This window comes from Diadema antillarum, unplaced genomic scaffold (assembly GCF_040938485.1).
Source record: "Diadema antillarum isolate AM-2024a unplaced genomic scaffold, OU_Dant_1.0 seq00000462_RagTag, whole genome shotgun sequence".
NCBI classification, from domain to species: Eukaryota; Metazoa; Echinodermata; class Echinoidea; order Diadematoida; family Diadematidae; genus Diadema; species Diadema antillarum.
The window spans coordinates 449,315-593,493 of NW_027271433.1; the positions used below are offsets into that span (position 1 = coordinate 449,315).

The 144,179-nt window shown below is 37.6% G+C and overlaps 2 protein-coding genes and 1 long non-coding RNA gene across 3 annotated transcripts; all 3 read right to left on the reverse strand.

The window, feature by feature from the left end:
- Window positions 1–20,523: 20,523 nt before the first annotated feature.
- Window positions 20,524–45,813, reverse strand: LOC139733160 (uncharacterized). Its single transcript, XR_011711065.1, has 4 exons — window positions 45,306–45,813; window positions 42,240–42,325; window positions 41,184–41,269; window positions 20,524–20,785 (listed from the first exon to the last, which is right to left on the reverse strand). It is a non-coding gene; the product is annotated as an uncharacterized lncRNA (long non-coding RNA).
- A 6,251-nt stretch (window positions 45,814–52,064) lies between these two features.
- On the reverse strand, window positions 52,065–78,693 carry LOC139733174 (nonsense-mediated mRNA decay factor SMG8-like). The gene is made up of 23 exons (XM_071644016.1): window positions 78,497–78,693; window positions 76,517–76,634; window positions 75,157–75,213; window positions 74,003–74,125; window positions 73,343–73,426; window positions 72,745–72,812; window positions 72,351–72,462; window positions 71,781–71,837; window positions 71,264–71,352; window positions 70,422–70,546; window positions 69,109–69,287; window positions 67,988–68,127; window positions 67,191–67,278; window positions 66,460–66,615; window positions 65,516–65,662; window positions 63,997–64,167; window positions 63,864–63,903; window positions 62,485–62,649; window positions 60,154–60,297; window positions 58,576–58,728; window positions 56,763–56,943; window positions 54,674–54,856; window positions 52,065–52,195 (listed from the first exon to the last, which is right to left on the reverse strand). Exons 1-23 carry the CDS (start codon window positions 78,691–78,693, stop codon window positions 52,078–52,080), a joined length of 2,895 nt encoding a protein of 964 aa, XP_071500117.1. The 3' UTR covers window positions 52,065–52,077.
- Window positions 78,694–88,457: 9,764 nt separating this feature from the next.
- LOC139733144 (uncharacterized) lies at window positions 88,458–97,328 on the reverse strand. The gene is made up of 4 exons (XM_071643986.1): window positions 97,127–97,328; window positions 91,637–91,900; window positions 90,825–90,968; window positions 88,458–89,681 (listed from the first exon to the last, which is right to left on the reverse strand). The coding sequence occupies exons 2-4, from the start codon at window positions 91,878–91,880 to the stop codon at window positions 89,458–89,460; spliced, it is 612 nt and encodes a 203-aa protein (XP_071500087.1). The 5' UTR covers window positions 91,881–91,900; window positions 97,127–97,328; the 3' UTR covers window positions 88,458–89,457.
- Window positions 97,329–144,179: the final 46,851 nt, after the last annotated feature.

A 144,179-nucleotide genomic window follows, 5' to 3' on the forward strand; every position in this document is an offset into this window, starting at 1 on the left:
AATGATAGTGTGCAATTTACTGCTGCATCCTTCAGTGAGTAGGCCTAGAGTTTGAACTTGAAAGAAACCTCTTGTTGTACAAAAATAAAGAATACTAACCCGTTAGGGATGGTTTGATATTGCTGCAACACGCATTTCCCATAGACACCTGACCGAGTATACTCGGGACTCGTCCTCACGGGTCAACATAGCTCATTATCACACAACATAGAGGAAGACAAACTTGACATGAAAGAAAGAATACCTGATTATAATGATGGGAATCATTTGAAGAATTGACTTGAGCAAGATTTGGGCGGATATATTTGAAGAAGCATATCCATATACATGGATGATCCATAGATCAGTTTGACAGTTTACTGAATTCACAAAACCGCATAGAAAGCTATACTAGCATCTGACAACTCCAGTGTCTGATGAAAAAATAGCAGCATTTCCTGCATATGATTTGTCATAGGATAGAGAAACTTGAGATGGCACTTAATTGAAATAAAGTTTCTCTCTCATTTCTTTGTCAGTTTCTACTGCTTTCTGGGATTTTTTTTTCTGTTTCTTTGAGATATCAAGCAGCATGGAACAAATTTCTATGAAAATGACACAGGAAAGAGAAAAAGGAAGAGAAAGAAAGACAGAGAAAAAATACAAAGAGAAAGAAAGATAGATAGATAGATAGATAGACAGATAGATTGATAGATAGACAGATAGATAAATAGATAGATTGATAGATAGATAGATTGATAGATAGATATATAGATTGATAGATAGATAGATTGATAGATTGATAGATAGATAGACAGATAGACAGATTGATAGATAGATAGGTAGATAGATATATAAATAGATAGATAGATAGATAGATAGATAGATCGATAGATAGATGGATAGATAGATAGATAGATAGAAAGATAGATAAATAGGTAGATAGATAGATAGATAGATAATAGATAGATAAAAAAATAAATAGATAGATAGATAAATAGATAGATAGATAGATAGATAGATAGACAGATAGATAGATAGATAGATGGATAGAAAGAGAGAGAGATATTTCTAGGCAGGAAGAAACTAAATTGTTGGATAACTGTTGAGCAGATTGCCATGATGCTACATTTACTATGGCCAGACTGCCATCTCCCACATATGATGTGATTTAATGATCACACTAGCTAAAACAATCAGAATAAAGTACTCCATTATTAAAGATATATTCCATTTGATTAGTATATTTTTTTGCAATTGACAACAGCAAAGAACACAAATTTGACAGGCATTTCAGAAAAAGAAACTAGAATAGACAAAACTGATGTTCAACTGTACATATAAAGCAAGAAGAAATCAAAGTATGGGTGACAGAAAAAGAAAATATGACAAAAAGAAAAGTCAGAGGCAGGGCAATAGAAGAGTAAAGTCTGTTCTCTTTAGCTCTATCATTCTGTGACAAAATAGAAATATTACTGGCTTCAAAGAAAGTTACCGCTATAATCTCACCCTCAAGTCATGAAACCAAAACGGCAAATCACATCTCTTTTCTTTTTTGGTCAAATTCATTGCTACAATCAAATAGAAGCCCTTAACAGGAAAAAAGAATCAAATCCACATAATGTCTGAAACTTTATACGTGCTTTTATATCAATCAAAATGCAGATGCTCACAATATCTTGTGATGAAATTTCAAACTCAGAAACACACACAAACAACACATACACAAAGAAAAAAAAACCCTCACATTACATCAACTTGTATGAAGCCATACACACGCATCCGATCTGACTTTCAACTCTCTTCATGCATTATTCACCACTTAGCACAGGCAGAATAAACATGGACACACATTTGTAGCAGAGAAAATAACAGACTGAGTTCTGTGGATGACTGAGCTCTGAGAAATGCATCCGTAAGTAAGACAATAAAATGTCTGCGGATTTGGGAGTTGGGTTCCCCATAATCACACCAGGAGACATGTAACCTACATTAACCCACTCATTCTCTGGCAATGATGTAACTTGAGCGACCGGAAATGTATTCAGCTTATTAATGGAAGACAGCCTCGAGCACAAAAGTAGCAGTCATAAAATATAGTTGGAATTGAAGTACTCATAGCAGAAAATCCAACCGCAAGGTTTTGCTTTTGAGAAAAGATGAAGGTTTTGAAGATGAGGAGCTTTTGAAATGTACTGAAAAACCTCTTATTGTGTACACATGAAAAGGAATTTAAAATTAATGAACAGGTGCTACAACCAGAAAGAAATTACCATATTCATCAATCCCAAAACTTAGTGTACCACTCCTTAGCACATTTTGTCTGTGCTTAGTCCAAGGTATATCACTGATTAGAAAAATTTTCGTAGGTTTTTCACGTCACTTTCATGAGTATCATGATGGTGAAAAGGAGAGAAAATAAAAGGAAGACTCACCTATAAACTTCACCGACATGGTCTGGTCCAATCTAGACAGCAACTCCCCAGCAGAGATTTACAGACGGCTGAGACATGGATTTGGTATCCTGCCCACATAAAAAATTGTGCATGTGTTTCATAAGAATTTCCAGACAATTATTACACGTTCTCCAGCAAAGTCTGGAATCTGAATCAAACCTGACATACACAGTTCATATCCTGGAATTTTGTAATTGGGAACATCATAACTTATGCTGACATATGGTATATTCTCTCCACAATGCATATTTAACACTGGTAGTCTATCAACTCAAAAGGAGGTTGTTTTTTTTTTCTTCCTCATATTTACATAAAATTCATGTCCTGCTTGTCTACTTGATCCAACATGACTTTATGTACACTGCATAATCAATCATTTAGAATATCTCTGTCACATGAGTTTTAATTAAAAAAGAAAAAAAATATTACTTTATCAAACTCTTATGGGGGAGGGGGCAAGTATAGGGCTCAGGGATGTGATCAATATTTACAAGGTGTGAGGGATGCATATTGATAGACAGAACATCACTGTAGCTTACATCAACTGGTAATCTGGTATGATTATCAAAACACTCAATTCAAAGCCATAATACTGCAGTTACCACATGTTTGGAATAGACACCCGACAATTTAAAACGCAGAGCAATTACAAGTCCTCTTCCATTTCCCCCCACCGTCAATGACCCTGTCCTAGTTCTCTCTCAAATTTTCGTTCTTCTTCTTGCCTTACTCCAATCCTTCTTCATTTTCTTTGTAGGGTGATGCAAAGTAGGTGTCTTAGGGCTCCAACGTGGAGACCTGTTGATGAGGTCCTGTACGGAGACATTAAAGGAATAGTATAGTTTCGGCTGACATGGGGATTCAGGTTTTATCTTTTTGTGAGATAATTTTAATAACATGAAATATTAAAGAGCATACAATCCTTAGTGGGATTCAAAACTCATTTGATAATAATTGGTTTTGAAATGGCTAAGATATCTGAAAGCAAAGATGTCCTAATAAAAGGTACAAGTTGTAGGACCAACATTTTATTAGGACCTCTTTGTATTCCTTCGTTTTTGGATATGCGCAGCTCAGCCATTTCAAAATCGATTTTCACCAAAGTTAAAATTGTATGCTCTTTTATATTTTATAAGTGGTTTGTAATTACCAATTTAAACCTAAAATCTGAATCCGGCCCATCTCAACCAAAACTATACAATCTCTTTAATTCATTTTATGAGATCACATATTTGGAGACCATTTCAAAAACTTGTTTGTTTTATCTATATGATATGATATGAACACATCTTCATGTAAAGATGTTTTCCATAAGCTCCTCTACTGAGATAATCACTATCATGAACGCCATTCTGGAGACATTTTACCAACATAGATTTAAAAACAGTTTGATTTTTCAGTAATATTCCCAATAGAACCACATTCCCCTTTTCCCTTTTCTACTTATATTTTTTAAATAAAACAACAAAAAGTTCCTTTTCCTTCCTGAACACTACCAAAAAACAAACAAATTAATACAAAACACAACAAAGCATGTAAGCTTTTATAACTCCTGTTTGTGAACTTCTCTTTTCAAACAAAGAAAAGCAATTTTTGTTACACAGACATACTCTTTACCGAGGGCGTATTTTGACCTTTTTGCATATGTCCAGGTTCAAAATATTCCATTCTAAATCCTCACACCCAACGGACATATTATTCTACAGCCATGAGACCTTTACCATGGATCTATAGGTGGGCAAATATTTGTCACTATTTCCTATGTAGTTTCCTTTTTTACAGTATGCAAAGGAGCTTATATGCCAAATACACTTTAGTAGATGTAACTGAATTGTATTCACTATTCAGTGGTTGATAAAAAGGGAAATCTCTCGCCAGGGGGCAAACTGAAAGGGTTTCACACTTTGACATGAAGACAGGTTGAATTCATGTTTATTCATAAGCACACCTTCTTCTTGCCAATACAGTTAACTCTCACAATGAAAATGCACAAGGATTGATGAAATCCCTCTGTTACATCATCATCTTTGTTATGTCAGTGTTTGAGAAACAATAAGAGGCAAAGAAACTTTCAAACTTTGGGGTAAAAGAATAATAAATTGTTGCAGGAATTTTTGTTGTATCAATGGTTGCATTGGGTATCACATTCAGTGTTTCTGTATCAGGTTTCAGGCATAACTTGAGAATGATGTTATATGCAAAGACTCACCATGATCTGAATGTTTTCTCCAGCCTTCCAGCAGTACAAACGAAGAGTTTGTTCCCAAAAACGGTCTCTATCATAAAGTACAAAATAATACCTTTTAAATGATATATTGGTCACTACATATAAAGGTACATTTTTGAAGTTATGGCCAAAAGAAGCAAATATTCTCTTATTATTCTCTTTATTTTGCTTGACCTTTAATCGCAAATATCTCCATTTGGCAAATATGGACTTATCGGTTTTAGCGAACACACTCTTCAAACAGTCCTACATACAGCAAAGGACATTTCAAACTTTTGGGTGAAAAAATACAAAGGTTACATTTATCATCTTTCCCATGTTTGAAACATGTTTCAATACCCACTAAAACTTGTTTGCAAAGACCTTTCTGTGAGCGTGTTTCTCAAGTTTGCATTTATCATCTCTATCATGAGTTAAGAGGGAGGCTTTTTCACCACGCAGCTCCATTGGACAGTTTGAGCAGAGGTGCAGAGATGTGTAGTTGGCAGTGGTTGGCGTGGGCAGGTCCAAGCTATATACATGCTCCAAAACAACTTTTCGTTTATTATCCCCACAAAAACATGATTCTGGCTCAAATGCATAAAATGTTTTGAAATCACACTTTTTCGGGCATTTCAGAAACTTGTTTCTAACCCGATAATGAAAACAGTTTTGCATTATCAACTGCCCAAATCTCCCTGAAAGTTGTTTGGAAACCTTAATTCTATGCCAGAAATGAGTTGATAAACGCATCCTCAGTTTTAAGAGAGTTTGTTTTGTCAGTACTGTTTATACTGACCATCCACTGTTTTATCACTTCCCATGAAGGTTGTATTTTACAGGTATCACATTCAGTGTTTTTGCATCAAGTTTCAGACATGAATTTATATGGTAGACAAGGCTCATGAACTAACCGTCATCGACACTCTTCCAGCGGTACAAACAGTCACACGGCATTTGTTTCTTAGCTGAAAAAACAAAAACAGATACTGGGAAAGAGGGTGTGAATATGTAAATTGACACTCGTCTCACCCACTTGGTATCAAAATTCTCTAAAAAAGCATTCAGCCACCTACTCACAAGTCCCCCAGGTTTTTGGCTGATGCCAATCCCCAAGAGGACCTGGGGCGAAAAAGTGCATTTCGCGCTGCATTTCATTTGTCGCCTCTTATGATCAGGAAGCTGTGTAGATCCACTCCAAGCTTATCTTAAGCCTTGCAAGTAATTCATGGAAGTCACATTCATGCAAAGAAAAGCATGCACTTGTAGACAAACACACGCTTACGGCATACAAGGATACATTAAGCTGATATGAGGCAAGTGAAATTTTACACTTCCTGCAATTTGCAGTGTTTTAGTCAACTCTTCTGAAAATATATAACTTTCTTTCTCTCCCTCTTTGTGTTTATCTATCTATCTATCCATCTATCTATCTATCTATCTATCTATCTATCTATCTATCTATCTATTTATCTATCTACTATCTATCTATTTATCTATCTATCTATCTATCTATCTATCTATCTATCTATCTATTTATTTATCTATCTACTATCTATCTATCTATCTATCTATCTATCTATCTATCTATCTATCTATCTATCTATCTATCTATCTATCTATCTATCTATCTATCTATCTACCTACCTACCTACCTACCTATTTATCCAAATATGTGACCCTGCATCACAAAACCAACAAAAAGTTGCCAGACATGGATTTTTAGTTAAGGACAGATACTGAAAGAGCAGACTCTAAGCTTTAAAAAGATGTATAACTCAGTTCAAATTGACTCCCCTCACCTATCTTAATACTGGAAAGAAAGCACATTCTCTGGAAAAGTGTGAACTGAGAAAAGAGGCTCTGAAGTACAGGGTGTATTCACACACTTTCCCCTTTCGTGTTATGATCCCAAACTAATGAATAATGTAGAAGAAGCATAGCTCTTTCAGAAAATATGAAAAACTCAAGATTGACTGGGTTGACCTATTTCACCTTTTTTGAGTCCTCACATAAAATCAAGAGGTGCGACTTTTTGTTGATTTTGTGATGCATGCACTGTCACATACTATATTATACAGATATTGACTTATCAGAGGTGGAATATAACATTTGAGATCCTCGCGGGAAGTTATATTTTTGTCGAGGATTATTATATTTTTCCGAAGCGCGTAGCGCTGAGGAAAAATATAGTATTTCGAGACAAAAATATTACTTCCCAAGGGAAATGAAATGTTATATTCCTACCGAAGGAAAAAAGTCAATATCTGTTATATTATATGACCTACAGTACAAGAAATAAACTGCTGTATAAAGCAACACGACTTCTCCTTTTTCAAACCCACAGTCAAATTCATGAACGCGCCTGACAACGCTCGGCACCGTTAGTGGTATGCAATCGAGCCAAACCGAGCCATAACTATGATGGCTTTCGCGTAGGCCTTACTATCGGTAATTCATTCTTCCGTGGCATATAGCCGTGCAGGAGCTTTCCTACAATCCTAGAACAGTCGCTATTCAATCATACGTAGGCCTGTAGCGAGGGCCTATTTACGTAGCGGTAACGTTAGAGCTAGATTTTGTAATGACAGTTGTAAAATTATTTTTTAAAAAATTGTAGAAGACTAGCGTTACCGTAACTGCCGCTTTTGGTCTAAAGCAAGCTTGTTGAGGTAAGTGTTTGTGGTGACGTATGAGAATGTGAACTTTCTAACAATGTAGGGCCTAATCTCTTCTGTCTGCAGTCACTGGTACATGACTGTAGACTACGGACCTGGCCCTGGTCCAGGTCCAGCGCTAGTAGCATAGAACTACCGGTGTCAAAGAAACTTACTCAGTTCAGGCGGTGGTAATACTTATGGGAAATCCTTTGCCTTCCGGCCCTGTCACGACTGTCTAACATTAACGGGAGTAGTAGGCTCTATAGCTTCCAACACATTCACCAGTTTGTTTCTCTCTCAAGCTGCCATACCAGTTACAACACTGCTAACAGTTTGACAAAAACAAATCTGTTGCTATTTCGCAATTCTCGCTTGTAGCGCGTGTATGCTGTGCATGAAGTAAGTGTTGTGTACCGCTAACGCTTTACAGTAGTGTGCTGTGTACTGTGGTCACGGCAATTGCATTCGTTTGTGTGCAAAGCGTCTCTGTGTATGTTGCGCGCATCATAACAATTGGTTTTTGATGACGTCACCCCTCCTGATATAACGCATTTGTTTAACATAGTCGCTGTTATATTCCATGGTTGTACGTAATTTACGTCATGTTATGAAAATATAACGCTTCTCATCCTTGTGACAATGGTCACGTGACTGCATTTTGACCAATCACACATTGATTTCTATATAGGTCATATGATATAGATATATATATATATATATATATATATATATATATTCCTACATATCTGTCTATCTATCTATACATCTATTTATCTATCAATATCTATCTATCTATCTATCTATCTACCGGTATCTATCTATCTATTTATCTACTGTAAAAGTGGAAATTTTCGCGGTGTTGTAATTTTCGCGCATTTCGCGCAACCCGAAACTAGCGCGAAAATAAAAGCACGCGAATATTTTTGCCTGCCATATGTTCTTGTACTGACTGTCTTGATTCCACGGAATTAAAAACACGCGAAACTCTTCTGACCAGGCCAAGCGCGAAAAATTAGTCGCGTGAAAATATCCACTTTTACAGTATATCAGTTCTCAAGTGTCTCAGTTATTTGTTGTCTCTTTAATAGCAATTCCCGACTTATTTTCTTTTCTTTGATCAGCTTTTTAAAGTCACCTACTGTATATTCTATTGGCATTGCAGATACTGTTGAATTGTAGAAGCTGGTATAAAACTCATGAACTGCTCAACAGATATAGAATTTTCTTTCTAGTCGTACTGAGAAGATCTATATTTCTCAAAGTCGACTCCTCTGAATCCTCTGAGTGTCTGTGTCTGTCCTGATGTCTATTTGTTTGTTTTTACATCTTTCTCTCTTTTTTTAAAAACATATTTCCAATATCTTCTGTGTCTGTGGCATAAGATAAATATTATCAGTGGAATGGGTATAGGGGCAATTGCAATTATGCAACTTTCAAAATCAGAAGTCTTTCCTGGTTTAGGATATTAATCACCAAACATTTTTTCAAAACCAAATTTGTTAACGTGTATATTGCAAAAAAAACAAAAAACACCCTCAATTCATAATCTTAAGTGGTAATTGTCATGTGACTATGTCAATTTTTGTTGTTTACATTTGAGAATTCTCTACTAATACGGTTTCCTTGTATCAAAGTGTAATTGCTCTTTAACTTTCAAACGCTCTAACTTAACGAGGGTATTTAAAATGTGCAGTTCCCACTTTGTAGTGACTTTGGAAGGGAAAAAGAAGCAAAAAGGAAGAAGGAAATAAATCCATGGAGTGTTTGAGCTGATCAAATCTGAAGAGGGAAAGGGGGGCATGGGAGGTGAACTGCACAAAGGTGCTATGTGCTGGGTCAGAGAGGTTGTCCCTGCACAATACAAGGGTCATTGAACAAGGGGTTGGCTGAACCCAAACCCCAAACTCAGACTTTCCCTCATTCTCTTACATCTAAAATAAAATTAAAAAAAGGTCCAAGCCCGCCACAGTCATATCCACGGTGAACTCAAACCATTCCATCTCTCGTGGAGGATATCCTAATCTTGCAACTGATTGACAATTGCCTTTCATTAACATATTTAAAATAATTACTGATATTCAGTGTTTTAGTTCTAACCATTATATAAACTCATGGGCAAAACTTTTGGGCTGAATTCAAACCCACAACCTCCTTGCTGCAAGATAGGCATCATATTCACTATTCCATTGAGCTACCGCCCGAAAGCTGATGATGGTTAAACACCCCAGGGCAATTTGTCTCAATCAGCTGCAAAAAAAAACTTAATAAAAGAATCATCAATTTGAATATTCTAATTGTTGAGAGAAACAGAAGTATAAGAAATGAAGAGAACACCATCAGATCTAAGGGTCTAAAACTGCAGACTACATGAGGTCTTGGCATTGCACACAGTGTCTTCATTATTATTTATTGACAACTGATCGTTGGCTATGAACATAATTATGTTGGCTGGAATGAGAGAGAACACACACACACACACATACACACACACACACACACACACACACGCACACACACATACGTGTGCACGCATTACAAGTGGTGACAATGCATAAAAACTATTCAAGTGGTGACTGAATCAGATTATGTTTTTATCCATAAAACATATCCGAAATGAGATATTTTTGACAATCAATTAAAAAAAGAGATAAGTTTTAATTAAAAAAGGCTTGATTTTCCTTATTTCATTGAACCTGCCCATATACTATACAAACGGTGACTGACCGTTATTTTGGTGCGTAAGGTGCGTAAGGCATGTGTGTGCTCAGTTGGAATGTGTCAATCGCGTAAGGTTTGTGTGTGCTCAGTTGGAATGTGTCAATCGCGTAAGGTTTGTGTGTCCTCAGTTGGAATGTGTCAATCGCGTAAAGTTTGTGTGTCCTCAGTTGGAATGAGCCAATCGCGTAAGGTTTGTGTGTCCTCAGTTGGAATGTGTCAATCGCGTAAGGTTTGTGTGTCCTCAGTTGGAATGTGTCAATCGCGTAAGGTTTGTGTGTCCTCAGTTGGAATGTGTCAATCGCGTAAGGTTTGTGTGTCCTCAGTTGGAATGTGTCAATCGCGTAAGGTTTGTGTGTCCTCAGTTGGAATGTGTCAATCGCGTAAGGTTTGTGTGTCCTCAGTTGGAATGAGCCAATCGCGTAAGGTTTGTGTGTCCTCAGTTGGAATGTGTCCTCAGTTGGAATGTGTCAATCGCGTAAGGTTTGTGTGTCCTCAGTTGGAATGTGTCAATCGCGTAAAGTTTGTGTGTCCTCAGTTGGAATGAGCCAATCGCGTAAGGTTTGTGTGTCCTCAGTTGGAATGTGTCAATCGCGTAAGGTTTGTGTGTCCTCAGTTGGAATGTGTCAATCGCGTAAGGTTTGTGTGTCCTCAGTTGGAATGTGTCAATCGCGTAAGGTTTGTGTGTCCTCAGTTGGAATGAGCCAATCGCGTAAGGTTTGTGTGTCCTCAGTTGGAATGTGTCAATCGCGTAAGGTTTGTGTGTCCTCAGTTGGAATGTGCCAATCGCGCTATGTCACAAATGATTACACACTCGTTGGACCCGTTTATGTCTTCATTTGCTGAACTCTATAAAGCCCGGGAGGGGAGAGGGGCACATTTTATCCCCTACCACATTTTCAATTGCCACTCCCACACCCTTAACCCAATTCTAACCAAATATGGTGACTTTTTAAAACTTTTTGCGAGATACCAAGAAACCACTTATGAAATAGTACGGAACATAAAATTCTGAGAGGAATTTACAATTCATTTGATTAAAAAAACAAAGTAAAACAAAGTGATTGTAAAAACGTGTGTCACACACTTTATTAGAAGTGCTCTGTATTAAATATCTCGGCCATTTCAAAACCAATTTTCATCAAAAAAACGTTGAATTCCTCATGGAATTACATGCTTTTTCATATTTTAATATTTGTTAATATTTTAAGAGGTTTCTCATTATCTCACAAAGAACAAAAAAAGAAAAATTAGAAACCTGAAATAAGGTCTCGACCAAAACTATACAATCCCTTTGAAAGTTTCTATGTATTAGAACGACCAAAACTATACAATCCCTTTAAAAGTTTCTATGTATTAGAATGTCAACACATTAACAGTTTAAAAGTATACACACACATACATTCCATTATTTGCAATCTTCTTGTACAATATCACCACTCTTACATTTCAAAACCATGCATACATAAACACACAAACATAAAGCCTTTATGTGACATTGTCATACATAAACTTTGCTTGATTGATCAAAGGGTGAATTGCACATGATTATGACTGTAAACATGTGCAATCATATATGTATATATACTCACACACTCACACACACCATCATTTGCAATCTTCTTGTACAAAATCACCACTCTTACATTCCAAAACCATGCATACACGTACATAAACATACAAACAAAAAGTTTATATGTATTACAAAGTCATCACTTTAATAGTTTAAAAGTATACATACATACACATTACAAAGTCATCACTTTAATGGTTTAAAAGTATATATATATATATACACACACACACATTACAAAGTCATAACTTTAATAGTTTAAAAGTATACACACACATTACAAAGTCATCACTTTAATAGTTTAAAAGTATACACACACACATTACAAAGTCATCACTTTAATAGTTTAAAAGTATACACACACACATTACAAAGTCATCACTTTAATGGTTTAAAAGTATACACATACACACACACACATTACAAAGTCATCACTTTAATAGATTAAAAGTATACACACACATTACAAAGTCATCACTTTAATAGTTTAAAAGTATACACACACACATTACAAAGTCATCACTTTAATAGTTTGAAAGTATACACACACACATTACAAAGTCATCACTTTAATAGTTTAAAAGTATACACACACACATTACAAAGTCATCACTTTAATAGTTTAAAAGTATATACACACACACATTACAAAGTCATCACTTTAATTGTTTAAAAGTATACACACACATTACAAAGTCATCACTTTAATGGTTTAAAAGTACACAAAAACACACACACATTACAAAGTCATCACTTCAATAATTTAAAAGTATACACACACACATTACAAAGTCATCACTTTAATGGTTTAAAAGTACACAAAAACACACACACACATTACAAAGTCATCACTTCAATAATTTAAAAGTATACACACGCACACACATTACAAAGTCATCACTTTAATAGATTAAAAGTATACACACACATTACAGTCATCACTTTAATAATTTAAAAGTATACACATATACACACATTACAAAGTCATCACTTTAATAGTTTGAAAGTATACACACACACATTACCAAGTCATCACTTTAATGGTTTAAAAGTATACACATACACACACACATTACAAAGTCATCACTTTAATAGATTAAAAGTATACACACACATTACAAAGTCATCACTTTAATAGTTTAAAAGTATACACACACACACACATTACAAAGTCATCACTTTAATAGTTTGAAAGTATACACACACACATTACAAAGTCATCACCTTAATAGTTTAAAAGTATACACACACACACACATTACAAAGTCATCACTTCAATAATTTAAAAGTATACACACACACACACATTACAAAGTCATCACTTTAATAGATTAAAAGTATACACACACATTACAAAGTCATCACTTTAATAATTTAAAAGTATACACATATACACACATTACAAAGTCATCACTTTAATAGTTTGAAAGTATACACACACACATTACCAAGTCATCACTTTAATGGTTTAAAAGTATACACATACACACACACACATTACAAAGTCATCACTTTAATAGATTAAAAGTATACACACACATTACAAAGTCATCACTTTAATAGTTTAAAAGTATACACACACACACACACATTACAAAGTCATCACTTTAATAGTTTGAAAGTATACACACACATTACAAAGTCATCACCTTAATAGTTTAAAAGTATACACACACACATTACAAAGTCATCACTTTAATGGTTTAAAAGTATACACACACACACATTACAATGTCATCACTTTAATAGTTTAAAAGTATACACGTGTACCCACATTACAAAGTCATCACTTTAATGGTTTAAAAGTATACACACACACACACATTACAAAGTCATCACTTTAAAGGGTGTGTACAGTTCTGGTCGAGGTGAAGATTTAGCTTTTAACGTTTTGTGAGATATTCAGAAAGCACTCTATCAGATGTCAAAGAACATGCAGTTCTAAGGGGTATCAAAAGTTTATTCGATGAAAATCGGTTTTGAAATGGCTGAGATATCCAAAAAACAAGGTGAAACAAAGAGATACTAATAAAGTTGGGGCATGACGCCTTTTATTATTAGCACTTTTGGGGATATCTCAGCCATTTGACTACAATTTTCATCAAATAAACGTTGAATCCTTCTTAAAATTACATGCTCTTTCATATTTCATAAGAGGCTTTTCATTATCTCACTTAGGAATGTTCAAAACATGAATCCCTACCTCAACCAGTACTGTACAGTCCCTTTAATAATTTAAAAGTATATATATATACACACACACACACATTACAAAGTCATCACTTTAATAGTTTAAAAGTATACACACACACATTACAAAGTCATCACTTTAATAGTTTAAAGTATATACACACACACACACAACCACACCCATGCATCATTATTAGCAATCTTCATTAAATTATGTACAAATCCTTGTCTTAGGCTGACAGAGGATGAATTGAAAAAGAAAATAAAGGTTCTTCATATGTGATCGTGCACCACAAAACGAACAAAAAGTCGCACATAGTGATTTTGTGTGAGGCCTGAAAATAGCTGAAATGGGTCAACCTAACCAATCTTATTTATTTATTTATTTATTTATTTATTTATTTATTTATTTATTTATTTATGTCTAATCTTTTGTCAGGGTAGTCCATTCACTAATAAATAGTGGTCTTCCATGGAGCCCTGAATAATATTGATGAACATATGTACATTACATAGCAAAACGTATATACAGAAGATGACATATACAGTGTAGATACTTACCAGCATACTGTACATTGCAAAGTAACATAAAAAAATACATGCCACAGCAAGAGTTCACCAGAATGCCAAAATAACAACTAAAACGCTATTATACAGGAATGATAAAGCCCAGAATGAATTTCGTGTGTTACTTACAAATAGCAACTTTGCTTAAACAATCTCTTAAATGAATATATGGAAGAAGCTGATCTAATTGAATAATCTAGCCTGTTCCATTCAAGTAAAGAAGATACAATTGGAATGCACTTGTGACAATCAGAGCGAAATCTTGGAACACGTAGATTTCCACTGTCTATCAGCCTTGTATGATGTTCATGTACATCACTAGGCTTAACTACGTGCACCTGAAGGTACGAAGGTGCTAAGTTATGGACGCATTTATACATCATCATAACGCGGCTGAAATCAAAACGTTTGTCTAGTGTCATCCATTTAAGACTTTTGAATAAATCAGCCGACGGTGTGTCATATGGTTTGTCCAAAATTATTCTTGCTGCCCTCTTTTGAATTTTCTCTAGTTTAGTTGTATGGGATTGAAATCTGTTTGACCAAACAACAGAACAGTAATCAAATTGTGGTAACATTAGACTATTATAAAGTAATTTTAGGGATTGTTGGGGCAAAAAGGCCTTTGCTCTCTTTATCATGCAGACACTTCTTTGGGTACATTTACATACATTTTCGATTTGTTTAGACCATTTCAGTTCTTCATCTATTAAAACACCTAAACATTTAGTGAACTGAACTCTTTTAATCCGACTACCATCTAATGAAATACTGAAATTTTCGATTTTCCCGAGATTAGCATGGGAGCCGATAATCATGACAGAAGTTTTGTCAGTGTTAAGGACGAGCCGATTTTTCTTAATTCACCCCATTACTTTATTTAGTGCAACAGTTATCTTTTCTTCTAAAACTGTTGCGTCATTAGCACTGACAGTGAGGGTCGTATCGTCATCATACATATCTATAACACCTTCTGAAGTACACTCGGGTAGACTGTTGACATAAATTGAAAATAAAAGGGGACCAAGAATTGACCCTTGAGGTACACCCAATTTAATAGTTGAAGGGTGGGACTTGGCTCCTTTGAATTGCGTCACTTGCTGTCTGTCACTTAAATAGGATATGAACCAATCTGTATACAGTCGTCTTGTTACACCCTATACACTTTAATTTATAAAAAGTAGGTCATGATCTACAGTGTCAAATGCCTTCCGAAGATCTACGAAGGCAACTCCAGAAATTTGATTATTATCTATATTCAAAGACCACTGATTCAAAAGTTTTGCAAGAGCAGTTGATGTGGAATGAAATGGTCTAAAAACAGATTGATTAGGGTGTAGTAAATCATTCGCATTCATGAATTCGCTCAGTTGTTGATGTACGGTCCTTTCGATAATTTTACTCACTGTTGGTAAGATTGAAATGGGGCGGTAGTTATTCAACGAAGAAATATCTCCTGCTTTAAATATTGGTACTACCCGAGCCTTTTTCCATTCACGTGGAACAATTCCCGTAGACAGGGATTTGTTGATAATATCGCAAAGAGATTCTGCAATAACATTCTTTGTCATCTTTAAAAGTTTGCAGCCGATGTGATCTTCTCCGGTTGCTTTATCTATGCCAAGAAGCTCTATCTGTCTCAATACAAAATCTCTCGTTATCATATTTAAGTTAAATTGAGAATGAGATGGAACAAAGCCTTTGCCCTCATCTAATATCATTTGAGAAGTATTCCTCTGCAGATCTTTTGTAATTTTAGTTGCATTAGATATGAAAAAATTGTTGAATGCTTCAGCAATACTTGAGTTGTTCATATTTTCTGAAAGAGCAAGTCTTTTTCTATATTAATATCAAAGTTTGGGATCATAAAACAAACGGGAACTTGTGTTTTCAGCAGTGTTTCTCGAACACTTTTTGATGGAATAGTGTAATTAGTTGTTTTTCATAGAACCCTCTTCCCATTTCTCAAAAACCCTGTCCATACACTTCACTTTCAACTCCAATAACTTTGAAGAGAATGCTGCTACTGCATTGAAAGTTAACATTAATCATGTACAGAATGTACTAATGTAGCATGCTCAATTTCACCTTAATCTGATAATCCCTTCATTGTTGTTGCTCCAGTGGTCAACATCCTGTATTTTGTTCATTTCATCCCACACCTAGCACAGCTTGGTAAAGATTAAACGCTTGAATACACCATGTACTTCAGAGCCTGTTTTCTCAGTTCACTCTTTCCAGAGTGTGTCCTTTCTTTCCAATATTTAGATAGGTTAGGAGAGTCCATTTGAATTGAGTTATACATTTTAAAGCTTAGAGTCTGCTCTTTCAGAATCCACTCTTAACTAAAAATCCATGTCTGGCGACTTCTTGTTTGTTTTGTGGTGCTGGGTCACATATAACAGTTCTGTACACATAGAGTTAATGCTGATAAATGACTCGAAATTGTGCTCATTCAGCCACACAGTAATGGATGTCTCATATTTGTTGAGTCCATCAGAATAATAAAATGTCTCATGTGCATGTGATTCCCACAACAGAATATATCCTTCACAGTGGATATCTAAAGAAAACATAAAACTTTCATTTAGTCACACAAAAACTGGAAGGTGGCAAACTGTAAAGCTTTCTCATAAATTAACTGCAACTGTACCAAAGGGAAATGCTTACAATTATATAATCCATACCATAAGAATTACCAAACGAGTTTTGACCTCTTACACGTAGAAGCAGAAGAGATCTGCAATCAAATTGATCAACTGTACAACAGATCAGCTGTCCTATCAGCTGTCAACACGTAAACTGCAGTCAATTTGTGATTGCAGTATCATGTCCAGTATGTGGATGTTGTACCATTTTCAATTAAAAATATGTTCATGATTTAAACCTCAACTGCATAGAGTCCCCAGTTGTTTAATGTATTTAAATTGTATTCATCATTTCTATGCAATAATTAAGCTATACTTGTATTGATGTCTATAGCATGCTATACAGTGTCAGTAAAAAGAAAAGAAAACCCATGTTTGACACCATGTTCCTTTACAGATCATACAATAAAGGCCAACTCCAGTAGTATGATCTTGTAGCCCTTTAATATTTTTTTAACTTGGCACGTTGATTAAGGTTTATTTACAGATAACTCGGCAAAGCCAAAGGAGTTGAGTTAACATATTGAGGTTCTAAAATAAAAACAAAACTTTTGAATGCAAATTAGCAATGTTTTACAAGATCAAAAGAAATGGGTGCTTCATAGAGTCCAAATAAATTGAACATTCAGAAGCTTCTGATAATCACCAAACCCAAAACTTGGGTAACTCTGATTTTGACATGGCATAGGAAAGAGACCAGTGTTTCGTCATCTGTAATTGTATTTGCAAATTTGAACTTCCATATTAAAGGGAAATTTTGATACTGATACAATTACACATTTTCCTTCTTATCGACTCAAACTGTGTTCAATCTATCAATGACTGTAAACTGAATGACTGCAAATACAATGTAAAATGCATCCATTATACTTTTCACTCCCTTAATATGCAATTACCATTGATATGAGGTGAGGATAAATTGCCATAATCTTTTATGGACCTAATCTAATATCTGTGAACAAAATCAGAATCAGGGCATCAATGAAATGGCTTTGCAATTGCCTCATTTCATTTTATGATGCTCTCCTGAACGTGTCAAGAGTAACACTACAGCCGGAATTCACAAATGAGGTTTAAACAATCTCCTGGGGTTTCTAAGCATATTAAACTCTGAATAAATAACTGCATATTGCCCATGTGCACGCTTTATAAGAAATACATAATTGGATCACATTCAGTGTGCGCGTACACTCGAAAAACCTTAAGAGGGTGTTTAAACCAGGTGGGGATTTAAACCTCCTTTGATAATTCGGGCCTACAGGTTTGAACGTTTCCTTGTTCTAATTTGGTTCTTGATTTGTCTCTCTCTCGCTCTCTCTCTCTCTCTATTGCATAACATAAGATACTTGCTGAACTGGGATTTTTGTGCTGAAATTCAAAACATGTATAGAAAACATTATCACAAAAACACTTTTCTATCAGCAAACTAATAAACACTCAATGAATATTAAAAAAACAAGCACTTAATGCATACTGCTTTATGACATATAGGCCCTACCAATGCAGAGTGCAAGTCTTTCATTGTAGATTATCTACTTACACTGTGTTGTCAAATTAAAGGACCATTACATAGATGGGCACTTATCAAAAATGAGTTCCATTGCAAACTTTCAAATAAAGAAGTAAATTTGTCAAAAAAGAATAGTATCATGTATTAATAGGTATTAATGCATGAGCAAACAAAAGGCAAAGTGGAAAGAAATTTTACTGTTACACAACACACTACACAATGGTAATCATTTGGAAATTCAATCTTCACTGGTAAACAGAATTATTTACCAGGTAAACTTGATCATCTTAATGTTTAAGAGTCTTTAACAATCTTTTTACCTGCAACCTTTCTTTTGCTTTGGCATGTGCACGCTTAAAGAAATACATAAGTATATATCACATTCAGTGTGCGTGTACACTTAAAAAATGTATGAGGGTTGTTAGAAAAGGAGAGACAACTCCTGCTCTCCTTTGAAGCCATGCGCGGCACCGCTGAGAAGTTACGCGCTTAACTACAGGTGGAAATCAGGTGCTTTGACAAAAGAGAGCATCAAAAATTGGGACTAGCGCTCTCACTTCTAGAAATACTTGCCCTTACTGCATTTTGCTCTCTCTCTTTCAATGTGATGGCAACAATGAACTTGTGTACCTTGAATTGGAGCAGCGAATCAAAATGCAGCGTAAAACTGACAATTTAACAGCAAATAGTTTAAAAGCACGCTGGTGCACGCTTTAGCGGAGTACTTTATTTGAAAAATCAAAATATCCCAGATATAAGGATAGAAAGCTAACATGCGGAAATGTGCGCATCAAAAATATGAGGTTTTTAAGATTTTTTCAATTTGCGCATTAGGAAGAAACTAGAAATACATGTTTATAATATTGAATTCTTTCCTAAACTACTCTTAATCAATTCGAGTTATTTCATTTAAAATTTTACGGGGAAATAAAGCTTGTAATTCAACAAAAGGTGAAATGCGTTCTTTGTCTCCGAACTTTGCCATGCAACTAGAGCAGTGCAGCGCATGACTTCAAAGCGTATAGTGGAATGCCAGACATCCCATTTAACGCTTTGAACCAAAACATGTGTTTGCATGAATTACGAAGAGTTGTCTCTCCTTTTCTAACACCTCCCTGGTTTAAACCAGGTCCAGGTTTAAACCTCCTTTGATAATTCGATCCTATGGGTTGAACTTACCATATCTCTGTCATTTAAAGTTTGTGTTACTTAGATGCCGACTACAACTTATTCGATTTGATATAATGCTAAAATATTCAGCCTTATTTTCAATCATTTGTTGCTGTTATATAGAAAGTCAATTTAAAGATCCAGTAACACTACACTCTTTGTTAATTTTCATGAATACGAATAGGAAAGCACCAATCAGAAGGTGGGTAACTCTTTACACCAACACCATGATGGGGGGGGGGGGGGGCACATTTTGTTTGCCAAAATTTCATAAGCAACAATGAAATGCCTGATTGGAAACTATTGAACTATTAACATTTTTACAGAACAGAATGATATCCAATAACCATCCTACTATGGTATGAAAACATTAACATCTGCAACAACTGCATTGGGTTCGCCAGCACAATTATGCACTTTAAACAAAGAGTATGAGAAAGTTAGCTTTTATTGTTTTGGTCTTTGATTTTACGAAAATAAGTGTCCTACACTTTCTGACAAATCTGACACCCATCCTAGCCTGAATCAAAAACATGATTGACACTAAGCTCTAAACAAAGATTATGAAACAATTCTTTATTACACTTTGGTTCTTGATTTGTCCCTCTCTCTGTCTATTGCATACCATAAGATCATTGCTGAACAGGAAATTTTTGTGTTAAATTCCAAATGTGTATAGAAAATACTATTAAAAAAAGATTTTTCTATCACTTAACTAATAAACACTCAAAGAATATTAAAAAAAAACAAGCACTTAATGCATACTGCTTGATGATATAAACAATGTTGTGTGCAAGTCTTTCATTGTAGATGTTTAAAGAGAAGTCTACAGGTTTTTTTTTTTACCTGCAGGCTATGTTTTGCTTGAAACTGTTGAGAATGTAATCTTTGATATTATGCCAGGTTCTGTCATGCAAGATGGGCTCCTCTTTTAGGCACTGCTCAATTTGTGATTGACCAGGAAGAGTGTTGGTCAAAATAAGTTGACGGAAGTGACGTTGTACTGCTGCTTTTTCACCTGGACACCACTGCTGCCATTTCCTGATATTCCGATTCCTTGTCTTAGGTGGGTGTTTTCTCTTTGTACTTCTCACTGGAGCCACCGAAGACTCTGCATCCAGACACGGAGAATGTCAAAATGAAAAAGTGAAACAACTTGCTAATATGATGTGACAACAATAATAAGAAGACAAATCAGAAACACAGGCAAAACCACAACAGAAACAAGTGTCAAGTAGGAACAAAGGGGATTACAGTTAGGGACAGTGAAATGAAAATCCCTTATTGAAGAGTAGGTAGGAAGAGGAGAAGCAGAAGAAGGATTTGGCATATGAGGGGCAGGAGAAGAAGTAAGAGTATGAGAAAGCAGAAGCAGAAGGAGAACAAGGAGAAGAAGGAGGAAGTGAAGTGTTAAGGGCAGAAAAGGATGAGGATGATGAGGACAGCAAAGACACCGACAGCAAAGAAGAAAGGAAGATAGCAGGAGTGGGTTGAGGAGGAATAGAAGGATGACTATCTAACCACTTGATCCGCTTCATTTTCTTTAGCCGTGGGGTGTCGATAGTGGAAGATGAAATGGATTATGCTAGGATATATGTTGTCATTAACAGTAAGGATTTTGGGATTCAGTTCAATGTTTAAAGGGTATGTACAGTTCTGGTCGAGGTGAAGATTTAGCTTTTAACGTTTTGTGAGATATTCAGAAACCACTCTATGACATGTGAAAGAGCATGCAGTTCTAAGGGGTATCAAAAGTTTATTCGATGAAAATCGGTTTTGAAATGGCTGAGATATCCAAAAACAAGGTGAAACAAAGAGATACTAATAAAGTTGGGGTATGTCGCCTTTTATTATTAGCACTTTCTTGGATATCTCAGCCATTTGAAAACCAATTTTCATCAAATAAACGTTGAATCCTTCTTAAAATTACATGCTCTTTCATATTTCATAAGAGGCTTTTCATTATCTCACTTAGGAATGTTCAAAACATGAATCCTTACTTCAACCAGTACTGTACAGTCCCTTTAAAGGATATTGATGCTTTTATAGCATTCAGAAATCATTAATTTAAAACAGCCATTTTATGATTAAGTCTGATGTCAAGGATTGGTATATGCCTACCCACATGATACACTCTTAAAAAGAAAAGAGTAAATCAACATCAAAAGTGGCGAGGAGTGACAGCATTTTTACAGGTTGCATTCACCCTTTTATCTAGCTGAATCCAACAGTTAGATGTGCTAGATACAGCAAGAAAAGGAGAGAACACAACATCTTTAAAACGCTGTCACTCCTCGCCCCTTTTAAAATGCTGATTACTTACTCTTTTCTGTTACTGTAGCTAAGTAGAACTAGTACAGAATACCATCCCAAAGATAATTAGTGCAGCCATTAAGCATCTGTTCAATTCATGATCAACTGCTGAACTTCTATTGTTTAGTTCAAAGTAATTGGCCTCTTCAGACTTATTGTGATGACAAGCGTTAAGAAAATTCCACATTTTTATTGTTGCTTCGTCACTACAAAGCTGCACTTTTAATATTTAGTAAGACCAACATGATAGTAATTACTACTCCTTTTTTGGCAAAAATGCTAAAATACATGTAGAAAAAGAAAAGGAGTCACAGTCCTTTCCAACTCAGAGTAAGTTCATCGTCCTACATTCATGCATGCCGGGGGCATCACTAGACCATTTTGAAGGGGGGGGGGGGGGGTGTTATTAGACCAAATTTCAAGACATCAAATGAAGAAACATAACAATTTTCTGACAACCCCCCCCCCAAAAAAAAAAAAAAAAAATCATCAACTTTTTGAGCTTTGCTGATTGCTTATTAAAATTGAAAATTTGCCGACAAAATATTTGAATGGGGGTGGTGGTGTCACAGCCCCCCCCCCCCCCGCAACGCTGCTAGTTAAATTCAATCCAATTTTTTCAATTCAATACTTTAAAGTTCAGCAGTTTAAAGTTGATTCCTTAAAATGGTGCAGAAGTTAGGACATTCACTAGTTTTGAATGGACAAACAGATGAACAAGCATAATGTAGGCAAGCAGACAAACCTGAAAAAAATTGATGGAAAACCCCCAAAATTCAGCAAGAGAAAGTATTTCACAGAAAATTTTGTTAAAATACATTGCAAGCAGCCCTACTCGAGGAGTCAGACATCTACATGCAACTACTCTACAACATAAATGAAGCAGAAAATACTCAAATCAAAACCAAGGAATCAGTAGGTCTTGTAAAGATATTTCCTTAACATAGAAAGAAAATCATTTTAATAATCTACCATGGGAGTATAATAACTAGTAGCTGCTTGGTGGAGGTCTGCACTCTCAGAGTGCTTTCTAGTTTGTAATCTTCTTGTACAATGTCACCACTCTTATATTTCGAAACCATCATAAACACACAAAGTTGCATTCAAAAATGCTCGTTTCCTATGGAGGATGTCACCACACTTTTTGTAATGTATGTATTAGAATATCATCACTTTTAGAGTTAGCAAACCCCAAACACACATCATTACTGCATTTCCAATCTGTATGTCACCACTCTTATGCATAATTATATGCTAAGACAAAAAAAAAAACCACACATATGAAGTTTCTACGTATCAGAATGTCATCACTTTAACATTTTACATTTATATACACACACACATCATTATTATATGCAATCTTCTTGTACATGTACAATGTTACCACTAAAACCATGCACACATAAACACACAAAGTTTTTTTTATATGTTAAGATGTCACCACTTTAACAGTTTAAAAGTATATTGAATATACACACACTCACCATTATCTGCAATCTTCTTGTACAAGGTCATGACTCTTACATTTCAAAACCATATACATAAACACACAAACAAAAAGTTTCTATTTACAGTTCGACCTCGATTATCCAGCCATGTCGGGACCAGCGCTCATCCGGATAAGCGAATTGGCTGAAGGCGTCCCAATAATAGAGTTTTCCCAATAAAAGGAAGCCGGATAATCCAGGTCGAACTGTATTAGAATGTCATCACTTTAATAGCGTAAAATATACACAAATCCACACCATGATTTGCAATCTTCATGTATAATGTCACCACTCTTACATTTCAAAACCATGCAAACATCAATGCACAAAAATTTATAAAGTTTCTATGTATTAGAATGCCATTACTTTAGGAGTCACCTACCATTAATCTTCATTTGGTTGCTGTGGGTGACCAAAACATTCATGTTGTTTTTACCTAAATTTATCTAAAATTCCATATTAGTCACTTAATGTTTCACATTTAGCCTAAGAATTAAGCTCTGGAATTAAAAAATGTTGAAAATGTAGACATTCCTATATAAAATAAAGGCAAAGATAAATATGGAAACATAACTTTATTTTTTTGACCCTTGCCACATCAAAGTTGCACCCTTGTGAAACTGACCATATCAGAGTATTGACATTGTACAAGGAGATTCCTAATAATGGTGTGTGTATGTGTACATGTACAGTTTGTATACTTTTAAACTGTTAAAGGGGTGACATTTTTATACATAAAAACTGTGTGTTTATGTATGCATGGTTTTGAAATGTAAGAGTGGTAACATTGTGAAAGGAGATTGCAAATAACGGTGTGTATTGTATGTGCAGTATTGATAATACAATCTGTTAAAGTGGTGACAGCTTGATACACAATAACTTTGTGTGTTTATGTATGCATGGTTTTGAAATGGAAGAGTAGTGACATTGTACAAGAAGATTGCATATAATGGTCTGTGTTTGTCCATACAAGTGTTGAAGTGATGACATTCTCATAGAAACTTCATGTTTTGTGTTTAAGCATATGCATGGTGTGTATGTGTGTGTATGTATAGAATTAAACTGTTTAAGTGGTGACATTGTAATACATTAATCTTTACATTAATCTGTATGTTTATGTGTTCATGTATGCATGGTTTTGATATGTAAGAGTGGTGACATTGCACAAGGAGATTACTAATAATGGTGAGTTTGTGTGTATATATACTTTTAAACTGTTAAAGGAATTGTACAGTATTGGTGGAGATGAGATTTGGGCTTTTAACTTTAATAATACGAGATACCAAGAAAACACTTACAGGATATAGTACAGAGCATACCCTTGAATTCAAAGTTTATTTGATGAAAATCGGGTTTGGAATGAATGAAACATCCAAAAACAAAGTAAAACAACGCGATCGTAATAAAGTGTGGGTCACAGGTTTTATCAGAATCACTTTTTTAAAAAATATCTCAGCCATTTCAAAACCAATTTTCATCAAATAAACGTTGAATTCCTCATAGAATTACATGCTCTTTCATATTTCATAAGAGGTTTCTCATTATCTCACCAAAAAAATTTAGAAACCTAAAAATTATGTCTCAATCAAAACTGTGCAATCCCTTTAAGTGGTAACATTTTAATTCATAAAAACTGTGTGTGTTTATGTATGCATGGTTTGGAAATGTAAGAGTGGTGACATTGTAAAAGGAGATTGCAATTAATGGTGTGTGTGTGTATGTGTGTGTGTCATGTGTGTATTTGTATATTTTACTCTGTATGTGTGCTTATACCATTAAACTTTGCAAGTGATTCTAAAACAGAGACTATAAATATTTGTGTGTTTATGTATGCATGGGTTTGGCATGTAAGAGTGGTGACATTTTACGAGAAGATTGCAACTAACGGTGTACCTGTATGTATGTATATAGAATTAAACTGTTAAAGTGGTGACATTTTAATACATTTATCTTGATACATTAGTGTTTATGTAGCATGGTTTTGAAATATCACGAGTAGTGACATTGTACATTGTACCCTTATAATTGTACCTTTACCTGTACATTGTACCCTAATAATAGAGGTGGGCTATAGAGGGTCAATTTTAGGTCATATTTACAGAACATACTCATCACACCTTGGTTTGATGACTTTTTGCCTACTGACACCATTTTTGAAAAAAAGAACGAAAAAAATGCAAAATCCGGGGTGCCCCGGCCGAAATCGTAAAAAATCCAAGATGGCCGCCGTTTCGGCTTTAAAAAGACATTTTTGGCCATAACTCGGCTATTTTTTGGTCTATTGTGATGGTTTTGGTGTCTAACCCCATGTTTTAGGGGTCAAGGAAATGGATTATCATAATAATTTTAGTGGAAAACCTAAGCTTCTCCATGAAACTAACCTTTTCCCCATATTTAGGGTTGAATTTCCTTCTCCTTTACCCCTACCCCAACCGCCATTTTTTTGCCTTTTTTTCCGCATTTTTTTCAAGTCATGTTAACTACCATACTTTTGATAACAAGTTCTAGCAATCTGGTCTTTTGTTTTCTACCGACAATACAGCAACAAATAATATACAAATAGCTTACGGTATACATGTATGTGTCATGCCAAAACTGGTATGTGGCTGGTGCATTCAGAATGCACGGTAACTGTGGAACCAGTATTGTACTGTATCTGCTTGATAGTGTCCATTAACATTTTGGTCCTAAGACCTTTAACAATATAAATAAATAAACATAATAATAAATAATAACAAATAACTTACATTATACATGGTTTACACATGTGTCATGCACATATCGGTATAGTGTGGCTTGTGCATTCAGGATGTATGGTACATTGTAACAGAAGCCAGTGCTTATACTGTATCTGCTTTGTAGTGCTGATAAACATTTGGTATTCAGACCTGTAGTGCATGACACATATGTAAACCATGTATAATGTAAGTTATTTGTATATTTCTTGCTGTATTGTTGCAAGAAAACACCACATTGATAGCTAGAACTTGTTATCAAAATGATGGTAGTTAATATGACTTGAAAAAAATACGGAAAAAAGTGCAAAAAATAGCGGTTGGGGTAGGGGTAAAGGAGAAGGAAATTTAACCCTAAATATGGGGAAAAGGTTAGTTTCATGTAGAAGTTTAGGTTTTACACTAAAATTATCATGATAATCCATTTCCTTGACCCCTAAAACATGGGGTAAGACACCAAAATCATCACAATAGACCAAAAAATAGCCGAGTTATGGCTAAAAATGTCTTTTTAAAGCCGAAACGGCGGCCATCTTGGATTTTTTACGATTTCGGCCGGGGCACCCCGGATTTTGCATTTTTTTCGTTCTTTTTTTCAAAAATGGTGTCAGTAGGCAAAAAGTCATCAAACTAAGGTGTGATGAGCATGTTCTGAAAATGTCACCCTCTATAGCCCACCTCTACTAATAATGGTGTGTGTATAAATGTGTACCGGTATGTACTTTTAAACGGTTAAAATGGTGACATTTTGATACGTAAAAACTTTGTGTGTTTATGTATGCATGGTTTTGAAATGTAAGAGTGGTGACATTGTACAAATAGATTGCAGATAATGGTGTGTGTGTGTATGCGGGGTAAATACTTTTAAACTGTTAAAGTGGTGACATCTTGATACATAAAAACTTTGTGTGTTTATGTATGCATGGTTTTGAAATGGAAGAGTGATGACATTGTACAAGAAGATTTCAAATAATGGTCTGTGTTTGTGGTATATGGATACTTTCTATCCCTTAAAGTGATGACAATACAAAGAAAGTTTATAAATATTTGTGCATTTTTGTATGCATGGTTTTGAAATGTACTAAAGAGAGGAGACATTGTACAAGAAGATTGGAAATAATGGTGTGTATACCTGTGTGTATACATACAGTGTTAAAGTGATGACGTATTCTAATTCATAGAAATGTGATATGTTTGTGTGTTGAAGCATATGCATGGTTTTGAAATATTAGAGTGGTGATAGGTAGATTGGAAATAATCTAGTGTGTTTGTGGTGAAATATGCTAACACCTAAAGTAATGGCATTCTAATTCATAGAAACTTTATAATTTTTTTGTGCATTGATGTATGCATGGTTTTGAAATGTAAGAGTGGTTATATTCGGAAAACTCTTATTATCCGGACGCATTCAGGCAGTGAAGGACTTTTTTTTTTCATCCAAAAATTGAGAAAAAACAGTGACTTTAACATCTTTTCATGGATCTATTTCACTAATTGCATAAGATAAGAATGATAGGTTTCTCAATATCTAATGACTGAGGTAAAACATGTGTGATTTTCACATAAAGATATAACATACTTTATTTTTATGAAGACGTTAACGATACAATTTTGTGCTGGCTAGCATAGATTACACCAACGTTGTGGGGTACACTACCTGCCTACCTGCCTAGCTGCCAGTGCACTGGGACAGCAGCTTGGATGGCAGCTACATTAACACTGTGTCTCCCATATCCAGCCAATTCGCTTATCCGGATGAGCCCCGGTCCCGACATGGCCGGATAATTGAGGTCGAACTGTACATAGAAACTTTTTGTTTAAGTGTGTTTATGTATATGGTTTGAAATGTAAGAGTAATGACATTGTACAAGAAGATTGCAGATAATGGTGTGTGTGTGATACTTTTAAACTGTTAAAGTGGTGACATCTTAATACATTTTGTGTGTTAATGTGTGCATGGTTTTAGTGGTAACATTGTACAAGAAGATTGCATAGAGTGTGTGTGTGTATAATAATGATAATAGTGAGACTCTTATAAAGTGCTCATATCTACCTAAAAAAGATACTCAAGGCGCTATAGAATAGAGTACAAATTGTGTCACGTTGCAACAGTATCACAGAAAATAATAAGACACTAAACCAAGAGACAATAAGCCTATGTATACGTACACATACTATACATACAGGTATACAATACTGTGTGTTGACATGGAAAGTGTTAAAGTGATGACATTCTGATACGTAGAAACTTCATATATGTTTCTTTTTGTTTTTTGTTTAAGCATATTTCATGATCAGTTTTACAGTAAAGGGTGTAACTTTAATGTGGCAAGGGTCAAAAATTAAAGTTGTGTTTCCATTCTTATCTTTGCCTTTATTTTATAAAGGAATGTCTATATTTTCAATATTTTGTCATTCCAGAGCTTAATTCTTAGGCTAAATACGAAAAATGAAGTGACTATTATGGAATTTGAGATAAATTTAGGTAAAAACAACATGAATGTTTTGGTCACCCATAGCAACCAAATGAAAATAAATGGTGGATGTAATGCAACTTTTCATTTGCTGTGAACATATATTTGAAATATCAAAACACTTTTCCCCCAACAGATATTCACTCTTGCAATTATTTGGATGTGAACTTCAAATTCCAAGGTAAAAATGGTACCTGACAAACTATTTTTAAGTTAAAAGAATGTTATAGAAGCAAGAGCCACTCTAAACATAGCCCCAAATTATCTCTTGGTAACAAACATTTATCAATCCAAATCCCAAAGAAATTCAATTATTTTTAACAAAGTTGAAATTTTCAGATTTCTGTGTTTCGGAGGCTTCGGTTAACAAAGTAGTGCGTTTCGGAGGCTTCAAAACTGTTAACACAAAGTTCTAGTCCTGTATTCACTTAAAATAATAAAACTACAGTAAGCAACTATCACAACACCAGTGCTAGAATAACAACAGGGCATCAATAAAATGTGAATAACAGTATACAGATGTACATTTTATGGCAGTACATAATGTCAACTCTTCATACTTATTATTATCAGGAAATTGGCTTCCACAAAAGGTCAATAGCACAATCAGGATTATGCAATTGTGTAACATTGCAAAAATGAAAAAAACTTGGTGAAAATGTTTTTTTTTTTTTGTTGTTTGTTGTAGCTGAGTGTTCAAATTTTCATTTCATGTAAAGAAAGAGTCAACATTTTGCATTAAACTGCGCATAAATTAGCATTTAAATTAGGGGTGTCGAATTACATTGAAATGACTAATATATTGGAAAAATTCATTTTAAAAAAAAGGAGAATGTTTTTTTCATCTGATATTGCTGTTAGATATTCCTGATAAATATCCCTTTCATTCACCACCAGCACATAGCTATGACATATCACAAAATATGAATGAATTTCATATTTTCACTTCTCAAAATGGATGATCAATTTTGTAGGCATTATTTTGAATTCAAATAAAACCACTTTTACATATTTTATCATATTTCCCTTTTGCCAAAGAGTGAAGAGGCGAAACTTCAGGAATAGGTAACAGACATATAGTGGCCATTATTACAAATTTTTATGAAATTAGGGCTGGTACTTTGGAAGATATCATATTTTTCATCAAAAAATTATCTGTACAGTTTGACCTTGAATGTGCGCACAGTATTTGGATCAATTCTCATATTTGTAAACAGAGATAGAAGAATGAATGTGAGATTTATGATGACTTGAGTTGATATCCAAGCTGTGACACTCAAACAATGACATATTAAGCCAAAATACTATGTTTTTGCTTATGATACCTTTAGAAATTGAACAAGCATTGAAATATGAACACTGAACACTTATTATATGACCTTCATGCAGTATAACATGGGCGTGTATCGCACTTTTTTATGCTTAGCAATTTGTAAAAATATAGAAAAATAAGTTCCTATTGCTCAAATTTGCTCAAATTTTCACACAATAGATTTCTACATATGTACAATTCATGGTTAAAAAAACAAGGATATTCAATAAGGGGAAAAAATTGTTTAAAGTAGTCAAATTAGGATATACCTCACTGAAAATACTGAAAAACGGCTGCACTTATTTTACTCAGCATTTGAAAATGGCTCAAAACTCAAAACTGGCCGAACATTTATTGGCAAACAGCGCACCATATTGTAGTGTGTCTTCAGTACTTTCAGGAAAGGCAGAAAAATAAGCTGTTTCTCCATGTATAGCTGTACAGCATGGGTTAAAAGGTCACAATGTCACAAAAATAAGCCAACATTACACTCCTACCAGGATGGGACTCCAGACCTTATAACTTTCTCCAGCTGAAAGAACCACTGTTTTTTATTGCATGCAAGCAATGCCAGGAAAAAATCCATTAATTTGATACCAAACACATAGGGGTAGACCTAAAATATGGACCTCAAATCTTGATTTTACGTAAGTTGTAAAACGCTTTTTTTTTTGACGCAATACGTGGATTTGGGGGACTTTTTGGTAATTAATCTTTGATAATTAACAGTAAATGAGAAGAAATTAGCTATTGTCTTACCACATGTGATTACTGATGTCTTAGCATGCTGCATGTGAATTTTTAAGTCAGTTGGTGCATTCTTTTAGAAGTTACAATTTTTTAAAGTGAGAAAGTCATGATTGCATAACCTGATTGTGCTTATCACCAAAAGTGAATAACAATCTGTGTACACTTTGAGCGATTCTCAGTTCGAATTTATGACATTACGTGTACATGTGGCAATATGATTCTAAAGGAAACTGCAACAGTGGCAATAAAGGTAACACTGATTAGGAACATCTTTTTTTGGCGGCTTGAAGTTAGCAGCAACACATGTTTCGGAGGCTTCATCATAACTGTTAACATGCAAAAAATGGTCCATTTTAATGTGATATGAAGTACATTAATGCAGCTGATTGTTTCCAAATAACTAACAATGTTGTAACATGTGAAATAGTATAATATGTATGCAGAAAAAAGACTTTCCATCATTTGTTAAGAGACAAAGAAAAGTATCATTTTAAATCTTTAAGCTCAGTTGTATATTTGCATGTGTACATGTATATGACTGTGGCAGTGCAGAACATGAGTAGGCTACGCACATGTACAGCTGTATGCATTTGTCAAACTTTTCACCATAATACAAAAAGAGTTACTTTCAATGAGTTTGAACTGCAGCTAGACTTAATGCAAAGATTATGTTTGCTTGCTTTATTTGCATTTTATAAGGACAGTTTGTGGGATGTACAACCACCCATCATAATTGTATATCACATGTGAAATCGATTTCAGCTGTTGATGAGAATGGGATGTATAGAAAATAGACTATGTGATGGCATGACAGTTAGAATACAACATAGTCTTGTAAAATATAAAAATGGGTAAAGGCTTTTAAACATTCTTTTGCATATGGACCATGCCTAATATCCTCATATGTATAGCTATCAATTGCAATGATCATGGTCATAGAACAGCAATCTAAAATGCTGATTAGCCATTCCATGTAAAGGTTATCATCAAACTGAAAAAAATGGAGTTGAAATAATCATATGGGTGATATTATCATGGAGATAAAAGTTGAAATGGTCAAGATCCCATTCATCTTTTTGAATTACCTGTTAAAAAGATACATACCCTATCGTATACCCATGACTGTGTATGAATTTTGAATTTAAAAAATGTTGACCAAATGTATAGTTCCCTCTATTATGATAGGTAGAATTTTGCTTTCTTTTTCTGTGGTATACAAGTCACCTCTGTTTCATATCATTTTCTCTTATTTTTTACGCTTCAAAGGCTTCTTTTTTATAGTTATTGTATAAAATTCCAGTTTGTGTGACTCCTGTGACAGGTAGGAGGTCTGTTTTTTAAGGTAACACTAGTAAAACATTGAGAACTTGCAAACAGAACTTTTACTGTTTCTAAAATGACAACCTTTTAGCAAAAGCAGATTAAAAAGGAGCAAATGTGATTAAATATCTGAGTTTGTTTTAGAATATAAGCCCACAGACTACAGTTTTAACCCTTTGAATTTCAAAATACACTTAGGGGGTTGTAACTTTTTTCCAGAAAAGCCAGGACTAAACAGACTATGAAGATTTCAATCATTTCAATATTGTTCTTCATGAACATAACTTCTCCAGTCACCCACCCATGTAAACTACATGTACCCCATGGCAACAGTCTATAAGTAGAGGTATATTATGTCATTTTAAACAATCCTATCCCAACCATTACTGTCCATATACTGCACCGAGAACTACATCCGCAAACATGTCATAGAGTGTCACACTGCTGTCACACATGTATGATAAGAGATGTTTCGTAACACAAGTTATATTTTGTTTACTCAAAAATACTCAAGTGGTTACTGCCAGCATGACAAAATATGGAAAATAGAGTATAGTATCAAGATTGTGTTGCACCTACCATACATCAGATCTGACAATACATAATTGTACAGATTGATATGAAAACCTGTCTGAATGAAGTAATCAAATGTCAAAATTCCAAAACAATACCCTGTGATGCACGTCACACCACAGAAATGATAATCTGCAGGATATTAGCTATTTTCTATCCAATCACAAATTTATTGGTTACTTTCCTCCAAATAAGTATTGGAGATGAAAGCCAAAGAACTTGTTAGGAAATGGAAAGCTGAAAAAGGTCAGATTTTAGTATGGCAAAAACAAATGCCATGTGAGTAACAATGGAATGGATTTGTCAATATGTTAAAATGGACATGTAGAAGATTGTGTTTTGAAACTATTACACTCAGATGGTAGTGAGTCGAAAGTTTGCTTTTGATCATGCATAAATGGTACAACCTATTCAAAAGTAATATATTTCTTAGTTTTGTGTATGCTTCCCTTTTGAATAACCCTCTATTAAAATCCTTGAATCTTCAGGCCAGGAAGAATGTTCAGTTAAAAAAAAAAGAAGGAAAAAAAGTATATTTAATACTAAATAATCAAGTAATTATTTGGTCTTCATTTTTTAAGCCTGACCAGTCGAAAGAGTGATAAAAAATGGTACACAAAACTTCATCTTCTCTCAAGAGTAAAAATGAGATATCCAACTTAATAAGAACATTGATGTGTCCACAACTATTTGCTTTGTTGCACTACTGTTGCATGATGTAGGCATGCACACTAGCTGGAAGTCATTTTCATTTCTCACAATATCTAGCCTATTCCGTTGTTTCAAAAGGAAACCTACAAAATAAATGCTTTTCACACATTTAAACAACTGTGTAAACCTTGTTTGATGAACCAACAATTCTCATTCAGTCCAAACAGTTATTTAATAGACTCAGAATGGATCAAAACATTCCATTAACATGCTGTTAACATGAAATGAAGCCTCCAAAATGTCTGGAAAATTCATTTGGTATGCCTTATGTTTTTATGAAAATCATCATGTTATGTAGAAAGTGATGGGTAAATTGTGTCTTTTTTGGTTGATATACACTGTTTAAACATATTTGTGGGGCAACATCCTCATCTGCCAATATTTCATTACTGAATGAAAAGGTGAGTTGATGTATGACACGTCTGCGCTGTTAAAGAAAAATAGGTAAATTGATAGTAAATCTATATTGGTGAGTAAACAAAGGAGCCAGAAAACTGAATGTGATAAAATATCTTTTAGATATGTCATAAATGATCATTGGGTGGGTGAACAATGAATGTAATTTAATTTTGTCCAGAGAAAATCACGAAAATGCAGTGTTAACATCCTTCTGAAGCCTCCGAAACCACTTTTTCTCTATAAAGTGTATTGGCTCAAAATATTATTGCAGTATCACAATGTTTTAATTATTTTTGTTGTCTGCCCATGGCTGTTGATGATTTCATGGCATAATTTGAGGCAGACACTCAAAGAATTTATCAGAAATGTTAAATTAGATGTTTCTGCTGTTTCGGAGGCTTCAATGTGTTTCGGAGGCTTCACATGTTAATGGAAAATGTGTACTGTCTCCTATTTTCAGAGAGTTTGGCAGATCTTAACTATTTTTGGTTTATTAGGTTAGGGCCCCATGTCCTACATTTGACATATATAGATTGGGTCTCTTCTCTCATCTGTATTCATATTATTTGATTAAACACTTTGTTTCGGAGGCTTCAAAACTGCTAACGGAAATTTCTCTCGATGAAGTAAAATCATCACAAAATTTCAAATAGCCCTAGAACCAAGTAAACTTTGATGTAAGTCTAAAGTTTAGCTGTACCTTAATATTTTCAGCATAAAAGAAAGTAACCAAAACACATCCACTGATCATTACTGTCCGTCAAAGTTTGCTCACAATTGTTAACGGAAAATGAAACCTCCGAAACCTCAAATTTGAAGACATAGTATTCTAAAGACTATGCTACCCAACGTGGCTACTCATAAGGTGACACACATGGGAAAAAATCTTTGAGATCTATAAATCTATGTGTTCAGGGTGGGCGAAAAGACTAAAAATTGAAAGTTACACCCTTTACCGTAAAACTGACCATATACTTTTAAATTGTTGAAGTGGTGAACTCTTAATACATAAAAACTTTGTGTGTTTATGTATGCATGGTTTTGAAATGGAAGAGTGGTGACAATGTGCAAGAAGATTGCATATAATGGTGTGTGTTTGTTGTATGTAAAGTGTAGACGTGATGACATTCTGATAGAAACTTCATGTTTTTGTGTTTAAGCATATGCATGGTGTGTGCGTGTACGTATAGAATTAAACTGTTGAAGTGGTGACATTGTAATACATTAATCTATATTATACATTAATCTTTATGTTTGTGTGTTCATGTACATGTATGCATGGTTTTGACAATTGAAAAGTGGTGACATTGTACAAAAGAGATTACTCATAATGGCGAGTTTGTGTGTATATATACTTTTAAACGGTTAAAGTGGTGACATTTTGGTACATAAAAACTTTGTGTGTTTATGTATGCGTGGTTTGGAATTGTAAGAGTGGTGACATTGTAAAAGGAGATTGCAATTAATGGTGTGTGTGTGTGTATGTGTGTATCTAAATATAAACTCTTTATGTGCCACAGTGGAAACCCCCTGTGTGCCACATTGTTCTGAGACACCAATGTGGTCATATGTTGAGAAAACAATCTATTTTCCAAATCTATAAAACCTTTATATATCTCTGTTAAAGTGTATACAAACTGAGCCAAATTGTCGAGAAAATACCAAGCTTTGCTTTGATTGTAAATTCTATGACAAATCTATAATTGCTTTTCTTTCAAATGCCCTGTAGCTACAATGTACATTTCTGTAAATGCATGACTTTTGCACAAAAAGCAGTGACAGAGACTTAGAATTTGCACACAAATTGAGTATGAAACACTGCTAGTTAGTCAATCATCGCATTAAATGCAAGTTATAGACAAAAGGAACGGAATCGTGAGAAACGCTTTCATTCGCATGTGTCACATTTAAATTTTGAGTACAATTTATGTTAAAATGGTGACATCTTAATACATAAAATCTTTGTGTGTTAAAGATGTATGCATGATTTTGAAATGGAAGAGTGGTGACATTGTACAAGAAGATTTCAAATAATTGTTTGTGTGTGTATACATACTTGTAAAGTGTGAAAGTTATGACATTCTAATACCAGGTACACAAAAACCTCATACCAGCTTTAACACATGGTTTTGAAATATGTTATCAGAGCGGTGATATGCAGATTGGAAATAATTGTGTGTGTTTGTGGTATGTGCCTTCCATCTCTTAAAGTGATGACACTACAAAGTAACTTTATAAATTTATGTCTAACAGGTGCATTTATGTATGCATTATATGTTTTGACATGTACAAAGAGTGGTGACATTGTTCAAGAAAATGTAAATAATGGTTTGGGTGTGTGTATAACTACCTTTAAACTGTTAAAGTGGTGACATTCTAATACAGAAAAACTTTGTGTGTTTACGTGTGCATGGTTTTGAAATGTAAGAGTGGTGACATTGTACAAGAAGATTGCGTATAAATGGTGTGTGTGTGTACATCTTGTACGTACATGTAAATTGTCAAAGTGATGACATTCTGATAGAAACTTCATATGTTTTTGTGTTTAAAGGACAAGTTCACCTTCATATGTATGTGGATTGAGTGAATGCCACAATATTAATAGAACACATAAGAGAAAGTTTGGGGAAAATCGGACAATCTGTTCAAAAGTTATGAATTTTTACAGTATCTGCACAGTCACTGCTGGATGAGAAGACTACTACAGTGTATGATGTCATATGTGTACAACGATATAAAGAAAATAAAAAGAGAAATTCACAAAACTTCACTTTTTGAATAAAGTGCACATTTCTTCGACATGTTACTGACATATGTTAAGGGTAGTATTATTCCCCCTGCCTTCTGAAAAAGAGAAGTCAAGTGTTCTTTTGTTATGCGAGAAAAGTGAAAATATGTTGAATTTTCTTTATTCTTTCTTGATATCGTTGTACTCATGCGACATCACAAGCTACATTGTATACTAAGTAGTCTTCTCATCCAGTCTTGAGTGAGGAGAAACTTCAAAAATTCATAACTTTTGAACGGGTTGTCCATTTCTCCTCAAACTCTCACTGATGTGTTCTACTAATATTGCTCCATGCACTCAACCCACATGTCTATGAAGGTGAACTTGTGTTTTAAGCAAATGCATGGTTTTGAAATGTAAGAGTGGTAATGTGGGGATTGGAAATGATGGTGAGTGTTTGTGGTATTTATACTTATGTATTCTTGCTAACTCTAAATATGTGATGATTTTCTTATACATAGAAGCTTTATATTTATAAATTCTTGTTTTGTATGCATGGTTTTGAATGGAAAGAGGGGTGACTTTACACTACACGCACCATTATCAGGAATCTCCTTGTACAATGTCACCACTCTTACATTTCAAAACCATGCATGCATAAACACATTTAGATGAATATGTCACCACTTTAACAGTTTAATTCTATATATTATAGACACACTCACACACAAACACACACACACACACACCATAAGTTGGAATCTTCTTGTACAATGTCACCACTCTTGTATGCCAAATCCATGCATACATAAACACACAAATATCTATAGTCTCTGTTTTAGATTATATTAATAATGCACATCCACACACCATTATTTGCAATCTCCTTTTACAATGTCACCACTCTTTAATATTTCAAGACCATGCATACATAAGCACATAAACATAAAGATTAATGTATAATATAGATTAATGTATTACAATGTCACCACTTTATGTATGATATAGATTAATGTAACAATGTCACCACTTGAACAGTTTAATTCTATACATGATACACACACACCGTGCATATGCTTTTAAAAAAACACAAAAACATGAAGTTTCTATCAGAATGTCATCACTTCAACACTTTACATGTATAACAAACACACACCATTATGTGCGATCTTCTTGTACAATGTCACCACTCTTCCATTTCAAAACCATGCATACATAAACACACAAAGTTTTTATGTATTAAGATGTCACCACTTTAACAGTTTAAAAGTATACACACACCATTACTAGGAATCTTCTCGTACAATGTCACCACTCTTACATTTCAAAACCATGCATGCTTTTACACATTTAGATTAATGTTTAAATGTCACCTCCTTAACAGTTTAATAGACACACACACACACACACACACACACACCATAAGTTGCAATCTTCTTGTACAATGTCACCACTCTTGTATGCCCAAACCATGCATACATAAACACACAAACATCTATAGTCTCTGTTTTAGATTGTATTAATAATAATACACATATATATCCACACCATTATTTGTAATCTCCTTTTACAATGTCACCACTCTTATTTCAAGACCATGCATACATTTAAACACATACAATTTTTATGCATCAAATGTCACCACTTTAACAGTTTAAAAGTATATACACAAACACACACCATTATTAGGAATATCCTTGTACAATATCACCATTCTTACATTTCAAAACCATGCATACATAAACACATAAACATAAAGATTAATTAATGTATAAAGATACACTGTAAATGTATTACAATGTCACCACTTCATCAGTTTAATTCTATTTATACACTCACACACACACACACAAACACACACCATAAGTTGCAATCTTCTTGTACAATGTCACCACTCTTCATATGTCAAAACCATGCATACATGAACACATAAACATAAGATTAATGTATAATATAGGTTAAAGTATTACAATGTCACCACTTCAACAGTTTAATTCTATACATTCACACACACACCATGCATATGCTTAAACACAAAAACATGAAGTTTCTATCAGAATGTCATCACTTCAACACTTTACATGTATAACAAACACACACCATTATATGCAATCTTCTTGTACAATGTCACCACTCTTACATTTCAAAACCATGCATCATAAACACACAAAGTTTTTATGTATTAAGATGTCACCACTTTAACAGTTTAAAAGTATATACAGATACACACACCATTGTTAGGAATCTCCTTGTACAATGTCACCACTCTTACATTTCAAAACCATGCATACATAAACACATAAACATAAAGATTATTTGTATAAAGATAAATGTACTTATGTCCCCATTTTATCAGTTTAATTCTATATATACACAAACACACACAAACACACACCATAAGTTGCAATCGTCTTGTACAATGTCACCACTCATTATATGTCAAAACCATGCATACATGAACACATAAACATAAAGATTAATGTTATAATATAGATTAATGTATTACAATGTCACCACTTAACAACATATATACATACACACACACACACACCATGCACATGCTTAAACACAAAAACATGAAGTTTCTATCAGAGTGTCATCACTTCAACACTTTAACAAACACACACCATTATATGCAATCTTCTTGTACATTGTCACCACTCTTCCATTTCAAAACCATGCATCATAAACACACAAAGTTTTTATGTATTAAGATGTCACCACTTAAATAGTTTAAAAATACTCTTACATTTCAAAACCATGCATACATCAACACATAAACATAAAGATTAATGCATTTAGAAATAAAATCTCACCACTTTAACAGTTTAATTCTTTATATTATAGACACACACACACACACGTACACACACCATAAGTTATCTTCTTGTACAATGTCACCACTCTTGTATGCCAAAACCATGCATACATAAACACACAAACATCTATAGTCTCTGTTTGAGAATGTCATCACTTGCACAGTTTAAAAGTATATAATATGCACTCACCCACACAATATATCTTCTTGTACAATATCACCACTCTTACATTTCAAAACCATGCATACAAAAACACCAACATTTGTAAAATGTGAATGTATTGTTATCACTTTAAGAGTTAGAAAGATATGATATTCAAATGCACACCATTATTTGCAATCTTCAAGTCACCACTCTTTCTGTTCAAAACCATGCATACAAAACAAGCATTTATAGAGCTTCTTTGTATTTATAAGAAAATCATCTTATTTCGAGTTAGCAAGTATACATATTCACTACCACAAACACTCACCATTATTTCCAATCTGCACATCACCACTCTTACATTTCAAAACCATGCATATGCTTAAACACAAAAACATTAAGTTTCTATCAGAATGTCATCGCTTCAACACTTTACATGTATATACACACACCATTTATATGTAATCTTCTTGTACAATGTCACCACTCTTACATTTCAAAACCATGCAAACAATGTACATAAACACTCACAGTTTGCTATAAAAATGTCACCCCTTTCACAGTTACAAATATATACACACATCATTAGATGCAATCTTCTTGTACAATGTCACCACTCTCACATTTCAAAACCATGCATAAAAATGTATGCACAAATACATACACGTATATAGATGAAGTTTCTTTCATCAGAATATACATTCAAACAATTTTGTTCTAGCAAAAAGGTATGTGCATTTTTTACGCACAATGCGAATGGTAAAATTGTTGCCATAACATCACACTTTCATCACATAAAAATATATTTTCCTGTGCAAAGAGCAAAAGAAGTCGCTTCTTTATATTTTAAACACAAAAAAGTAACCCCCAATCAAAATGACATACCTTTTTAATGAAAAATTGTTGAGTGAAATAACCGAGCAGAAGTGTTTCCATACTTGACTAGTTTTTTAATTAAAATGAGATTGTTCTGTTTAGTCATGCATGAGTTAGAACACATTAAATGCAAAAATGTCACATTTCAGAAATCGAAAGAGTATTTTTTGTTTTGTTTTTAAGGGCACAAGTGTAAGTTGTGTGCTCATTCATGTAACACTCAATTTCACACAGAAGTTAGTAAATACTAGTAGGTATAGAAACAATCCTGCCAAGTTTATTTATTTTTTTTTTTACAACAATGTTTCATTAAAACCTGATGCCATTTTCCTCAGGGTTGACGGGAGTTATTATTATTTTTTTTTTGTTGTGTTGATATTGCATCTTCTTTAAAGAGCACACAATTCTGTTCAGATGGTACAAACAATGGGAATCCTGTGAGACCTGAGACAATAATGGCAGATTTGTGAGCCGGCTCATCTTCAATGTACATTATGCAGCTTGTAGCTTCCATTTATAAGTGCAACCATTCTTTGTTTTTTGTTTTGCGCACTTGACGAAAAAGTTACAAGGGTGTATTCCATGGCAACCATTTACCATTGAGAGTGTGCATAAGAAAATTGCGCATCTATTACATTTTGCTAGATAAAAATCACTGAAATATTTTTAGAGATAATGAATAAAGGCTAGGGGGGAACTTACTTCTTTGAGGAGAGTACAGAAAGATTTCATATTACGTAAACAGTATGTTATTACATAGGGTATAGAACATATGTATTTGTACTCACTTTCTCCACTTCCTACATATTGTATGAAATCACAAAACTAATACAATTTGACTTATCTAGAAGGAATACTGATTGCTTACTGTGTCTTTCGTCTAATCAGGTGCCTCGTCATCAATGTCTATGTGTGAAGATGCCTGTCCCTCCCTTCTGTGACAGTATCCATGGGCTGTACGACAATTGGATAAATTATATGACAAAGTTTCGACAGGTCATCATTGGTTTTGAGAGCTAGCATAATGTGCAATGCTTAAGCCTACGCAAAACAACAACAACAAAACAAACAATGTCAGTACCCACTGGACCGACAAGAAAATTGAGCATGTATACCTTTTGCTATTGCTAGCTAAAAATCACCATTTGATATTTGTAGAGATATATCATAAATAAAGGCTGGGGGGAGAGAACTTACTTCTTTGAGGAGTGTATACACAATACAAAGAGATTTGACATTTACTTGAACAGTAAGTATATTATTACATAGGGTATAGTACTAACTACACGCAACCGCACGTCTACCCTCTTGTAGATGTTGTCATTTTCAGCGGTGGGTGTACGTTTCCTTTATGAATATCTTTATTCATTGTAGAAAACTGAAATGCACAAATACATACACGTATATAGATGAAGTTTCTTTGATCAGAATATACATTCAAACAATTTTGTTCTAGCACAAAGGTATGTGCATTTTTTACGCACAATGCGAATGGTAAAATTGTTGCCATAACATCACACTTTCATCACATAAAAATATATTTTCCTGTGCAAAGAGCAAAAGAAGTCGCTTCTTTATATTTTAAACACAAAAAAGTAACCCCCAATCAAAATGACATACCTTTTTAATGAAAAATTGTTGAGTGAAATAACCGAGCAGAAATAACCATTGAGAGTGTGCATAAGAAAATTGCGCATCTATTACATTTTGCTAGATAAAAATCACTGAAATATTTTTAGAGATAATGAATAAAGGCTAGGGGGGAACTTACTTCTTTGAGTACAGAAAGATTTCATATTACGTAAACAGTATGTTATTACATAGGGTATAGAACATATGTATTTGTACTCACTTTCTCCACTTCCTACAGAAATCACAAAACTAATACAATTTGACTTATCTACAAGGAATACTGATTGCTTACTGTGTCTTTCGTCTAATCAGGTGCCTCGTCATCAATGTCTATGTGTGAAGATGCCTGTCCCTCTCTTCTGTGACAGTATCCATGGGCTGTACGACAATTGAATAAATTATAAGTTTCGACAGGTCATCATTGGTTTTGAGAGCTAGCATAATGTGCAATGCTTAAGCCTACGCAAAACAACAACAACAAAACAAACTAGAACCGGAATTTGTCAACACTGACAAATTAGGTGATCCGATTTTTGTTTTAATCAATGATTCGAGTCCTGATAGTGTAAAGTCTCAGCTACAACATGTTAAAATCTGAGAGAAATTCACCGAAGCATAAGTAAGATAGTGCTGGATAAAGACAGTCATGTCAATTTTCACATCTAGAAAAATTCCCTCCCATAGAGATAACACGTCATAACGAAGATAGAAAAAGAAGTACATATGACCTTTGACCCCACTTTGCACAATCAAGATGGCATCTGAGCAAAATGTGGTTATTTTATGAAATGATCCTTGTAACATGGTCTTTACGTGTGCAAAATATGGGAAAGATAGGACATGTATTAATCAAGATACAGGATGAAACATCTATGACCTTTGACCCTAATTTACATACCCAAGATGGCGTCTGATTAAGTAGTTGTTATTTTGTAAAATAATGTTCGTGACATGAACTAAACATATGCAAAATATGGTGGTGATAGGGTATGTTTTTCTTGAGTTATTGCACAAAAAGTTGCAGAAAGACAAAAATATTTCAATACAACGAATTACTAAAGCGCATGTTGAGGTTGGGAATACCCAGCTCAGAATATTTACAAGAGCCAGAGGTTATAGTGATGATTGCCCCGGTTTACTATAGAGAACGGCGGTAGAGTCTACATGCACAGTGCCTCCAAGACCAAGTTAGCACAAACTGCTATGAACGATAACCCCACTGCACTGTAGAGTGGTCCAAAGTCAAAGATCGAGCGCGCTATACGAATCTGTGCAACATTCATTCATCACTGCTCATCTCATGACCATGGCAGCCATGGTATGGTACCTCGAGCAAGGCCTCACCATCACAAAGTGAATGGTGGAGGAACTGACAGCTATGTCTTCTATGGAAGACGGAGGAGAGATCAACATGTCGCCATTCAAGAAGAGGAAACAGAGTATACAATACAGTGACATCTCAGACTCAGAGGAGGAGGAAGAAAAGGAGGAAGAGTTCATATCTGTGGAGGTCCACAAAGATCATTTGAAAGTGGACTGGCTGAAACAGCGACCCTCCCACTCTGGAAAAGTTAGGAGGAAGATATCTCTGCAGAGAATATTTAGATAAGGAATCCCCATAGTCTGGGTGTACGTCAAAAACCCACCGAAATCTGTGATTAAAATCAGGTCTGTAAGCATCCGTATTGCTGCACTCCTCATCTTCTGCGTGTTATTTGAATGGCAATCACTCTCGTATACTACAACGTAGCGAGTCAGAAAAGTTCATATGACCTAGTCGAGGCAGAAGTGATGACCTTGTCGGAGCGAAGGGATGCAGCAAAGGTCAGATCATGAGAGCAGCACACGCTGAAATACATGTACGTAGCAGACAACAAGCTTTACGTAACACACAAAACGCAAGGGCGTACGTAAAATGTTACCACGGTGCTTCCGGTTGAGAGTTCGTGGTAGCTAGTTCGTTCATTTTGTGAATCATCGCACAATCTACTCCGAAAAATTCAACAATAAGGTCTGGATACCAACAAAACACCAAATTCAACTCAATCATCAGCAAAATATGATGTAGGTGAGTGGTAAAAATTATCTTACTGTTAAAATCAAACAAAATAAAAGACATTTTATGTGATTTTGCCGTCAAAAGCGACGATCGTTTACAACATTAATAAACACTATATGTCAGACTGCTGTGCAAAGCACAGCGGTCTGGTTAGGCTAGATAGTACATGTATTAGTACTCAGTTTCTCCACTTCCTACTGGTACATACTGTATTAAATCACATGTTGTGCATAATTATGCAATGTCACCACTCTTACAATTCAAAGTTACATGTATGCATATTTAATATGCTTTAATAGACATACAAACATGTACATGAAGTTTCTATGTATTAGAATGGCATCACTCGTTCTCTATCATTGTTTTTTTCCCAGCCCAACGCTTAGAAATATGATATTAAGTGCTTTATAAATGTTATGTATTATTATTATTATTATTATTATTATTTAACAGATCACAAGTATAAATACACACACACTTGCTTTTTGCAATCTTCTTGTCATTGTAACCACTTGTGCACTCTTACATTTCAAAGCCATTATGCCTACATGTACTTATAAACAGCTGTGGAGTGTGGTACTTTGTTAGTGGAAGAAGATAAGGAGAAGGATAAAAAGGAGAATGAATAGTACACTATACCCATAACAAACCAGAACAGGAAGGAGGATTAGTAGCTGTAGCACCCGAGTGCAAAGAAAGCTGATGAAAAGACAGATGGTCGGAATGAACAGGGGAGAAATTGAAGACTAAGGTAACAGAACATGAAAAGCATGACAATGATGTAACTGTTAGAGGAGGAAGGGAACAAAGGAGAATTAATGGTGAAACAGATGATGGAACTAGAACTAGAAAAGGATAGCATGAAGAAGGGGAAGAAAATGGTTAATGGCTGACTACGGTATTATCATTATTGTTATTATTTCATTCATAAAAATTTGTGCATGATAGCAGAACAGAACACTTCGTTCATATCACTGCAAAATGCGTCAGAATTCTAGCCTACTCTACGCTAGGCACTTTCTTCTGTAGAACCAGTATACGGCAGGATTTCTACGTGATCTGGTGTCTGGTGATTCGCACATTTTTGGTGCGGTGAGCTGAGAGGCGGCGTGCAAGAAGAGGCCAGGTGGGCCATTGAGGAGTGGTCACAGAGGCCTACTACAATTTGTTATGTATGGGACTGAAGATTTGCCGTCGTTGCTACAATACGGACACGCAGTGGTGTTGCCTATTTCACGAGTATATCTTACCTTTAAAAAAATAAAATTTAGGCCTATCCAGTAGTCATCACTAACTTACCTTTTCCTTCCGAAGACACAGCAGATGAACAATGTCTCGTGCGAGTTGAGAGAGACGTCTACGTCTAGCTAGCTTCACACCTCCCCAGCAGTCAATTTTCTTCGTCATGTTAGCTACTAGCGATCGCCGGGTCGCCCAGCGATATTTGCGAGATGACGTCACGCGGCGTACGCGTACGCGTAGGTAGAGCTCCACATAACTGGTGACATCTCCGACAGAAAATTTATGGGGATTCCCCGGGTGTAAGTGAGAGATGGCGCTGTTCAATTTTTCTCCTCTGTCAGGGTATTTGCTTGTTCCTATCCAATTGATGACTATGCTCAGAAAACAGTATAATTTGAAAATTGACTCCATAGGGGGTTCCTCTTCGTAAATTTATGCTCAGTTACAACCGATGACGTCACCAGTTGTCTGTGTGTCACCAGTTTGAAGGTGTGTATCTATATGCATGTCATCGGTTGTAATGGGTGCACAAGTGCACACACACACACACACACACACACACACACACACACACAAGTTGTGAGTTTCAGTTTTCAAGAGAGAGGATTTACACTTGTTATCAAATATGTGATGAACATTCCACGATGTACTTCCCATGGAAGTCTAATGAATAAAGACTGTCTGATTCAAGGATTTACTGTAGGCTAGACTGGGAAAAAAAGAACCAGAAGTACAGTAACATGCAAACAGAAAAACAAAACCCACAATCAGACAGACAAACAAACAAATAAACAAATATTGTTAACTGTTTTGATCTGAGGTAGAATATGAACAGCATAACCTGAAAACAGCAAAAAAAAAAAAAAAAATGTATATATACATATATATATACATGGCTCGACACTAACTTTTTTGTTTGGTGGCCCGATGGGGCCACCAAAATCCTAAATTTCAAATTTTTGGTGGCCCGAGAGAAAAATTTGGTGTCCCCCCCAAAAAAAAACAATAAAGAACATTAAAAGTCCTTTTTTTATGAGTCAAATATTCAAGTTTATGATAGTAAGAATTAGAAGTTGGACATATCTACTCATAAATAAACTTCAACAAACTTGCAACACTCACTCTCAGGCACTCATTCAGTCCTTTTCATCCATCCTTTAAACAAATTTAACTGCTAATTTCCGGCGCAAAAAGTTACGAATTTATTGACATACTTTTCAAAAAATTTTGGTGGCCCGAAGCGGGCCACCAAATTTGCCCTTTTTTAAAATTTGGTGGCCCGACTTTCATTTTTGGTGGCCCCGGGCCACCGGGACACCGTTAGTGTCGAGCCCTGATATATATATATATATATATAATAACATAGGATCGGAAATTTTTCAAGTTTCTTGACTTCTATAGAACAAGTCATTCTATCAATGTGAGCTCTCTCTACTTCACTACATACAACATTTGAAGATCTGTACTCACAAGCAAGCAAACAAGCAAACACACACACACACACACACACACACAAAGCAGACTAAAGGGTTTGAAAATGGAGACTACATGGGGTGCTGGTAACTGCCAAGACAGTTATGATTGAAGGTGGAAGAAACTAAATCCTCCTAGACAGTCTCACTCATGTCTATCCCTGCAGGCCACCTGAGACCCCCAGCCATCAATACCACAAACCACCACACCAGATGGTTACTTGCATCACAGCGTCTCTCACATCCCAGTCAGCTATTATTAGCCAGTAGTCCCTCAAGGAATATGGGGAAAGAATTGCACAGCAGGAAAACAAAACAAAATAGAGAGTAGATGTAATGGAGTATGATTTTTTGAATCCTATGAGCATCGACATTAGAATAACATCAATAACAATTACTATAATCCTCAGTGCCATTACTTTTATTACCTCCGCCAAGGGAGGAGGCTATGTTTTCATTAGCGTTGGTTTGTTTGTCTGTGTGCAAAATAACTCAAAAAGTTGTACACAGATTTGGATGAAATTTACAGGAAAGTTAAAGAAGGACACAAGGAACAGATGATATAATTTTGGTAGTGATCGGGGAATTTCTGTGAATTTTATGAAGGATTTGTGATATTTTGGTAGGTAGGGTCAATGAACTTTGGAGTTCAAGCTGCACATATATTTTTTTTTTAGGTTTGCATACACGCACTAAAGTGTGTACTCTGGTTTCTGCTAGAGCGAGGCATGCTGCGCAGCTGGAAGTTGATGACATAACAAAAGGCTTCTACATTGGGAAATCAGCATGCATACATATACATATGGGTGGGAATCACTGATCTCAATGGAAGAACAAGATCAGTGGTGGAAATTAGCTGCTTGGCGGAGGTCTACGCTCTCAGAGTACTTCTCTAGTTATTACTATTTATCATTTTTCTCATTATCATTATTATCATCATCATCATTGTCATCATCGTCTTCAACATCAACACCATCACTATTATCAACAGTATCACCATATTGTTGTTTTCATTGTTAGAGGGTTGCGAAACCTCCTTGAACACTTCTGATTTTTTTTTTTTTTTTCAATTTGCACATACACCATAGTTTTCTACCTAGAGTAAACTTCATGAAAGCAAACTTTGCTGTAGAAATTACACTATCTGGCTAATATTGAAAACACAACAGAGTAAATAACAATAAAAGACTAGCACTCACTACTTAGTGTATAATTACTTTGTTATTTCAAGAAAATGCCAGATCAGCATTATTCATTAAAGGAATATGCTTCAGTAATCAATGTAAACAGATGATTGGAGATGTCAACATTTTAGTGCACATATATTTAATCTCACATAGCAGGAGATTTTAACTCATAGCCATATACTGTGCTTGCCATCAAGCACTAGTTTAGATCATCAGTATACAAATAATACACATCAGTGACAGCATTAGTATGAATTATTCACACAAAGTACCTTTAAGACAGTCTAACTGGTGATTGCCAGGGACGTTTGGATTGTTTAGAAGGTACTGAATGTAATTAATGTACTACCTCTCAAACTAAATTATGCATATTATTTGTTTTACAAAATGACGCAGCAGATCCTTGTCATCTGACATTTTAGACCTACAAAAAGTGCCAATGACTGCTTATTATACTGAACATATGAGTTGTTACAAGCAAAAATAAGTGTTAGGCAAAATAAATGCCTGGGCCCTGTTTTATGAAGAGTTATAATTGACTATATAGCTGATTTCTATTGTAAGTCTATGGCAGCCTGTGTGGTAAGGGAATTTACAATCGATTTTTATCTTTTGATAAAACGGGGCCCCGATCATGTCTACACTCTCAACCAATCATTTTATTAAGGTCTGCTTCATCATTCAAGAACACCCATTCTATTCATCACAATGCTAAAGACTCACACAGTATTGAGTGATTATGCAAAAAAAAAATCATCTTAAAATCATCATTTAGACCAAGTATGGATTTTTTGAATAAGATATAAAGTCTGATAGCTACTGGACATAATGTGTTGCAGGTGGCCGATTGTCAATTCTAAACCATGATTACTCTTTGAAGGTTGTATGATTCAGCACATGAATTGTTTTATATCTTAAAGAAGAAAATATACTTGCCCTGAACTGATCAATATAGCATTTACTCTGAATTCTCACCATACATGATCATTCTAACAGTTGTAAGCACCTGTCTGTCTTCAAGTGCATGATGTATGCAGCTTTTTTATTACAGAGGAACCTCATCATAATGAGAACCTAAAAACTATGACAATTACCTTGTTATGTCAGGTTCCTCACTATATCAGGTTACCAAAAGAAATATATAGAGTTGGGACCTGCAAAATCACCTTGATATAAAAAGGTTTTGCTATATCTTGCCTCTTTATAAAGAAATTCCATTGATTGTATTTCAGATGTGTAAACATTTACACTTGTGATGTACAGAGTATGGCCTCTGTCAATATATGAATGAAAGCATTGATTTTTTTCCTGATCATGTCTCTTTGCTAATCTCACCAAATTATGATGATGCTTCTTGTGTATCTACAATGCACACACCTACATTTGTATGCACCCCCAGTATTACATCCTTGGCTACAAATTTTGCCAATCTGTTAAATCACAACTTGTTTGAAGTCTGTATTTTTATCCATGAGATACAGGAATACAGGAAAATCATATCATAATGAGGTCACCAGGATTGCTGATTTTTACTTTGGTAAATGTGGTAGCTCATTGTAAGCGTACTAAATCAAAGAGACAAGTGAAAAACGAAAATGGACAATCAGGATTGCCAAAGCCATCTCGTTAAAAAGCAGTACCTTGTTGTAAGCAAGCTTGCTATACTTGAATTCCCCTGTAACATGAAATAGTAGCCATCTAAATCACTAATCCTTGATTCTCTTGTCTCTCTTGGAGGAGGACTATACTGCACAACATACCAGTATGTGGTACTAGTGATTCCAACAGTAGCAATTACCATGACAACAGCCATCCATAATAAGATCAGAAGATGTATTGCTATTGCCATAGAAATTACAAATAATACCTGTTACCATAACAATACAAATAAAGTATATTATGATGTAGGAAAAATATGAATGCATGAATGAGGGATCTAGAATGTAAAAAGTGATTTTGTGAAACATTTTTAGTGTGATAAAATGGGCAAAATTACAAAAGAGAGCCAGGCAAAGATGGATCAATGTTCATTCCTTTCCCAGAGGCTCCATCTGCACATTGGTAATTCTTTTCACATAATCAATGTGGCATTTGCAATCACAACATAATATTTCTCTATCTGTTGAATTTGAGAGTGAAAAAAACAATCATCTCTTAGTTGTCCATGATGGGAATATCATACTTTGCCTATGGACTGCCATACATAAGCCATGAAACTGAAATTCCAGTGAGATATTAAAAATGACTATAAATTATACACTTCTGCTACATACAAAAAGACATAACTGCATTCTCCTTTTCGAATTGTTACACATATTCTAGAAGTAGCCTAACTAAATTCTCTCTCATGATCACAGTCCACTCAATTAGTGGTTATACCTCAACCTTTTGCTCCTTTTTTTCTATTTTACCCTGCATTGCACCTCAATAATTTTCTGACTTTTTTTTTCATGGCCAAGTAATCTATGATAGTGGTAAGAAAGTGCTTCAAATTTCTCCAATTCTCGTACAACAATCTCCAAGGTGGCAGAACAATTCTTAACGTCCCAAAAACTTATTCTACCTTCAGACTTCACTAGGTGTTTGCGCAAATGATATAAACACAATGTTAAGAAAATAAAAACAATGATGAAGAAAGATATTTAAAAAAAAACAAAAACAGGGAGGAGAAAAGGTACCAGTATTGAGCTCAAGAAAAGATTCTTTCCTAGATAAAACTGCTTACAGAGCCTACATATGAACTGTTGTCAATGCAAACATAATTGCTGTATTTGTGAAATTGAAGTTGCATTTTACTATCAAAATGTTTATGTGACCATCTTGGCCAGTTTGGGCTTAATTGAAGTAAATCGCTATTAAACTTTATCTGCCTGGCAGCCGAGATTTATTTGTTTGCACCTTTAGATTTCAAAGAAATGAATGCGAAGAGTGCCATCATGATATCTACAGCTGTATCATACAACACCTACAAAAAAATCTCGCTATATGATTGGATGATTGTGTGACATGCATTTTAAAGTGATGTACCACTGCGTGTTGTTGCTGTTGAGAGGTGCAATTTTTGATGAGCAATTCTATATACTGCACAACTTATGTCACCAATTTACATTGAATCCTGTGTTAGGCTCATGATCAGTCTCAAAATTGTGGTGTCACTGCACGCCTCTGACATCACAACATTATCACCAATGCTATGCGCACTTTACAAGCGTGCATTTAGTCACTCCCTTTATGGTTGACAACTTCAGCTAATCACTTTTGCGTACAGTATGACTAAACTGTGCCGTGAAACGATACAATGTACCAACACTTTGCCTATCATGAAAAAAAAAATCACCATTTCTGTACCATATTCAAGCATTGCTGTGGACAACATTCATTGACATCCTTGGTGTTGTATAAAACAATGTATGGTCTCTCCTCCTGCAATGGAACAAGATTTTTCAAATGAGGTAAAAGATGAGGTGCATTATTCAATGAGGTAAAGTCTCATCGAATACAGTGCCTCATCTTTCACCTTGTGCGAAATCTTGTACCATTGCACTCATGACCATTCATTATTTGTATATCAGCGCACAATCTGTGTACATCATCCCATCAATCTGTTTCTTCTGACTTTCATCCCTCTTCTCCCCCTCTTTTTCCTCTTCCTCCTCCTCCTCTTCAATTCCATTGGTATTGTCATCAAAACCTGTCATCCCTGAACAACTTGCTACCACCCACACAGGGACTGTGATAAGTTTTTAAGCATTAACTTGCCTAATGCCCTGGCACCATCAAAAGAGTCTCTGCAGACTCCTGGAAATGAGTGCATCTCATTCGCAACATCTGCTTTTTGTCTTTGCATCATCACATCGGAGTCCTGTTTTCATTAAGCACTTTTCATCAATTGCAAGACTCACGGTGACTGCTATTTCCATGGCAGCAGCAGAGCATCAACAACTAACCAAGAAGATGAGAGCACCTCACTTGTTACCATGGTAGCTGGAATCTTAATGACATCTTTATACCAGGGGGGCGCAGGTTGACAAATGGCTCATCTGAGGGGAAGGGTGGACTGGTGTGTCTCTTACACATCAGAGTTCCTCTGTACCACCCCCTTCCCTCATCCTGCCATCGGTGGAGAGAGAGAGAGGTGCTGTGGTAAACAGCGCCCTCTCGAGATTCTGCTCATGACTGTGGTGGCTGGAGGGTGACCAGGAAGAGTCCCTTGAGGAGCTTGGCTCCGGGCGTCGGTTGGTTGTCTGTCGGAGGCATCACAGCACCCGCCTCACTCATGTACACAAATCTAGTATTGAGGGCTTACGTTAAGGATGACAAGGTCTTGAAGTTATGATTTAATAAATGCAATAGTTGGAAATAAAGTGTACCATCACTGATGTGACAGCATGGCTTGAACCTTTACTACTGCGTTTTGTTAACTGACTGGCACATCTGCTCGAATGCTTTTTTGCTGATTGGCATAAATGCCTGGATACTCATTGCCAATGAAAAGATATAACTTAATTCTCCTAGTCATCAATAGCCTTCCACTTCGACTGAGGCACAGTATTTATGTTCAGACGGTGATCCTTAACTCTGATAAGCTTTGTTGTATGGACACATATAGAAGTTAAGGGGATAAGAGCTTAATCTTGAAGTTAGCTTAACTTGAAGTTACAGATCACTGTCTGAATGTACATTGTAACTAATGCTACCCAAATGCTTGCAGACACAAATGGGAACCATATGGGAAATACTGCAGAAGTACTGAAGTAGTTGATGGACCAGGGATTATAACACGTACAAACATAAAGTAGAAAGATATTATTCAGAGGGGGAAGGCTCAGGTTTGAGTTTCTTCAGTTTGTCTCCCTCTACAAATGAAAATTTGTTAAGATGGCAACTGCTGATCTGTAAATTAACAAACATGTTGGAAAAAAGGAACCAGTGGGACTCGAACCTGTCATTTACTGCTTTCCGGGCAGCGACACTACCACCAGGCTGTCCCTGGTTGCCGGCAGTGACACGATGAACATGGAACAAATACCCAAGCTCCAAGATAAATAATATTTTTCTTTCATTTATCCTATGCCTTGTCCGCCTTGGACTACTTAACATAACAATGTCGGAATCTCGGAGCTTGGGTATTTGTTCCATGTTCATCGTGTCACTGCCGGCAACCAGGGACAGCCTGGTGGTAGTGTCGCTGCCCGGAAAGCAGTAGATGACAGGTTCGAGTCCCACTGGTTCCTTTTTTCCGACATGTTTGTTAATTTACAGATCAGCAGTTGCCATCTTAACAAGTTTTCATTTGTAGAGGGAGACAAACTGAAGAAACTCAAACCTGAGCCTTCACCCCTCTGAATAATATCTTTCTTTCATTTATCCTATGCCTTGTCCGCCTTGGACTACTTAACATAACAATGTCAGAATCTCGGAGCTTGGGTATTTGTTCCATGTTCATCGTGTCACTGCCGGCAACCAGGGACAGCCTGGTTGTAGTGTCGCTGCCCGGAAAGCAGTAAATGACAGGTTCGAGTCCCACTGGTTCCTTTTTTCCGACATGTTTGTTAATTTACAGACCAGCAGTTGCGATCTTAACAAATTTTCATTTGTAGAGGGAGACAAACTGAAGAAACTCAAACCTGAAACGTAAACTACTTGAAAGAAATTAATTCCGAAGTATAACTGGAATCCAACCTAAAAAATTCCCTCACAAAAGAAAGTATGTAATCTGTCACAGTGAACAGCAATCATTTCCATCGAAATGTTAACAGTTACAGTTATATCTGAACACAGAATCTATTTCTTGACAGTTTATTTTCTAAATTTTGCTTGATTAAAATTCCCACTGGGATGAAAAAACAAATCACCATTTCTTCAGACACACCAGAGGTATGAGAAATACATTTTTTAACAATGCCCAGACAAAATGCTTGTTCCCTTTCTACCAAGACAAACAAGAACCAAGCAATTACTTTGTTGTTTGTTTTTTCCAAAAAACAGAGTAAAAAAAGTTTTCATCAAGTTTGTAAGATCTGTAATTGTATTCATAACAAGTTGTTCCCTTTCTCTGATGAAACTTAAATGTTGTGTAATTTCCCTTGATGCATGTGTATATCACTGAGGGACAAAGACATTGTATGTTCATAAATTTAGGACAAAAGAAACAACAAATATTCATATGATATTCATATTTTCAGTTATTTATCAGTTTATCTGTAATATTAATTCATCTTTAATTCAATGAATCAATATTTTTTTTTTCATGAATGTAATCTTTATTTGTACACATATCTATTCATTTGTCTCTTCATTTATTATTGCATGTTTATATATATGGATTCATTTATCTGATTACTATATATTAAATGGGTTAGTCAAATACCGGTTAGTGATTGGCTAAACACAGTCACGTGATGGAGGCACATTGGTTATGTTCGCCCATGGGCAGAACATTTTTGTAATGTTCTCCCATGGGAAAACATTTTCATGTAAGAAATGACAAACGATACTAAACGATTGAACGATCATATTTTTCACGCAATCGATAGGATAAATTTGCCTATTCCATACAATGTGAAAAAGCAGATGACCGATTATTGTAATGCGTACGAAAGTGTGATTTGACTAACCCATATAATATAACAGATGATGACTTTTGTAGTCGGGAACATGTACCAAATGTTCCCTCCCCCGCCTGTCATCATCTATATAATGTTGACTGTATCTTTGATGACTGACAGCTGTATTAATATGAAGATGTTGTGATGTACAAGGATACGGATAGCGCAGCACCCACATGCTGCTGGCGGACAGCGTGACACCAACCTCTCCCGGCAGGGGGTAGAAGATTGGGGTGGGGTGCGGACCAGGGCGGACCTTGGGGTTGAGTTTGATGAAGACTGGTCCAGGTGGTGTCACCACAAACGTGCGAATCAACTGGCCAAGTGGTGGCTTATTAGATCTGCATATTTACAATCACAAATGTCTCAACAATTCAATCAGCACTACTGTGCTAATGTCAAAACAGAAATCATCAAAGCTGTTTTACTGATCTCTTGGTGACAATTTGTACATTTGCATTCGTATTGATTCATTTGCTTTATACCTTTGAGTTATCATTCTGTCAAATCTCACTCCTATAATGTAGATGCTGTAGGAAAATTGTGACTGGTATCGAATCTATGCACAAATAAAGCACTTTCTTATTGTTACTGCTACCATTTCAATTATTTTCATCATTATTAAAGTGCACTCCCATTATATCAAACACTGTTATAACAAAATTCCGGTTACAACGAAGTAAAAATTCAGGCCCCAACACTATCAGCTCTATGATCTTTTATTGTTTATTTGTTCGGTTATAACGAAATTTCGATATAACGAAAGAAAATTGTCAGTCTCAAGGACTTCATCATAACGGGAGTCCACTGTATTTGTTATATTAAAGTGTGATCATTATTCCTATACCACTGCACATAATTACATATCAAGGGCATGGTAATCAATATCTGGAGGCTCGGTCACACTGCCCAAATGTCGCGTAAACGCATGAATCACGTAAGAAATTTGCGTGCTTGTCCATCGAGAATTTGACCATTTTCGCTGATTTACGCGATGAAAATCACCAATGAATTGCGCAAGAACTATACAGAAAGATCACGCAAAACATGGGTTTGATGTGCACCCCTCGACAGCGGGAATTGGCCTGACGGGATATGATAAAATGGCCGTTTTAATATAGCGCCAATCATACGTGAGTTGTTAGTGATACATCAGTGATTCATCAGTATTTCATAAGTATTACATGCGCTTATTTATTTTTTTCAGTGATTTTCAGTGATTCGTAGGTGTTATAAGCGCGAAACATACGTCATATATGTCTGCTAATCGTCAGTGGAAAGTCGTCGGTGAACGCGATAGTGGCAACATTTTGGCGAACGATCACTGATATTCCAAACATATTTCGCGCATTGTTCACTGAAGAGCTACGCAAACTACGCAAAAATTACGTAAAACAGCGCAATACGAAGCCGAGTTTTGACCTGCTCAAAACTTGGAATCGCGTAAAGCGCCAATCTGGCGCACATCAGCGGACAACTACGAAGGTTCCACGTCAGACAAACTCATGAAATGCGCAAACCGCGAATGTATCGCGTAAGGCTCAAATTTTTTAATGTGGTTCATGCGTCTACGTGACTTTTGGGCCTTGGTCAGTGGCTCAAAACTCGGCTTTGCGTAAAAGTTAACGCAGTATTGCGCTGTTTTACGTAATTTTTGCATAGTTTGCGTCGTTCTTACGCGGAAAATGCATGAAATATGTGTGAAATATCAGTGATCGTTCGCGAAAATGTTGCCGCTATCGCGTTCATGCGCAAATAATGCGTGATTCATATGCAGTTCATTAGTGATAATGCGCAGATTATGCATGGTTTACCGTGGACCTCAGTCATCGCGCACAACCACGTATTCGCCCTATTTGGGACCTTTGCGTGCCTATGCGCTGAAAGTGCGCGGTTTGTTAGTGATTTTGGCATGATCTTTCCGTAGTTTGTGGGCAATTCATTGGTGATTTTCATCGCGTAAATCAGCGAAAATTCTCGACGGACAAGCACGCACAACCAAATTTCTTGCATGATTCATGCGTTTACGCGACTTTTGGGCAGTGTGACCGAGCCCTTATGAAGATATGTCATTTGCTGTAATCCCATATCGACTGTGGTGTGTGGGAGGGGTGTGGTACGACAAGGCACATCTTTGGAGCACAAAGTATGGAACACACTCAAACTTCATACACCAATCATTCAGAAAACAACAGTAGCAGGTTCATGTTGTGAAGTTGACCACCACTAATAGGCCTTCATTCCTACCTGCACGGACACGGGAAGTAGAGAGGTACATCAGAGGTCACAAGCTTGTTTCCACTCTCCTTGGGCCCTCCAGACCCGGATGGGACCTTGACCACTTTGTCTGGCCCAGAGCAAATGAAGCGATGACCCCTTGGGCATTCATACTCATTGCCGATGTACGCTCGCAGGCCGTCACTCCCATCTTCAGAAGCACAATGGAAAAATGAAATGAGTCATTTATGATGATCATGACTGGTTCAATATCTTGAGAGTTAAAGGGATCATATACTGTAGTTTTGGTTGAGACCTAACTTAACCTGTTGAGGACGAGTCCCGAGTATACTCGGGCAGGTGTCTGTGGAAAATCAGCACGTCCTCAAAAGGTTATTTAAAGGTTTCTAACATTTCTGGTGAGATAATGAAAAACCTCATATGAGATATGAGAGAGCATGTAAGTCTAAGAGGAATTTCAATGTTTATCAGATGAAAATTGGCTTTGAAATGGCTGAGATATCCAAAACAGAGTGATATTAATAAAAGGTGGGACCCCAACTTTTATTACGATTGCTTCGTTTTACTTTGTTTTTGGATATCTCAGCAGTTCCAAAACTGATTTTCATCAAATAAATTTTGAATTCCCCTTAGAATGGTATGCTCTGTACTATTTCTTAAGTGGTTTCTTGGTATCTCGCAAAAGTTCACAGCCCAATCCTCATCTCCATCAATACTATACCATCCCTTTAAGACTCTTGTGGGGCCACAATGCATTAAAAATATCATACTGTGTGTATATACTAAAGTACTTCATCACTTTCCAATTGACAAACATATCATTGTGCAAGGTACTTAGCATATATTCTTCATTAATTTCCACTCATTATAATGGACTATCTAAATACACAAACAAACCTTCTTTTCTTTTCTTTTTTTTTCTTTTTTTTTTTTTTGGGGGGGGGGGGGGTATGAAATACAAGTACATTAAAAACAAGACATAAGAATATGGAGTTTCTTTGCGTAATTGCCCAGAGAGCAACTTTCATTTTGCTACAAACTTCATAGGATTATGTGCTTCATGGCTGCCACTCTCTGAGTAACACCTAAACAGGAAATTTGGCATTGCTCACATGCTACTCTACCACTCATAGACCTTTCATTTCATACCATATATGGTGGAGAGAACATCCTGCCTTCATACATAGCAGAGGACATGCCTCTGTACAACCACATATAAAGTAAAAAGAATGAATGAAAAAAAAAAAACTCCTTTGAAATATCTGAATTACTCAGCATCTAAATAGTCTATTTGCCTTCCCATACCTTACATCTTAAACAGAGTTGGTGGTCAGATACTATGGTTTTTCTACTGAATTGATCTTGGTACGCTGCCCACTGCAGTACATTAGGAAACTACAATAAGCACAGGCTTACTACAAACGCATTGCTTGTCAGCAAATACGTGCACCGAAGCATACGCCAGTTGGTAACACTCAACTCTAGTCAAGCGAGATTCTTCAATTACATGTGTGCTGTGTAGAAAGCTTTACACAATGAGTAACAGGGAATACCAGCCAAGCACAATTATACATGATTGAGATGCAAATACAATGCTTGGAATCAAGCAGGGCAAACCTCCCACCAGGTTTGAGCAGTCAGAAACTAACAGTAAATTATTTCTCGTTCCCCACAAGCTGCGAGATATGTACAGATACGAGCTCCTATGTCCTTTTTACTATACTCGGTGCAAACATGTGAACAAATATGGCCACGCCTATAACAATCAGGATTGTCAGTCTTGAACACTAGAGACAGCATAAGGTATCTGCAAATTACATACCTTTTTTGTCCCTGCCACGCCCGCCTTTCTTGGAGGTGGACACCGTCTCACTGGGCGAGGGCCAGTGTGAGTCAAGGACCGCACCTTTTGGTATCGGGATGTCCCAAGGTAACAAGTGCTTGCTCTCACGCAGGAAACTGCGCTGGTCAAGACCTACAATAGAGCATACAATGGACAACACATTTAATATAAATATGGTGTAATTGCTCTCATCTCTGAAGAAGTACACAAAAATATGGAAGCAAGGAGATTTTCATAACACTCAAATATTTCATTGAAAGAGAATTTCAGCTCCATTAATTGGAAATCCTTTAATAGGAACATATCATGCCGACCATTATTTTGAGGTTCTCATGCTTTGTAGATGATCATATACAAAAGTACAAGTGAAAATATTGTAAAGAGGAACAAAAGAGCCCATCTTAATTGTAAAGATACCACAAGATAAAAATAGATGAGCTTTGTATGATAGCTTTTTACAGCACAACCAGGAGTTTTTTCCCTCTTAACCTGTTGAGGACGGTTTGATTTTGCTACAACACGCATTTCCCATATATACTTGCCCGAGTATACTCGGGACTCGTCCTCAACAGGTTAACACTGCACTGTCAAAATTGGGATCATCCTCCTCTTCCTTATCATCACCACAGTGAACTTCAGAATCATGTTACTATCATCCATCTAGCCAAATCATCATCATCACTATCACCATTATCACTACAATCACCTCATGATGAGGATACTGATGATGCAAAGGATGATGAAGATGGTGATGATTACAAACATCATCACCATCATCATCATCACCATCATAATCACTATCACTTAACCATCGTCACCATCTCAAAAGTCAACCAATCATCATGACTGTCCTCCTCCTAGTCCTCCTCCTCCTCACCATCATCATCATCATCATTAACCATCATCACCATCATCACCATCATCATCATCATGATTGTCCTCCTCCTCCTCCTCCTCACCATCATCATCATCATTACCATCATCACCATCATCACCATCATGATTGTCCTCCTCCTCCTCCTCCTCCTCCTCACCATCATCATCATCATCATCATCATCATCATCACCATCATCACCATCATCATCATCATCATTGTCCTCCTCCTCCTCCTCCTCACCATCATCATCATCATCATCACCATCACCACCATCATCACCATCATCATCATCATCATCATCATCACCATCATCACCATCATCATCATCATCATTGTCCTCCTCCTCCTCCTCCTCACCATCATCATCATCATCATCACCATCACCACCATCATCACCATCATCATCATCATCATCACCATCACCACCATCATCACCATCATCACCATCATCATCATCATCATCATCACCATCACCACCATCATCACCATCATCACCATCATCACCATCATCATCAACAACAACATCACGAACACTTTCCCATCATTAAGATCACCAACAACAAAACTATTCAAGTAATAATAATGACCACCATCATTACCATCAGCCAAAACAAGCTATTATCATATGATTACCTCTTTATGCCATCACACCCTATCATTAGCACACCAGAGGGCTCACCTTTGCTGGGATGGTAGAGGGATGATGGCCCCAGACAGATCAGCGACCAAGAAGAAAAAGCTGGCAGCATACCACGAGGAGACGTGCTACACAGCATGCCCTGGAGTGGGCTGCTAAACTGACTGCCGCTGCCATCTACATCATCTGAAAAGCATACGGTGTATATTAAAAATGTACTATACAGTATATCCAAAAAAAGAATTACAATCGGATTTTTGCATCGATAACTTCCAATGTGATTAATCTGTCTGAATGCTATTTCAGGATCTAAAAATATAACATCTTTCCTATATTTTGCAGAAAACCCCATTCAATTTGGTTAAGTGGTAACAGAGAAATGTGAATCGTTGTTAAGCATGTCGTGGATGTGATCCTTCCATGTTTAGCACTTGGATGCTCTTGGAACTGCATATTAATGTGTGAACACAATGGACAGAACTTGGAGGGAAAAGATTCCAGACATGCTCTACAAAAATCTTCATATCTCTTTGACCACTGAAGCAAATCAGATGGGGTTTTCTGCAAGACGTGGGTAATAAGTTATACAGGGGAAACTCGGTATAACGAACACTGCTATAACGAGATATCGGTTATAACGACGAAATTTTCCCGGTCCCAAATTTCCTTCCATACAAGTCTATGTAAAATGCTACTCTTATAGCGAGATCGGCTATAACGAAATAACTGCTATAACGAGATACATTTTGTGACTTCCAAACAAAGAAAAACATAGTCGATCAAACCTGCTATAGTGAGGTAAAGCAAAATGCCATGGTAAGGCTTTACTTCGCCTGTGCTATCATCTTCCGAGATTGTAAAACTTGATGCGCCAATAACTGTCTTGTACACACATAATCATTTTCTTCAGTGCACTCCAGCTAGCACTGCATGTTGTACGTGTAAGTGTGTGTGTGCGTGCACACTGATACATGCAGAAAATGTGGTGGGACGGCCATATGTATACATGACATCATCATGACGTTTAGCAGGTGTGAGGCAATCTGATGTTGTGATTGGCCTTCTACGTAGGGAATTCCCCATGTTCACACACACGCAGTCATAATGTACATACAGAATGTGTCACATACACACACAGCATTGTCCAGACCATATTCAAGCTTTCCACACAACACACACCCATAAGATAACCACATACCAATCCACAGACGATCTTGATACAATCACAAGCTATATAAATTTACAAATTCAAACATCTACAATTAATAAGAAACACATTCTTGATATTGGATTTCCTTGGCGAAAAACATCTTCTTACCCATAAAGGTGAGTAATTCCCTCACACACAATATCACATTATCAGTATTGATTGAAATATAATGGGTAGTCCCACATGTGCAAATTAATGTCTTTATGTTGTGCCTTCTTTTATGCCTACTGATATAACGAGATATCGGCTATAACGAGGAAAATGACTCGGTCCCGAACATCTCGTTATATCGAGTTTCCACTGTAGTTTCATACCCTGAAATTGTATTTGGATTGATTCACTATTTTTAAAGTTATCATTGCGGAGGGTCCAGTTGTAATTTTTTTTTTTACATATGGTATACTGTAAAACTAGAAACATTCGCTGCATTGCTGCATAAAACTGTCGTGTATTGCCACTGGCATTCAATGCACTGTATATCAAGCAAACTGATAAACCTTTTGGGTGCACTTTTAATAATCTAATAGCAAATCTTGCCTCCTCATGAAATTTGCAAAAGTTTCATGCCCATAATAAATTCTTGTTCTACAGTAGCTCTTACATCCATGTAACATATCATATCAATGGGAAGTATTCCATTGTGATACAGTTAATCTTCTTTTTAAAGTGGGCCAGTTCATATACCCAGCAAACACTATTCAAAATTTTATTCTTTTGTTTCAAAAGAACCCAATAATGCTGCCCACTTAAACTGAAAATCTTCAAGGGAGCTGTAAACACACATTGTCTAAAGCCCGCCGCACTCTGTACGACTCACAACTATAGGACTGACAGACTTTGGATCCGAAACAAATCACAATAGCCTCAGCTTGTTTATTTCAGATCCAAAGTCTTTCAGATCCAAAGTCTGTCAGTCATAGAGTCATGAGTCGGATAGTGTGCAGCGAGCTTAACCTGTTGAGGATGGACTGATTTTGCTACAACACTCATTTCCCATAGACACCTGCACGAGTATACTTGGGCCTCATCCTCAATGGGTTAAGACATTTTGCTCTGAATCTAGTATTGAAGATACTGTCATGAACGATCCACCTTTCAATCATTTAAAAAAAAAAAATTGGATTAAACTGTTACAGGAGAATTTTCAGTATGACTACTCTTACCTGTCTCTTCCTTGGTACTGACATCGTCTTGATGCTCTCCACTCAGCACATCAGAACTCTCGGCGGTGTGCGGAATGGCCTGGCCAGTAGGAAGGAAGCCATCGGCAGCAGACTGACCAAGGCTATGGTCAGGGGTCATGATCCCAGATTCACTTCCCTTCATGTCTTTTTGAAAAAGAGAGAAGAGAAATAGGACATGGAGGATTCTGAATACATACAGTGTAGCATTTGAAAAAGAGACCATTTATAGGACAAGTTCACCTTCATACACACAAGGATTGAGAGAATGCAGCAATATTAGTAGAACACTTCTGTGAAAGTTTGACGAAAATCTGACAATCAGTTCAAAAGTGTGTTTTTGTTGTTGTTGTTGTTGTTGTTGTTGTTTTTGAAGTTTTGAGTTTTTGAAGTTTTAATGCGGCCATCGCTGGATGAGAAGACTACTACAGCTTGTGATGTCACAGGCATAGAATGATTTTCTTTTTAAATATAAGGAAAATTCAACATATTTTTACTTTTCTCGCACAATAAAAGAGCACCCTTAACATACATCAGTAGCGAGTCGAGTGAATGTAAACTTTTTTTCAAAAAATTAAATTTTGTGGAATGCTCCTTGTATTATCCTTATATTGTTCTACGCATGTGACATCATACACTGTAGTAGTCTTCTCATCCAGCAGTGACTGCACCCAAACTTTACAAATTCATAACTTCTTAATGGATTGTCTGATTTTCCTCCAACTTTCACTGATGTGTTCTACTGATTTTGCTGCAATCATTCAATCCACATGTATGAGGGTGAACTTGTCCTTTAAACATTTTACTACAAGCTGTTGTGACACAGTGGATGAGAATACAACCTATCAATCATGAGGTCTGTGGTTCAAGTCCCCTGAGAGCAGCTTTTGTGCCCCTAGGCAGGCACTCTATCCTCATTGCCTAGTCTTGCACAGGGAACGTATAGCCATAGGTCTCATGGTTGTTTGCTTACAAACCATCGTTGTTTCCTGAGCAGCAGTTCAAAGCAAATCATAACACCAACAAGAAAAACCAAAATCATGATGCAATGGCTGCAAAGACATGTGGCCACCATAGACATGTTGGTGGCCCATTTCAATTAATCACAAAATTTCTACAACTGTCACCAGAAGTGCATCCCATACATACATAAATGCTAAAGGTTGTGAGGTGTCACTGATTCTCTTATATCCAAAATAAATGAGTGAAATCAAATGACTTGTTTTATATTCTACAGTGTAATCAGTACAGTTGGTCTCAGGAAAGAGACAGACAGAGAGAGAAAGTGTGAATGAGAAATAGAGAAGAATATACATGTATTTACATCTGATCTGTCTGGAGAAGGTTTGTACACTTCATACCTGTGCTAAACTTGATCTTCTCCACTGCTTTCATGGACAGGTCTTCCTGGAGTCCGGCCTCTTCCATTTTCTCCATCTCCTCCTCTTCCTCTTCCTCTTCTTCTTCATCTTCTGCCTCATCCCTCTCATCAATATCATCATCATCATCATCCTTTCCTCTAGACTCCTGAGCCTCCTCCTCCTCTTCTCGTGTTACCTCTGATGGTCGTCTTGACGGAGATGGAATGTAGACAGGAAACTTGATGTGGCGCAGGTCCTTACAGCATTTCTCTTCCAGCTCTTCAAAGAAGTCCAGATTGGCAACCTGTGGGAGAGAGAGCAAGTGTCCAAATTAAAGGGATCGCACAGTTTTGGTTGAGACCTAATTTCAGGTTTCTAACATCTTTTGGTGAGATAATGAGAAACCTCTTATGAAATATGAAAGAGCATGTAATTTCACGAGGAATTCAACGTCTATTTGATGAAAATTGGTTTTGAAATGGCTGAGATATTCAAAACAAAGCGATTCTAATAAGTGTGGGACCCACACTTTATTACGATCGCTTTGTTTTACTTTGTTTTTTTATGTTTCCAGTCATTCCAAACCCGATTTTCATCAAATAAACTTTGAATTCTTCTTAAAATGGTATGCTCTGTACTATTTCATAAGTGTTTTCTTGGTATCTCGCAAAAACTTAAAAGCCCAATTCTTATCTCCACCAATACTGTACCATCCCTTTAAGGTGACTCACTTCTGATGAGATGCTCCTGAGATTTGCTTGAAGTAACCAGACAAAATCAAAGTGACATTCACGCAGATGATAAAGAAAGCATGCAAATAGATTGACAGATCACTCACCAAAGAACAATGACAAATACTGTAAAACCAGAAATGTTTGCATGCATTTTAATTTTGCGAATTTCGTGAGAACCAAGATTTGCAAAATTAAAATGTATATGAAAGTTATTCAAATTTCATGAATTTCTTCCGTCGAGATGTTTTCATTGCAACTGATTGACAAATTGCCCTACAGCGACGTAAATAAGCACTGAATTCAATTCAGCGCTTATTTACGTCGATGTAGGGCAATTTGTCAATCAGTTGCAATGAAAACATCTCGACGGAAGAAATTCATGAAATTTGAATAACTAAGCAGTACCCGCTGCATGCTGTAAGGATTAGAACCAACACTTGCTTTCGGGCGAAAGCTCGGTGGTCTAGTGGAGATGACGCCTGTCCGGTGATCAGGAGGTCGTAGGTTCGAATCCTGCTCGAATATGTACGCCCATGATTTTTTATCATGGCTACTACTAAAACACTGATCAATTCAGTGCTTATTTACGTCGATGTAGGGCAATTTGTCAATCAGTTGCAATATATGAAAGTTCTTCTACACTATAGGCCTATGCATTAAATGCCAGTGGCACTTTGCGAAAATTTCATGCCACAAAAGACTGTTGGCTCCAATTCACGCAAATATCTTGCTTTACAGTAGGTCTGCATACTAACCCGTTTTTCTACTGTCCTGCCCTGTCCGTTGGACCAGTATGTACACACTTTTTCCATTTTTTACCAGTCCATTCCTGAAAAAGTTACTGGTCCGACAGTGATTTTTACTGGTCAGGGACTGTCGGACCAGTGCCAGTGTGCAGCGTTGTTCACCATAACCAACCTTTAAATCAAAAGGGTCCTCCCTCGTGCCAGACGATCTGCCACAGTTGCAGGCACAGGGTGTCTGATTGTTGTTGGTGTGGGGGGTGCGGGTCAGCACCACATCTTTGGGCATGTCCAACTCGGGATCAGTGGGGAGGAGGTGAAGCTGAAAAGCAAACAACAAAAATTGTGAACGAGGGTTTGATTTAGACAGATGACATATTTTTTCAATCCTGATACACTAAATGTACGATGTACGCATCAACAGTCAAGGGGAGAAAGAGCTGCTGGTAATCTAACATTCAATGAGCAGATCATCAACGTAGAACCAAAGACCTAAATAAATAAGTAACAAACAAACGAACATATGGATGGATGGATGGATGGATGGATGGATGGATGGACGAACGGATGAATGAATGAATGAATGAATGAATGAATGAATGAATAAATAAATAAATAAATAAATAAATAAATAAGCCACTAAATCACCTAAAATATCCGAAACAAATCTCCTGTCAACACATCCTAACATTCAAGCCAGCAAGCACACCTTTCCAGCACTTCTACAGGTTGCTGTTTCCATGCACATGATATGCCCAAACATTTCAAGCACTGTGCATTAGTGCCACTCCAGCCTCAAACTGATATTTGCTCTTCGACACTGTGTCGTTCATACCTCCACAAAAAAGTTTTACTTAATTTCTTGCTCTAAAGTTTGATTGTTGGGTCATAGACACTTAGAGCAATTTGTAGATACATTGTACCTTAATACTTCATTGATCTATTGATGGGACTCGGGGCTAAAAGTGGTACCTGTCTACTTTTTATTAAAGAGTTCTATGAATGCATCAATGACATCCATGGATCCTCTACTTCCTTCACCAGTATCAATCCCTTTCTTGATCATAACAAAGAATCTACTGTGTTTAATATGGTCCTGAATATTGAAGTACCCTCTACCTTGTGAATGCAGTGATGTCCCGTGAGGCTGACCACCTCACAGAGCTGGCGGCCGCTCTGCCAGAATCTCTCACACTCTTCCTGTAGCTGTAAGGCAAAGGTCTCATAGGCAGGACCTCGGGCATGCTGAGAGTAAGTGTGCATGGCCTGCATTAGCTGAATAATCAAAGAAAAAGTAATACCAAAATCAACATGACATGTATTTACATATATTGGACTATGAATTGTGTGTCACAATTTTGATGCTACCACACACAGATTGCTATGTATGGAACTGTAGCACACAGATTGCTATGTATGGAACTTTATATCTTTTCATGTACATAAATGGTAACACAAGACGAGCTGGTAGCACAATCACTTCATTCAAACCTGGAAACATAGTATATCACACGTTCTTAATATGACATATTTAACGGCAAGATGATAGGAAGCACATGCAAGGAGATAGAATTTACTGTAAACCAGAAATATTTGAGGCATGAAATGTTCACAAATTGGAGCAATCATTCTTTTTCATGGCATGAAATTCTTTTAATAGCGTATTGCCACTGGCATTCAATGCACAGTGTAGACAAGAACTTTCGCATGCATCTTAATTCACGAATCCATGCTCCTCGTGAAATTCACCAAAATGTCATACCCATCACACGACATAATGCTCACAGCACACTTGGTGTGGGAAATAAAAATTTAAAAATGTGTAGAAATCACAGAAGTGATGTGGTTACCTTATTCCTGTGAACAGTGCTAGTGTAATGAGATGAAGCCGTTTCCTGATACATCCTATTGGCCATGGGTAAAATCTTTTTACACCGCCTGGAAAGAATAAACAACAATAGGAATTGCAAGTGACACCAAGAACTATATGAAGACAAGAATATAGGATCTGCAGAGAAAAATTCTGAAAAGCAACTCCCCCATCAAGTATAAAGTACTGCTGGAGAAGGCAAGCAGCATCAGAATTCATTGTAGATTCATTCACACATTAAATGTTACAGTTACACTCTTTATGCACAGAAAGAGGACATTACAAGGAGGATTATTCTTGAATAAAGTGTCAACAGACAAGAAATAATTCACTGCTGTCTCATGCACAAGGTTAGTAAAGTTTTACAGTTAACATTATGCATTAGATACACCTGCATGCATTCAAATATCTCCATACTAGACAATTGCCACTTCTATATCACTTGATGATCACAACTGACTGGAAAATTTAATGAATTTGAATAATTACGCAGTACCCGCTGCATGCTATAAGGATTAGAACCAGCAACTTGCTGTCGGGCAGAAGCTCAGTGGACTAGTGGAGATGACGCCTGTCTGGAGATCAGGAGGTCATAGGTTTGACTCCTGCTCGAGTACATACGCCCATGATTTCTTTATTCATGGCTACTACTAAAACAATGATCAATTCAGTGCTTATTTACGTCGATGTAGGGCAATTTGTCAATCAGTTGCAATAATTAAAAACATCTCGAAGGAAGAATTTCATGAACTTGAACAATTGGGAAAGATTCCTTACATCTCAGAGAAGCGTAGATCTTGGTCCAGAGTGGTCTGGAGATAAGCCAGGGAAGCCGTCTGCTTGGGGTCATCTGATGGATTCACGAACACATCGTAGAGCGAGGTGGCTACATCTATCCACGTCTTCAGTGTAGGGTACTGGACAGTCAAAAAAAAGGGATAGAGATAGAAACGGTAGACAGAATAACAATACAATGATGAAGAGAAAGAAGTATATGTTGTTAATGCAAAAGTTACAGAAGTAGTTGTAGTGTTGCTGTTCATCCTTTGATTTGAAGATGACCATTTTCTATATCAAAAAACCAAAAATTTAGCAACAGTTATTTGCAAATATCAACTTTTACAGTACTGATGAGTTGGGGCAAAGAGAAAAATAAAGTGTTTACTGTGAGCGTTGTGGTGAAGTGGATAAAGCTCTACAAGAGGGAGTCCCAGGTTCATATCAAGAATTTACAAGTGTCACAACCACAGTACTACTACAACTTCTGTTATATTAGTGATTATAGTAACCCTACGAAGAACTAACTGGCCTCTCAAATAAATCTGTAGGGAGTTTGAGGTCGAAGTTGGTTCTTGAGACTTGTCTGCCTGGAGAGTTATGATTGAAAGTGGAGCAAAGGATGCTGAAGTGGGGAGGACCTTCAACACACACAAAAAAAAAAAAAAAAAAAAAAAAACACACAGAGCAAAAGGTCCACATTCTCACAAGCTGCTTCACCAACTGAATCTGACCCACACATGAAAAACTGATACCTAGCAATGCTGGGAAATAATAATAATGGTATGATCCCCCTGGAAGAGTACACCCAAACATATTTGTTATAGTTGGCACACTATCATAGTTTGCTTTTTAATTTCTGTATGCTTTTTGAGGCTGAACAACACAGAAGGGATGATAACACAACATAGACAAACTGACTACTGATAAATGAAACTCAGAGTGACTTCATTTCATTTGTAAATGAAATATACTGCCTTCAGTGTTATAATTTCACACAGGAAATCTCCTAAAACAAAGACTATTCACAATGAGGGGGATATCTTTTGAGAGGGGAAATGTAAAAGTGCTCATTGTACTCTGCAAAAAAAGTGACAAGCTTGCAAGGTGATTAAACAAACCTCAAAATGAGCGATCGTTGCACCCCGAAAACTGTCATCGAACCCTTTCTTGGCAAGAATCAGGTTGGCATGCTGGTCGACAAAGGAACGAAGAGTGTCCTTGTTCTTCTCAGTCAGAGAAGGCATGCTGTCCACTGTGATGGGCATGACGAATGGCCGACTCTCATCTCTCGGGGATCCTGCAGTTGAATTAAAATAAATTGAGTTTACTTCCTCATCATGGGGCAGAACACACTGATAAGAAAAGCTGGTTTCTATTGGGGTCCATATACAGAAATATCACTAAGATGAAAAGAATGTATAGAGCTAGAATATGAACAAATATCATTTACACAACATATAAATGCATAATACAATACACTAAAAAAGGGGTCTAGGGCAATTACCCCCTGGGCAATTACCCCGGACCCTTCCCCTGACCCTAATCCTAATCCTAATCCTGAATCTAATCCTTACCCTAACCCAAACTCCTAACCCTAAACCTAACCCTAACCCTAATCTTTACTCTAACCTTCCCACTAACCGGTATTTAGCCAGGGGGTAATTGCCCTCTGGGGGTAATTGCCCAGATACGCTAAAAAAAGGCACAGACTAAAAACTAAAAGATATATAACACATTAAAAAAAAAGGATTGCAAGTAAATGGAGTAACCTTTAACAAATGGAGAATTCAAAGTAATCACACAATACAAACCTTTCAAAAATAAGCATAAAAAGTAAAAAATGCTTTAATAAAACCCTTCTTACACCAGATATGATTTTACAACTATCAACAACATAATCCTAAAAACACACTAAACAAAGTTATCTAGATTATCCTTTTGTTCCAAAAAAAGAGTGAAGTGTATTAAGTTATGTTTGGTCGAAAAAATTTTAAATAAATCTAAATTCAATGTATCATAAGAATTACATTGATGGCCTTTGATAGGCACCTGTTAGATAGATAACTGTAATTACAGTATTCACATCGAACACAAAATGTTTAAGAATGACATGCAAAGAGCGCATTAAGAGTATGAATGAAAATGGAACTGAAAGCTAGAAAACTAAAAGTGCTTGCATCAGGACAGAAATATGTTGTTATCTATTTCATATCCACAGAAATGTCTTTTGGATATATGTGTATATGTTGGAGAAAAAGTGCTATTAAGAGCATCAAAAAGTTCACATTTCAAGTTTCCTACATATCCATCAATCATGTCTTGAAAATGAGAGAACATATCTTGCAGAGTAAGCTCTCATTTGCTGTTGTTTTCTTGACTGATTTCCTTTTTAATCCAAACTAGTCAAGAATTGAGCCCAAAGCCTCCTCACCTCTGGTTTCACTGATAATTTGGTATGACTTGATGAGTTCGTGGACGGGGTCCTTGAGTTCGTTGTCCCGATTCAGGATGTGGACGAAACCCTGGTTGAGAGGAATGCTGAAGAGACAGTGGGACCTGCAACGAAAGCAATACATCCAAGAATCTTTAGCTTTTCTGTGTGCACCAACATGAATCCCTAAAGCCCGCTGCACACTATACGATCCGACCGGTCATACGACCTTAAGACTGGAAGTGTGACGTCACAGTCCTGCCAGTTTCCAGTCGTACGACTGGGTCTTAGCGCCAGTCGAAGAGATTTGACATGTTGAATTTCTACGACCGGTTGTGGGCTTTCAGCCAATCCAGATACAGTAAAATGCAAGCGCACGCAGTGCGCACTGTGTGCGCTTTAATTCTCATTGGTAAAACGTACTGAAGACAGAACAGTCGTAAGCCTACTCGTAAGGTCTGATCGTATAGTGTGCGTTGATGGGTCGTACGACTGGGTCTTATGGTCCTAAGGTCGTATAGTCGTGAGTCGTGTAGTGTGCGGCGGGCTTTAGCCTTTTCATCAGAAACGAGTATTCCAACCATCTAGACTTGATTGTGTTGTAAAGCTAGTGTGTCCATTCAGATGTAGTAATGAAGTATAAGTACAGTTGAAAGGCCAATATGAAACAACAGGGATTAGGGGGATTTGGGAAACGATGAAATAATTTTGAAGGGTAACACTGCATGGCAGGACAAAAAAAAAAAGTTTGAATAATTTTGAAGAGTTAACTGCATTATAGGGAAACAGAAATGCTAAAAAGATGTTAACATACATACTGCATCATTCTTTGTCCAACTCACATATTGTTTGTCAAGATGTGGGTTTTCCGGAAGATTCTGTAGATCTGATCTTCCAGATGTAGCTGCAGAACCTTACGTGGAGATTTCTTCTGTAAGAGAAACACAGATACAAATCATAGAACAGCATTATGCATCCATCATCAAACTCTGGACCAGAGCCTTGGATTAGCTTTTAACAGTGGTACTAGCAGGTGCATAAAATTGCAATTTGTAGATTATATATTGCAATAATGAAGAACATAACAAAACTTTTGTTACAGTATTCCTTCTCAGAAAAAAGGAAGCTAGTATGGAAATGAAATATATTCAAAAGTGACAAGTCATGGCTGATTATGAAGAAATTATATAACAATGCATGGCACGTAGCTTATGTGAAAAAGGGTATCTCATACAATGACACACAGTAAAAAATTGGTAGGCATTCACTTGCGGCTTACAGAAGAATAATGCCTCCAGCATATATCAGTGCCAAGGCATAAACAGGCATTGTACAGACAACCGTTTTACTTTGACTGACCTTGCCCTTTGCTTCATTTCCTTTTTCATCTGGGTTGGAGTATCGCGTGAGATCATTCTATAACAAATAAATAGAGTATACTAAGAGTAAAACGGAGACATTTCAAGTGCAATCTTAAGGCACGTTCAAGCTTCATAAGTGATACAGTTTATAACTTTTGACAGCTTAAAAACTTACATAAATGAAATTTTAACTCATTTGATGCACATACACTACACGTATTAAAGGCACAAAATGGACCCGTTCATCGACATACCTGTACATATGTATACAGACCTGAATGAAGCTGTTGCAATTGTTGTTTGATTACAAGACAGAAAATCAGAAATCAATATCACATATTGTAGGTAAGGTACAGCTGTACCATGCATTAATCATATTTTATCACATTGAGCTTTGATATCAATGTTTGAGATTCACTTTTGATATCAAAGTATAAACACAACATCTACTGCAAGGGTTCAAGTCTGTTGGACTACAAAGTTAACCCATGCCTACAAGAATTGTGTAAGGACTGTGAGAGGTCTGTGAGCATTGAAGGCTCTGGCAAGCCGAGGGTTAAAGCCTCACCTGTTGACAGATGAAGAGTAGCCTAGGGGTGCACATCCTCCCTGAAGTCTGCCACTGACGGCTGAGGGAGTGACTCTTGAGACTCGCACTCAGGTGAGGGGTCAACTTCTCTCTGAGCAGCCAAGAAAATGATTTGCAGGTGAAGTCAATAACTCATGGAAAACAGGATAAAAGAAAAACAGGATAAAATCTGGCAAAGAAGATTAAAACAAAACCAAAGAAGCATATGCTATGAAACAATCAACCAAACAACCAACCACACTCTGAATCCTGTATACCCCCTTCACACTTTGTTGATGATGACATATCAAATGGTGTTCCCTTGTACAAGGAGATCATTTTGTTTGGCGTGCTATTCATGCTTCATCACTTGGCCAGGCATCTGTTGTCTCACCTTGTGGCTTGCAGAGCTCTGAACAACTTGACATAACTGGTGTCAAACACAGCTCTTGGGTGGAACACCTAACCAGACAGACAAAGACAAACAGACGCAAGTAAAAAGGAGAGAAAGAGTCAAAGAACTGTGCAAAATGCCATGCATTGAAAATTGCTATTGCCACATATCACAGGAACATCACTGCTCTTATCTTCTTCAAAAATTATGATCTATGGACTGCCCACATGATTTGAAATATTGATGATTTGATTATCATTTCCAAAATAGCCTTGGATTTAAACTTAAACAACAGTGCCATGATAAGTTAAAAACAAACGGTTGATTGAACAAAAAGCTAAATTATGTATCAAATTAGTGGAAGTTAAATGTGGGAAGAGACTATCAAATATGACTGGCACATGTATTTAAATAGAAATGTTTACATGTCTTGGTTTAAATTATAATGTTCATGCAGTAGATGTAGGATCCTGACAAAGTTGAACGGTGAATGACAGTGTCAACTGATGAACTGATGAACCATTCAGAACAGCGAAATATGAACTGGAGATGACACAGTATAGTAAAGTCATGCTCTGTTTCTATGCTGTAAACTCACAATCAAGATATGGCAGACAGTAAACAGGAAGAGCATCAGTCTAGCGTGGTGACCTTCGTGACCTTTCCAGTATGCATGACATTCCTGAAGGAAAAAAAAAAAGTCACAGAGTGAGCACAAAGTATAGAAAGATCATTGAAAGCCAACACAATGCACTGCTTGAACTGGGGGCTGATATTCAGAGAGAACGAAATGTAGCAAATGGGATATCATGTGTTATTTGAAGTAATGCGGCATATCAAATATACTGCAGTCAAACAGATACATAGTACATATACAGTGAACAATTAGAACATAATTTAGATCCTTGAGAGCAGTCTAATTACAAGAATGACCATGAATATATGGCTTCCTTGCTCTTGGTAATTTATAGAGCAAAACCCATAAAAAAAAGAAAAACTACTCTACAGACAAAAAGAAGAAACACAAAACTAAAACAAAACAAAACAAAGATATCATTGTCAGTGGTCAAGTTGAAATCTTGATTTTAAGGTGAAATTCCCAGTAATTGGTATAATTTAGTATCATTTGCAGAAGAATTGTTCACGGAAAGTGAGAAAAACAAACATTAAAACAAGAAACGCAATGTTCAGTAGAAGATTTGTAAATGCCATGCAATGTACAACCTGTATGGTTGGTTGTTTTCACAGGAGAACTTACGGCAGGAGAGCTGTGCTGAGGCAAGTTCCGGCACAAGTGAGCCAGCTGAGATGCATCGTAGACCGACACCAAGTGTAGGTACAGGGTCCGATTGGCCTTGTCGTAGTGCGACTCCACATGGCACTGTTATTAAACACAGCATGTATTTTAGGACGACAGTAACATGTGTGCTTGTGTAGCATACTTAAACAAAATGTAATCATATCAGTCACAAATTATTCTTCTTCATCTGGACAAAGTCTTTGTGTTTACCTACATCTATTTTCCAAAGATTGTTATGTGCCGACGTACATGTATGTGTGTAATATGTGACCCGCTACAACAAAAGGATCCGAAAGTCGGGGGAGGACAATTTTCTGAAAATGGCATGACATTATTCCCTTACTCTTCTACTTTAATTTCATATATAGCACAACTCACAAAAGTTCTCGGTTGCGGAGATATCGATGATTTTATTAGCGCATGTCAAGTGGTTGTGGAAATCAGAGTTTCGAGAAAAACGCCTCCAAAGTTCTCCTTCCGATGCTATCATAATTAAGGGGAGGCGAGACAGTTTTCACCGCTTGACAATAGAAGGTGTGCTCCTAGCGACTTCCGCGATGTTCATTCAAGCTTAGCGCCAGCGGTCTATGCACGAACAATCAGTAATCAGGATGCCACGCACTGACCAATAAGATCATTCCCTCGTTGCTAGGGGCGGAGTCCAGCTGCGGCGCTAAATCCAAATCTTCGGACACAATTCTGTTACGTTGAAAGTCGCAAAATCATGGCCCAGAAAAACGCTGATTTCTTGCCTTTCCTTTGATCATTAGGCTTCGAAATTTCGGCAGATGATAGACAAAACATTATACTACAAAATTATGTCAAAAGCAGAAATCCGATTGTTTTGACCAATTTTGATGATGTGAATTCAAACTCGATTTTGTCGGCTCAGCTCTCAGCGACTTTAGGATCCTTTTGTTGTAGCGGGTCACATATTTTCTTCTGCTTTCCCATACGTTACAAACATTATCCATGATCACATTGACACATTTGAATGAATTATTTTAATATTTATTTATCTATTTATTCATTTTACATTTTGCACATAGCAGATGATTAGAATACCGTGGGGGGGGGGGGGGTAGAAGGTAATTAATCAATAGTGTACTTACACTGTCTGTGGGAGAGCCATCAGGATTCTTTGGAAAATGCTGAAATATATTTTGTGACTAAAGAGAAGGGAAATACAAGGCAGCATGGGTTTTAATTGAAGCAAAATATATCCTCACAAAATATAATTCAGACACTCAGGCACATGTACAAAAATGAGATGTTTTACAGTGTATGTTGACCAAACATTCAATGTAATGTTGCATTCTTGCATTCTAACAGATTCTTTTTTTACACATAGGTCAACTCATATAAAAATCTGGAAAAACAGAAATCGAAGGAAAAAGAAAAGATGTCAAAAGGATTACAACATAGTGACAGAATAAAACATTAATTGTGCACCAGGTACTACTAAACACTATATCATTGCCAGGATCGGAGGTCATGTCCAGAATATTCTATTTCATGTGTTCAGAAGAATCAATGATGATTCGTGATACATGGTGTAAATGGTGTTAATTGTTTGTCTCACTATCAACTCTCTCTCAAATCACTTAGTACATGTATCTATAGGCCCTGCTTTAGCATTGACAATCAAGCATTTTTTTATTACCAAATTACCAAGATTTGAGAACAAAGTTTACATCCAGAAAAAAATTCTAACTCATGTGAACTAACAAAGCTATAAAAGTAATTCATAAATACCTCAAACGATCATTGAAAAGACATATTTGTTGTTGGTAATTTTGCAGCTCTGATCTTTTATTACTGAAAGTGAAGGTCATCACTAACTTCATTGTTCTCTGTGATTTTACGACAAAAAAGACATCTACCAGCAGTAAACATTTGTGTGTGGGTCAATGGGCGACTAATGGAGCCATGGCATCATCACATAGTCTCATGTAATTTGCATGGTGACACAACATTTGCTCCTGCAACAATTGCTCCGGTCTTATTTTCTACAAGGATTTAGGGTAAGGGTAAGGGATAGGGTTGTGATAGGTTTTTAGGTTTAGTTTGATGTGAGGACTAGGATTAGGGCTAGGGTTCTGTATGAGGGTAGAATTTATGGTTGGCTCAGCGCGCAGATATTTCAAGGGAGCAGTTGTTGTGGGAACATATATCATGCAACCAATTTGTATACATGTGGATGCTACATACATCAAAGTTTTGTGAAAAAAAAAAACATGCCAAATCTAGAAAACAAAGCAAACACAACAGAAACATATACACACAACTTTTTTTTTTCTTATATTAAGATTGATGTTTATAAAACCTCATTCACACTGTTTGTTTGATTTTTTTTTTTAATCTGAAAACAATTTTAATATGGTGTGGACTTGAACTTAGTGTGACCCATGATTAGATTTTGTTCTACCAAACACAAAGAAGCTTGCTACAATGAAAGGACATGTTTATTACCTCAAATACATTGCTGTCAAAAAGCTTGTTGAGAAGAAGGCCCTTGGACTGTGACCCAGAGGCACCTTTCCCAAAGACGCCAATGACGCAAATATTGTCCAAGTTTTTACCGGTGGCCCTGGGGAGATTTATACAGCAGATAATCAAAATACTCCATGTACGACACTAGAACTATAATGGTGCAACTTTTAATAGCGACTTTACCCTTGCATCAGAATGAAAAATAAAGCAAAAAAAAAGAGAGCAAAAAACAAACAAAAACCTCTGCCATCTTGTGTCCATAATGCGTTTTGTGTGAATGTTTGTGTATTATATGAATCAAAGCATGCCACCCATAATTTAACCATATAATGCTGTCCAAAATTCAACCGCCAATTACATGTGAAACCCATGCTTTTCGCTCTGTTGAATTTTGGCACGGGAGGTTGAACCTTGGTGCAGGTTTTTAATACTGCGTATACAATATGTCATGCATACACGGACATTCACACACATGCATTCCACTAGCTGTACCTTCAACATTCAGTAAATTCAAGAAATGAGAACACAGAGTATTAAAATGAAAAATTAATTAAACATCTCAAACCTATTAATCTATGTACTAATAACCTGCACCAAGGTTCGACCTCCGATGCCAAAACTAAACCGCACGCAAAAGCATAGGTTTTACACATACACTGTAGGCGCTGGTCAAATACTTGATGGCGTTATGCATTCTTACCGGTAATATGGATGGGTTGCTTATACCACAATACACTGTAATACTACCATAGCTACTGTACTGTATCTGCTTGTCTGATAGTGATATTCACTTGACTTGCCAACAATTTCTAGATGGAAGGAAAAAAGAAAACAGACAAGGCTTAATACAGATTCATAATTATTATTGGTCAAAATCTACATTGATGGTTGAAGCACTTTGTTAGGTCACTTGATTGGGCTTGGCTTGGTTGGATTTGCAAGTAGGCCCTACTACGTTTACTAGCCCTACTGTGGATGGTACTTTGTTGAGCTCAGCATCCTCAATCACACAAATTCAGTTTTACTCCACATCACAGGGTATAGCGAGGTACCCGCACCTCGTCAGGGGCCCGAATACCGTCACCCCGCTTAAAATTGTTTTAAGCGCACTAAACAAAAATTTATGCCCGGGACTGTGTTCAGTATGCTTGAAAATTGGCAGGGCCAAGCAAATTTTGGTGAAAACCGAACAGTTTTTCGCGAAAATCGGAAATTTTAATCGGAATAGGACCCTACGTGTTATAAGTATCACCACTGTTCCCGCACGCATCTTTTACGTGTATGTCTATGGGAGCATCACGGTCACCCGCACTCGTCTTTTACGTGCTTTGTCTATGGGAGCGCGGGTGACGAGTTGCGGGCCCCCTTCCTTAGCGCACAGCTATTTCGCATCGTTCGCGTTTGACGACGATAGCTGCTAATTTTCGATATCGATCAGTGAGCTTGTGATTCCATTGGAATTTTCAGTATTTTTCCTGTATGTGAGTTGGATTTCAAAGAATTTCAGTGGCGAAATGTGATTCAAATATGCGCAAACATTAACTATGACGAGGTGCGGGTCACCCAGTCCCAAGTATACATCACGACATGTAGTTTGAAGACACTGAGAGTGAGATAAGTCAGAAAGACCAGGGTTTATAAACTTATTAAAGATTGGTCGTGGTCCCATATCCATACGGGCATTGTATCAGTAATTTGTATTCAAATTGGTCATATCGCCCATCGGCATCGGCGTTGATCGGCAATCGTGCACTTGACTCTGTTAATAAAATTAGAAGGCTAGGCCTACTACTGGCAAGATTTTACTAAAGTTTAGAGCTCTGCAGTCTGCCAATCTGAATATTTTCTGCCTCGAGACAGCAGCAGCCGCAGAGCATCTTCGAGCTTCCTGCGCTTGCTTAGACGAGGGGTTTACCCTAACGCCACCCAATCAACGGCACAAACACAACATCATCTCACCCTGCAGTGCCCGACGAACTACACTTGTCCACAGCCCGGCCCTGTACTTCTCCGCCCGCTACTCGAGTAGCAGCGGGCGAACTCGTCGGATGCACTTGGAACGCTGAAACTAAGAGACATGTCACATCAATTCTCTGGTCCAAAAAGAATTTTACAAACCTCAACTGATGTATAAATGATGGGCCAAGGTCATCCATTCTCGAGTTTTACCCTCAGTACTTGCTACGATGCCTAATCTTGCCTTTCTGAACATTCATTCATTCATTCATTCCGCTCTTCGCTTCTTATTGATCTTCCCTCCGCTGTGATATGGGACGCGAAAAAAAGCTTCACGATCAGCAAAGTATGGGAAGCCACGAGGGCAACAATTTACAATGTACAAGTACCCGCATATGAAAAGTGAAACTTTTTGATACTGGCAACCAGTGGCGAATATAATTACATTGTATAACCCGTTGACTAATGATCCTTTAGATGTGTTGCTTCCTCCCTTCTTTCTTTGCCCTTTTCAGTATCTAAATTTATTTAAAATATTCTTATGTCATTGAACTTGTAAAACATGCTTATTTATGGTTTACAATTACCTTGACTCTCTAGCTCTTGGGGAATTTTAGTGTCTCTCCAATCTCTCACCTTACGGTACTCACTCAAACCTGCCCAATCTACAGCCCTTTCGCGCTATCCATGTATCTATCCAGAGGAGAGATGAAAACGTACACATAAACGTGTATAACTGTTTATACAATCACATTTACATTAGAGAATTGTTTCTCAACCTTCTTCAAACCAAGGCCTACTTTGGTTCCTAAAAATTTCTTTGAGGCCCGGTTCAATCATTAATCATTAATCTTGTTTATTCCATTTTTGGCCGACATCACAGCTCATCCGCAAGACCTCAGTTCACCCGTTGAGAAGCAGGAAATTATAACATAGTCTTACAATCGTACACATCGATAGTGTGCTTTTAAAGGACAAGTACACCTTCATAAACATAAGGATTGAGAAAATGCAGCAATATTAGTAGAACACATCAGTGAAAGTTTGAGGAAAATTGGACAATCGATGCAAAAGTTATGAATTTTTTAATTTTTTGTGTTGGAACCGCTGGATGAGGAGACTACTACAGCTTGTGAGTCATATGCGTACAACAGTATAAAGAAAATGTAAAAGAAAATTTAACATATTTTCACTTTTTTCGCAGAATAAAAGAGCACTTGACATGCCTCTTTCTAAAGGCAGGGGGAATAATATTACCCATAACATTTGTCGGTAACGAGTCAGAGGAATGTGTACTTTTTTTCAAAAGATGGAATTTTGTGAAATTCTCTTTATATTTTCCTTATATTGTTGTACACATGTGACATCTAAGTTATTCATACACTGCAGTAGTCTTCTCATCCAGCGAGTACTGCACAAAAACTTCAAAAATTCATAACTTTTGAACGGATTGTCTGATTTTCCTCAAACTTTCAATGATGTGTTCTACTAATATTGCTACATTCTCTCAATCCGGGTCTAGGGCAATTACCCCCTGGGCAATTACCCCGCACCCTTGCCCCTGGCCCTAATCCTAATCCTAATCCTGAACCTAATCCTATCCCTAACTCAAACTCCTAACCCTAACCCTAACCCTAACCCTAATCGTTACTCTAAGCTTACCACTAACCAGTATTTAGCCGGGGGGTAATTGCCCTCTCGGGGTAATTGCCCGGATACGCTCAATCCTTATGTTTATGAAGGTGAACTTGTCCTTTAACAAGATTTGTGATTGGTCAAAATTGCACCACATGATACTCATTGATGTTGTACCACGATGGTCATGAAAATTAATAAAACATTATTACTTCTTGATTCTTTCACGTCAAAATCCTATGAAAATCAATGTGATGTTACAAACAGGTTTTAGTAACATAGTAAATTAAACATTCTCTGTCATATCCCAGTACACTCCTAATGCATAAGTATAGCCCTCAAACAATTCTAATGTTGTTGTTTTTTTTTCATCTCTGCCTTCAGCATCTATGAAATAAACTTACACTTTGGCTGATTATGCATTTTATGTGCAATAATCTAGAATAGTGCATTCAAGATTTAGCGATATATAATATTGCATTGATGATCTTTAATGCACTATTCTACATTATATGCGTGTCAAATGCATAATTATACACTTGATATAATTTCATAGTTGTGACCGTGCATCACAAAACGAACAAAAAGTCGCACACACTGATTTTGCGTGAAGACTGAAAATAGTGAAACGGGTCAACCTAGCCGATCTTGACTTTTTCATATTTTCTGAAAGAGCAAGTCTTCTTTTACATTATGCTAAAATTTGGGGTCATAAAACGGACGCAAAAGTGTGTTTTTAGCAGTTTATCTCGAACATTTTTGGTAGAATAGTGTGCTTAGGTGTGTCTTTAGAGTCCCTTTTTCATTTCTGAAAAACTTTGTACACACTCTTCACTTTCAACTCTAATAACTTTTGAAAAGATAGTGCTACTGCTTTGAAAGTTGGCATTAATTATGGACAGAATGTGTTAATGAGGCAGGCTTAATTTCAGTTTAATCTGATAATCCCTTCATTGTTGTTACTCAGGTGGTTTACTTCCTGTTTTTTGTCCCATTCATCGCACAGCCAGCATGGTTTGGTAAAGATTAAGCGCTTGAATAGACACTGTACTTCAGAGCCTCTTTTCTCAGTTCACACTTTTCCTGAGTTTGTGCTTTCTGTCCAATATTTAGATAGGTTAGGAGAGTCCATTTGATTTGAGTTATACATCAATTTAAAGCTTATAAGTCTGCTCTTTCAGAATACGGTCGTAACTAAAAATTCATGTCTGGCGACTTTTTGTTTGTTTTGTGGTGCAGGGTCATGACACACACACACATGTATAAGGGCACCATCACATCCTATTGAACAAATACCGTATGTCCCCCCAAAAAATTACAACAGGACCCTCTGCAAAAATAACTAAAAATAGTTCATCAATCCAAATACAATTTCAGGGTATGAAACTATAACTTATTACCCACATCTTACAGAAAACCCCATCCGATTTGCTTCAGTGGTCAAAAGAGAAATGAGGATCTTTGTAAAGCATGTCAGGAATCCCTTCCGTCCAAGTTCTGTCCATTGTGTTTACACATTAATATGTAGTTCCAAGAGCACCAAGTGGTACACTTGGAAGATCCAGACCCATGACATGCTTTACAACGATCCACATTTCTCTGTGACCACTCAACCAACTTGAATGGGGTTTTCTGCAAAATATACAGAAGATGTTATATTCTTAGACCATGAAATCGCAGACAGTTTAATCACATTGAAAGTTATCAATGTGGAAATCTGATTGTAATTTTTGGGGACATACTGTACATGTACTTCACTCCTGTTCACATTGCAAGGGAATGATCTTTCCACAAACAACCTGGTGACAAGAGAACAGATTCATACACAGGTGAGAATTGTGTGAAGCTTTTATTTCACAAAATGTGAAGCGATGTACAATGGGGAATACCACATGCTGCAATTGACATGATAACGCATAAAACAGAATGCAAATCAACTTGAAGACTAAAATCAAATAAACTGTACTGACTTAGAGTATTTCAAAAGTCATGATTCAGTAACAAGAGTTTGTGAATTATTGCAATGATGGGAGACAAACTTAGTTTTAAATGATAGGCCACGATAGATACAGGCCAAAGCAATACTACCAAACAAAATAAAAAGGAAGGAAGAGACTGTCAAAAATCTGACCAAAAATATTAGAAAAAACTCAACATATTTCATATTATAAGTGCACCACAACCAGACCACTTTCTTTCCATATTAAACTACTGTAGTTTTTAAAAATCATTTATGAACAATGTGGTGACTTTAAAAATACCCATCCTGCAATTGACTCATTATCTTAGGAGTATAAGTAATTTTGAATCCTTATTGATCTAATCCATAGACACATAATTATGCATAAATGTATGCTGTTGCCACTTCAGAAGATATAAAGATCCAAACTATATACACTACTACAAGAGGATGCATATAATGACAACTATGAGTCTTAAATCTTACCATTCTGTGAAGTACTTTCATTCCTTTTTCTAATGAAGTGCGGTCAGTACTAGCGAATTTAAAACAAAATGAATACATTTCTTCTTTGGTGTCATTCAATGAAAACAGGCATGAGATAGAAAAGCTCACTTTTACAAGTAGTGAAATTATGGAAATATGAAAACATGTCAGTTTATAGCACATTCCAAACATGCAGAAAATTCAGTTTTTAGACTCAAGTTTTCGTGCCAGACCAAAACACCTGAAGTATAAATGAATACAAACCACAAATGTATGGCAATAAAAGACTATTATGGAAAATAAGGCTGGTGAAAAGTGCAGTGCGCCACGTTTTCACCTTCAGGAATAATGAGCCTCACTTCAGGTTTGCTGCTAATTAAGCTCTTACTGCTCAGGGAGAACATAATGTCATTATCTTACAGCTAGTCTGGCACCTACATTTAGCATTTATCTGTTGACATGGTGTCTCTATGGTCGCTACACTAAGACTTCACCATCCCTTAAACCAACCCCCCCCCCCCCCCCCCCCCAAAAAAAAAAAAAAAAAAAGTAAAAGTAAAATTATCCCTTGGAAGTTCAAGGAGTGAGAAGCATAAACGATAAGAAAGATGGGGGGGGGGGGGGGGGTGACCAAATAATTAAAGTCATGTGGGATGTGTTCCTGACCTTTCTTTCTGTCTCCTAAATTCTAGTATTTTAACGTTTGCATCATTTGTTTTCTGCCTCAACACAGAGGAGAAGACAAGCACTGGCTTTGGCTATGTGTTAGTAATCTGTTTTTTTCTTCCAACACAGAACACAAACACCAATCACTGACTATGTGTTAGCTACCTGTGCATTGCCCCCACAAATAATTCAAACACCAATCACTGGCTAGGTGTAAACTATCCATAAATTGCCTCCTCACAGAACGCAAACACCAATCACTGGCTAGGTGTATGAGCTTTCTGTGCATCACCTTGCAATGGTTGATAGAAAAAAAAAAACACACACACAAAGAATTCATTCATCCATGGCATTACCAATTTCCTTATGCCATCAGCTGATTTTCAGCATGCACTTTATAGCATAACAGCATGCTGCCTGAGATCTACATGCAGTTACAGCAGGGAGGTGGGTCCCTGGTTACAGTAAGCACGAAGCCATGCACTAGCCCATTCCAACGACCTTTCAGTTACAAAACACTGTATCTAAGGGTCCTGAAAACCTTCAACATGCTATGAACAGAAGAGCTAGAAATTCTGCACACATCCTTTAGACAAGGCACAACTAAGACTGCATGCCAACCATCACTGATCCTTTTGAATGGCCTATGTACCGTCTACTTTCAACAGCTCTTTTCTCTTCATATTTTTATGTACAGCAGCACTATAAATATGAAAACATCAATCACTAAAACATTAAAGTATATGATATGGAACAACTTTGAGGATGAAGATCTTTGATGAATGCAAAACTTCTGGAAAGCTTAAAAAAAGAAATGAGAAAATCAGGAGGACTCAACAGATCTGTAGGGAAAATTGATAATCATGTATACTTCTACAGTGAATTACAAGCACATGAAAGTACAAACTTTCATTTGGATTTTTTTTTCTATGAGCATATGTGAATGAAGGATATCTAAGGCACGAAGGTATTAAAGGAGAAAGGATTTATGGGCAACCCATATATTTGCTATTTCATCACACTTGATATTTAGCAGGTAAGAATTTCAGATGCTCAGTTCTCGTATTTGCGTCAGAGAACACAGGTATTATCAAAATCTGTGGACGAAATCTCTGAAATGCATGGCAATATGGATAAAAACGCAAAGAGGACATGTTCAGTACATTATACTACAAAATGCCTGTGCGTTTAATGCCTGAATACAAGTACAGAACAAAGACATGTTGCAGCATACTCAATGCATTTATCGAATTGGCAATTATTATGCTGCTTATCTTCAGTGTCTCCCTTGAGATGTGGTACACAGATATCATTGCTGTAGTTGTCAGTCGGTACACATGAACTCTCATCAAATTCAAAACTTGCAGCAATACCAGGGGATCCTACAATGGAAGCTACATACATGAATGACTTTTCTCAGTAAACAAACAAACAAAGAAAAAAGAAGTGTTTCATTGAGTGTGTGCATACTTTTCAGCAGTATGTAATTTGGGTACTTTTCTCTGTTACATTCACCCACCAAAAAAAATAAAAATAAAAATATCCATTGCCAAAATCTGATGCCAATCAACTTAGAAATGGACTCAATTTGAGAATTTTGATGGAAGATCAGATCTGCTTGGCCACATTGTATGTAAAACATGCTAAGAGCTACTATTTGACAAAATATGTACAGCGCAAAAATATGATCTGTTCTGAATTTCTCATGCTTCACACAGTAATTTATATATGCTTACAACTATGTCATTCACATTTACAGCTTACCAATTTCCAACAAAACAGTAGATGATCGTAAAATACCCAAAACACATGACTTTACAATTTTAGACACAATGGTTCAAAGTGTTTCACAAAGAAATTTGATGGCTAAATAAATATTTGGAGTAAGTCTGTCTGCCATACAATCTACTCTGATTCGATATTTACACAAACCAAATATGTCTTTACGATACATTATCAGAGCTGTTCACAACAGACACAGTAAGTGAAAATTCTAAATAAATACTATTCCATGAATACAATCCGAGAATATCTAACAAAAACTCATATACTTAAAATCAATGTTTCTTGTACTACTCATTATGCCACTCTGCATCCATGATGCATTAAATTCATATGATTTACAACAAAATCACAGAGCTTACAACAAAAGAAATTATCTACAAGCCCATGACGTTTTGAGCTGTGCTTTGATAGTTTGTAAAAAGGGGCTTCTTGGATATGAATCAATTGAAATGATTCAGCAAATTCGCACTTTCTGTCCCAATCGATGAACGTGAGTGAAAGTGATATGATGTTGGTTTACACTGCGCAACACTGGGATATTATTAAAGTTGCAATTGCTTGAATACTGTATACGCTGTTATTTTTGCGAGCGTTTGATTTTCACAAATTTTGCAATTCACTGTTGGAGCATGAATTTAGCAATACACAAAAATATGTAGAAATGACAGATGTTAGTACACTTACATAGTATGATAATCATAACCTCACTGTCAAAATCGCAAAAACAACATCTTGTGAAAATGTCTGTGACCCACTCATATTGATCATTCGCGAAAATATCTGTACGCACAAATAACAGCTTATACAGCATCAGCTATCTTGTAAGTATCTTGCCAAAGAGTACAATACGTTTGCCAGCATCTCTTGTGCACTGGCCATTTTATCTGTTGAACTGTGTACATAATCGCAGAATAATGTGCCACTTAGCGCTTCCCACAACGTCATAATGACTCAAGTGCATCGTGACCAATCCCAGCTGTTTAAATACGTTTCACATGGTGAAATAGTAAATACTATTTTTCCAAACATTGGCCTATTGTGACCCAATAATCTATAACTGCAGAGATGAAAAGAAAGATAAAATAAATATAATTTGAAGGTTACACAATCGGCTGGTGACTTGCACATTTCAAAAGGACTGTTTTACTTTTTTTTTAATGTTTTTTTTTCATTGCTGGTAGAAACGGCATGAATACAAGGACGAAAATATGCAAGTATGGTGACTGAATCATTTCACACTTTACACTATAAACATCTCTCGAGGCCAGAATACAATGAATGCAAATCTTTAATACTTCTGAGTTTCTAGAAATCTACAGAAAAGAACCCATTTCAGAACAAGCCTATTCCACATATTACTGTGAAAAGGTTCTGTTGAATGGTGCTTTCATGGGCTCCTACATTTTGTGTGGGTAATATAGGCTTGAACCTTTTATTTCAATATCAGGTACTTTTTTTCAATAAATGCTGATATAAATTCTACCACAAAAATAAGGAAATAACCATATGTACATGTTTATGTTTACAAATATGTCAATCTTGTAGACTGCATTGTACTATTCTGAGTGTGAAAAGACAGCAAACAAAACAGCACAAAATTCTACCAAAACAGAAGAGTTAGAATCGCTGTATACATGCAATTTTGATAATCATTGCCATCCTTGTCAATATCACCATCATCACTATAATTATCGTTAATATCACAAACAAAGAGTAACACTGTTCCATTTTAACTCTTTATGTGCCATGGTGGAAACCCCCTGTGTGCCACGTTATTCTGAGACACGAAGGTAGTCATGCTTTGAGAAAGAATTCTGTTTTTTCCAATTCGTATAACTTCTACAAATTTATGTTAAGATGGGCATAATAGTAGGCAAAGTTAAAGAGGAATGCCAAGCTTTGTTTCGATGTAAATTGTATGACGACTCTATTTTCAATTTTTCTTTTGAATGACCAGTTGCTACATTACTGTACCGGTAAAGGCATGACTTTTGCACATTAAACCGTGACAGAAACTTAGAATGTACGAGCAAATCTAGTTGGGAACATCGCTTGATAGTCGATCACCACATAGAATGCAAGCCGTATATGAGAAGAACAAAAGCACGAGAAACGCTTTCATTGTGCCGCGGTATTAGCAGTAATTAGCGGTTTATCGATCGGTCTTGGCGGCTTTGTTTGTTGAGCAGAATATGCGAAGTTGGCACGCCGTCGACTGAGTCGGAGGTGCGAACGTGGCACATAAAGAGTTAAATCATTTTAGAAAGCTAGCATCTTGTGAGGATGAGTAGGTGGGAGGGGCATTATTTCTTTTCCAACCTTTGTGGACTGCTAATTAGAAAAATAAAACAAAGATAATATAACACACACTCAAGTAAGATTCAAGTAACACATGCTCCTCAATCACATACCTAATTGACATATTTCCACATGAGAAGATTAAGTACATACATAATTTTGGAAGCATGACTTTGTGTTTTCGATTTTGTTTTGGGGGTTTCTTTAGATTAAGCAATCAAATGAAATATTAAACAACAATAGTCTTGCACAAAATTCACAGATGCTCAAAAGCACAAGCAGAGTCTTCCTGGTAAACCCCGTGCAATGCACACGGAATACAAATGCTACCTTACATATAGACATGATGGAGAATGACTTCTAATCTTTTGACACATCTCTTGTTCTTTGCAACAAATAATGACACACACAGTGGAAGAACTGAGTGTACACCATCTTCTACAAATGTATCATCTGTACGGGACTAACTTCGGGGGGGGGGGGGGGGGTATTAAATTGCACTTCTCTCACAGTTCTCTCAAACAAACTTTCTACATGAAAAAGGGAGGTTCACAGGTTTGAGGGGGAAACTGAAAGTTACTTGAATGACACATACATATTTCTTCACCAGGAAACAAATATCTAACATTTTTATTTGTGACATTGTGCCTACGAGTCTACCCCCACCCATAAAAAAATTAAAATGTAAAGTACATAATCCTGCATGACATCATAGCTATCGTTCAAAGACTACTTTTGTTATTGATATGACCTTTAGTCCAATTGAAATATTAAAGCAAACAATAGAGGTTTAAGAACTATTTATATCTATCAAACAAAATTCTTGGACTTTGAACGCACATGGGCAATTGTAAATCCTTCACTGAGACATTGCACGTCACCTGCGATTAACAGAAGAAAAAAAACGTGATAAGATGTTTTGCTTTTGAACCTACAGATGTTCAAAATACAAATACTTCAAAGAGTTTCATTTTTTCAGCCTCATGTCTTTTCTTCATTATATCGTTTTTCATCTTTTGAAGAGTTTTTAAAATTATCATTACAAAGGCATCCAGGCAATACATGTTTGGACAAAAGTTTAGATGTACAGCATACATCACCTACATTGATTTATGTCAGACGGATATGATGTATGACATTTTTTGATAGGGCAACAAGAGATTCATGAAAGTCGAGGAATTTTCTCTGCCCAGTTGTATTCCATTAAAAGGTGAGGTTGAATGAGGACAGTACAGCAGTCATTGTGAAGCCAACACATTTCTTGACCTCAACACAATGCCCATTCACTTTCATTCATGCACAACTAATACACAAACCATGCCGTATCACTAAAAAGATGAAATAAGTATAAATCAATTCTAACATTGTTTTACAGGTTTTTATAATCAATCACTGGCTTTCATGCTTTGACAGAAAAAAAAAAGTCTTTTTCTGCAATATTAACTGAAACTGTAGCAGCAGCTACACTCCACATGAAGAAAGAAAGAAAAAAGAATGGCACATTGAGAATTCTGAGCAAGTGTACTGTTTGGGGCCATCAAAGTATTTTCCAAAGACTCAACAACTTGTGTTTTGTAATGTGTTCAACTAGTCAAACAAAAATCAACGAGAAACTTTGATCTCAATTTGACATTTAAGTATAACTTTTAAACATCAGTGGAAACTGCTTTTCAGGCAAAAACCATTACTGATATCTGTCAGAGTACATCCCATTTTTCCATGCTTTGCAATCTGAAGAAAACAACAACAAAACTGTCCTACTAATGTACTACTCAACACTATCTTTCCCATCAATTGATTACTGAGGAACCTTTATTACACAGAGGTTAGACTCGTATGGAAAGCAAAGCTTATAGCAGGGTTATCATTCAGACAGTCTCTTGCTCAGGTTAATAGGTAGATCACTGCCAAAACCCTCAAACAACATATCACAGCATACTGCAATAGGAACATCATACTAGTACTGAACGGGATAAACATTTGTAGAGCGTAGAAACTCCACGCATGAAGACAGGTTTCTAATAGAAGTTATTAGAGGTTTCGCATGTGCACCGTGTACCACTATCCATTGCGCCTACCCTGAAGTCATACTTAAAGAGGGAAGGGGGAAGAAGATGACGGGGGTGGGGCGGGGTCATTCCATGGCCCCTCCGTTGGAGTACACCTGTTTCTCGCTATAGTGAATCTCTGCCCGATCCGGTGCCACGATGAAGACGAGACCGGAGACGAGCTCCATGAAGAACACGCCCAGTGCCAGGCCCCAGCCCCAGTGGAGTTCGAATCCCGTCCTGCCAAAGACGACAGGTTCGCCCAGGAACTTCGTTGGGAAGATAATCAGGGGCAGCAGCTGGCATATGGCTGTTGGAGAGGAAAACACAAAAATTAATTTCAACGAAAAGAATTACTGAAAAAAACTTTTTTTTTGGGGGGGGGGGAGGAATAGTGAAAACTTCATTGTTCACAATTAGATAAATTTCATGTTTCTGAGTCTCACAGACTGTAAGACTGATCTATCTCCTGCATGTCTGCAACAGGCTGAAGAGACATAAATCTGATTGAGAAAACCTCTTGATTTTCAAGACAGAGTACCAATATATTTTACTTTTACATTCTTCTCCATTCCAACACACTGTCTATTCCTTCTTGGGAGAGAATGGGGGTCATTCATAACATAAAATCATTTTCATTCAACAGAGATGAACAACTTTTATGTTTTAGTTTTCAACAGGGCTTGCTTGTTTTGGTTTCTCCCTTAAGAAACACATGTAAATGGGCATAGAGAATAGAGTGAATGCCAGAATGACTTGCCCCCTTAATTCATCTTACGCTGTACTCAAAGTAGCACCAGACATTGTGTCCATCTCAGATCTGTTCAACATCATCTCTAATTTGTAAAGAATCTTGGACCATTGTATGCTGAATATACAGCCCATCATTACTGTAAAGCAAGAAACTTTCACAGCACGGAATTTTGGCGAATTGGAACTGACAGCCTTTTTTGCAGCATGAAGTCTGCAGATTGCCACTGGAATTCAATGCATACATGTATACAATAAAGTAGTGTAGACAAGAACTTTCTTGTGGATTATACTCTCGCAAATCTTAATAACTTTTTAAACTTCTTTTTTTTTTTGCATTTTAACTTTGCAAAATTAAAATGCATGCAAAAAATGTTGATTTTACAGTACTTTGTAATGTTTATTCTGGTTTTTGTTTCATGTTTGTAATGTTTATGATATATATCCTATATTCTTTACCTGGTTGAATAATAATAATAATGATAATAATAATAATAATAATAATAATAATAATAATAATAATAATAATAACAATAATAATATTAATAATAATAACAATAATAATAACAATGATAATAATAATAATAATAATAATAACAATAATAATAATAATAATAATAATAATAATAATAATAATAATAATAATAATAATAATAATAATAATGATAATAATGATAAATCTTCAAAATCTCTCCTTGCTTACCGGCAAAGATGGCAAAAATCCCAGCCACGACGAAGAGCTTGGAATAGCGCTGGCCATAAGCAAAGGAGAAGGCAGCTGCAATGATGGCCCCAATGAGCAACACTAGGGCAACACATGCAAAGGCACGGGCAGAGGCCAACCACGCTATAATGAATGAAAAACAAAGAGTTGACATGTGACTCCAAACCAGTTAGGACTCTATTGATAAGAAGTCAGTTATTTCTATTAAGAACGGGAATCTCAAAATTCAGAAGTAACGCAACTTTTGTTGATAATCACACTATAATTATGGACTGAAATATCTTGTTATGAAGAGAGGAGGATGCAGCATACTACCACCTTCAACATGCTTCATAGCAACAAGTGTTCTACGAACCAGGGTAACATTCAGTAAATTCTGTGATTATCATGTGCATACAAAGAACAAATCGGCTCATGACTTCATTTGATTTACATGTGTGGCTCTGACTGATACCACAAATTCATAAAATCACGTAAAACATTTCACGACTTTGTAATGATTCTGTCTCATTAACCCGTCGAGGACGAGTTCCGAGTATACTCGGGCGGGTGTCTATGGGAAATGCGGGTTGTAGCAAAATCAGCCCGTCCTCAATGGGCTAAGATGACACTTCTATCACACGGTTTCACTGATTTACCACATCTCTCAAGGCCAATTTGTACACAAGGGTGGAATCATAAATTCACAAAATCATGCGATGTGCAAGGACAACACTGTACTTGCTACTTTGAGTAATTGAGAAAAACCATACGTGCCTTGTATTACTAACAAAAATTTGTTTAAAAATTACCAGATGGCTCTGCTGCATGGCAAGCAATTGGCTCATTGCCTGTTACTGGAGCATCCATGTCGACAACTCTACTCCCATTGTAGCACTCTCTCCAGAGGCCCTGGTAGAAGGTCGCCGATCGCACCCAAGCGTTGTTGACGATGGACGCAATGCTGCCGACAACGGCCAGGATGCAGAGAACGAGGGCGGTGATCTTAAATGGGCGAAACACCCGCGTCGTCACCGTCGTCTCCATTTCCATCATCCTGAGTTCTCCGTAGTCCCCTATTTTGCCGGCGAGGTTGGCGAGACGAGAAACACGAGAAAGATTATATTAAAGTTTTTATGTATATCAGTCTCGAATGTCAAGGATTAGGACCTTCCCAACCTGACTGGTGGGGTGTACAACCTGCTGAAGCTGAAGAATGATAAATAATATAATAAATTAATAACATAAAATATGCCCTATCAATGTGTCCACTGCAACACTTTCTCACAACACTTTGTGTTTGCCCTCAAAAGTGAGAACTCCACTGTGAGAAGGTCGAAGAGCCAGATGTGTTGGAACATGCGTGAACACACCATAAGCACTAAGGTCCCGCGAACTGTGGTCGTATTGCAGTTACAATGTACGTTGACTAACCATGGCATCCAAGCTCCTTTCTAATGAAAACATGCACTCGCAGCTTTTTTTTCTTTCTTTTTTCTTAGTGCCAGCTGTTTCAAACTTGTTTCACAGCAAAATGCAGCGCAGGGCTTGTTGTGAAGGTGGAACGCTCCCACACGTGCATGCAGAGTAATGAAATGGAGTGGAGGAGTCTGACTAGTGCAGAAGAAGCCGTGATGGGGGTGGAGTTGATGAAATGAATGGAGGTGAACTCGACGTCAACGTAATGATCCAACTTGTGACAGATGGCTACAAAAGACACAAATGAACACAAAAATCATTCAACATTACGTGACATAAATGCAGTGCGTTTTTGTAAATAAGCAGCATTTTCATACAAGAATTGGAAGATGCATGCACACAAAACTACAGTGTATTTTAAACTAGAAATGTCGCTATGGCGACTGGTATGCCTCCACCATAATGCATGGTTCTCTGAATAGGTCTATAGCACAATGTCTTGACAATGTGTGATGACAGCTTCACATCACTTGCAAAATATTGAAATGACAGGTTTGTCACAAATGGATTGAGTGTTCACTATCCTTGAACTAGGTTAATTTGGATGAATGGCTATACTGTCTAAGAGTGCAGGTATTTGGGGATTTGAGGATTTGTACCCAACTTTTGACCCTTCTATAAGTTTTAAGAAGAAGTGAAATTTAGCACTTTCACTTGACCTTTGTCCTTTTGACCTTCAGGCAAGAGACTTGCGAGAGAATCTGTATTGGGTAATATATGCATACACTAAGTTTCAAGAAAAAATCCTGGGGGAATTGCATAGATAAGAGAGAAATAATGACATTTTGATGAGTTGACCTTGACCTTTCAACCCCGACCTTTGACCAATGACCCCTAAATTTCCTACATGATCACTGCCAGTCAGAACATGCATATATACTAGGTTCCATAAAGATACCTTGAAATATTTGTGAGATAATGGAGAAAAACGCAGAGACTCCAACTCTCCCGCCGAAAACCCACTTTTGCGAAATCTCCCGTTCTCCTGCTTGAGATTTAATCCCTCCCGCCCTGGCTCTGTGTCTCCCGTTGGACAGGATTTCTTACTTATTACTATTGTATGTTAAAAAAATAAGCCTTAGACAGCACCAAAGAGCATCTAGGACCCTAGGAACTTTGGGCTTCGCGCACATCAACTTGGAGTCTCCCGTTTGCTAGGGGTTTCAGGCGGGAGAATCTCCAGATCAGAAGGTGCTTTGGGTTGGAGTCTCTGAAAATGTGAAATTTTAACATTTTCACTTGACCTTTAACCCTTGAACTTTGACCTCATGACCCAACGCTCTCTCTGGGGAATCTTTATTTGGTAGTTCATGTATACACCAAGTTCAAGGAAAATACCTCCAAGCATTGCATAGATATGGGGGAAATAGTGAAATTTTGAGCATTTGACCTTGACCTTTTGACCTTTGACCTTGAGCATGTGTGCTCAAAAGTTGATAGGCTCAACTTCGCCCACTCATACATATACATGCCAAGTTTCATTAGGATACCGAAAACAGTTTTTTTAGATACGCTGTCCACAAAATTGATTACGGACGGACGGATGGACAACCCGAAAACATAATGCCTCCGGCGACAATACGTGGCAGAGGCATTAAAAAAAAGAATCAGATTGTTATTTCAAAAGAAAGCATAACAGTGATACAAGAGTACAATGATAGCCCAATACATGAAGAAACCATAAAAAGTTGACATAAACCTCCAGAAATTTTGGTGTTTAAACCATCCAATAACTGGCAGTCAGGCTGAAAGTATTTTAGCACATTTTGAAGAAAACCTGACAGATGAATTACAGATTAACAATTTGCGTTGCAGCACAATGGTTTGATTGTCAACATGTACAAACTGGAATTTGAGGTTGTCCAATTTTGAAAATAAAAAAACAAGTAAACTGTGGTAGTTTTCAATGCACCACACCAAACATTTATACAAAGTCTAACGAGTGAGTCTCAGTATTGGCTAAGTTCAGGGTAGATTCTGAACTACAAAAGCAGAACAGTAAATTTGATGGTAATAAAATGGCTCCCAATGATCTTAATGTGTGATTGAAATGTGTTATGACACAGTTATTTTATCATTCTTCTGCTCGATCACTACACACTAAATAAATGAAAATGAATCATCACTAGTTTTTCTGTGAATATTTCACTCGTATCACAGTTGTATTAAAGTGTTTAAAGTCATTATCATCAAGGATCATCAAGGAAAGGATTAGATTTTTTTTTTAATATTTAAGAAACAGGCCCATCACCACTAATTTAGTAAAAGAAGGCCAAGAAAACAGCGAGAGCGGACAAGACACAGATATATAAACAATGTACTGTACATACATACAATAACTGAGGGCAAGCAGTGACTCGGAATGATAGCGAAAGAAAAGCAAACTGAAGCAGGTTTCTTGTTGTTGTTGTTGTTGTTGTTTTTTGTCACACAAGTTGGTCATGCAAGCCATATTCTCCAAGGACATGCAATGCCCCCATCATCACAAATTAAATTCACCATTTGATTTAATAAAAGACAGAAAATAACTGAAAGATCACTTTAATTGACATTTTTTAAACTGCAAAGAGGATGGAAAAGACAATTTAGAGAAAAAGGGAGATGAAAGCCTCTCAAAGAAAGGAACAACTTTGATTCAGCAAAAAATCACTTAAGGATTCTGTGTTGCTGTTACTATGAGCAATCGACCATTGTTGCAACACAGCAGCAAACCTTGTATTCTACTACCACTATTAGTACTAAACTACTCTATTGTAAACAAAGTCTATGAAAAAAAATGTAAACAAAAGAAGAAAGGCTGAATGTAGCAGTCTTTCAAGGAATCTGGAAGAGATGTACATTAAATCTGCGCATACAAATGTACGCTGTGTAGCCAGACTAGCTACAAGGCAATATAAAACAGTCCTGCTGTATTTTTTTTTTTTTAAACTAAAGGGTCCAGCTCTTGTTGTGAAGTCTTGAAACATAATCAAATGGTATGTTGGATGTGATTAGGAAACAGAATGAATCATTATGGACTGGGATGCAGCAGAGTCAGACTCAGAGAGATACATAAATATTTTTTTTCTCTCTCTCTTTTATCATAACAATCAATGTCAAAAATGTCATTTTTCCATGTCAAATATGCTATCTCCAGAGCCCTGATGCACACGCTGTCTGTATCTCATAAACTCTTCCTGTACGGCTATAGTTCAATGTTGGGATGCGTGATCAGATCATCAGGTCATGTAGCCCGACCAGACGCTGTGTTTATGAGTTTTTACAGCAACTGGGCTGTGTATAGTCATGATAGTTACAGGTCATCGGACCATGTCCTTGATCAAATGCCAATAAAAAGTCCATTAAAGAACTTCAAATCATATCATAATCATATGCCCTTTTTTTCACAAGAATGGAAAGGTGAGCCCAAGTTTCACAAGGCACCGTTGAAACTCCAAAACTCAATGTTGTAGTAGAAGTTTCAACACTGACAACAGTAGCCTGACCAGACGCCGTGCAAAGCACGGCATCAGATGAGCTCTGATACACCAGTCTACTAAAGACCCTCGAACACGGCCACACAACAACTAATCTGTTGAAAATTTCTACATTCTTATCACAAATTTTACGAATCACTCACATGAATTGAAATGCTTGGACTAGGAGCATGGTATATCAGTCCATAGTGAGCCCTCACGCAACATACACAAAGCAAAAAGTCCAATCTTAACCTGAATGCCGATAATCACTAGGTGATTCAAAATAAATCTTTCCCTGCTTTGAACGATGCAAATTGCGCTGCTAGAGTTTGTATGCCCGCAAGGTCGACAGCGCCCCCTTTGCCCACCATCTTGCAGTGCTTCACCGACATTTCGAATCATGTTTGCAGTTTACGATTTCTGCGGCGTACCGGTATACGATTAAAAAAGACTTCACGTCAATAACGATATAAGCTACAGATGGAAGCTAGTTAAATAGGTAAAGTTTTCATCCTAGACTCTACATATTTCTAGTCTGAGTAAAAAATATGGCGTAGAGCTCTGTAAATTCAGAATAGTGTCGGCACACCGGAATTTAAGATTGATAAGATTGCATGGCCTCCAGTAGGTAAAGCTCCATTGCGTGGCCTCATGTAAGTAAAGCCCTGTTGCGACACTTGTGTTGTGTACAGCGACAGGGCTGTGTATGACAACTGTCAACAGTAGTATTACTAATCATGCTAATAGGTTAGAGTAGAAGAACTATAAAAGTAGATAACACTTAACACAACAGTAGAATTGTACCAATTCTACACTAACTTACACAGCACTGTCACTGCACTGGTCACTGTACACAAACTAAAGTGTGGCTGTGTTGTGTACGCTCGCACAGCGTCTGGTCGGGCTTACTGTAGACAATACTATTACGGCAGTTAACACTGACCAATGCTGACCATTATTGCTGATCGGTTCAGTTGGTCCATTTCTACACGAAGTATTAATAGGGCCTACTAGAATGAAAACATCTAAGTTGCTACTTCTGTCGATAAATTTTACATACTGGTACTCTTTACACGGACAAGCAACATGTCTAATAAATTTAATTAATGCTATTTAGACTCTAGAGGATAGACAGAAAGATCCGTCTGTCCGGAGGACTCTTTTGTATTTTGCCATTAACGCTGTCTGTAGACTGTCTATACGGAGGGGATCCGTGAAGCCAGACGCAGTCTCCGCGGAACATTCCCCGACGGACAGATACAGACCGATCTTTCGGTCAATTTAGAGGATTGCTTTCAGTGCTACCTTAACACTAACAGTACACAGTGCTGTGGGTCTGGAGTGTTGTAACAACAGTTTACTTACGAATACGATTACAATTTTGACTTTTTGTGTCGCAGCCTCTTTCCTTGCCTTGGAAGCCACTCAATACAGTAACAGTCGAAGCACGATGAGATGAGAAGTCTGGTTGTTGTACAATACACACTGTATGTTTCTAAATCATATATCGATGCTTTTGTCGTAGACACAGCCAGGCTCAAGTTCAAGTGTGTATGACTAATGGCTATGTTATGCCAATCATAATAATGATTGACATATATACGATAACCACACTTACAGCTGCACCTGTAAACGAAATGTGCACAAACGGTATGTCGAAGCTGTAGTCTAAAACAAGTTGTTTCTATCTTTTTTTTCTATGTACATGTACAAGTTGAGGTATTTGATTGTCGTGTATTACTTCGATTTGCTTAAAAATATAATTATAATAATTTGCAAGAGTCTAAACGTCTCAAAATCATAGTTTAAGAGACAAAAAAGACAAATATTAGATAAAATGTCTAGATTACAATTAAGCGTCGTGTGGGCGCGGTTACTCGAACCGTTCGGACAATACTTTGTCGTAGAGGGATTACACTTCCTCGATCGTCGAAGAGGCAGTAACGGTGTGGGCCCTGCATGTGTGCATAAAACTTTAGAAAGCAAAAATTCTCACTTGTCACAGGCAAAGGTATCCATCACTTAAAAAAAAAAAATGTTAAAATCAAAATACTAGTAGCATAAAGAGAGGAAGAAAAAACAAAACAAAGCAACAATGACAAGAACAGTGGCGGATCCAGGCGGGGACGCACCGGGAGACCGCGCCCGCCCTTTAATTTTTGTTTGTTTAAATCAAAAGAAATATAAAAAAAAAATGGGGGGGGCATGTGCTCTCATTTAATTTTGTAAAGGCGCCCCTCCTTTACGAAGGAGGAGGAGGAGGTAAGGTCTAAGGACATAAGGAATCAGGAAGGAAGTGAAGAAGGCATGATTTAGAGAGACCAACAAAAACACAAGGAAAATTCTGACAGCAGAGACTCCAACTCTCCCGTTTTCGACGGGAGATCTCCCGCCGAAAACCCATTTTTCAAAAATATCCCGTCCTCCCGCTTGAGATTTAATTTCTCCCTCCCTGGCTCAATGTCTCCCGTTGGAAAGGATTTTTTACTTATTGTTATCGTATGTTGAAAAAATAAGCCTTAGATAGCACCAGAGAGCATCTACAACCCTAGGAACTTCGCGATTCGCACACATAAACTTGGAGTCTCCCGTTTGCTAGGGGTTTCAGGCGGGAGAATCTCCAGATTAGAAGGTGCTTGGGGTTGGAGTCTCTGTGACAGCAAGAAGAGCAACCATCTCAATTAGTTAAAAAAGATTATTAAGTACAATGTACTCTGTTATAACATAACACTTTAGATATGATATTTCATGATGGCTCCTCGAAAATACTTTTCACAATGATACAGTCAGCTTACTTAATATGACGACATGCCGAGGTAGTCTAGTATTCGACTACACGAAAATCAAATATTTTCTCAATTTTCTGTATCATAATTGTCTATCCATATATTGCTACAACAAATTGTTTAAATATGATTTAGAAATGAGTGTACCGGTAGCGATTTTCCGTAACTGTATTGACTTACCAATAGAGGGAGAACTGCAAAATGTTACAGCGCCATCTACTGTCCTGTCTAACTCCTGTTACAGTTTATCTCGAATAATGGCAGAACGCCGATCGGGGTTGTACCGTAGGTTATCATTCGAGTCTGTTCCGTAACAGAAATACGGAATTCAAATTGTTTTGTTTCACTTTGTTTTACTTTTCCCACATTTTGCCATTGACATTCTGAATTAATTCCTTGGTTACCAAACGCCTACAAGTCATTTTTTGAGGGATGACTTTTTTTTTTCAATTTGTCTCCCTCTACAAATTCAAATTCGAAAGAGAGATGGCAACTTAAATATATCTGTAATTTAACAAACATGTCGGAAAAAGGGAATCACGGGACCCGAACCTGTCATCTACTGCTTTCCGGGCAGCGACACCACTATCCCTGGTTGACGGCAGTGATACGATGAACTTGGAACAAATACCCAAGCCCCGAAATTCCGACATTGTTGTAGTATGTTACATAATTAGTCCAAGGCGGACAAGGCATTAATGAAAGAAAGAGAATCAGCGGGGTGACGGTTGAGGTCAACCTTCACCCCTTTGATCAACAATCTCTTTCTTTCACTTGTTACAGATCATTTCACGTTAGTAAGGATCATTGACGAATTAATCATGCAGTCCACAAAATTACCGTCAATATCAAGTAACACAGTCACAGTGAACCTCGGAAGGACCCTCAAATCGCATCATCGATTCGTAAACATTACACTAAATACACGTCACTGCGTATACGGCACTGCACTAACCTTTGGGCAATTCCAGCGTTACGGACATATACATTTAGAGAATTTTTGTGACTTTGTAGGATTATTTCAACAACTCAGCATAATCATTCTGAATTCATTCATAGTTTATTCTAACCCAGTCGTCCTGAAATGTGAACAGTCTGAGTTTCGATAAGTTAGGATAAATAATTCGGTAGATATTACACAAAATGCTTGCCATTACGGACATTGCATTTTTTGGACACGATTATTTACCTCCATGTGGATATGTTGAGAAATTTATGAATCAGAGCATTAAGTAAAATAAATCTTCTTCTGAAATGAATGCTCAGGTCCTGTTTAAGTTGTAGATTGATAATTGTGTACAACACATTCAGCATTTACTCTACAGGTTCACAAAGTATTAATGTAGCGTTACGGACATTACAACTTTGTCCACTTTGTAAAGTCCCAATATTCATACTTCGACACAGTTCGTATCTCAGACAAGGCTAATTGTAGTGTTTTTGGTCCATTCTTAACCACAAACTACTTTGAAAGAAATGCTGATGGGTTGATGAATATGGAATACTGGGAGTCAAAGATTGTGTGTTTTTACAAAAATTATCAAAAATTTGCCTCAAAAGGTTTTTTTTTTTTAAAGAAAAGAATGTCTAAATGCACTTAAATTGTATCAAAATACAACTAGAATGAAAGAACTAGACAAGTTCTAGCATTTGATAGTAAATTTGTCCCAGTAGCTCATATATTTTTCAAAATATTGCAGATTTATGATTTTTAGGAAAGGTAACATTTTTCGTAGAATTGCCCCTCTCCAGAGTTCCGTTTCATGAAGTCATCACATGAGAGTCTTTACATCAACGATCTATCTAGGAATGGCCAAAGTCGCTCATCTACTATGTTAGTATGTAAGACTTTCAAAGAGATGTAAAATCCATTTCATTATACTAGTAACTCTCTCATAAGTGTGTCTTATGAGCGATAAGTCTCTCATAAGACTTTCATGAAACAAACCCCAGGATATTACCAGAAGGAGCTAATCATCAAGTATCAAGTATAATCAAATCACAAAAGAGTGATGTTTCAGTGTAGAGAAACAGTTAACCCTTTCCCCCTACCACATCTTGAAATCTCTATAGGCTTTGCACTAAAAGGCACAATTAACGTATTTCCTGACAGGCAGTGGCTTAATCACCAATACCTTGTGCTCAGGGGCGTCACCAGCTTTTTTTCAAGGGGGTGCGTTTTGGCAGTTAATGTAAACTGTGAGATGTTTTTTTTTTTTTTCAATTTGATTTATTGGCTCCTGTGTCATCATGTACATTTACACATACTCTATACATTGTACATAATACGTGATTGTATACATACAAGAATTTTTCGCTATGAAGGACTATACGGGGGTACATTAGGCCTACGTGACGGTGCGAGATCCTCGGCGATGATCTATTCCGCTCCTTCAGTGCGGAGGGTGTGGGAGGGGGATACCCCCTCCCACGGTAGGAACTTTTTGTAAAAACAAGAGTGTGAAAGTCGCGCTTATAGAGCATAGTAAAAATAAATATACTATGAAGGACTATTACGGGGGTACATTTTATGTGACGGTGTGGTGTGAGATCCTCGGCGAGGGAGCGAAGTAACCGAGCCGGAGAGGATGTAGGAGGGGGATACCCCTCCCACGGAGGGACTTTTTGTGAAAAGAAAAAAAAAGAGAATTGCATAACAATTAAATGCGAGCGAGCGGAGCGAGCGAGCTTGAAAATTTAGATATTTTACAATCCCCAACTGCGGTTTGCAGCTATATTTTTTCGCTTTGGAAATGAAGGGGGGCGCACCAGGTGCAACTGCTGGCAATTACTGACGGCAACATGAGGATAATGGCATAACGATTAAATGCGAGCGAGCGTAGCGAGCGAGCTTGAAAATTTTGACATTTACAGTCCAAAAACTGCCGTTTTCAGCTCTATCTTTTCGCTTTGGAGATTAAAGGGGGGGGGGTGGCGCACCGGGCGCAACTGCTGGCAATTACTGGCAGCAAGGTCAGGAGAATGGCACAACGATAAAATGCGAGCGAGCGAAGCGAGCGAGTTCGAAAATTTTGGCACTTTATACAGTAAACTAAAAATGTCGTTTTTAGCTACATCTTTTCGCTTTGAAAATTAAGGGGAGGGGGGGGGGGGGCGCGCACCGGGCGCAACTGCTGGCAATTACTGGCAGCAACGTCAGGATGAATGGCACAACGATAAAAATCATTAATGCGAGCGAGCGAAGCGAGCGAGCTCAAAAATTTTGGCACTTTATACAGTGAACTAAAAATGTCGTTTTTAGCTATTCTTTTCGCTTTGAAAATCAAGGGGCGGGGGGCGCACCGGGCGCAACTGCTGACAATTACTGGCAGTAACATCAGGAGAATGGCATAACGATTAAATGCAAGCGAGTGTAGCGAGCGAGCTTGAAAATTTTGACATTTTACATTCCAAAAACTGCCGTTTTTAGCTCTATCTTTTCGCTTTGAAGATTAAAGGGGGGGGGGTGGAGCACCGGGTGCAACTGCTGGCAATTACTGGCAGCAACGTCAGGATGAATGGCACAACGATAAAAATCATTAATGCGAGCGAGCGAAGCGAGTGAGCTCGAAAATCTTGGCATTTTAAAGTAAACTAAAAATGTCGTTTTTAGCTACATCTTTTCGCTTTGAAAATTAAGGGGGGGGGTGCACCGGGCGCAACTGCTGGCAATTACTGGCAGTAACATCAGGAGAATGGCAAAGCGATTAAATGTGAGCGAGCTAGAAAATGTTGACATTTTACAGGCAAAAAATTACCGTTTGTAGCTATATTTTTTCGCTTTGGAAATTAGGCAGGGCGCACCGGGAGCAACTGCTGGAAATTACTGGCAACAACATCAGGAGAATGGGATAAATGCGAGCGAGCGGAGCGAGCGACCTTGAAAAATTTGACATTTTACTGTCAAAAAAAACTTCCGTTTGTAGCTATATTTCTTCGCTTTGGAAATTAAGGGGGCGCACAGGACGCAACTGCTGTAATTACTGTCAGTAACTTTAGGAGAATGGCATAACAATTAAATGCGAGCGAGCGGAACGAGTGAGCTTGAAAGTTTTGACACAGTCAAAAAACTGCCGTTTGTAGCTATATTTTTTCGTTTTCGAAATTAAGGGGGGGGGGCGCACCGGGCGCAACTGCTAGCAATTACTGGCAGCAACATCAGGAGAATGGCATAACGATTATCACTTCAGTCAAGCAATTTTCCTTACAACGTTTTTCTTGCCCCAAGGTTCCATAATTATGTCTTCTTAATTCACTTTGTTTTGATTATGCAACCTTATTCTATGTTACCCAAGAAAGTGAAATGTTTATGTTCTTTTCAAAAAATGAAATAAAATTTTAATTGAATTGAATTGAATTGAATTGATTTAATGCGAGCGAGCGGAGCGAGCGAGCTTGAAAGTGTTGACATTTAACAGTCTAAAAACTGTCGTTTGTAGCTATTCCTTTTCGCTTTGGAAATTAAGGAGGGGGGGGGGGGCGCACCGGGTGCAACTGCTGGCAATTTAATACTGGCAGCAACATCAGGAGAATGGCATAGCGATTAAATACGAGCGAGCCGAGCGAGCGAGCGTGAAGATTTTGACATTTTAAAGTCCAAAAACTGCCGTTTGTAGCTTTGTTTTTTCGTTTTGGAAATTAAGGGGGGGGGCGGTGCGCCACTGGTAGTCAAGGATGTCGGTTTATGTTCATGATTGGGGGAGGTATATGACCAGCGATGGGGCGTCGAAGTGACCAAGCGGGGGAAGGATGTCCAAAATCTGCACTTTAGAGCATCCCCTAATTGTTTGTGTGTGTGTGTGTGTTTTATACATGGAAAAGTTGGAAAATAGCCCAGGTCAAGTCTTATTATTGGCAAAGGAAGGCATTTTAATATAGACTATAGTATGTAAAGCAACACTCAGTGATCTAGCTTTGATATAACGAAGTGTAAGGTACAGAGGTGTACATTCTACATCACATTGCGCAACATTGCAGCGACTCTTTGCCGTTCGAATGTTCTGAGGACACTACTCCATCCTCCTTATATCATTCAGAATGCCAACCAGGAATCACGCTGAATCACAATCTTTTTTCGGCTCCGGGCTTTTTGAACAATGTTTCACACTATTGATGCCTCTTTAATTATGGTTAAAAGAAATCTTAGAGAAAAGAAATTTCTTGCTCACCCTTTCATGTCAATTTCAAAAGCAGTTTACTAATCCTTGAATTACCATTTTTATATTTTTCTTTTTTGGTACCAGCGGATGGGCCCCCCCCCCCCCCCCCCCCCCCAGTTACGCCACTAATTGGAGACCTATAACGGGGGAGGAGGGTGTGGGCGGGGTATCTCCCTCCCATGTGACGGAGCTTTTGCATTTTCTGAATAATATTGATAATCCGTTTCACAATGAATGAAATATACCTTACGTATACAGTACGGTAGATAGATATATAGTAAACACTGCATGTATAGCATCAGTGCTGCCAGAGCCGGGGTGCGATTGTTTTTGTTTTTTGTTTTTGTTTTTGTTTTGTTTTTGTATTGTTTTTTTTTGTGTGTGTGTTTTTTTTTTCCTTCTGGTGCAAAATAAAAAAGAAGAAAAAGCGTCCGGCGTCGGTTGCTCGCAGACTGAAGCGTGTTTTTAGATGAAAATTGAAAATTTGAAAACTTGAAAATTTAGATATTTTACAATCCCCAACTGCGGTTTGCAGCTATATTTTTTCGCTTTGGAAATGAAGGGGGCGCACCAGGTGCAACTGCTGGCAATTACTGACGGCAACATGAGGATAATGGCATAACGATTAAATGCGAGCGAGCGTAGCGAGCGAGCTTGAAAATTTTGACATTTACAGTCCAAAAACTGCCGTTTTCAGCTCTATCTTTTCGCTTTGGAGATTAAAGGGGGGGGGGGGGTGGCGCACCGGGCGCAACTGCTGGCAATTACTGGCAGCAAGGTCAGGAGAATGGCACAACGATAAAATGCGAGCGAGCGAAGCGTGTTTTTTTTTTTTTTTTTTTTTAGGTTCTGAAGGGGGGTGCGTTCGCACCCAGCGCACCCCCCCTGGTGACGCCCATGGTGCTTCATAACTGTTTTGATATTCTGACACGCAAAGTAATGTTTTAATAAGCAAAATATCGCGGAGGGTGTGTATTGTCAAATTTTACAAATAAATAAAAAAAGAAACCCGCTGAACCTCGCACAATATTGTGGAACAAGTAATGACGGCTTATTAAGGCAAATTAGATGACGGATTGAAAGAGACGGTACAATACTCTTCATGCGAAATAAATCGAAAGACAGAAGGTTAAGAGGAAACATCATTCTCTTGATTCACAACCCGAGCAACGAAATATTCTTGAACATTACAGGGTTTAGATTGTAACATACACTCCATCTGGAATTTCTTTTTTTCATGCCTGTCCAGAGCTCCATTTCTTTGGAAGTTTTTATGATATGAACATGTTGCAATGACAAAATGTCATGTAATCATGCACAGGAATCCAGCTTTCGCCATGATGTTGGCTGATGCTAATACGTCATGAGGTTGATATTCTATATAGCAAGAATTTGCTATCATACCGTATTCCGTAGTTATATAGTTACAAAACAAATAAACAATATGTTTTATAAGTTAAAACAAGTCATATAAAAGACATCCACAAACATAAAATGACCTGTTTAACGGACGACCTTTAAACGAATGACAACAACATGTAAGGTGATATTACGTCATGACAATTGTTCCATTCTTTGACAGATTCCATCGGACAACAACATCCAACCAGATGTTCGAATAAACACATGACGTCATACTCTATTCCGGTGGGGCCCGTCTTAACGGATTTGTATAGTGACAACTCGAGCCTCAAGTCCGTAATGTGACTGTAGTTCACGCCATCGGTTCTACACCCCAGAATATAAGCCACGCTCACAATTCTATTTTCCTTTGTAAATAGTACATCGCAGTCAACCAAAGATAGCACTGCGTCTTACAGCTGTCTTATAGAAAACTTTCTCTTGAATTTAGAGAATAAAATGATTATTCAATTCAATTCATTTCAATTCATTTATTTTCATACTTCTCATTTATGAACATTACAACAGAAATAATAATACAAGTTCTTTCACCTTGTAAACAATGTGCAAAAAAAACAAACAATAAACATGGTGATAACACAGCAATTGTAATGATAACTCAGGGTCAAAATCGAAATGGGGTTGAACAAAGAGAAGTATGACGGGACCTACATGAAAGCTATAGCTTGTTTGGCTGTAAGCCCCGAGTAATGATTATGATGATAACACTCATAATAAGGCTGTAATAATAATGATGATAATTATATAGGCCTATTATCAGAATGATGATAATGAAGATATAGCTTCATTCACTCGGGATATTGCCTATCGCAATTACAACTTGTAAGGATATTTGTTGCTATATTGCCCAAGCATCTCTCTCTCTATATTTTTTTCAGCTGTTTAGAAATGACAGGGACGTCAGTCCAACAGTCCAACATTTTGTAAATGAATAAATTATAATCATGTATCTTCTCTTCAAACCATCAATGGTTGTTGTTTTGTGCAGAGTATATTGGTTCATTATAGTTTTATTTCTGCATTCCATTTTCAATACCATATAATATAGATAGGCCTAACTCTTTTTTTTTCTTTGGTTCAATACGATATAACGAATTTTAACATTTTTGACATTTTCCTGTCAGTGATTAATCGTTTGACATTGCCACGACTGTCCTGGGGAAGATGATCACTGAGTTAGATGGACTGAATTGCAAGATATGATAGCCTGTGGGTTCTCACATGATTTTATACAGACAGAATGTTGCATTGCTTACCCCAGCTCCGAATCTCGGATCTTCCAAATCACCCCCTAACTCCAGAGAGAAAGAAAAACACCTCTGGGCCCTGTTTTATGAAGAGTTAAAATTGATTATAAAGTTGATTTCAACTGTAAGTCTATGGCAAACTGTGTGGCAAGGATGTTTAAAATCGATTTTATCTTTTGATAAAATGGGGCCCAGATATTGTAATAAAAGCCGGAACGTCTATCAGAACGTTATATCATAAAATTTCACAACCCCTAAGTGAAGGAATACACAGCGATTCTGCTCTTTGGGTAATTCTTGATCAGATGAAGTGAAATTTCAGACAATAATAAATATATATATATCGATGTAGGGTTTTAACATACTCACGAAACCCACACCTGATTGCATTATTTCTTGCTGGAAGATGCATATAGCAATATCATTATTCTTTATACCTAGGTCGTTTGTTTAACAACTCGTATAGATCGCCCTTCTAGCTCTCTTTATACCTCACCCTGGTCACTTCGCTCCCTCACTATGTCTCACTATCGCCTCCAGTTAGATGTTGTTGGCAGCCCCACATCAGGATGACATTTTCAGTCGCGGTAATTTGTCATCACCGCACAGAAAAAAGGAAATATCAATATTGATAATGCTTGTTTGTTGTTTATATGAAATTTACTACTAGGTGTTTCAAAAAACATTTCCCACTTTTGATCATTAATAATTCTGAAACTGTTCATCCGATAAAACTGTCATTGATTTGAGTAATAGCTGAATAGTGTACAATTTTGTTGGAGGTAATTTAAATGTGAAAGCATAAATCAGTTTCATTAAATCTAAGATTGATTTTGAAGTAAGGTTTCAGATTTTGGTCAAATTTTAACCCTCTGTACAAAAATGAACTTTACACAGAAACCAATGATGTGTATGTGAGTGTGTGCTGACAATGGCCCTGAACAATGGACATGCCTGAACCACCTGTTCACTAAGCGTCAGTCTCGTTCTCCCTGGCACATGAATGTTTTATCAATAATTCATGTTGATTGCCCTGGGCACTGCTAGTCTGAATTCATGCACGGTAAAGGGTAGAATGCATGCACATGGAAAAAGTAAGCACATGTTTCCATGTGCTTGCAAACACCACATTTCATTCCAGCTGGCAATCATTTTCAAATTTTGCTTCACATATCACTAAATTTGGGATATAATTAAGCATATATGATCTAAAGTTCCTCATTTTAATACAACTGTCTACTAATTAAATAGTCTGACAAATTTTCGCTTTTTCGATAAAAAGAGATCATTCTTGGTAAAGAGTTCAGCAGCATTTATCATTGGGATGATTTGTTTCACAGTAGATTTGTTTAAGGCTCCATATACACAAGTGTATACTCTAATTGATTTTCTTTGCTTCCTGTCACCATGTTTACGATAGAACAGAATGTTTTCATTGTAATTTTGTTTTTCAGAAGTAGGGAGAGCACTGTCGCGACTCAAAGACAGTATCGGCAGGTGTTTGACTTTACACAGATACTGCCAGAGGCTGAATAAAGACTAGTTGTGACAGTGGAATTTCTCATGAATAAATAATGAAGCATTCAAACCCTGGCCATTGTTCAGGACCATTGTCAGGGTGTTAACCACACACTCCCATACACACCCATTGACCCCTGTGCAAAGTGAGATTTTGTACAGAGGGTTGAAAATTGAGCAAAATCTGGAACCTAACTGTGAAATTAATCATGGATTTCATGAAACTGATTTATGCTTTCATATTTAAACCACCTTCAACCAAATTGTACAGTATTCAGCTATCACTCATATCAATGTCAGTGTTATCTAATATATAGTTTATGAATTATTAAGAATCAAAAGTGGGAAATGTTTTTTGAAACACCTAGTAGTAATCAATATTTCCTTAACATTGTTTATATCAATTAATGCTTGTTAAATTCCTATGCTGGGGATGCTGAAACTTTGATCTGAAGCTGATAAGCGCGTCTGCACAAGAAAATAAAAACCAGCCCATCTCATGAAAATTGATTATTCTCAGAAAAGAAAAGAGTGTGGTGCAGGGGTACAACCTATAGATACCTTCGTGTTCCGGTTTCCATTTCAAAGCGCTTGATAGATGAGCCGGTGATTCGATTGATTACATTTTTCTAACGAGCAGAAATGGCGGCTGGTCTGTGAAATGTCAGCCATGCACACTTCCTTAACTCTGTACTGGATATAGCTTCCAGAGATATGGGCAATCCTAATCAAGAAAGTACACTGATAGGCAGAAGCGGATCTAGAGGGTGGTTGGGTGGGGGTTGCAACCCCCCCCCCCCCCCAAAAAAAAAAAATAAATAAATAAAAATAAAAATAAAAAATAAGAAAATCTGGGGACCATTTTTAAAAAAAATCTTATCTTTCTTTTTTTTTCAACTTGTAATTTTATTTTTTCATGGGGAGGGGGGGGGTCAATTTGGCAATGCCCTCTATACCAAAAATAGTGGTGTTTTAGATGCAAGAAAATGCCATTTTCACACACAGATTTTCAAAAATTCTCCCTACTGTGGGAGGGGGGACACCCCCCTCACACACCCCCCCCCCCCTCGCTCGCTCCGCTCGCTCGGGCTCGGTCGCTACGCTCCCTCGCTTACCGCCCCAACCCCCCTTTATAAAAAGCTAGATCCGGCCCTGATAGGCTCGCGTATAGTAGTACCTTCTGCATGGTCTATATAATCAATGACGAATATTACAATGAAATAGTTGTGGTGGAATTGGGGTATCATGTAGGAGGGGAGGGTAAATGCATGCAGGCATCAAACATTTTTCTTTTTCTTTTTCTTTTTAAAATGGGTTCGGGTTGTACAAGGGAGAAATATGACGAGTCCTACATAAAAGTGAGCTTGTTTGGCTGTAATCAGTGTTTGTAAATGAGAAACGGATTCAAGTCAAAGAATAAATGCACCACAACTGTAACGGAGAGGCTAAGGCATTTCTTTCGTTTTTTTATGTATACAATTCTGATTAATGCCATGCAAAAAGATTGTGTTGCCCTCTATAGATGCGAACTTTACAATTCATGACGTCACCGCTAAAGTACGAGAATAAAAAGAACAACTAATGAAGAGGAATTTCACGAATCCTCATCTTTTATGTGAAGTACACATGCTCCCTATACTGTTGCCTTTAAGCTATGCCATTCTCCATGCATGCCACACTTTCTGGAGGAGCTAGGTCAAGTACTCTTTAAATGTCCTGGAAAAGATTTTTCCTTTTAATTTCCCTTTTAAATAGAGACGTCGGCTGCATAATATTGTCGATATAGGCACTCATGCGACATTAGCATGAAGCATCCCTCCACCCCCCCCCCCCCTTCCATCCCATCCTTACCCCTTTAAGTCTCCATCCTGCATTTATCAACCTGAAACTTCACTGGTCAGGGTAGGCCCTAGATTGTCAAAAACTATTAGGCCCTTTCACACTTAAAGTTAGACTCTTTAATTAATTGTTTTTGTTTTGTTTTACTTTGTTTTACTTGATTCTATGTTTCATTATATTCTTTGCTTCTTTGTACGTGTTTACATTTATCTATGTTTTGTAATAATTATGCCAATTTACCTCGTGATGCACAGACATGAGGAAGAACAGCCGTGTTGGCTGCATCGCTCACGTGCAGTGCTAAAGTGAATAAATGAAATAAAGTATATCATACGTCTTACACAGTCGTTACTTACAAAGGAATCATTTACAAACTATAGCTCAGGGAGCCCTGTGGAATAGTGGCCATGGCCTTGGACTCTTCAACTTACAGAAGTAGGCCTACATTTAGTATGTATAGGCCCTATTCTCGGGCACTGCCGGGTTATACAGAGACTCATCACCAGTGATGTGCCTCTTTGCCGTTTATAAAGATGCGAACTTGGGATTGTGAGGGTACATGTAATAAGAAATCATGTAGAGCCATAATGCCGCCGAGTGGACACAACGCGCAAGAGGCCCCATGGACTAATGGGCTATTCAGATATGATTAATATGATCATAATTATTGCATACAATAGGAAGAGACAGTCTGGAAAGCACGAAGAACACGGTGTGCGCATAACTGAAAATTTAGGAGAGACTGAGTTAATTTTTAGACCGCCGGGTGCCGTCACCTCGGCGACCACACGATGCACTTGTCTTCTCAGTGAAGACATTATCCACTGACACTTGTTGTAGGCTTGAGTTGAAATTGTACACGTCTGTAGGGCCCAGAGAATGAAATGTCACACATGTGCCTCTTCATGGTCTGATAAAATTAATGCTCTCTGAAAGGTTAGAATGCAACACTCTTTATAGATGACTGCATCGAATGCCGATCGGGTGCAACGAAGACAAAGCTCCTTCAAGATCTCTCTCGCTGTCTGACTATCAGGACATGTTAGGACGTTTCGCCAAATATCACATCCATATTTCTGCATGAGCAAACATGAGGGTTCATGTTGACCATCGATCTTTACAAGTGACATTTGAGTGCATCACGACACGCCGTGCACGCGTTTTTGAGCACTGACCTTTTTGGAGTCCATTGTCTGGGCATGATGGGTGTTTTATTTTACACAGACACCGAATATTATTGTACAAAAATGCGTCACAGACGCAACGGAATCAAAATCTATGTCGCCTTGAATATGAAATGGCAATTTGTTGAGTCTTGTCATTCTTTGTATAAAGTGACTGGAAAAATACTTTAAAAAAAAACCACTGCCTAGTACTAGTTTACTACTGTTATACTACTATGCTGCAGTAGTGTACTACTGTGTACTTTACTACTATCACTTCCACTACTACAGTGTATACTACTACTACTACTACTACTACTACTACAGTGTATACTACTACTATAAAGTACTACTACTACTTCTACTACTACTACTACTACTACTACTACTACTTCTTCTTCTTCTCGTTTACTCGCTGTATGTATTTGTAATATTTCATTCAAAATCAGGGAGGCGCACTGGATTGCAACTTTAAAGGGGCATTCCGGACGATTTTCAAAATTTCACATCATGTAGTACATAAAATCAACAGCTCCATAGATTCGTGGATTTTGTTGTTGCCCTTGAGCAGAGAAACCAATAAAATGAAAATCTTAAACAAATTACACTGAACAGTGTTGATGACATCAGAGCCTCACATATTTCAGAAATGTAGCAGTATAATTCCATTACAATACCACCTGCTTAACAAGTACACCTGTGAAGAATTTATGCATGTCTTATTCTTTTGTTCTGCTTCCTTGAGCCCCAACTCATGCATTCTTATGGTGAGGCTGCCATGTCATAATCCTTGTTCATTGCAACTTGTTATAAATTTTGAAAACATTCTCATTTCTCATCCCAATCACTATAAATTCAGAAACTCTGTACTCGGTTTAACTAATTTATAGTTGTTCAGGTGTAAAAGTCTGAAAATCATCCGGAGGTCCCCTTTAACAGCAAATAAAAAAAGTCTTGTATATATCAGAGAGACAGCAAGTGAGAGGACCATCACATGCCACTGCATGGATGTTCACGTAGTTCATGCAGAAGTATAGAAACATCTCCACGAAATATTGGCCATAAGTGTGCAAACGACGCATGATCAGTGCTTTGGAAAGACGAACTTTCCGAAGTACAAAGGGACAAGTACAGAGTATAATAGCGTACCACAGCGAATTATATGAATGGATGAATTTCACTTCCAGACCCATTCGACCATCTTTGGTAACAGATGAGATAAAGAAAGACTGCATTCACTCCACTGTTCTAACTGGCCTTTATTTGCAATGTCTTGTCTCAGACACAGTCAACCTGCAGTGCCATGTTATGAATGAAGTGATACGATTCTCACCTGCAGTAGTAGATAAAAGACAAACGAATCAGAATGGGATGCAAAATAAAACTGACAGTCCCATATGAAAGAGTCAAGGGTTATTATAAGCGTCAATGAAATATATTTATATGAAATGAAATGAGCGTTGAAATACATAATACATATATATATATATATGTATATATATATATATATATATATACACACACACACACACACATATATATATATATATATATATATATATATATATATATATATATATATATATATAATGTGTGTGTATACACACACTTAATATATATATATATATATATATATATATATATATATATGTATATATATACATTTATCATTTATCAATCTATCTATTTACTTACTTATTTGTATGGTTTTTTCATTTATTTGTCTTTGTTTTCACAGGGGGGCTCCATCAGTGAGTTTTACACTGTTATGCGTGGAGGTTCTGTTTGAACAAAATACATTTTGGATTTCATTTCATTTCATTTTTCATTTCATTTTTTATTTCTCGACCGTTTGTTTGATGGGCGCGACGTCAAAAGGCTACACGCTATAATGATCCAAACATAATAGTTTACTGCTGAATTCGATACGAATTTTGGGCCTCATCTAGACAGTCTGGACGGACGAAATTAGGTGTGTATAATAATAAGTAAGGCGACGCCACAAGTAAGTGAAACGCTCCTCCCAATGAGACATTCGACCCCCCCCCCCCCACAAAAAACAGACAAACAAAAACAAAACGCACGCACGCACACACACACATACACACACACACACACACACACACACACACACACACACACACACACACACACACACACACACACACACACACACAGACCACACGGCAAAACACGATGTCCTTGATGCGCGCCGGGTTAGCGATTATGTATCATGTATGAACACTCGAAACTCTTTTTGTTATAAACATAACATCAAATATCGTGAGCATGATAGGCATATTGCTTTCACGAGCATTATTGTTCACGAGTATAAACAGCCAAATAATTTTCTTTGAAGTTGTAATTACCTCCTTCTGCTTTTCGAGGCCCCATTTATCAAGGCTGTTAATGAAGTGATATTGCAAATTACCCCTCTCTTGGTTTGCCGAGAGCTATTAAGAGTGTCTCTAAATAGTGCTTTCTTCTGGCGTGTTCGTAATTTTGTTGAATACGAACGATTCTCTCCTTTTATAGATCGGAAATGGACAACTTGAATACTAGACACTCCAGAGTCGGTCATTGGCTTGATGTGAGGTGAATATGAATTCTTTACCAATATATGCCTCAATTCTTTCTCTCTCCCTCTCATTCTCTCTTATTCCCTCCTCTTTCAATGTCTTTCTCTTTCATTTTATAATATCCTCAGTACCCGGGATTGCACACGGCTGCAGTTCCAAGGATTTTACATAATATTGAAAGTTTACATGTATTACAACAAATTAAACCATGAGTGACTGATAGTTCATTACTCGGCTATAAAGCAGCAATGTATTATGATAATTGTGTAAGCGTGTTTTAAAAGCAGTGTTCCTCCTGTCTGAATTATTGCTGTGTCCCTCGGACAGATTGATGTTCCCATGGTAACAGAGACAACGAGGTCCCGAAGGAGAAATTAATATGGCTTGAATGCAGTAAAAAAATTATCAAAGATAAGTGACAATGTGGCTAGGACAAAGATAAATGTCGAACTCAAAATAAAAAGTTTTAGGCATTAAAGGGAACCTAAACCCAAAGAGCAATGGGAATTGAGTGAAAGCAGCAACATTAGTACAACACATCAGTGAAAGGAAAATTGGACAATCGATGCAAAAGTTATGAATTTTCAAGTTTTGTGTAGGAACCGCTGGATGAGGAGACTACAAGAGGTTATGACGTATGAGTAGACAACAATATAAAGAAAATATAAAGAAAATTCCACAAGAATTCGTTTTTTATGAAAATCACCCATTCCATCAACTTGATACTGACATGTTAAGGGTAGCAATTATTCCCCCTGCTTTCTGAAAGCGGTTAGTCAAGTGCTCTTTCATAATGCTAGAAAAGTGAATTTTTGTGGAATTCCCTTTGTATTTTCTTTATGTTACTGTCCACTCATAAGTCATAACCTCTAGTATAGTCTCCTCATCCAGCGCTTGCAACACCAGAAATTTAAAAATTCATAACTTCTGCATGGATTGTCCGATTTTCCTCAAACTTTCACTGATGTGTTCTACTAATGTTGCTGCTTTCACTCAATCCACATTCTCTTTGGATTTGGGTTCCCTTTAAGCATTATAGCGTTTGAAGGGCATCACGCTCAGTTGCCCATACAGGTGAGGTGGTTGTGACAGGGTGCACGTCACGAGACCGACACCCACGAGTCATACAGCCCACAAGTTATACAGCTCACAAGTCATACAGCCCACGAGTCATACAGCTCACAAGTCATACAGCCCACCAGTTATACAGCCCACGAGTTCGACACTGAGTAAATAAAGCCCACGAGTTCGACATCAAGTAAAATGAGCCCAGGAGTTATACGGCTCACGAGACCGACACTACGCACAAAAGGCTCATGAGACCGACAGTAAGTAAACAAAGCCCACGAGACCGACACTACACTTAAAAGGTCCACGAGACCGACGCTACGCATACAAGGCTCACGAGACCGACACTAAGCAAAGAAGGCCCACGAGACCGACAGGATGAACAGCGCCACCTATAGACCAATAAATTGTATAGGGTGTCCTGATAATAGCATAGGAAGATATGAGAGATGGAAAAGAAGAGTTGCCATCTCCGGCAGGGTGTTACCCCATTAGTTGCCCCCCCCCCCCCCCCCCCAAAAAAAAAAAAAAAAAATGATCAGGATCTTTAATTGTGTTTGCATGTGTGTGTGTTTGTAAAAAAAAAAATGAACAAAGTACAGTAAAAGTGTGTATCAGATCTTTCTTCAATAAACCTGCGAGGGTGTTGATCTAGTATCAATAAAAAATAAAAAATAACGTAATCGTCTATTAAGGTAGCGTTAGGGATTTGGAAAAAACCAGATGCATCCATGAAAACAGCTATTGTATTTCACAATAAAATGTACTGTTCGGAGGAAAATAACACAAGCCACAAAACTGAGGTGAATCCCTGCGACATAAAACGTTTTAATGAGTAGATTACATCATAGTTATACGACAGAGAAAATTACAAATAGATCTTACTGCAAAACGTCAAAGCAGGAGGGTAGAATATATAAAATAGAATAAGTAACTAGTGAATCGGGAAAGAAGAGAGGTAAAATTTATATCTTGTCCATTTTCTAGCTAAAAACTGGGAAAGCCTATTAAAATTAGCACGATGGCATTATCAATGCTCTAAAATGAATGCATACATCGTTATTGTCCTCTGTTAAATTCATTTATGTTTTTGTCTCTTTTTTGGGGGGGATGAAGAATACTAATTCTTCTATTTTTTTTGGGGGGGGGGAACGGGGGCATGAAGAATACAATCAATTTTTCTGCTTGATAACAATGTCGCTCCCCGACACACTTCCCCCCTCCCCAGAAGTATGTAGAAATACATATTTGATGACGTTCATAATTACGTAGATGGTCACCATCTTTCAATTGATAGCGTTACGAAATTACACCCGCCAGTATGTTATTTTTCCGTTCATGGAACACCCTGTACAGGTGATTGACATGTAGATGGCGCTGTTTATCCTGTCGGTCTCGTGGGCCTTCTTTGCCTACTGTCGGTCTCGTGGGCTTTCTTTGCTTAGTGTCGGTCTCGTGAGCCTTTTCAGCTTATTGTCGGTCTCGTGGGCCTTTTTTTGCCTACTGTCGGTCTCGTGGGCTTTCTTTGCTTAGTGTCGGTCTCATGAGCCTTTATTGTTTAGTGTCGGTCTCGTGGGCTATGTTTGCTTAGTGTCGGTCTCATGAGCCTTTTGTGCGTAGTGTCGAACTCATGGGCTGTATGACTCCTGAGCTGTATAACTCGTGGGCTGTATGACTCTTGGACCTATTATTGATGTCGGTCTCGTGGACCGTATGACTCGTGGGTGTCGGTCTCGTGGGATGCCCCCGTTGTGACATCCCTTACCTAATGCAGCTGTTTATTATCATTCTTATCATTATCATACTTGTTTCAATGCTTACAATATTCTCAACTTCACATATTTCTGTCACTCGGATAGGACATAAAATGGAGGTCCCGTGTATGAGAGAGTAGCAACTCATGCACGTAAAAGATCCCGCTTCATTCATTCATCGCAAAGAGCAGGGTTTTTAACCCGGTGAAGTGGTCCCACCTCACATCCAACTGGACCCCATGGAAGACCAGCTTAACGTAGCTGAATATGGGCTATCCAGCCATCTTCTCAGATGGAAAATGAACAAACAGACAAACATATTCTCGAAAGATATTATATTTCCTTCCTGACTCTCGCCCCGCCCCCCAAAAAAGACACCCGACGTTTGCTGTTGCTTCCTGAATATGTAAAAAGAAATAAACTGGCCAGAATAATAATGAAGTGATTCTAAATTTAGACCATGCAGAGATAATGCAAATTGTGTAAATGTGCGTAAGACACAGGTATAAATACCACAGCAAAACATCCAATATAGCAATCACACACTGACATGCAGATAACAAGATTTATACGCCTAATTCACACTTATTAATGACATATAAACTCTAACACACGGGTTTAATGTGAACTACATTTTTGTGAATTGTTAAAAGAGAAAACAATGAATAATGATGATAAAGCAACAGCCCCTTAGGGTTGGTTTTGTTTTTGTTTTCTTTATTTTTTACTTCATCTTATTTTTAGTTTTTTTCGTTTTTATTTTTGGATAACTAGACAAAGGCACTGCCTATAAAGCTGTCTTGGCAATCCTGCTGGTCCTTACTGCAAACCTTCGTGACGATGGTCAAAAAGAGAATCAAGTATACCTGTAATATGGAATTACGAAAATCAATTTAATTTCAATGTAGATATGCCAGAGATGAAACCGCAAATTTTTCTCTTTTTTCCAGCTCAATCTTAAAGCGCTTTGGAAACATAATCATAAAACAGTAACAACTAGTTTCTCATGAATAGAAATATCACAACTTGTGGTAAGACCAGAATATATTCAAACATTTAGACAAAATGCACAAGGATGAAATACTAAACGTTGATCCAAGAAAATAATAGAGATTGCGCACGGACAGCTGACGGAGTGAGATGCTTAATACAATTGCACAAGTCTTACCAAGGTTCCACCAATGACTATCTACTTTACCCAGGAGTAAATTGATACAATTAAAGAGCAACAATGATTACAGTCAACCCCCCCCCCCCCCCCCAACATTGTTTTTGACGCCATCAATGTATGGCCGACAAAAAAATAAATAAACGTGAAATTAGCAGCAACAACAAAACAATTCCTGTTCGATAACTAATTCTTATATTAGCATCCCATTGGTATAACCAGTCTCTATCTTTTTTGTTGGAATCTTATGGAAATGCGAACGATTGAAAAAAAAAAAGCGACGACGACAACAACTTACGCCTGTATGTCACGTTCAATGTTTCCTATGAAAGTGGTTGAGCAGGGATGATATCTTTCAAATCCTGGCAGAGGAAGAAGGAGAGAACGATTGTTACAAGGGATGTCAGAAGACGGATTGAGAGGCCCTTGTCGAAGTCAGCTCGTATTGCCTCTTCCCGAGGGGCGTTGCTCCCGAGGGGCGTTGATCTCGGGTAACTTTCAACCCGATGACCATCTCTCTATCTCTCTCACTATTCAAGTTGACTCCAACAACAACAACGGCAATAAAACAGTCAGTACGTGAACTGACCCACTTGGGCAAAGCCACCGGCTCACATTTTCAAGTTCTTGATGGACAAAGAAGTTTCGCATGTCGCCCTTCTATGTATGCCCTGGTGCTGATCTTTTACCACCTTTTCCCTTGCAATCCTGATAGCGTCACAAAATGACGGTTGAAATCCCGATAACGCCGCAAAACGTCGCAAAATGCCGAGAATTTAGAGTTTCAAGACTTTATATGATTGAACCTGTTCCGTTCGGGAACCTGGTGGTCTGTGTATTAAGTCTATGGGGATTTCAGAATTCAGTATGGAACGGGTTAAGGTTTGATATAGCATATAGGTGCACCCGTCAAATGATTTCATTTCCAAAACCTTACCACCTGATAAAAACATAAATTTGAGATTTAAAAAGGCTTCAAAGTGTAAATAAGGAAAATGCTAATGGTCATGAGGCATTTTAAACACAACAGGTCAATTCAAAAATTTCGAAGAGTTTTCAATCTTAGAGCATTATTAGACTTTGTTATCCCCACTGAAGATAATGAAGGTATCACTCTTGACTTTTTTTTTCATGAAGATGGTGCTATTTTCGGGTACACGTCACGAGCTCGACACAAACGAGTCATACGGCCCACGAGTCATACAGCCCACGAGTCATACAGCTCACGAATCATACAACGCACGAGTCATTGCAGCCGACGAGTTATACAGCCCATGAGTCATACAGCCCAAGAGCTAGACACTAAGTGAACATGGTCCATGCGCTCGAAATCAAGTAAAATAGACCCATGAGCTATACGGTCTACCAGCTCGACACTATAGGCAAATAAGTTGAGCTCGACCGCACAAGGCAAACATGGCCCACGTGCTCGATACTAGGCAAAAACAGTCCACGAGACCGACATTACATCACGGGACTTTGTATGCAGTGCCGGTCTCCTGGGCCTTTTGTTTTCTTGTGTCGAACTCTTGTTCCTCATTTGCCTAGTGTCGAGCTCATTGGCCTGATTTGCCGATTATATAGCTCGTGGGCTGTGTGACTTATGTGCAGTGGAGTACCTAGGGAAAACGGCGCCCGGGGCAAACGCGAAAATTGCGCCCCTAATTTCTGAAAAAGACTAGTGTTCAACCCCAACCCCATCCCGGTAGAGACTTTAAGCCAAGTCCACATGATATGCTTTTCAAGCCCTTAAAAGGGGACTTTTTGAGGGTGATTTAAATGTAATGAATTTTGATAAATTTTGGCGAGCGAGCGCAGCGAGCGAGCCGAAAATTTGTGTATTTCAGCTGACAAAACATGGAATTCTTGTCATTTTTTGCTTATCAAATCGTACAATTCTAATCAAGATAGTGACGGCCTTATAGATAACGATTTATCTATACCAACAAACTGAGTACTTTTAAAAATATTCTAAACCAGAAGGGCATTTCATGAAGCATTTTGTCCGACAACTTGTCGCACAAAATTTGCTTTCAGCCAATCAGAAGCAAGGATTTCAGTAGCTTTTAACAGTTTGTCAGACGAAATATCTGACAAATTGCTTCATGAAATGCCCCCCCCCCCCCCCCCATGTACGCGCGAGTGAGCCGAAATTTGTATATTTCCGCATCATCATCACGTTTTGTTCTTATCTCCTTTTTAATTTTGATAAATTTTGGCGAGCGAGAGCAGCGAGCGAGCCGAAAATTTTTGTATTTCAGCTTACAAAACATGGAACTCTTGTCAATTTTTGCTTATCAAATCTTACAATTCTAATCAAGATACAATGTATAGTGACGGCCTTATAGATAACTATTTTTACCAACAAACTGAAGACTCGAAAAAATACTCTGAATTAGTACGAGCGAGTGAGCCGAAATTTGTATATTTCCGCATCATCATAAAGTTTTGTTCTTATCTCCTTTTTATTTTGATAAATTTTGGCGAACGAGCGCAGCGAGCGAGCCGAAAATGTTTGTATTTCAGCTTACAAAACATGGAACTCTTGTCATTTTTTGCTTATCAAATCTCACAATTCTAATCAAGACACAATGTATAGTGACGGCCTTATAGATAACGATTTTTACCAACACACTAAGGAATTGAAGAAATACTCTAAATTAGTACGAGCGAGTGAGGCGAAATTTGTATATTTCCGCGTCATCATCACCACGTTTTGTTCTTATCTCCTTTATGTTTTGATAAATTTTGGCGAGCGAACGCAGCGAGCGAGCCGAAAATTTTTGTATTTCAGCTTACAAAACATGGAACTCTTGTCATTTTTTGCTTATCAAGTCTTACAATTCTAATCAAGATATAGTGACGGCCTTATAGATAACGATTTTTACCAACAAACTGAGGGCTTGAAGAAATACTCTAAATTAGTACGAGCGAGTGAGCCGAAATTTGTATATTTCCACGTCATCATTACGTTTTGTTCTTATCTTGTTTGATTTTTTTGGCGCCCCCCCCCCCCGTCTTCTTTTGATCCAATTGGCGATCGCTTCAGAACGAAAGAAATTGCAGCCGCTGCTCAGTGAAACATTTTGTCTGCTAAATATAAAATGACATGTGTGAACACAATAGACATTGTCATTTTGTCAGCTTCATCATCAAATTTTGTTCTTACCTTCTTCTTCTATATAAAATTTAGAGAGCGAGCGCAGCGAGCGAGCCGAAAATTGTATTTCAGCTTACATAGAATTCTTGTGTGAACACAATAAACATCGTCATTTTGTCCGAGTCATCGTTATGTTTTGTTTTTATCTTTTTTTGATTTGGTTTTCTGCCCCCCCCCCCCCACCATTCTTCCCCCCCCCTTCCGGTGAGTTTCTTCTTCTTCTTCTTTTCTTTTTTCTTTTTTTCTTTTTTTTTCTTCATTTTTTCTTTTTTTTTCTTCTTCTTCGTTTTTTTTTGCGCCCCCAAGGAGTGGCGCCCGGGGCACGTGCCCCCCTTGCCCCCCCCCCCCCCCTAGATACGCCACTGCTTATGTGGGTGTCGAGAGCTCGTGAGATGACCCCTTAATTTCTAATATCCAGCCGGAGCATGTTACTGTATTTAGCAGTTTACCTCCTTTCCTTTTTTTTGGGGGGGGGGGGGGGGGCATGCCAGAGACTGTCGGGGTTATATTGCGTCACTGACGCGTCATAAGTGCTTGATGTGCGCTCTCTTTCATTCTGGGAAAAACTTGTTTATACATGCAACGGACATTCCCAACAGCGAAAGCTCCCCCTCTCTCCCTATCTGTCTCTGTCTGTCTGTCTGTCTGTCTTTCTCTCTCTCCCCACCCCATTCTAATTACCCTAATTTGCAACAAAATTTTCATGAATCATCTCCAATTTCATTTTGTTGATTCCAATATAGCAGACCAATATTAGGATGGCACTGAGACTATAAGGTTTTTCCCTTTCATGTTAGTTAGTTTATATACATAATGAGTGCATGCATATAAATGTTGCAATTACTGCAGTTACCATAGAAACTATGTTTGACCCAATCAGCTAGGACTAACTGAATCTCTGCATAAATGTCATAAGGCATTTCATTACCGAGACTCTTTTATTTACTGTGATTAAGCTTGTGATTTCATTTTATCCCGTACATTGAGGTGTAGACATAACACGATGATTATAAGTCAATGACCCTTATAGCATTGACCCTATCTCGGAGTGGAGAGGAATGATAAACGAATAAGTATAAATAGATATTTTTAGTGAAAAATAATAACAGTTGTAAAATGTTTAATTAAAAAAACTATTAATTTTCTATACTGTAGCACCTTGAATCTTGTGTATTCAGTAGATGTCCAGTTGTATTTGTCTTTCACCGTTGCTATACATAAATGAACATTGATCTTCTTAATGTTTTTTGTTTGTTTAGTCGACACACGAATTTTCTCCAAGCATATTATAAACATGAGTCGACAATCATGCATACCTGTTGAACAGCTGCTGCTGTTCCGTAAAACCAGGAGCCACGGGTTTCCGGTTTCATATACTTCGCCATCACCATGGCAACTGCATCCGACCTGTATATCTACCTTACTCCTAAGAGGAATACAAATTGCTTCTAACCGACACGCATGCAGCGAGGGATATCAATTTCTCGAAAGTCGTCCCTCCTTTTTGCCTAGATTCTGTCCCTCGGTATTCATAATAATGATTGCAAACGTCTGTGGGACGGTGAAGCGAAAGAGTAATTTGATATCCTGATGTAATTTTGTTGAGCCCCGTTCAAATTGAAGTCTTCAAAGAAAATGGCCGATATAAAAACGAAAAAAAAAAGACAGAGAAAGGAAACAAATTAATTTTATGTGTTTGCTTTCTTTTCAAATTCTCAAAGCATGACCTCCATTAATAACGAGGAAGGAGAAAGAAGACAATTTTCTCATTTTCTGGATAGATTTTGCTATAAAAAGGATAGATTTGAAAAGACATACATTATATTAGAAACACCTATACCTTTATTTCTTAAATTCAAAATACAAAGTCTACAACACGGTTTTGGCATACCTTTTAACAAAGCATTTCATTTCATTTTATTTCATTTAATTCCATTTCAAACAATGCAAAGTATTTACTTACACATACTGTGAAAATAAATACTGTGAAATTAACAATACACTTTACTACTCATCACTTTCAGATGATACTAAAATTAAAGTTTCGTGAAATGGAGGAGATGTACTGAAAAGCCAAGTTTGTATTTTGCAGTCTCCTCGTGGATAATATAACTGGACAAAACTAATAACACCAAAGAGGCAAGTTGCTTCGATATAATCTAATAAATTGCATTAAAATAATCATGTTGGCAATTCTGCCCATAATTTTCACCAACAGTAACTGTGTGAAAATGAAGCAGCCCAGAAGGGGGGGGGGGGGGGAGAGACTATTACTTAGTACTTGGAATTACTGATTGTGCTTGTTTTGACACGGTTTTTTTTTCCTCCAAGTAATAAAGTGTTTATTATTTCAAAGTGCATACGAGAGACGATCCACTTGAAAGTTGAGTGAACTTTTGAAACTACGGTTACCACCGTGGCGCCGTCCTTGGCATTTTGTGAGATTCTCCAGCATTCCTGCTGGTTGCCTATAGGATATATGAAATGTTGAATCTATTTGGAAGTCAGTAAAGCTGCATCAATCTTGCAGTTCAATAAACTCCGTAGCGCAGTTGCTGCTGAGCCACCATGGTTTGTGCTGGATGTGTATGTACTGACGTACTTCTCTTCTGTTCTCAAAGTGCAGTTAAAGGCGCCTTTTATCATCATTTGTGTGTGTGTGTGTGTGTGTGTGTGTGTGTGTGTGTGTGTGTGTGTGTGTGCGTATGTGTGTGTGTGTGTGTGGATGTATAGTCACGTTGTCTTTACTTAATTTTACGCCATTCCGAGAGAAGGGAACAGTATGTTTTGAGAGAAATTTTATCCTTGTGGAGGTCCTCACGTTATAGGAAAACACTCTGACATGAGCGCGAAGCCCTCTGAATCATCCGAGAATCATAAATAAACATACATCTCTTTCCCATACTTACATCATACACCCTCCTCTCTCTCTCTCTCTCTCTTCCTTTGAAATCTGTCCCGGAGCCCGCACCAGATCCCATTGGTAAACTTCCGCAAGTCACTTTAACCCTTCTAAACTCGCATACCACGGGAAGCTTCTGGCACTCTTTATCAAAGATTATTTGCAGAGGGGAAAACCCAGTGCATGTTTTTAAAGAGTAACCCACATACTTTAAAACACCGACGGTGAAAATGATAACGACGATGACATTACAATGATTGCTCTCGTCACGACGATGATGACGATGAAGAATAGCCCATATAGATTTAGGAGTATGTGTGCTTGCGGCTCCATAACATTTACTCATGCGACAATATTGCTCCCATGAAATATCTGCATGCTAAGCCAAATATAAAACTTACCCATAAAACACAAACCTAACCCTAATCTTAATCCTCACATCAAACTAAACCTAAACCCTATCACAGCCCTAATCCTCACCCTAAATCCTTGGAGAAAATAAGGCTGGAGCAATAATATCGCAGGAAAAAATGTCGTGTCACCGTGCTTGCAGCTTATAATTTCACTCTAAAGGCAATAAAATGTTCAATTTCACGACAAGAATTCTTTCAGATGCAACAATTACAACAAATCAATATAATACTATTGTATACAAGCATACATCCGAAAGCGAAAAAAAAAAAAGATGAGCAAATCCTTAATCTACATTAAACTATTTTGTTCAAAATCATTGTGTTATTAGTATAAATAAGACAGGCTCAAAGCTTCGTACAGGATCTGAACATAATAGGGTTATCATGTTTCACGGGTAGACCGACAAGGGCTTGAGTATAATCGCAGCTGGCAATGCCGTTGCCGTAGTATGCGATATAGTCGAGGCAATAATTATTTATATTTTCTACAAGAACAGGAAGAATTTGGCGCCCCACCAGAGCCAGCCAAGTTGGGTCGGGGTGTGCTTACAGGGAGGCATTATGATCTTTTGTTTACGTATTCGAGCGAGCAACAGCTAGTTGAATCATGAAAAGTATCCATCTTCATGGATTTTCGGGATTATTGTCTGAGGACATTCCTCCCCCCCCCCTCTCTCTCTCTCTTAAAAAAATAGGAGAAAAAAAAAAAGGAGGGAGAGGGGAGGCAAGGGACCCCCCAAAGGACATCACTGCTATTATACACGAGAATTGCAGAAGACCCAAGCTTTACTTTCTGTTGGTTTACTCCTTTTGCAAACTTCATAATATATCATGCAGACCGTCTCATTAAGTTGCTATGCATGATCTCATTAAGTTATTATGCATATCTATAGGTAATAAATATGATAATGCTGGGGGTGGTCATGCTGACTAAATTGATGTTGACGCCAATAATGCCGGTGACGATGTGATGACGCTGATGGTAGAGAGCGATGAATCATCCTCATGATGATAAGGTAATAGGTGTATTATGCGGGTCCAGGAATGTTAAATTTGCAATCTATTCTGGATTTTTTCCCCCTCTTATTCTTTAGCTGCCTTTTTTAACATCAGTAGTTTGATGTGACTGTCTGTGCATGGTGTTAAAAAAAAATCGTATACAGTTGTATCAACTGTTATCGTAATCTGTATCTTATCCCATTTGAATTATGCTGTATAACCTATTTTACATTATATCTGTATACACTTACTCTCTCGTTAAACACACGCATTACGCAACCATAAAGCACATATAACACACCTACACTTATGAAAGCATTTTCAACTACTGTATCTTTAATGCATGATGGATATCATTTTTACGTCACTACGAGAAGAATACTGAATTAAGAAGAGAGCTTAAAATACTTTGGCAGGTATGCTTCATGCAAAAGCTTGTACCATATATGATGTCGAATATTCATTCATTGAGTATCAAAACAGCAGAAAAGAAAGAAAGAGAAATTATGACTTTCAATGTTATTGAGATTATTTCAGGAGATATGAAAATAAAGATCTAAAATTATAAGTTTATTAGAGTATAATGGCTCGAGTCGTGTGTGGAATTTGTAATGAATAACTGATTTAAGAACACAGCTCTTTAACCTTCAAACTCTGCATACACTTGCCTTTGTTTTACTCTCTCCCTTCTCTTCTCGTTTTTCCCTCTCTCTCTCTCCCTCTCTCTCTGGCTCCTCTCTTAAAGAGAGGTCAAGATGATGTGCCAACGTCTCTGGAGTGATGCGGTTGTCATGGTTGTGGCGCTCAAGTGTGTGAATTGTTTGTCTGTCAAGCGCGTGTTGATTTGGAACGATGCCTTCTGGCTCCGATATAGCACATTTTTCATCTCCGCTGGGCCCTTTGGCAACTATCCCTTCGGATTGTGACCTTTGTTATACTCGCCTCACGCCAGAGTTCAACAGGGTGTTTCAAAGGAAAACCATTGCAGAGAGATGTTTTTCTTTTAAACTATAATACAAGTTACTGATCATTCTATATAGGAGATAATGCACGTTGATCTTGTTGACAACGAGATCGTAAATTCCTTACACACTATTGGCCTATTGGCATTTTTTTTTGTTCGATTGTTTGCTTCGGCTTGCTTTCATCATACTTGTCTACGTGCGCAGTTTGTTCAGAGTAAGCCTACTAGTATTTGCTCAAATATCTTATTTTGTTGTTGCTGTTGAAAGAGGTCTTGACTACTTTCGCTGAATAATTGCTAACTTTCAAACTTCCGAAGACAAGTTTTCAAACACAGAAAAACACTTTACTAAAACATTCGCGCAGTTTTATACCGGGATCACATTATTTCATACCTACCTATACAAAGTTGTATTATCTACCTACTACACTGTCCCACCTCTATAGGCCTATTAATACACCCCGATACATACATACATACATACATACATACATAGGCCTACATACATACATAGATACATAGGTCATAATAATAACTTGTTGGGGATTTCTGAGAACTTTTTAGACTCCATGGAGAATGGAGCATCCAAGTATAATCATTTGTATAATTATTCGTCTTTAAAGATTAAAGAAGTCTGTGTAATACTACCCCCAGTTAAGTGTGTTTGCCATTAGAACATCCCGTGAGGGCGTAGGCCTACGTGTTTCGCCCAGTTACGCTGGTTTAACTACGCCAAAAGAGCCCCTAGAAGGGACTCTTTTAAAATACTAGTACGCCAACTGGCCAGAGCACGGCCCTGATACGCCGAGTTTCTCCCATACTATATAGTTCTATTGTTTAACTCTGAATATACGTGCATGCTAGTCACGATCCACCGTAATTTACAAGCTCCCGGGGTTACTATTCAGACTGAACCGTTTAGACTTTCCTTGATCGAATTGACCCAGTTTTAAAGAGGAACGACGCATGAGCCGACTTTTGATTTTGTCCCATTTTGTAGACATCTAACAACCGTTATCGTTCCCACACCTTTTGTTTATTTATTTATTTATTTTTTTTTTTGGGGGGGGGGAGGGGGGCGGGAGGAAGGGTTAATTTTAAGAACAGTAATACAATGTACTGAAGTTTAAAGTAATTATGAAATGGTAAAATCATGCGATCATTGCACATTTGGGCCACTGCTCGAGCGCTGTTGCGCAACTTGTAATGTGTTGACGTAGATCTACAAGAAATTCATTATTGCTGTAATGCTGCTACTCCGGCCAGTATGTAACCTTTGGGGCATTTCACGAAACGTTTTGTCCCGGGTTTTGTCCGACAGAGTTTGGGGACAAATTTGCTCTGAGCCAATCACATGGCCGGCGCCACGTTTTTAAAAAGTGTGTGTGTGTGTGGGGGGGGGGGGGGGAGGGGTGGGGGGGGGCAGTTCATATTTCTGGTGCCACTTCCGGGTTTCCTCTGCTGACAAGCTCCCCCCCCCCCCCCCACCTTTAAAAAAATGGCCTTCAGCGCAACTTCTTGCTGCCACTTCCGGGTTTTTCGGCTAAAAAAAACCCCCACAGCAAACACGTTTTTTTATTTTTTTTTTGTGCCACAAGTGGGGGGGGGGGGGGGGGCACCCTATGTCCCGCCCATGTACATAAGGTCTGACCACTTGGATCCCCGTATTCCTATGTATTTTCCAAAAAAAAAAAGTGGGGGCCGACCCATGATCGCACTCTCAGCTCTGCTCTCCTGGGGGGCATTTCATGAAGCGTTTTGGTCGGATACTGAAATCTTCGCATCTGATTGGCTGAGAGCAAATTTGTCGTATTCTTGCGGTCGGCTACACGTCACTTCCGGTTGACTGGAGTGAAAACAAACAGCTTGCACGCGCTAAGCCTGCATAATGCGCATACTGCATGCTGTGCCTGCATGTGCGACGCGTTTTATGTGCAACTCTACGCAGACATGGGGACCGTTTTTCATTACTAGTATTCATTTTGTCATTTATTCATGAGATACATGCATCATGTCTTGCCAGCAATATTCTAAAAATCTGGATCCTGTCGATCGATCGGTCGGATCCCGGTATTTTGCCAAGTTGAAGGCAGCCGGACTGGACCTGTGCCCGTATGAAATCGCGGCAGGACTCTGGATCAACGACCCGAAAATGGCCAGATGTGCAGTAGAACCTCGTTGAGTAGGCCCTACCCCGATATCTACGTTTACTTAGTACCTCATAGAAACTTCAGGTAGGTCTATAGGCCTAACGTAGTACTGTAGTAGGCTTAAGGTAGGGCCTAATTTAGGGTAGGCCTAGGGCCTAATCCTGCTGCCCGCACAGCTACATCAGTAGTACAGCTTGCGCTAGCGCTATGCTCGCGGGGCGCCCCGGCAGAAAACACGTACAGCGTTACCCCTCCAGGCTCACGCGACTGTTTGTTTTCACTCCACCGCTATCCATGACCCCGTGACACGCAAAATACCCGGATGTCCGACCATGAGAATAAAATGTGCCGTAACAAGGTCGCCTCGACGCAGCACGGTTGTTACGAGCCTACTTAAGAATAGGGCCTAGGCCGGCGTAGTATTCTCTAGCAAAGAGCGTAAAAAAGCGCACTACCTGCGCCTCTTTGGTATCGAGAGCGCGGCGGTGATCTGCCCCCCGAACAGGTGTACCGGTAGCTGTCAGCTGTCAAGGGCTGTGCGATCGACACACATTTTTCCTGTTTACGTAGCGGCGAAAGACTAGAAATTTGGTACGGGTGTGGCCAGCCTTCTTGCGAACGCCAAGATTTTGCCTTCTGCTGTGGTAATGAACAAGTAGACCACTATAAGACATCGTTACATACCAATTATGGCCTGGTACAGTAGTACAGTACAGTGTAGTACAGTACGTAGTAGTGTAGGCCCTTCGTAATGCATTACTTCCAGGCACAAGGTTAGGTGCCCATGTCAGGTGTCTTACACACCCGCCGAGGCTAGGCGACAGCAGAGAGAGGATGTTTGAACTGTTTCTAAGGTACTTCAGTGTGGATAATACCCGAACAGAAAATTATGTGTGTTATTTGCGTTATAATTATAACAAAGTAGAAAACTCCATAGATCGAGATCATTGCTGTTTGATAAAATTCTACTTCCCATTAGCCATTTTCATGAGTAGGCCTAGTGTCTAAATCCAAGGCAATGAAACAATGAAATTCACCCGTTTGCATAGTTATAGAGTAAAATATCCAGTTTGCGGCAGTTTAAGCATTGTTACGAGTTTTTCCAACTTGTAAACAAATCAGGCAAATTATTTTCAACCATTTCATATATCATAGACAAGGGCCCTGTTGCATAAAACCCTTACCGCTGGACTTACCGCTCCTTTCTAGCGGTAAGTCTTGAAATTAGCGGTAAATTTTACAATCCTTGATGCTGATTGGCTGTGACGCCTAATTTTGACGGTAGTTACCATTGAAATTCAATGGTAAGTTTTATGCAACGGGCCCAAGATTATTCATTAACGCAATTGTTTTCATGAAAGAAATTTACCATTGACCAACGCAGTTTTCATGATTTACCAGGGCAAAACCCGGCACAATTTTCGCCGATAAGGGCGATATGCGACGTAGTATTTCTGCTTGCGGCACGATGTACAATCCCTATGCAATACGCGCGTGCTCCGCGATATTTAGCTGAACGCCTTCACATGTCTCGCGAACATTGCGTAAGCGCCAATTCCCATTGCGAAAGCACGTGAAAATAGCGTGCGCACATGCATTGGCCGCAAACAAGATCGCACTTCTCTCTGGCGGTGTTGTTGATGTCTTTCTCGTGTTTTTCTCATTTTTTTTCGATGGTAACATCCACTTTCTGAAAAAAATGGCGGCCCACATCGGCTCGCGAAAATTCTATTTTACGTGAGGATATGTTTTCAAAATCCATGAACATCGAGAAAACGACAAAAAATCCATTTTCTTGGACCATTGTTTCTTAACTGTTATGTTAAGAAGTACCGAAAATTTCATTTTGGATGCGATATGTTGTCATTTAGGTGAGAAAATTTCACTTTCGTCAGAGATCGTGCCCATTTTATCGGTTGGTTTTTGTTGATTGCTAGTGTGTTAGTATATGTGTAGTGTGCATGTAACAGTGCAATGCTGTGTTTAGCTGTATATTACCGTGTATGTTGTACCTGCCGCGAACGGCTGCACGGCCGCTTACTGACGCAGTTACTCTAGGCCTACCATTGCCAAGCCAACTCGACAAAGTCATGTATGTTCTGATGTATTTGAGCAATATCTTTCTGAGCATTCACATGTACTGGTCATGAGTACCGTGCTAGTGATCACCACAAATGGCCGGTACTTGATATGTATGATTACAGGTGGACATTAGTAAAATATATGCCCACTGGGCATGTTAGACAAAAATTAGGCAAATTAGGCAAAAGACTGCTGGTGGTCATGTGATTGCTCTAAGCCAATCATTTTATTAGGATCCATATCACTGATCATAGGCCTATAGGATATCCATTACAGTTGAATATGTGAATAGCAATAACAGTATAAGTCAACTAGAATTGGAAACTTTTTGAAGATGAATGGCTAGTTAGTGTAGACCATGTGAACGCTAATCTTGAGATCTTGATCATCTCTACACAAATATCCAGATCACTAATGCTTTGTTCAAGTCCTTTTTGAACTTAAAGTGTGAGACCTTTGCCAGAATAGAGTAGTCTTTTTTTTTTTACCCTTCTGCTACTTTCTTTGGGTAAGTACTCGCTTCAGTCAAGTGTGTACAATACCTGTGGCTGTGTTGATCAAACCTGATCAAGTAGTAGGCACCTACACCAAGAGTAAAAAATATGCCGTACTGTGTGAATTGCGTATATGTGTCGGCTTAAAATTTCATGGAACTGCGCTGGTTCAAATCCTCATAATTACTGTTGCCATCAAAGAATTACATTATTTGATGTGAACTTATCAGTAGTAGATATCAACATGGTGACATATCAAGAGTAGATATTGATTTAGCTTTTTTATGATCAAGTAATGATGTCTGACATAGTTTGCTGTTTTGTGGGATTTCAGTATTCATTAGTGACAAAAATAGTATGAAATAATGATTACTTTCATGTGTATATAATATTCTAAGGGAAGGACTGTCTAGTGAAGCATATTTAGAGCGTGATTACATTTGATAGGGGTGGGGCTATGCTAGGGAAAGTTCAGGTAAGCGGCAAAATCATTTTTCATCAAAGTTTGTGCAAAACCTTTTTGCACTGAGAGCGCTTGTAACAAATTCACTGTTTTACATGTATGTTCTAGTTTTACATATTATTTTGATACCATGGCAACTGATGCATATATAGAATATTCTACCAGAAAAGATATTCATTTCAATTCAAAGACTTAAAGAAGGAAGGTGACATTCTAAGATTGTACAGGGGTAGAACATCTCATCTTTGCTGCCCATATTTCTCCTACAGGTGCAGAGCCTACGGACGGATGGTGCTCTGTTTCTGGCAGGATATGACATGGAACTTGTAACGCACGTAATCCACGTAGGTCGTGTCTTCAGCATGCAATTTATTCATTCGATGACTCATAGTGTGTTCAAGCCAGAGTGAGCCATCTAAAAATATTTCCAGGAACGAGGTCAGTGAACGCAAAGATCATGTGACATGGAAAGCAAAAAAGCTGAGAATTGTTTTTTTTTTTTTTTTTGATGCACATTGAATCAACTTACAAATTCTTCATGGCACTTAACTTTTTACCAATTTCAGGCTACCATTACATACCGTAAGTTCTGAAGTAAAATCAAATATAAAAAATAATTGACAGGAGGATATTTCATTAAATACCGGTATTAAAGATTGCAAGATTTTTACACACACACACACACACACACACACACACACACACACACAAACACAAACACTTTGAGGGGGAATGACCTCATAAAGCTGCCTTTGACTTGTAAATAAATCTCCACTCAATTTCACTTTTTGACGTGCAATCAACAAGAGAACAGTGCTCTAGAACTTTTGCATCAGATTATGGTAATGTTGTCGTAGCCCAGTAATAATGGCTTAAGGAGGAGGGAAAAGTAGTTGTAGTTGTTAAGTGAAGACCAAAAATATACTTGTAGAATTATATTTATTTGTGTGTGGGAACCAGTTTTAAGAACTGTAAGGTAATGACATCACTGTATGCACATGTATGTCATCTCATAGCTTTCCTAAAATAGTTTCCATATACAGATAAATTGGATATATATATATATATATATATATATATAGATAGATAGATATAATGTCACAATAGAGGAATGCATTAAATGCCAATTGCCTTGATTTTACTTCAAAATCCGCATTTTCGGGGGCCTCCCCCTTCGTCAGGGATGACAGTGCTTTTTAATGCATTCCTCTATTGTGACATTATTGCTATTTTTAGTACTGCCAATACGCGGAGCAACTACAATATTGATTATATATATATATATATATATATATATATATATATATATATATATATATTTATATTTATATGTGTGTGTGTGTGTGTGTCTGTGTCTGTGTCTGTGTCTGTGCTCTGTGTGTGAATCAATCCGCATATATGTGGTTATAGAATTAAATATTAGTCATACATATGATTGAAACCAATAATCACCAACATCACTATTTGGTGAAATCGTATAGAACTCAAGAATCCTGTGACTTCCCTTTATTGTCTGTTGTTGATGACGCTCCAACCCGTCTGTCCTAGATGCAATCTGTGCCATTCTGTTTTAATCAGCTTAAATATGGAGTGAGGAGTTAGATTTCAATCTCAGATTTAAGAGGGGTAAGGTCCAGGTGACAATGGCACCAGTATTTTCAGTCTGTCATTGGTGTTCACATCCTCTTTTTTTTGTATTGTGATTCTGACACAGCATGTTACCTTGCATGTTATTACCTCAGCAAAGGAAGGAGGTTGTTTTCATCGGCGTTGGTCTGTTTGTTTGTTTGTTTGTCATTGCTGACAGATTTGGATGAAACTTGCAGGAAAGGTTGATAATGACACAAGGAACAGATAATAAGATTTTGGTAGTGATTCGGGAATTTTCATGGCTTTTTGAAGGATTTTTGATGTTTTTCAGGTAGGGTAAATAAACTTGGGAGGTCAAGCTGTGCGTATTTAAGGTTTGCATACGCGCTCTAAAGCGCGTGCTCTGCTCGCCGGAGAGGCGCTGCACAGCTGGAAGCTGATGACAGACAAAAGGCTTCTATATCGGAAAATCAGACCATTTTCCACATATGATAGGTGGAAATTAGCTGCTTGGTGGAGGTCTGTGCTCTCAGAGTGCTTTTCTAGCGTACAGATGTGATTAATTTACATCATTTTTTGCTGTTAGGTTTCTCATCATTTTTTTGAAAGACAAGGATCAATTGTTCAAGCTCTACAGTCAATAGTGTAAGTCCTGGATTAGAGAGAGAGTTAAATTTCCAAGTGAATTATAGCAGTGAAACATGTTGATTTAACTCTGTCAGTACCTCTGGTAAAATGTCAGTTCATACAACGTCATCATCAATTTCAGACAATGGGTCCTAAAGGGTTAAAGTGAGTTTTTCATCCCAGCAAATGGCCTCTGCACTGGATGATGAAAGCCCTGGAGACATGCAATATTAATGACCTAAATACTCCTCTCCATTTTTTGGTCTCTGTCTGTCTTTTCATCTCTCTTTCTTGCTCATTGCATCCCCTTCTTCTCTACCAGATAACTGATTTGCTAAATGATTGATGGATTCCGTAAATGGAGTCGAAATCTTTTGGGAGTGTGGGTCATTTGCTTGAAGTTGGCTGGTGGCTCTGTGTTGCACAGTTGATTAGTCCTGCACAATGAATCGTGAGAATTGGGGGCGGGAAGGTATAGGGCTATCTATCCGCAGTATTGATATGCGTTGCTTTGGAAAACTTGCAAGGTTGTATATCAATCACTACAGTCTAGCTGTACTATTCTCATCTTGACTGAATTTGAAGGTTGTATCCGATACATCTAACTACCCTTGATCACATCTGTTTCAGTAAAATGACAGTGTATGTGAATCTTCTTTTTGGTGTATATTCCAATTTAAGACTGACAAGCTGCTAAACCAATATAAAGGCAGGAAAAAGTGACAATATAGAAACTCTGAAACTGGCGCATATAAATGGGGGGGGGGGGGGGAAGATGCTGTGAGGCAATGTTACGATGCCATAGAGATGAATCTTGTATCAGGCTCGTAATAAAGACAGTACAAAGTTGAGGTGGTTTCACATTACCGGACTTGATGTAAGGTCTGTGGATTGTACGAGCTATCACTACTTTTATGTGGAACCCATGTGCATGCTTGACTACCTTGCGTTATGTGTTTATTAATGAACGTGTGCCACCTAGCCATACCAATACATGCACGACTCATTTCTTTTTCTCTGTTTTAAAATTTGGGCCACAATATGTATTGTGCAGTTTGGCTCATTGTTTTTTTAATATCACACTGCAGGATAATAGCTTCAGCGCTTGTAATTATTGTGTTCTTTGGGCAGCGCATCAATGCTGACATCGTTTGACTGAACTAGTCAATTGACAAGGTCAGCTACTGTAGCTTCTTAAACCAGACAGTGCAGAGTGTTGACAACTTGTATTGACGCCCACAATGAAGTATGATACAGAGACATTTTAAATCTCATTCATTCATTTATTCAGTCAATCTTGTTCATCAAAAATACTGTCATGACAGCGAAAAGGCTGAATGGTATAGCAGCACTTCAAATTTAAAAGTCAAAAACATGTGCAGTATAGTAAAAGAAACAAATTGCCCATGAATCAATAAATGATTTAGAAGACAAAAGAAGAGACAAAAAAACAACAAAACAAAACAAAACACCAAAACAACCCAATCAAACAATTCTAATTTTTTTTTTTTAATTCAAGTTCCATATTCCACATTCCATGTTCAGGTTCAGGTTTCATATTCCATTTGATTTAGGAGTAAAATATGTATAACACAACATTTAATTTTAGACATAATTTCACAAATGTATAAGGACATGTAATAAAATTATGTGTAAATATGAGGAACCTACTACCAAGAATGGAGATAATCAAAATCATTGAGAAGTTTATCAATTCATATTATTAGCAATAACAAATCTGGTTGTCTGCGAGTCAAGAGAAAAATGCAAGGGAAAGATAAAACTCAGATATTTCATCTTGTGTGGGGTAAAGAAAATGTGTGGAAAGGCAAATGATGATTTTGTTTGACTAAATCAAGTCTCCAGGACAACGCATGGTGATAGTGGTACTTAATGTGGAAGAGCAGTAAGAAGGAGAATAATGGGAGAAAACGTGAAAATCAGCTTTTTTTGTTGTATTTTATAGTGCTCAGATATCGAGACAACGGTCTGATCTGATCATTGCACCAATTGTGCAGCATTAACCTCTGGCACAGGATTCGGAAAAGGAAATTGCTTTCAATGCTTGACTTTTTTCAATGATTTTTGGCCTTTGGAACTGGTAAAATAAATGCCTCTTAAGACTAAGTTCAAAATCATGACATACAATAGGCATACATTATGTTACAAGTGCACTTACCACGTTTTGTGTGTTTTGAAGCATGAATATGTTTGGTACACAGTGCTTGTGGTGTAAATATATCATTAAAATGTATTTCTTTGAAGTTTGTCTTTTGTTTTCTTTTTTATACCTTCATTGAAGTGTTTTGGTGAAAACATCAAAAAAGATAAGGAAACCATTTCATTTTACAAACATCACAGCTATACAATACACTAGTAAGAAATATTGTTTCTGGTAGAGGCAAATTCAAAAATACATTTTGTATCAGAAACTGAAAACAGAACAAAAATTCAAAATGATTTATGTGTTGGAGAAAATTGTATTGAACAGGGACAAGCATGCCACTGGCATGCAACTATTGTCAGTAGTAATCACTCATTGTCATGGAAACCAAGGCTGATTGCAAGTGGAATGCCCTCAAGAGTTTCAATATGTTTAAGGGGGGAAGAGGGAAAAATAAAGGGCATTTTATCTTATGTACGAATATCTGATGAAAAATGTGTCACATTTATGCAGTTAAAAAAACTAAAACATAGCATGCCTCTACTCTGGTATTGCCTTAAATTTGTCTCATTAAAGCAGTGTTCCAATTTACTTGAGTCATGAATAATGCTGGTGCCTTTGTGTGGAGAATTAAAAAAGAAACAAACAAAATGTGGTGGTGTATGTGAAATGATTGAATGCAGCAGGGAATATGGGGACATATGCTAGTTGGTAGCATTGTTCCATAGAACGCTGCAATGCCTACAGCTTTTTACTGCATTTTCTCCCTAATGATTCTGCTCTTCCGCTTGTTTGTGTTTTCCCGAAGAGTTTACGAGCTCATCTCTGGCAAACATATTGTAGCAGCACTTTTTGTGGCATGTTATTGATTGCCTGCCATAATGCATCACCACCTTACCTGATAAGGAAGCATATTCTTCACAGTGAGTTGCATTCTCAGCTGGAGGAAAGAGAAATAGGGAAAGAAAAAGGACACATAGATAGATAGATAGATAGACAGACAGATAGATGGATAGAAAAAGAAAATTGGTGAGAGCAGATGATAGGAAAAGCAGCAGGAAATTTTGCAGAGTGTTGCCTTCAAGGAGACCCACAATCCACCTGCAATAATTTGAGCTATGGGCAGTGGAGAGGAAACATTATTGCCATGAGAATATCTTATGGATGCATTTTTAGGAATCACATTTATGACAAATGCTGGCAGAAGCATTCCATTTGTTGTATTTTCTCTGGTGATAAAATCCTCTCAAATCACAACATGTTGTGTCTGTAGTGAAATGAAAAGATGAAGAACAAGAACAAGAAGAAAAAGATGAAGGAGGAGGAGAAGAAAATGAAGAAATAAAGCTCTTCTCAAATGCAGTGCAGGTCAGTATAAAAATTACAATTCATCGAGACCACCTGAAAATATGTAAAAATAATGGAAGTGGTGTGAAAGATCATTTTAAACATATTTGATGCTCCTGATCTGCATTTGATTATGTATAATGATGTAATCATGTTGCATGTAGACGTTAAAGGACAATCAAATGTTTCAGTTTGACACCTTCAGCAGTCATATTCTAAATTACTAGCAGCACCCGTGGAAATCCACGGGTCTGAGGGGTTTTATTTTTTTCTCATCGTACGATTTTGCACATGTTTATTGAAGAAATAAAAAGAAAAGTTTTCTCATTCTTTCGTTAATTGTGCTGTCTTCTAAATGACCACCCTTCCCAGAAATTTTATACTGGCAGTAATACATTTCTGTAGTATATGCCAGGCGATCCGGTCCATTGGTAGGGATCATTCCCGCCACTACTTGCTTTTATTATAGAACTTGAGTTTCGAGGGATTATTTGCACCCGTTGAAATCCAACAGTTGTCTTGTAGTAGACCATAGAACCACACATTCTATTTCCACTTGCAATTTTTAAAATAGGCGGTCGGCAAAGCGAGGTTTTCCTCTACGTCCCGCTCATCTTATGAATATGTATGATTACAGCAGCTCTGCAGTAAACGAATGGACACAGCTGCGCGTGTAATCTGATATGTAAGGGTACGATCGGCAAATATATTTAGCCGCGTCAATAGTCTGCGTACAATGACCCCGGACTTGAGAGCAAACGGCGAGCAAACTAAATGACGTACAAGTACCTGAGCTGCATATAGTATTCTGCAGTTGTACAAAATACAATTACATAACCAACGTTCGTTGTTTTCATTTGGGGACGCCAATAATGGCGAACTGTACGTAAATGCCCTTGTAGTCCATATCACGCACACACAGATTCGTGTAACCATCGTCAATACATTCAGTACACGTAACAGGCGGAGGCAAAGGTACATCACAGAACTATATACACACAGTGTAGAGTGTGTATAGAGTTCTGCGAGGTACATTGTGTGTGTGCGTGCGCGTCCGCCGGAAGATGTCAGAGATTTCGCTGCACCATCATCTTTAGTAACCCCCAGTGTTTCTGCAAGCTAAAAGATGGAAGATCGAGAAAGCAGGAGGCCAGCGCAGGTTCCGTGAATATTAAAACGCTTGGCTCTTTCGTCACGCACAAAAATGCATTATGCATGTAGCTAATTAATTTTTCTTTTTCGTCCTCGACGTCGACACGGAGGCGGAGAGGGGACGAAACCCGAGCCATTCGATGTAGGATACTCTCCTGCGGCCGACGGCACCGGTCGCAACTGCCCGGAGCCGACGGCTCGGGAGGAGATAGAGAAACCAGCAACGCCGAAATAAAACAGGAAATACATAAGGCCGCGACAACAACAACAACTTCGAGTATTATAGTATAGGATAACGTGGTGCTAGGGCTTAAACTCTTTGTCAGGTGTCTTTGGCATAACATCCTCCCTCCCCCAAAAAACAAAACAAAACAAAAAACAAAACAGAAACAAACCCAAAACACCGGCCATCTGAGATGCTGAACCTAACCCCTAGCTTCCTCCCTGCATATTCATATTCTGCCAAAGGTTAAGTTATACCAAGGATGTTCATATTTCATAAAATATTTCTCCAGTAAAATCAACAGTATTTCAGAATTTGACTTTGACAATCACTGCAGCCCAAAGCACATCATAGAATTCAGTCAGAATGTTTCCGTTCATTAACCTGATGAGGACAGACTGATGTTGCTATAACACGCATTTCCCATAGACACCTGCCTGAGTATTTTTTGGAACTTGTCTTAAAAGGGTTAAGTTTGACTGGATCCTAAATATCACTATTGATGAGATCAGTGTTATTGGGACATTTTTATAGACAAAAGAATATGACCTGGGTATTTTGACCAGTGCTAATACTATCTCGTGTCACCTAAGACATAGAGTGACCATTGATCCAGCTTGTGTAGGCTTATACATGTAGGTGACAATGATAGCAAGAGCTGCACTGATTGTGCACGTGGACAAGCAGGTGGACAGACAAACAAAATTCCTCCAGCACTGCTACACTGAAAAACTGTGGCATTGGGGTATTCAACAAGCCAGAATAGCTTGTAATATGTATTAACTGACTGTGGGATATGACCAGGGGGAAAACATTTTGCTTCCTTTTCATTATTACCATAAAAGCATCAAAGGGTAATACTGCTTTGATCTGCACGCACTCATCAGCTTCAATATTCCTAATGTGCCATATAGCGTGGTGGCTTAAAATGCACTCCCCCCCCCCCCCCCCCCCCATCCTTTGAAACTTGTCATGGGTAAAGGATGGTGGGGAGGGAGGTGGAGGTGAGTACTTGGTTGCATGTCAGAGGATTCTGAATGCAAGACAGAAGGCGGTTACATGTGTTTGTAATCAAAATGCAGTCTTTGATCCTCTCCTACGTTCGCAAAGGGAATTATCTTGAGATATTGCCTTAATGCAGTTGACTAATCATATAATCAGTTTGTATACCACATGTGCAACCCTCAGTGGGGAAAAAAAAAGAATGCAGTTCATTTCATGATAGGTAATCTTCACTGGAATGAAATTAATAAGGCTTAAACTGTCAAAGAAAGATAGAAAGAAGAAGAACAAATATTAGATTCAATGTGCACTGTAGTTTCATCTGTGTTGTCTTCATAATACTAACTAGTTTTGCTTAATTTGAATCCTAAACAAATATAGTTAGTGTTGTAGAAAAAAAAATGTTCTGTCTGTTAGTCATTAAAAGGGAATATCAATGTTTTACCATGCAAAGTTTGGTGATTTGCCAGAAAAAGTGAGAACCTTGACATTTTAGCTAAACCCAAACTTTCATACCTTAATTAAATCCTGTCTGAATTTCAGGTAGTAGAATATTGTGAAATCTGATATGCCTTTGTGTTTTTAAAACATATCACTCTGGCATTTCGAATTTAACATACTGCTTTAAGTATCAACTCATCTCATCTACGCTTAGCTACTTGGCCAAAGTTCAATTGCCCAGAGCTCTGTCTGGTTACTACCATTCTTTTCTCTTTGGTTCGATAAATTGTGTGATGTAGTAACATGCTCGAAGCATTGTCTTTTCAGTGGGTCCCTCCATTTTTAGCTCACCTGAGCCAAAGGCTCAAGTGAGCTATTGCGATCGCCCTTCGTCCGGCGTCCGTCGTGCGTCGTGCGTCGTGCGTCGTGCGTCGTCCGTCGTCCGTCGTCCGTCGTCCGTCGTCCGTCGTGCGTCGTCCGTCGTGCGTCGTGCGTAAACTTTTTACATTTTCATCTTCTTCTTGAAAACCCCAAGACCGATTTTCATCAAACTTGGCTGGTAGCATCCCTAGGGGGTTAGGAACTGAATTTGTAAAAATGGGCACCATGCCCCACCCAGGGGGCCCCCAGGGGGCCCCCAGGGGGGCCCAAACCCCCCAAAATTAAGGAATCTGTAAAAATCTTCTTCTCTAGAACCAGAAGTGATAGAGCTAAGTTAATACTATGAGTTAGTACATTGATGACTGTAGTTTCAAGTTTGTTCATGGCAGAATCAGGGGTGCCCCCCTTGGGACCCAGGGGAGGGGGGTGGGGAAGGGTTCTAATGGGGCCTAAATTGTACATTTTCATCTTCTTCTTGAGAACCCCATAACCCATTTTCACCAAACTTGGCAGATAGCATCCCTAGGGGGTTAGGAACTCAATTTGTTAAAATGGGCACCATGCCCCACCCAGGGGGCCCCCAGGGGGCCCAAACCCCCCAAAATTAAGGAATCCACAAAAATCTTCTTCTCTAGAACCAGAAGTGATAGAGCTAAGTTAATACTATGAGTTAGTACATTGATTACTGTAGTTTCAAGTTTGTTCATGGCAGAATCAGGGGTGCCCCCCTTGGGACCCAGGGGAGGGGGTGAGGAGGGGTCCTAATGGGGCCTAAATTGTACATTTTTATCTTCTTCTTGAGAACCCCATCACCCATTTTCACCAAACTTGGCAGGTAGCATCCCTAGGGGGTTAGGATCTCAATTTGTTAAAATGGGCACCATGCCCCACCCAGGGGGCCCCCAGGGGTCCCAAACCCCCCAAATGAAGGAATCTTTATAAATCTTCTCTAGAATCAGAAGTTATAGAGCTGAGATAATACTATGAGTGAGTACATTAATGACTGTAGTTTCAAGTTTGTTCATAGGAGATCCAGGGGTGCCCCTCTTGGGTAGGGGGGGGGGGGGGGAGGGGTGGTTGGAAGGGTCCAAATGGGGGCCTGAATTGTACATTTTCATCTTCTTCCTGAAAACCTCATGATGGATTTTTGTCAAACTTGGCAGGTAGCATCCCTAGGGGGTCAGGATCTCAATTTATCAAAATGGGCACCATGCCCCACCCAGAGGGCCCCAGGGGGCCCCAATCCCCCCAAATTAAGGAATCTTTAAAAAATTGGGCCCTTATTGTACATTTTCATCTTCTACTTGAGAATGCCTGGTCAAATTTTGGTAGAGCTGTGAATAATTTAGATTAGTGACTGCGTGAAAAGTGAACTTGCGATACTCAGGTGAGCGCTAGACCCGCGGGTCTCTTGTTTAAAAATACATTTGATATCATTCACTTCATTGTGATTATTCATTACAATGTTTCATTATAGTATTCCATATTTGTTTCTCAACGTCTTGTTAACATTATTCTCTGCTACTAAAGAGAGTGGAGTATGTCTTCAGTTTTTGACAATAATGGCATATAAATTGAATTGAGGTTAAATTGAATTTAAAAACAAATGATGAAAGTCAGCAGCAGAAAGTACCTTCCAATAATCTAAGGAATTCAAAAGACAAAAGGAATTTGATTTTTGCAATGATTTTATACATAAAGTCTGTTTGTTCTTGAGACAAAAAGATATGGTTATACTTGTGTTCATCTACAAATTGTCACTTTATCTTGAAATTGTTTAAAACTTTATCATATTGTTGGTACACTGTTTGTATATCAGTACAGAAGTGTGTCATTCATCCAGTTGCCTTTATCGCTTGCAGGAGGGGATTCTGTGGGTTCGGGGTGTTACTCAAATATCAGCGATATTTCCAGTTTTGGATGGTACTGCAATAAATTGCCTCATATAAGATGCAATCCCATGGTTGTCACTGGATTTTTGTCACAAGCATATAAATCAGAGGTGGGATGATCAAGAGGGATTTCTGTGGCTCCAATCTACATTTAGACTGCTTCTAATCATGAAAAAAAAAAAGCCCCCTCTTCCCAGGAATGCATGAAAGTCAGATTAACAGTTGATGTATAAAACAGCCAGAAGCCACCAGAGATGGTTGCATTAATTTGTCAGTTCCATCTTTCTCATGTAATATCAGGATTTCTCCCCCAGAACCTTTGCACTAATGGCACAACCATCAGCAGGAAAATTACCAGTGACAACAAAATGAAACAACAACATACAAATGTACAACCCCATGTATAAAACAACTCTATCATTACCTTTCCTGGGATTGAATGTTGAAGTGTGAATAAGGCAAGATTTTATAGAATAGGAAATGTTTTCAAAATGTACAGACAGGAGAATTTATGTCAAATGGAAAATATATGCCTTACAAGATTTAGGTTGACATCGATTTGTGTGTGTGTGTGTGTGTGTGTGTGTGTGTGTGTGTGATTACGTGTAAAATCAGACCTGAAGTAAGAATTTTGAGCAATGTTGATTGCTGGAATAGTGCAACCTTGTATTATTTGAGTCGAAAGGTCTTGATCAGATTCACAATTAAGGCAGTTCTTGAGGCAGATTGTACATTCAGAATATGTTCCTTTTATTTTGGCAGGTGTCATATGAATCATTTTTTATAGGCTATTGCATAGTGACAGATGTACTGATTTTATGTCCATATTAATCCACAGCGATAAAATTCATGTGATGACAGCAAATTATGAAGTGAATGGTAGTACAGAAAATCACAAACGGTGTCATTAAAATATTCTGTTAGGATAATGTCAGACATATTATGTTACAATTCTCAATTTTACCACCCCTTGTTTTCAGCCCACTATTCTGTGCTTTTAAGTATTTACTAATTATTTTGCTTGCATTGCATTTTTCTGCTTGAAAGGCTATTAAAGAGGATAATAGTGTTTTCATGACCTAAAATCAGCGGTGTAACAAAAAACAAAACAAAACAGAACTGCTATAAATCAATGTGTGACTTTAATTTATGATAAATACTTGCCATACATTACAAAACCCCTTGTGGATCTTTTGATCTGGAAGAGTTTTTTTGTGTGTGTAATGATTTCCTTTTTTTAGTTGTTTAAGTTTGTGCTTTGTTGCCTCCAATTTCTTACAGTCAACTATTGAGTACTTGAGATCAGTTGTAATTGTTGTATGTTATGTTAATCCGTTGAAGACAAGCTGATTTTGTTATAACACATGTTTTCCACAGACGCCCGACCGAATTTTCTCATGACTAGTCTTCAACAGCTTAATGTTCTGTGAAAATGAATTCTAAATTGAAGTGCATTTTATGTTTTCTCACCTTTGCTGAGGAAAGTCATTTCCCATTTTGTTTTTGGGAAATGGAAAGGGAGAGAGCTCAGTGAAAATTCACGAAAGATGCATAAAACAACCACTGAAAACAATTTTTTTGCAGCAAAAATGTTTTAAATTTGTTGAGAATTGTCAGCTCAGGTGCTAATTGCTTGACTTCTGTGGAGGTTGTGTTTTGCATTCTTTTTCTATGTCATGGAGGCATTCATCTTGAGTCTGACATGTTATTAAAAGTTTGACGAGGATCGATTGGGTTCCATTGTAAAATGCCTCACCCACCTGTTGGCTGGTCTAATAGAATAAATTGTGGTTGCCAGGGGCAACCTGAATGTGTGCTTGTTCATTGTACGCCCTCTCGTGCAATGACCTATGCAGAATTGGAATCATTGGATGCCAGAGGCAAGAGGAATATGTTTCTCCTTCTTCCCCGTGGATATTGCTTAATTCAAAAGAGTGAGAGATACAGAGGTAGATAGATGGATAGAATGATATATATATATATATATGCATATATATATATAGAGAGAGAGGGAGAGAGAGTATATATATATAGAGAGAGAGAGAGAGAGAGAGAGAGAGAGAGAGAGAGAGAGAGAGAGGAGAGGGGGAGGCAAGAGGGAAAAAAGAGTGGGACGGGCAGAAGAGAGAAACATATTTAAGAAATAAAGAAGGGAGGCAGAGATTGGAAGAAAAGAACAGTAGAGATTTTATGCTCTAGAAATACAGAGGTAGATAGATAGAAGTGATAGATAGAAAAAGGGAGATGGAGAGAGAGAGAGAGATAGAGA

Coding starts and splice junctions, on each gene's coding strand:
- LOC139733174 (XM_071644016.1), bottom strand. CDS start 78,693: ATGGATGACCTTGGCCCATCATTTATACATCAGTTGAGGTTTGTAAAA. Junction 70,547..71,263: donor CACATCTTGACAAACAATAT/GTGAGTTGGACA, acceptor CTTTCGTTGCAG/GTCCCACTGTCTCTTCAGCA. Junction 54,857..56,762: donor TACTTCCCGTGTCCGTGCAG/GTAGGAATGAAG, acceptor GTAAATATGCAG/ATCTAATAAGCCACCACTTG.
- LOC139733144 (XM_071643986.1), bottom strand. CDS start 91,880: ATGATGGAAATGGAGACGACGGTGACGACGCGGGTGTTTCGCCCATTT. Junction 90,969..91,636: donor CCATGCAGCAGAGCCATCTG/GTAATTTTTAAA, acceptor CATTCATTATAG/CGTGGTTGGCCTCTGCCCGT. Junction 89,682..90,824: donor GATTTTTGCCATCTTTGCCG/GTAAGCAAGGAG, acceptor CCTCTCCAACAG/CCATATGCCAGCTGCTGCCC.